The sequence below is a fragment of the Tamandua tetradactyla genome, chromosome 7 (assembly GCF_023851605.1).
Source record: "Tamandua tetradactyla isolate mTamTet1 chromosome 7, mTamTet1.pri, whole genome shotgun sequence".
NCBI lineage: Eukaryota > Metazoa > Chordata > Mammalia > Pilosa > Myrmecophagidae > Tamandua > Tamandua tetradactyla.
Genome location: NC_135333.1, coordinates 115,374,961 through 115,512,775, shown reverse-complemented (window position 1 = coordinate 115,512,775; position 137,815 = coordinate 115,374,961). Strand labels below are relative to the sequence as shown.

The 137,815-nt window shown below is 52.2% G+C and overlaps 8 protein-coding genes and 1 long non-coding RNA gene across 13 annotated transcripts; 1 reads left to right on the top strand and 8 right to left on the bottom strand.

The window, feature by feature from the left end:
- Window positions 1–34,515: 34,515 nt before the first annotated feature.
- On the bottom strand, window positions 34,516–37,017 carry HOXC4 (homeobox C4). The gene is made up of 2 exons (XM_077168004.1): window positions 35,367–37,017; window positions 34,516–34,871 (listed from the first exon to the last, which is right to left on the bottom strand). The coding sequence occupies exons 1-2, from the start codon at window positions 35,803–35,805 to the stop codon at window positions 34,516–34,518; spliced, it is 795 nt and encodes a 264-aa protein (XP_077024119.1). The 5' UTR covers window positions 35,806–37,017.
- Window positions 37,018–54,422: 17,405 nt separating this feature from the next.
- On the bottom strand, window positions 54,423–56,774 carry HOXC5 (homeobox C5). The gene is made up of 2 exons (XM_077168002.1): window positions 55,564–56,774; window positions 54,423–54,839 (listed from the first exon to the last, which is right to left on the bottom strand). Exons 1-2 carry the CDS (start codon window positions 56,015–56,017, stop codon window positions 54,625–54,627), a joined length of 669 nt encoding a protein of 222 aa, XP_077024117.1. The 5' UTR covers window positions 56,018–56,774; the 3' UTR covers window positions 54,423–54,624.
- A 2,299-nt stretch (window positions 56,775–59,073) lies between these two features.
- HOXC6 (homeobox C6) lies at window positions 59,074–72,076 on the bottom strand. 2 transcript variants are annotated; one of them, XM_077168001.1, is made up of 3 exons: window positions 71,767–72,076; window positions 60,273–60,618; window positions 59,074–59,543 (listed from the first exon to the last, which is right to left on the bottom strand). In XM_077168001.1, exons 2-3 carry the CDS (start codon window positions 60,424–60,426, stop codon window positions 59,236–59,238), a joined length of 462 nt encoding a protein of 153 aa, XP_077024116.1. In that variant the 5' UTR covers window positions 60,427–60,618; window positions 71,767–72,076; the 3' UTR covers window positions 59,074–59,235. The 2 variants fall into 2 exon arrangements, with proteins under 2 accessions (XP_077024116.1, XP_077024115.1); XM_077168000.1 differs by lacking the exon at window positions 71,767–72,076 and having other exon boundaries at window positions 60,273–61,883.
- Window positions 72,077–77,219: 5,143 nt separating this feature from the next.
- Window positions 77,220–79,845, bottom strand: HOXC8 (homeobox C8). The gene is made up of 2 exons (XM_077167999.1): window positions 79,362–79,845; window positions 77,220–78,044 (listed from the first exon to the last, which is right to left on the bottom strand). Exons 1-2 carry the CDS (start codon window positions 79,795–79,797, stop codon window positions 77,752–77,754), a joined length of 729 nt encoding a protein of 242 aa, XP_077024114.1. The 5' UTR covers window positions 79,798–79,845; the 3' UTR covers window positions 77,220–77,751.
- A 6,026-nt stretch (window positions 79,846–85,871) lies between these two features.
- Window positions 85,872–89,658, bottom strand: HOXC9 (homeobox C9). Its single transcript, XM_077167998.1, has 2 exons — window positions 88,498–89,658; window positions 85,872–86,807 (listed from the first exon to the last, which is right to left on the bottom strand). The coding sequence occupies exons 1-2, from the start codon at window positions 89,033–89,035 to the stop codon at window positions 86,563–86,565; spliced, it is 783 nt and encodes a 260-aa protein (XP_077024113.1). The 5' UTR covers window positions 89,036–89,658; the 3' UTR covers window positions 85,872–86,562.
- Window positions 89,659–99,881: 10,223 nt separating this feature from the next.
- On the bottom strand, window positions 99,882–104,053 carry HOXC10 (homeobox C10). The gene is made up of 2 exons (XM_077167997.1): window positions 103,303–104,053; window positions 99,882–100,159 (listed from the first exon to the last, which is right to left on the bottom strand). Exons 1-2 carry the CDS (start codon window positions 104,051–104,053, stop codon window positions 99,882–99,884), a joined length of 1,029 nt encoding a protein of 342 aa, XP_077024112.1.
- A 9,246-nt stretch (window positions 104,054–113,299) lies between these two features.
- On the bottom strand, window positions 113,300–123,233 carry HOXC11 (homeobox C11). 3 transcript variants are annotated; one of them, XM_077110901.1, is made up of 2 exons: window positions 115,540–116,425; window positions 113,300–114,255 (listed from the first exon to the last, which is right to left on the bottom strand). In XM_077110901.1, the coding sequence occupies exons 1-2, from the start codon at window positions 116,213–116,215 to the stop codon at window positions 114,023–114,025; spliced, it is 909 nt and encodes a 302-aa protein (XP_076967016.1). In that variant the 5' UTR covers window positions 116,216–116,425; the 3' UTR covers window positions 113,300–114,022. The 3 variants fall into 3 exon arrangements, 1 of the variants encoding a protein (XP_076967016.1); XR_013155671.1 differs by lacking the exon at window positions 115,540–116,425 and adding an exon at window positions 123,056–123,118 and having other exon boundaries at window positions 114,142–114,255; XR_013155672.1 differs by lacking the exons at window positions 113,300–114,255; window positions 115,540–116,425 and adding exons at window positions 122,549–122,977; window positions 123,056–123,233.
- LOC143642468 (uncharacterized) lies at window positions 123,107–136,335 on the top strand. 2 transcript variants are annotated; one of them, XR_013155674.1, is made up of 3 exons: window positions 123,107–123,219; window positions 123,425–123,574; window positions 125,435–127,026. It is a non-coding gene; the product is annotated as an uncharacterized LOC143642468 (long non-coding RNA). The 2 variants fall into 2 exon arrangements; XR_013155673.1 differs by lacking the exon at window positions 123,107–123,219 and adding an exon at window positions 136,185–136,335 and having other exon boundaries at window positions 123,340–123,574; window positions 125,435–125,616.
- HOXC12 (homeobox C12) lies at window positions 132,966–134,588 on the bottom strand. Its single transcript, XM_077167996.1, has 2 exons — window positions 133,979–134,588; window positions 132,966–133,204 (listed from the first exon to the last, which is right to left on the bottom strand). The coding sequence occupies exons 1-2, from the start codon at window positions 134,586–134,588 to the stop codon at window positions 132,966–132,968; spliced, it is 849 nt and encodes a 282-aa protein (XP_077024111.1).
- Window positions 136,336–137,815: the final 1,480 nt, after the last annotated feature.

The following is a 137,815-nucleotide window of genomic DNA, read 5'->3' as shown; positions in this document are numbered from 1 at the left end:
GAGGATCATGACCTACCTCCCACAGCTCTTCATTCATCCATTTGTACAATAAGCATGTATTCTGTGCCAGGTGCTGAACCCTGGCATCGAAGATCACACAAGACAATGTATGGGGAGTTAGTACGGATATACAGAGAACTATTGCCAAGGCCTCCTTCCTTGGATACATTTCTGGGGCTGGGTCCTCCAACTCCCTTATCTGGCATCCCTTTGGAGAGATTGCCTCCCAGTCTATTCCCACCTTCTCAACCTCTAGCACTGTTCCTGAGGTAAAGCTGACATCCTCCTCTAGGTGAAGTGTCAGAGGCTGCAGAAATAGCCTGTTTCCCAAGCATTTCCACTTGTTAGATCCTGAGGGATTCATTTCGCCTGCAAGAAGTATAAGGCTGAAATATGTCTGAGTCTGTAGTCTGGGGCCTCAGGAGTATCCAGCTCTCCTGTCCTCTGGGCGTCCCATTCCTGGGAATTAGGATTGGGAAGGGGTTAGGGAATGGAACCTGCTCATGGAGTGTCCCAGCTCTGTTCAGATCTCTGTTCTCTCCCTTCCTGAGCTCCAGCCCTGTTTGGGCACTAGTGGGGAGGCTAAGATTCTGGGATTGAAAACTTTCAAATTTGCCTCCCTCCAAATGTGACCTGGGCTGTGGAGACAAGACAACCCCTTCTTTAAGCAACCACCACCACCATCTAAGAGTATATAGGATTTTGTTTTGGATAGAGAAAAGAGAAGTATCCAGAGCTCTTGGAGGGAGGATGTCCCCACTCCATGCTTGGCACTGAGGATTAGGTGAGTATCCTGAGGTGTGGAGGTGGGGATAGTATTTGTAGAAAACTATATGCTGCTTCTGCCCTGGTCAGGACAAAGTCCAAGTCAAGGTGATGATGGAAATGTGCAGTAAGGAAGAAACAAGTTTAGACATAAAGAGTTACCTCCAGATTGTCAGGGAATGAGGCTATGGAGGGTTAGATGGGACCACCATGGCACAATCCTCCTAGAGGCAGGACGATAACCAAGATAATCTGATTGTTGCAAACAATTCAGGGATTCCATGATGCTGCAGAGCTGGCACTGACTGCAGAGGAAGCCAGGAGATGTCAGTCAATCCACCTTTAGAGGACAAACCTCACAGACAGGGGCCAGGTGACCGTGAAACCTCAACATGTCCAGCACAGTTCCTCACACAGGACAGACTAGAGAATCTGATTGAAGAAGGTGAGTCCTTTCCTAGAAGATGGTAGTAACCCGACACTCAGGGAAGTGTAGTTGCTTTAGAGCCCCAGCTAAAAATTGGTTCCAGATTGTAGGACAGACCCTGAAGATTTCCTTTGTGTCCAATCTCAATCCTGCTCACAAAAGCTCCACTTGATCTCAATCCAACCCAAAGGACAAATTGAGCAGGGAATAAAGGCCTTGCTTTAAGGCCTATCCTCTTGGCCATGGGAGGTAGAACAAGTGGGCCAAACTCTCAAGCACCTGCCCCAGCTCCAAGGGAGTGCCCTGGAAGGTGGGTGGCTTCCTCAGGACAGTCCAGGGCTCTCTTCCGTGGAGCTGCCACATGCCATGAGGATATAAGCAGAAGAGTAGAAGACAAGGGGATTCAGTGGGCTGGAGCAGTGGGAGTCAGGGAACTCCTCCTGGCTAAGGGTGAAGAGGCTCCCCTGGAAGCCTAGTTCCTCCCCCGACCACTGGAAGAAAAGGCGCACAGCTTCTGAAGCGCAGGAACGGATCCTGTGTTGGTGGCAGCACCAGTGCCCAGCACAAAGCAGACACTCACAAATGGGCTGAATGAACAAATGAGCCTGGGGACCAACGGCTGGCTCAGCCAGCAGCTAGAGTGGGTCTTTGGATAAGGGGTTCCCCTCCCTGGTCTCAGTTTCTTCATCTGTAAAAGGAGAGGGGTTGCACTACATTATCTCTAAGGTTTTCCCATCCCTGACAATCTATGATTTTCTATTTCCCTGCTTTCTCATCTTCCCTTCCAGTTGTCTCTCTCTCTCTCCACGCTGTGTTTCTTCCCCTTTACATCTTTCTCTCCTACTTAAACCACATTATCCTCACTGTGCTTCTCTGTCTCTGTCGCTCCCCTCTCCAGACTTCCGTCTCCTGTTTTCCCCTTTACCTGTGTTTCCCCCTCTCTTTGTGCCTTTGATGATCACTCTGACCCCCACCCCACCCCCACCCCCAGGTGCCTTCTGTGTTCTGGGTGCCCTTTTCCCCTACCCCCACCCCCACTCCCTTCTGCCTTTCCTTTAATTTAGCGCCCCCTCATCGACCTCGGACACCAGAAATGGGGGACTGTACGAAGAGGAGGCATCCTAAAATCCTACAGCAGCCTCTGGGCTGGCCCCGCCGTGGCCCCGCCGCGGCCGCCCCCTCCCGGGCCCGCCCTTCTCCCGGCCGCCGGTGCCGCACTGCGCCCTCGCCCCACGCTAATGCGATCTGGAGAGACCCGGGCGGGCGGCGCGCAGTCTGGGCCGAGCGTCCCGGCCGGCGCTGATGGATGGTCCCCTGACAGTAATCGCAGAATGAGGACGCGCTGGCGACGCTCTCGCCCGAGGCCCCCGCTGCTTGGCGAGCCCCGGAGTCCCTCCCTTCTCAGCGCTGGCCTCCCGGCGCTCTCCCCATCCCACGCCTCGTGGGGTAGGGCCCAGGTGGGGGCCTTCCTGCTCGCTCTCTCCCAAGATACTGAAATCATCCTGGCATCCCACATTGTGTCTGTGATTCTCATCTTCTTGAACCTCAGCTTTCCTTTCTGTAAGATGGGGAATGATCTCTTAAGCCTGGATAGAGGGTGCTGGGACCAAAGGAGAAAATACTGATTACAGTGACCACTCTTCCTTAAGTAGAAATCTTATTTTCACTTCTAAATTACAGTATTCAGAATAATCTGGGCTACATGTATGAAGGAGGCTAAGAGTTAAGTGGCTATTCACACAGAGACTATATGTTGATACACATACACATATCATAAAAATTTTAGGCTGTCTAAGAAATACATGTCTGAACATAAGAGTTGGCAGTATTAGTACAGATCAAACATATCTTTAAAAAGAAGAACACTGGCACAGGTATTTCTCCAGGGATGTGACAGCCTCAAACAGGACTCTGTTTCACCAAGGCCCATCCACCAGTCTCAGCCCCCAGGTCTCATCGAGTCCCGGGGTTCCCTTCAGTCCAGGGCCAGGCTGACTGAGGGGTCTGAAGGAGAAATGTCCCTGGACAAGTTCCCAACCCCTCACCTGCTTCAGGTGACATAGAATTCAAAGGCTTCCCCATTCCTCCACCCCCAGGGGGATGCCTCTTGGACACGGACCCTGGGGAGGGGCGGGGGGCAAGGATCCAGAACCAATTACGATTCTAAGAGCACATCCAGGCGCGTCTTCACTCCCTCTTAACCTTTCCCTCTCGTCAGGAGCCAAATTGAGTTAGCCTTGAGTTTTGATTTAATTCCCGAAATGGAATCATAATCTGCTTAGTGTCCTTTTTCCCAGGTCCTGGATCCCGAAGTGGAGGGCAGCGGAGGGGGGTTAATGAAAGAGCAGCTCTTTGGTGTCCGGAGAACCCTCACACGCACTCATCCCCGAACACCAAAGAGCAGGAGACACGGTAGCCTGGAGTCAGGGTGTCACGGGTGCAGTGGGTGGTGGTGATGGGGATGGCGATGGGGATGACTAACATCTATCGGATGCTTCCCATGTGCCAGGACTGAGCTAGATACTGCCCATGTATTTCTCACTTAATTCTCACAAATACCTTCTGGGTTGGTAGCACTGATGGTCCCAATTTACAGATGATGAAGCTGAGGCTTAGAGAGGTTAAATGGCTTATGCCAAATCCTATGGTTATTAATGAAATAGTAGAGCCCAAAACTGAACCTACACTGTCAGAAGACAGAGCCTGTGCTCTTAACCATTTATTAGCTGTGTGATCCTGGACCAGATACTTAACTTCTACATAATGCAATTTCCTCATTCGCAAAACACAGCTAACAAACGGGGATAATAATATACCCCCTTCATACGGCTATCCTGTTGATGAAATGAGATAAGACATCCACAGTACTAACAGTAAGCATTCCATTGTTGATTGCTGGTTTATCATCATTCAAATAGGTGCCGTAAACATTAGGGGAGGGTGTGTAAGGGAAGCTGTGCAATGCAATGCAATGGGGTGGCTGTTAATTATAAATTGTTACTGTTGATAATAATAGTCATCATGCATTGAGAGCCTCCTGGACCCAGGCAATCCTACAAGTTTAGGAAACTTGTATCCTAAAATATTGCTATACCTGTCTTACAGAAAAAGAAACAGAATTTCAAAGAAATTAAGCAAGTTGCCTAAAGCCGTCCAGTTAATAAGTCGTAAAACACAGCTGTATTTAAACACTGGACCCTTGGGCTCCAAAGCCAGCTGCTCCCAGGGCCCCCGGGGTCACCAGAAACTGGCCTTTCCTGGGGGAGGTCAGAGCTGAGGCCAACAAATCCAAGTTACACCCTCTCCCAGCTGTGACCTGATTTTCTCCAGGTGAGCAATGTTTTCTTAAAGAAACAGGAGGAAAGTAAATAAAGAAGCAAGTTCTAAGACAGTTTCTCTCTCCCCAAAAGCCAGTATAGAGCCTCCTCACTCCCAATCCTCACCCCCACTTTCTTCATTCCCCTGTTTCCTCTTTGCTCAAGTTTATGGCCATTAAATAGAAGCAAAGAAAGTTTGAACCAGGCATGAAATATTTATCAGTTAATTACAATATGCAGATTCTGTTCCTGGGGGTGATTTATCTTTTTGGAAATATAGGAAAAGATCCTGGAAACTTGTATCCTAATTGCTTGGCCTATTATTGTAGCAACCAGGTAGATAGTCCATTTACTATGTAACTGCAAATTTCCCTACTATAGGGGGAGGTGCCTCTGCCTCTGTCACTGCTGGGCTAAGGATTATATGTTTTTCTGATGAGAGAGTGTCCTTTAAGAGGTCAATTGTCCATTTCCCTGTCTCCTCTTGGGGAAGCCCCTTTCTAAATCCTAATATCTGTAGGAAATGAAAAGGGTGAGAAGCTCTGAAATTCTGAGATCTCAAGAGAAGCTGCTCCTCAGTGACACCCCTCCCACACTGAAGCAATGTGGCTGGTGAGGGGGTACCCCATGTGGAGAAGAAGCTCTCAGCTCTCAGTCTCCTTTCTGTCCCTGCTCTTCACACACACAGGAGGGGGAACAAGCTGGCAGCCTTCCACTTGCTTCTTATATCACCTTCTCAGGCTCACATTCTCAATCTCTGGCCACACATTAGCATCATGGGGAGACTGTTCTAAAATCTGCATAGCTGGGCCCTACTCCAGATAAATGAAAGCAGAATCTTTAGGTGGTGGGACCCAGCCATCAGTATTTTATTTTTTCGTTGCTATATTTTTTAAAGCTCCCCAGGTGGTTCCAGGGTGCAGACAAAGTTGAGAACCTTGGTGCTAGGTTTCACAGGAGAGCATGGTTGTCTGGTAGAGGGGTCCTGCTTATCTGTAAGACCATGTAATGTTTATTCCTCCCTCCCAGGTGCTGGAGGAGGCAGTCCATTCATTTGTATGGAATCTGAAGAGCATCCCATTCTTTCCTCACAAGAAGCTTCTAATATTAATAACTACCATTTATCAAGCCCTTGCTTGCTGAATGTTTGGATCTATGCAAATATAATTTAATCTGGTCTACACAACAACTCTATAAGGTCAGTGGGGATGTGCATTTTATGAATGGCTCAGAGAAGTTAAGCAATTTGCCTGAGTTTGCATAACTAGCAAGGACTAGCAAACACATTTGGATTTGAACCCAAAATGTTTTTAACCACTGTGCTATACTGCCTTTCAGTTTCTCAGGGCTGGAAGGGATGTATTTCAAAGCCACTATCTGAAGGACCTAGGGAACATCTTGGGAGAAAGAAGAAGAGAAGCAAGGAGAAAGATAGGGACTATGAGTGGAAGGGGCATGGAGGAAAGAATGGCGGTGGGTGGGAAAGGCTGAAGAGGGTGTGCAGGGATGAGATGAGGTATGCAGGGGAGGGGGTGGCATGGGAACGGTGCTGGATCTGTGGGGAAAGCTGGGCAATGGGGTTCAGAAGTGGTTGCTGCTGGTCAGGACATTAGGAATGGTGAGTAGAGTGCCCACTGTGGACTGGGTAGCTGAGGAGGGCCAGGGGCCTTGGATGGAGGAGGGGTCTCTGCAAGGCATGCAACAGTGAGGAATGCCCCGCCATGAATAGTAAGGGCAAGAAGAAGAGAAAGGGCAGAGGGGGCTGGGTTATGTTTAGCTGCTGGGGTGATTAATGGGGGTGAACGGAGGGTGAAACTCAAACCCTTCGAACAGAGATGGTAGGGAACGGTTGTCCAAGAACAACAGTGTACTGTTTCATCGAGAAAGCCAATGTCCAGAGGAGGGGCCGGGGCGATTTCTCTATCCCTTTTTTCCCAAGGACTCTCTAGTTATCATCAAACAGTAAATTAAAATAAACTCGCCAGCTCCGGGGGACTCTCCTGGATGGGTTTCTTACCTGCCTCCTGCTTGAAGGAGACCGAGGGACCCTGGAAACCTCTCCAGGAATGCTCAAGTGAGGCCTGGGTGGAGGTCAAGGTAACTCCATGGACCACCTCACTGGTGGGATGGGAACTGGTGATGTGCACTGAGATGCATGGAGGGTTAAGTCCCCAAACCCCTTATGGAAACTGGTGACATTCTTAGAGTAAGCCCTTAGAGCAGCCCCTGTCTCAGGGAGAGAGGAAAGAGTCCTTTTCCATGAAAGAGAAAGAATTGAGGGAATGAGGAGGGAGGGTTTCCTGCAGCCCTAGTGTCAGGATATTGAGCTGGGTTTGAGGAATGGAGGTAAAACCATGGCCAGTAGCAGAGCTCTCTGGTTTGATCCCCTCTCATTTCCTGCTTCTTTCTCTTTCTCTAGGTGCAGCTGTTGAGAACTGCCTCCCCTTACTTTTCCCCTTTCCTGTCCCCCCACATTTCCAGAGGGCAGGAGAAGAGGGCAGAGGAGATTAAGAGAACTGTTTCAAATTTGGGGGAAACAAGCTGCTAGCAGGATTTAGACCGAAATTATCTCATGGGACAGGAGAATTTTCTCCCTCTCTCCAGGCCCTTACAGATGTGAAACAACTGTCAGCTCTCTTCCCCACCCCCATCCACTCCAGGGTATGGGTGTCTTGAAGCCTGTGCCTCCTATAAGGAGGCAGGGTGGGGAGCAAAGAGGTCAGGAGAAGAAGCCAGGTGTATATTCAAGGACCCTGCAGCTCCTTAGGGCAGTGGGGGGGGGGGGGGGGGCGGTGCAGATAGCTCCCCTGATAACTGATCCCAGATAGCTCTGGTATTGAGCCTGGGAGCCCTGGTGCTGGGGCTTGGTTCCTTTCTCCACAAAGTGCTTGGCCAAACTGCTTCTCCTGTTGGGGTCTCTCTACCATGCCTCCACGCTATCTTTCCAGGAACAAAGTAAACAAAGCGCTTCGAAATCTGAAGTTAGTGGAAGGTGGCTGGATAGAGCACAAATACTCTGTGAGGTGTGTGACTTGACTAGTAAGGAAGCAACCATCCCACCCAGAAAACGAGTTCGAGGGCTGCCTTCAGGAGGGGTTGGGCCCCAGTTTGTTACAGAGGGCAAGGACTAACCAAGGCTACCCTCTGCCTCCCAGAAGAGACAGAAGTAAATGGGCCTATAGAGAGCGATTATCACAATCAACGGTCTTAATGATGAATTCATAATTCATAATGATTCCAGACTTGCAGATAAGCACAAGCCCACTAAAATGATTTCCCAGGGAGGAATGTAGTAGGAGTGGGTGGGAAGGCCATGTCAATGCAATCATTACTTCAAGAGGCTAAATTCCTTCTTCTGCTTCCCAACGGGAAGCTAGAATAGATTCATTACCTTCTTTAGCGCACTCCTTCTAACAGTTGGCCCCCAAAATTTCTAAACACAGTGCCACACTGCCTCTCTGTCCTTTCTGAGGCCAGCGGGCCATCCCTCTTCCTCTCAAAGTGACTTCAGAATTCAGTCTTGGATTTCTAGGGTCTCTCTGTTCCCTGCTCCCTGTTCTACCCCAGGAAAGGGTGGCCATCTTCCTGGCTCTTCTCTCTCTTCCTTCCCTCCTCTCAGGGGGATTGTCTAGGAGCCTTCCTGTTGTGCTGAGAGGCCTCTCTAGCTCTCCTTGGGTAGAGAAACAGAGGGCACGCTCTCTTGGCTGCCACTGATTCTGGGATCTGGGTTTGAGGGGTGCTGTGACCTGAGATGTCTACATGGCGTCAGGAATGGAGGTGGGGTCTGAGTAGGGCTAGGAAAGCAGGCCCAGCTCTCTTTTGCTCCCCTCCCCCTATCCATGATCCCAAATTCTCACTCCAGGAGATTTGAAAATAACTTAAAGAGACCTCAAAAAGCCAGTCAGATCCTCATAGCTCCAGGGGATCTCCTTATCTCCACTTCTGTTGCCCCTTTCTCTTTCTCTTCTTCTCACCTTCTGATGATTGAGGTTCATCTCCCTTATTTGACTTCCAGAGAGTTTTAAAAGTCATTATGTCTACCCAACACCCCATTGTGTCTATCCCAACATCCATTGGGAATCTGAAAAAGAGAGATTCTTGTTCTTCTAAATACTCAAAGTCTCAGATCAAAGGGACTTTATCTTCTGGCCGTTAGGAGATGCCTGACCATCATCTCTGCTGTAGCACTACATTCTCCAGAATGCTAGAAGGAAGAGGGACCAGATCGCAGGCTAAGGGAAGCTGGGAATAAAAAGGATTTCCAGTCCTGACTCTACAACCTTCCCATCAGCCTCTTCATTAGCATCAAATTTGTCTGTCAGGCTACGTTTGCAGGATGGAGTTGGAAGATTAACATTTAAAGCTGCCCTTACCCAAATCTGTGGGTACGCACTTGAAAAGCGGCTAAGCAGCCAAGCACACCCAGTAGGTGTGTGCTGGGAAAAACACACAGCCCGCCTTTCAGCCCAAGCTTTCTCCTTCCCTGGCCCTACTTTTAGAGGATAATTAACCGTGGAAGCAGAAGCTTTTTTTTTTTTTTCTTTAATGCCACTCCTTTGGCCTTCAAATATTAAAGATCTTTAAGCCACTTCCCCAGCTCCCTATGACCCTCTCCACAACAGACACCCCAATCCTAGTAACAAAAAAACACCAAATTTACAGGGGGGGGGTAAACGTTCCTGTCCTGCCATTTTGTCCCACCTGCAACCCCTATCCCCTCCCCCCAAATTTTTCCTCTCTCCTGAGCCTCCGCTCGTTGCTTATTAAAAAAAAAAAAAAAAAAAAAAAAAAAAGACGAAGAAGAAGAAGGAATTTTCAATAGTCCCACTTGTCAAGCGAAGACCATCTTTTAACCTTCAACAGCAGCGAAAGCCGTGTGAACTCTCGGTGAACCAAGATTGAAGTCATAAATCACGCGTACAAAGGCGGCTGCGGAGGCTGGCGCGGGCTGCTGCACCTTTAACGCTTTCTGGGGCTGACAGGCGGCGGCCCAGCTAAAGTTCACAGCGCCCGGGGAGGGCCCGCCCCCCGCGCCCCTCCCCCCGCCGCCCGGGCCCCGCCGGCCGGCACCGCCGCCGAGCTGCGCCCGGGAGGCCCCTGAGCTGCTCTGCTCTTGCAAAGGAAAGACCGGGTTGGGGTGGGGGTCCTGTCGCCCCTCTCCGTCCTGGCGGCCTATTCCCTGCTCCCCCCCACCCACTCCGGGTTTGTTGTATTTATACAGGCAAATAGACCTGTACGGACATAATGATTTAGCTTGTTTTGTCTTTGGCATTTTCCACAGGACCCCAAGAGAAAGACCTCTGTCTCTCCTTCCTCCCTCCATCTCTGTCTATACAGGCCCAATTATCCAGATCCTTTGGGCTCCAACAGGATCTGAGTCATTGGAACCAGGAACACCTGGCTGAGACACGCCGTATACTTAGGAAAAAAAAATTACAAGGGTTTTATTTTTATCTTTCTTCCTTTCATTTTTTTTTTAAACTTAAGAGCTGGAATTAGCCGCCTCCACTGGGGCGGAGTAACCGCGCGAGGGAAAGAAACCCTCCCTACAAGGACCCGGATCTCCAGGCTCTCCGCAGCCGGCCTGGGACTGGCCTCCTCTCCTGGCCTCTCGGCCTCCTCCTCTGATCGTCTGTCCTCCCCCCACCGCCTTCTCCTCGGTTTAATTAAAGTTCAGCGACTCCACTTGCTTCTCCTCTCATTCCTCTCGGAAAGCGGAAACCAGAAGGCCAAGCGGCCACCGGCCGAGCGGCCTTCTCACGACTTCGGCCTGCCGTCCGCAGGGCCTCCCTCTCCCGCGTCCCTCCGCCGGCGCCGGCCTTCCGGGCCCGGGCCTCTTGGCCCTCGCCTCCCGCCCCCAGCTATCCCGCAGGTGTGCAGCCCCTTGCCCTGGGGCATCCGAGTGGCTGAGGTTGGAGTAGAAAGGTCCTCGTGTTCCCCCGGGCCTCCCGGCCTGCTTCAGAAAGTTTAGAGGGTGGGTGCACCCGGACCCAGGTAACCTGCTCCCCCAAACCCACGGCTGACCAATCTGATATGACAAAAGCCCGTGATGGATTTCAGATACGTTAATTCACAATGCCCTTTCCTCCAGAATGTAACTATAAGTTAATACACACCGGAAACCACGCGCATACACACTCGTTAATGGGCTTAGGTATTAGCGAGTCCTAACGATGCATACAAATGTGCTCTGCGCTCTGTAGGCCCCTCAAGATTTATGGGCCTTGAGCTCCCTGAAGCTGTAAACAAGGAGAAAAAAAAGAGAAAGCCGGGGAAAGAGACTGGGGGCGAGAGACAGAGGCCTGACTCACCCCTCCAGGTTGTGGGAGCGAAGGGAGCTCTGCAAATGGGTTCTTATGTATTCCTATACGTACAAGCTCAGGGTGTGTGAGTTTCTGCATTGGTCTGAGGGTGGGTGTTCAGGCCTGGATGCTGGTGTCTGGGAGTAGTGTGTTGTTTGTGAGCAGGGATGGGAGAACACTTGCCTCCCGTGCATTGCAGAACAGGCATCTGTGGGCGTATTCGTGGAAGCGTGTGCATCATGCAAGGGGTATGTGTGTGCATGTGTCCACGTGTGGCAGGCAGGCCTCCCTTTGAGCCAGGCTGCTGTTTCCTGAACCCGGTGAACAAATCTGTAACCACAATCATAATAACAGTGAATAATAAATAATAATAAAAACAGTGGTTAACAGTCCCTCCCTAGCGAGGTAACAATAAAATGCAAGAGGGAATATTTTGAGAAGAGGAGAGGCGAGGGAGACATGATCACAGCCTCTGAAGGGAACACAAGAAAGAGAGGAAGAAAGTTAGCCTCTTCACATGCCTTGGGGGGGCTGGGGTTAGGAGCCCCCTCCCCAAGCACCGTCCTCCAGTCAGAGGAGGAGCAGGGAGAGCCAGTAGATCACTCTTTTCCGCAGCTTTTTTTTTTTTTCCAGCTTTTGCTTTAGAGCGATCAGGGGAGGTGATCCCACATATGGGGGTGGTGGGCGGCTTTGGGGACGTTCTAGGAGTTCCCTTTCAAAAAAGAGCACAAGCATGCAGGGTCAGGCCGAGGGGCGGAGAAGGAAGAGAGGATGGCCGCAGCCTCGATCCGCAGAGGTGCCCGGGAGGAGAGCGGCAGGCCTGGGCGTGACAGAAAAGCATTTATGGCCGCCCGGGAGTGGGAAGAGCCAGGCTGGGGGCTCCGGTAGGCCGGAAGAAAGTTCCCTTCCCAGGTTCTTTTCAGAAAACAAAAAAGGGAGGGGGGGGGGGTGAGGCGCGTTGAATTTTCCTTGGCGGGTTTGGAGCGGAGCCGATTTCAAAAAAAAGAGAAGACCGTGGTCCCGGATCCAGCAACTGCTTCCTCGGTTCATCCAGGTACAATTTTCTGATAATTTTATTAGTTTATTTATTTTAGGGCCGGGGAGACTGGAGGTCTAGGAACGCAAGGTTCGCAGTAAGGGAAGCCGCCCCACAGTTTCGGGTCTTACGAAATCTCTCCTTTAAAAACAATTGCACCAAAAAAAAAAAAAAGGAAAATGTAAAAACACAAATTAGCCAACTTTTTTAGAGAGGAGGAAAAAAGAAAAGAAAACGACCATAACAGACAAGGATGAGAACTCTTAAAATATTTAAATCACAAACCTTTTTTAGAGGTTCGGATTCTTTTTCAATAGTCGGTGACCAATTTGGTCCAAGAAGAGAGGGAGAAATACATTTTCTACCAAACCACTTCTTTAAAAGCAACACAAAGATTCGAAAGAGAAACTTGCGCGTCCTCATATTTGAAACCCAACATGGGATGTAGGACACTGCCAGAAACAATCGGACACAGTAACAATAAAAGAAAATAAAACAGACCGAGGCGCAGCGCGCGGTGTGCGAGTAGAGGGCCCGGGTCTGGGCTCCAGGCCGGTGAGGCAACTGGCCCCGGGCGATGGGACGCCGGCTGCGGCCGCCCGCGACTCGGCTCCCGGCCTAGGCCTCCCAGGCCCCGCCTGCTGCCCCTTGTCCCCAGTCTCAGCCGCTTCTGCCTGTGACGCTCCGATACGGGGTCTGTGCTTCTCTGGCGTGAGGGTTTGGGGGCTGAGAGAGGGCACACTGACTGTAGCCAGACTCTGCTTCTTCATTTTTCTCCCTTAGGCCTCTGGCACTTGCCCGGGCTCTCAGGCGCAGGAAGACTTGGCCAAAGGGACTTCTGGGCCGCTCTGGGAGCCGACGCTGTCTCCCCACCTCCTCCCGCATAGTTTCCCAAAATCCAGCTACCTCCGATCCCTCTTGGGGGAAAAATACCAGTCCCTGGACATCTCAGCACCCTGTCGGATGAGACCATGTTCACTTCAGGGACAGCTTCTCAAGAAGAAAAGGAAGAAGAAAAAGAAGAAAGGACAGCTTACAGCCCTGTTCCCTTCTAGTTCTACAGATCTCTTCACATCGGGAGAGTTTATTTATAACTCCCTCTATAACTCTCTCTGTTTGGAGGCACCAGTGGCTCTATTGACAGACTGATATCTAGAAAATATTGCTCTATCTCTAGCCATACCTAAATGTGCTGTGGTTGTATTTGCAGATTTATGTTCGAGGAAAATATAATTATTTCCATTGTATTTGTGCATATACAATAGTTTTAGGAACAGATTTATATATGGGAAAATATACGACTCTCTTATAGCCATCCAGCTTTATGGACATTTGATACTTTGACAGATTTATATCTTTGAGTAGCAGTATAGATAAATGTATATCGTTAGAATTATGTATCAGGAGATATACACTTATTGATGGTGATATAGAGTAGTTAGAGCATGCACTTAGGGTCGTATATAGCTATGGAGATATTTCTATTTATTATCACTATATAGTCATATCTATTTATAACTACATGGTTATAAAAATAGACATAAGTAATTATAGTCCTATATGTACATGCCACTGTCTCTCTCTAGAGTTACAAGCACTTGCGAAAATAACTCTATAGAGATATCCGTATGTATATAAGGGTGTAATTATCTCCTGATGTGTGGGTTGGGACTTAAGCTGGTCTGTCTCTCTACAGACATATTTATACGTAGGGGCTGAGAGAGACTTACTCATGGAGATATTTCCAACCGAAAAGCTGTATGTGGCCATCTAGGACACCAACTAGCTGAGTTTGGAGGGATGGAGTTACAGAAGGGTACATATAGGAGGGGAGCATAAGAAACCCCATGGAGGGGAGTCAAACAAGGGTGATTGGGGGCCACCAGTTCTGCAGGATATATAGGGAGGAATGGGGTATTCATCAAGGAAGGTAAGACCCAGTTTCCTAAGTGACTGGCGCAGCCGCAGCCAGGAGTAGGATTTATAGAAGAGACAGTAAACAGTCCCACAATAGGGAGACATTCGACCAAACAACCCGGGCCTTTAGTGCACTAAAGGTCAGTGGCCACAGTGCCCCTCCTGCATTTCTAGAGCGCTTCTCTTGAACCCGAAGTTTGGGGTCTCAAAGATTGGGCTCCAGAGATGAAGAGGTTTGGGGAGGGACTGGGCAGGGAGCCGGGAACCCTTTTGCTGTCGCTGCTGCTGCCCGCTGATAGGGCCAGGGACGCAAGGTAATGCGGTCAAATAAAATTTGCCTTCCCTAGGCCTCCTGTGCACCCCCCCCGGGGGGGCGGGGGAGCTGAATAGAGGTTGAGACCCGGAGCCCGGTGGACTGACGGCGAATTTGGAAGGCGAGGGCCTGTTCTGATGGGGGCTTGGGGAGCCTTCCTCACCCGCCGCTTCTCTGAGGCCTGGGTGTCAGGGGCTGAATTCTGCTCAGCTGGGACACTCCCCAACTTGGGACTCCCTCTCTTTTGGATACAGAGGCCCCCCCCCCTCTGCTCCCCAGCAGTTTTGCCCAGAGCCTCTGCAGAAAAATTTGACTTTTACGAGCGGGGAATGCGGACCTGCCCTGCTGAGTCCTCAGTTCTCCCACTCCCGTCTACATGGCTCTCGTGCAGCCTCCCTGCCTGGTGCCACTGGGCCCAGGCTCAGCAGTCCCCTTTCTGCCACCAACCACCCTTTCCTTCCCAGGAGGAAAAGACAGACCCCTTCCCAGATGATTTTTTTACCAGGGAGCCCCAAACATTTTGCTGAATTTTTAAATTATTATTATTATTTTATATTATTATTTCAGCCTCAGTGGCCAGCGTGGCCTCCAAAATCTCTGGGATGCTGGGGTGGGTGTGAGACACCCCCCCCCCCCGCCCCAGCATGCGCGCGCGCGCGCGCACACACACACACACACACACACACACACACACACGACTGGGAAATCCTCCAGGGCAGGACTCTGCTGCCTGGCACAGAGCCGTCACCAATACATACTTGTGGAAAACCAAATGCCAATCAATCCAAAAGCCTCTGGTGAGTGGGTCTCATCCTCCTGCCTGCTGCTGACTAGCAGGGACTGGGGCATTGGGCGTGAAGGAGCACAACACTGTGGCACTAGGAGTCAGCCAGGCCAGGGGACCGCTGGGCTGTGACAGGGCCGTGGTTAGTGCTCGGACTAGAGAGTAGCCGGAAGAGCCAGGGGATGGTGGTTCAGAGTTTGGGGGTGGGGAGAGGGTCCCCCAAGCCAGCCCGGAAAATGGGCATCCAGGCAGGCCCTGCCTCCCCAGAGCACTTCAGCTCCCTCTCACCAAGTTTTTCCCCTAACTCTCTCAGATCTCTAAATGTATGAAAACCAAACCAGATCCAACTCTGGGCTGGGACGGAGTAGACTGTCGTCTGGGGGGCTCACAGAGGAACTGCCACTAAGTCCATTAAAAAATATACAAATAAAACAAAAATAAATCAGAACACAGTACGATACAAGAAGAGGCCACTCTAAGCCTCAGCCCTGTCCCCAGGATACCACCGAATTGAGCAGGCTTCATGTTTTTACATTTTTTAACTTTAAAAAACTCACAAATGTTCTGACTCTGTAACGATCCCTAATCGGACTATTTCATGTATTTATTTTTATTGTCATCATTTTTTTTTTCCTTTGACCCCTGTAGAATAGTTCCTTCTGGGATTCAGGGTCAGTGTCAACAAATGCAGCGAGCTGGGCATGTTTGGGGTTCCCCATTCTAGGCGGTGATGGTCTGGGGCTGCAGAGAAGAGTCAGTTTTCCCTCCTCCCATCAATGCTTAGAGTGGGGCACACCCTCCCAAACTTGGTTCCTTTTTTCCCTAAGGATCCTTCCGTCTGGGTGAAAAACAGAGGCCCAGAGAGGGAGTGAGCCTTGCCCAAGGATGTTCAGCTGCTGAGTTAAGCCTGGAATCCTTTCTCCTAGTCCCCCAGCCTTTGGGTCCCCTTCTCAGACACCCAGCTCTCCCTACCCCATTCGCCCCACCCCCACTCTCCGTACCTGACGCTCACAGGGATGGTTGATGCCTTTCTATGGAAATGTAGGGAGGGAGAACAGAGGGTCTGACATTTACATATATTTGCCTAAGAAGGACTCAAGGTAGGGGTTGGGGCTCACAACAGGACTGGGGTAGCAGGTAATGGGGAGTGTAGGGAGTGTAATCTCTGTAAACATCAGAACCCGAGGGCTTCGGGCTGCGGATAACAATTGCCCTCTCAAAAAGGCAGAAATCAAGTGACATTGGCCACACATTACTGATCCCAAAGAGTCCTAGATTCCTTCTCCTGGGCTGGCTCATTAGCTGTTTCTGGGATCCAAGGCCCCTCTGAGAGGCTGACAAAAACAATCTGCCCTCTCCCCAGCAGAATGCACATACAGAGACTATGTACAAAATGCACATGACACGGGGTGCGAGGGTAGTGCAGTGGTAGAATCTTGCCTGCCATGTGGGAGACCCGGATTCAATTCCTGGCCCATGCAATTCCCAAACGAACAAACAAAAGAAGCAAAACAAAACAAAATTCAACAAATGGTGCTGCAATAACGGGATACTCATGGAAAAAGAATGAAATGTGACCCCACCATACAGCATACCAAAAAAAAAAAATGAACATGACAGTTGCTAAGGTTCCAAGGAATCCAGGAAGCCCATGATGCCCGAGCAGAGTATCCCTGATTTGTATATTTTTTCCTTCATTTATGTGACCCACCCCATCTCCAGTTGTCTGCCTTTGCTTTTGCCCTCCCTGAGTTCCCTTGCTTTGCAGTCAGGATATTCTTCCCTGGCAAAGCTCCTTTCTGAGTCTTACCTTGACTAGAGCAGACGCCAAGCACAGAGCTGTGCCACCTTTTTGCTGAGCCCCTTATCGGCTGTCTTGCTGCAGAAACCAGGAGAGTAACTGTTAACTGAAGCCTGGTCTACGATGGATGCCCAATTACTTAACTAACTCCAGAGGGTGGGGGCAACCTGGGGGCATTTTGACTGCTGTGGAGGCCTGGCTGTAAGGGGACTAATTCCTGTCTCTAGTGGAAACTTAGATGCAAGGAGCAAGTTGCAATTGCTATAATAATAGTCATAATAATAACAATAATAATTTATTTAGCATATCATTAGATGTGTATTTACTGTCTTGAATCTGCTTTTTAACAAGTGTCTCCTAAGGAATTCTCACAACACCCAGGGGAAACAATAAGAAGCTAATTACCACCTTTCCCTCCTGCCCCTCCTCCCCTGCACAGCCACCCTCTCCGCGACGGAGCATTTACCGAACTCCTTCCTGTGTTTTACACCTGCTTAACACATTCCCTCCACACCCAGTTCTCCTCTCCCATCCCGACTCTTCCATTCCTTTAAAGGTCTATCCCCCAGAATTTGGGGTGAAAAGTGTGTGGAGGGGGCAAGTTGCCCAGGCCCAGAGAGGCCCACTTTGTTGTCGTGGTTGTAGGTACTATCCTTTCCCTGACATCAGGGCTGTTATTTAGGACAATGTGAGAGGAATCAAATTCTTATGTCTCTGACTGCTCCTTTTGGAGGCAAAAAACTGTCTATGCAGAGTTTAGAAGCAGACTAGGTTAGAGAGAGTATGCTTGTCACCATGATGCCAAAACATCCGGGTGAAGTGCAGGAGTGTGGCCAGTCCTGCAGATTTAGCATCCACACCAGTGGCGTGCAGGTGACTCAGGTCAGACCCTGGAGATGCCAGGCCCGGTTTAGCTCACTGGCCTCTTTCAGGCAGTGGAAAGGAAGGAAAGAAGGAAGGGAGGGAGGGAGGGGAAAAAGGGAAGAAGGAAAGAAGGAAGGAAGGGAAGGAGAAAGGGAGGGAGAAAGGAAGGAAGAAGAAGGAGAGGAGAAAGGAAGAAAGGCAGAAAGAAAGAGAAAAGAAGGAAGGAATAAACATATTGTATATGTGCATATGCAGACACACATACATGTACATACATAGTCACATGTATTTTCCTGAATACTGTGATGATAGTTACACATTTTAAAATAATTTCTTTATACTTTTAAATGCAAATGCATATCTTCTCAGTATTATAATTAAAACACAAACCAGATACATGTTTCTGAATGACAGACTCTGGTGTACTCTAAAAGCCCCCCTGGAGTCCCAGTGATTCCCCCCCCCCCCCCCCAGCACACTCTTAGTTATGCATTTCCTTGGTCTCATCCCAGGGTGGAGAACTGTGGCTGATGCCATGATGGTCTTGGGCAGAAACAGCCATTTGGCCTTACTCAGTGAAATCCTGCTCAGACTCCCCAGATGCTGGGATCAGTGCTCCAGCTCTCCTTCAATAATTTCTGGGAAGAAGTAAGCCTGGACTGGAGGATACCAGAGCCAAGTAGTCAATATCAAGGAGAACAAGAAAAGTTAGAATTGAATCTACTTCTTAGCTCCCTAAACCATGGATGGCATAACTGACATCGTTGGTGGTTCCCATGGCCTACTTTGTGTCTTTTCCTCTTTCTATATAATTCCCATGTCTTTCTGCTGCCCATACATTCTTTCTGGAATGTACCTTGTGGACGTAGAAGGCTAACCTTCTGGAAAGAAGAGGCCTATGCTCTGGCCTTTTAATAGTCCTGGCCCTGGCCCATTCTTCTCTGCTGGGTAACAGCCAGATCATCCAGTCAGGAAACCCTCACTAATGTGTTGACATGCCCCTTCTCTCAGGCCACAGTGTGCTTTTTGGTAGGGGTCTTCAGGAGCCATTGCCCAGATGGAAGGAATAACTATGATGATGGGATTTCAGACCCATGGCAGGTGGCATGATAAAAATTTGGGTGAGGGTGGCTTATGATTTGGGCCACTCATCCTGTGTCTGTGCGTAAGGCCGAATATGCCCCAAATCTAAGCTTTCCAGGCTGCCTAAAGGGATCCAGAACTCTTTCAACTTCATTTTTTTTCACCAGATGTTGAGAGGTAAAATGAAGTTGGAATGAGGCTGGATTCATCCAGGTAAGGAAAAGATTATGCAGGAATGATAATTCCTGCATAACCCATGAAGGGTCTGTGCTTCATGCTTATTCTGACTACGGGGACCATTTATTCCATGACTTAGTTCCAAATCATGGAGGGTGTCCCAAAGCCATCTCAATACCCATCACTGTAACAGTTTCCATTTATAAAGGGTTACTACATGTTGGGTGCTTTATGCTGAATTTGATGAAGAAATATAATCTCAGAAAGCTTAACCCACCTGCCCAAACTCACATAGCCAGTAAGTGACAGAGTCACACTTTGAACCTGGCTGTGTGTTCCCCTATGAGAGGGTTTTGACACTTTCAAATCCTGCCTCCTGGGATAAATGCCAGTACTATGAAAATGAAACTGACCCTTTATTTTCTGAAATAGTTTATATCCTCTGGACTCATCGAAGTGTGTCCACAAGGCACGTCTACGCTGGCTTCTGCAGTGGCTGGTCCAAGTGCACGTGCACTTTCAGAATTTTTTTCTCTGAATTAAGTTTTATGGCAGCCTCTGTGATTTTTCAGCATGATGCCTGCCCTTACCACTTTTGAGTCCACCCCTTTTCTAAGACTAGTGATGTACTCAGCTGCAGGCATCTGGTTTCTTAGTAAGTCCTTAAGTTCCCACTTCTCCAGGCAGATTTCAGCTTCCCCAAAGGGTCAGTCAGTTTGGAACTGAGAAGTAGCTCAAGATTCATCTTCAGAGACCGTCATCTCCCTGAGCATTTCCCCTAAGCACTACTTTTCTGGTTCTACCCTTGTTTGATAAAATATCCCAGTGGTGCTTTTGTATTTTAAAAAGGTATAATCTGCAGAGGACTATGCTTAACACCATGTGCTCTAATGGTGGAACTTAAGGCATTTCAGGAGCAAGATAATTGGGGAGGGGAGAAGAGAGCCTTCCCAGGGGCTTTAAACTGCATTACTACATAAGGCTGCTCCTGCATCTCATTATCTATTAATTTCAGATGAAAGCTACAAAATGGTATCTTTATTCTGGTGTTTGAAACTAAGCAGATAGGAAGCTGACTTCTCTGTTTTCACCTGGCTGCTGGGATCATACAGATACCCTCCTCATCTACCTACCCTATCTTGTCTCTCTCTTCCTCCCCTCAGGGGCAGGGTCCTCAAGGGAAAGAGCCCCCCATAGTGTGTCTACAGGGGACCTGTGGAAAAGGTTGAATTGTCAAATGAGGAGACACCACAGCTAACACCCCCATGCTCCCTACCCCCCACAACTCTGGAATGAAGATGGAGAGTTCTCTGTGCCTGGTTTGGTTCAATGAGACACACAGTCCATCATTCTATTTGCTACAAAGAATACTCCTTGTCCATGCTTCCCAGCATCCTCTGGTCTTTGCCTAGTGTGGCAGAGCTAGAAGGATCTTAGTGATAACCTTCTCAAACCACTTCATTGTGAAGGAAGGGAAACTGAGGCTCAAAGAGAGGCCAGCATCCACAGATTCTGATTCCCAAACAAGTACTCTTCCAAACACCACACTGCTTCTGGCTCTTTTTGTCAACATTTCAGCTGGGTGATTTTGAAATCTCTCCCTCTGAATCCCAGGGTCCAAGTTTGCTTTCCATAGTAGAGAGCGCAAGCACCAGCCATCATGACAATGTGGGTCCCCTCTGCCTGGTTTTGGGTGATGCAGTGGCCATGTTTTTGGCACATGGCTCATCATACCCTCCCCATGCTCCATATTATTCCTTGGAGTCCATGTGTGTTGTGAAAAGGGCTTCTTGCTTCTCCCTTCTTTTTGTTTCTGTATCACACTGCACGTCAGCTCACCTCACTCCATTCCAAGAAAAGTTAGAATTGAACTAAAAAGTTAGAGCTGGTGGGGATTGTAGGTTTGAGACAGAGGACAGTTGGGTAAGGGTAGTTCTTCTGCTTCTGATGATCTTATCCCCAGCCTCAGATTATGAGAGAAAGCAGTTGTCTTGAATAGAAAGTTTTCCGTAAGAGGTTGTCCAGCTTTCTTTAAGCTTCAAAAGGAAAGAAAACTCCCAGTTTTCCTGAGGACCAGAGGCAAGGGAAAGGTGTTGAGCTTCACCTGAGGAGTGCTGGTTGTGCATAAGGAAGAACTTGCCAATATGAGAGCTGTCAGATACCTGTGTTCTCTGAATATACCAGAAAAGTTCTCATCGCCCTGAGATGGCCAAGTGAATTTCACAGGATTCCTTCTGGTCCAAAGGTTCTGAGCAGACGTTTCTTTTTCCCAGTAGTTGACAGAATATCTAGTCCCAGATTCCTCAGCTAGTGCTCACTCAGTTTCCCATTGGCCCCTGGTTCCAGTAAACATTTTGCAATCTCATGTTGACCCTAGAAAACAACTTCCCTAAGAAGCAAAACCAAACTGAACTGACTCAGGAACAAAATCCATCAAAGCACTTATCAGTCTGCTCGAGGTGGAATAGCTCTGGACTTGGGGTGCAGAGTCTTGACGTCCAAATGTGTCTCAACCACTCACTTGCTGTGTAATCTTGGACAAGTCATTTAAAACTCTCCAAGTTGATTAGCCCATGAGCTCTAAGGTCCCTTCAAGGCCTAAGATTCCATATAAAGGGAACTTTTAACTTTCCTATCAATTATGTTAGCTTCAAATGTCCACAGGTCCATATATATATATTTACACAAACAACATATACAGCCTTACATTACTACTTTATTCTTTCAAATGTAATCACTTATACAACCCTTTCCTAACCCTAAATGTCATTGTAGATCCAGCTCTCAGTGCAAACACATTGGCATCCCCTGACACTCAGATGCCGTTTGTTGCTGCTCCTGCATTTCACAAAAATTGGTTGAAATGAGACCATTTTAATCAGCTGGCTGCTTGGTGGATACAGGGCCAAATAGTCCCACTGGTTTTTCTCTACTTAATTGACTAACCAGATGTTTTTAAACCACCAGACTCTGCCAATCCTTTTTGACTCAGAGTCACTCTGTGGCCATGCAAGGCCCAATCAACTGCCTGATCCAGCCAGTTCCATCGTATTTAGTCTTTGAATTAACTGGCAAGCTCATTCAAAAGAGTCAACCCCCCGACTATTGACACAGCTTCACTCAGGTCCAGAGAAAGCACCCTCAGGCTGTCTTTCTAAGAAGCTAAAATACCCATTAGGATCAGGAACAAATCAGCTACCAAGCTAGAGTGGTAGCACGGTAGTAAGTAAAGCAATGTTCACTTGTCAGCCTGTGGTAACTTGGTCTATACATGGCCAATGTCTTGCCCCCTCCTCACCAAGCTGACGTGTTAGGACAAAGAAATATATGTTGATACATAAAGACACATATGCACACGCACACAAACATCACTCTTACACCTGTCTTTTGGGATGAGAGAGAATAGGGTATGTGTGGAGAACTTGTACTTCCAGGGACAGTGGAAAGGCCTGGGATGACTTCTTTCGGGTGCATATTTGCACGAATGTGACTCAGACTTTAGCTTTGGTTGATATTTGGTCCATATGATGGGAAGGGGGGAAAGGATTCTGCCAAATGTAGGGCTTGACTGTGTTAATTGGTCACAAGTAGAAATGACCCACCATACACTTGAATGTCTCTGGGTCTTTATATTTGGTTCCAAAACTTGCATGTTTATATCCCTATATATTCACATATGTCTGTATGTTTGGATTTGTATCTCTGTGTTTTCCAACAAACCTGAGTTTGCTGACGAGTACTTGTGCATTTGCATCTGTCTCTGATTGTTTGCATGTGTTTATACATGGTCTGTGTATGAGTAGGTGGATTTATCTGTGCCTCTCTGCTTATCTCCTTCTGGGTTCCTGTATGAAGATGTCATTGCATGTATCACTATGTCTTTGGAGTGGAACTCCAAAGAGCCTTCAGACATCTCTCAAAAACCCCACAAGCTTAGTGCTGGAGAAAGGCTGGGGAGGCCATCTGCTCATACCCCCTTTGGCTCAACTCTTTTCTACTAAGATGAGGCCTGCAGTATCTTCCAAAGGCCCCTTCGGCTGCCTCCACCACTTCTAGACCTCCAGGGTCCTTTCTCAGCCCATTTATAATGGATCTAATGAAAGAGTTAGAGGTGGCCTAGGATTTTAGGGATGGAAATAACAAAAGGGAAACATCATCATTTTCTTCTCATTCTCTTCATTTCCTCTTATTGACATTCATCAAAGTAGCTTTAAACACTCAGGAATTAGCCACTGTACATTTCTTAGGCCTTTTTTTACTCTCCAAAAGGCTAAAAAATCTTGTTAAAAATTAATTAAATATTTTTATTATAAACAACAAACAAACATACAAATATTCTTGACATGATTCAATCGATGGTTCACAATACATCACATAGTTGTGTATTCATCACCATGGTCATTTTTTTGAACATTTGTATCTCTTCAGCAAAAGAAAGAAAAAAGAAAAAAACTCATACATGCTATATCCCTTACCTCTCCCTTTCATTGAGCACTAGTATTTCAATCTACTCAATTTATTTTAACCTTTGTTCACCCTATTTTATTATGTTTATTTCTTACCCATAAGTGTGAAAATGGTATTATAGTTATGTTGTAAAAGAAGGTCTTTCTCTTTTAGAAATATACCTTGAAATATTTACAAGAGAAATGACACAATGTCTGAAGTTTGCTTCAAAATATTTGCAGTAGCGATGGGTGGGGGAATAGATGAAACTGGATTAGCTGTGGGTTGATTACTGTCTAATAGAGGTAATGGGTGCAAGGGTGTCTGAGTAAATTATTCTCTCTATTGTTTTCTTTGGGCTTTTCCATCATAAAAAAGAAGCACATCCACTCAAGTACCTCCTACTATCCTACTATCCCCTCCCCGACACACACCTGCTGTCCTTTGAGGAAGCTAAAGCTGCAATTATTCTCCCCATTCTGTGGATGAGGACGTGGAGGCTTTCACTGCTTAGGGCAACTGGGGGCAGAAAGCTCTGCCTAGAATTCAGGCAGCCTGTCTCCTCACGGAGATTCTCATTGAATTCTGCATAAACATGAGCCTCAGACAGTCATAAAATATAGAATGTGTGAATAAATACCTATCAGATTAATGAAAGAACTGAGACTTTGGTTGCCTGTACATTTGTACGGGGCTTACTTAGTCAGGTATATGGATACCCAGGGCTTCCACGTTTGCAACTTCAGATGCACAAACACACCTCAGCTCACACAGCTGTGCTTTCCTGGTCTGTACATTTTTCAGTACTTATATTGGAAAGGTAAGTTAGAAACGATATACAGGAAGGAGGAAAAAAAAAGAAAGAAAGGGATATAGACTGCCAACCCATAGGTGTTTCTGTTTTGTATGTTCATGTGGAGAGCTGGATTATCTACATACCCTCAGTAAGACTGTATCAACAAAGAACCTAAAGGAAGGGGTCTCCCTAACAATGGCTACATCAAGCCCAGGAACACAGACACAGAAAGTTTGGTGAGAAAGGACAAACACTCACAGGCAGGTACCTTGTACCTCTCAGTAAAGCTTAACTTTGCATGCAAGAGTACAAGATATATTTTTCTTCTCATATATAGATATATTCATAAAAATACAAATATCTTTTCATATATAATTCCATAAATAATTTGTCCATTGCATATTTCTACCTTCCATACACATATTATACAGTCACGTTTCTGTAGAGAGGGTTCTGACAGGGTGAGCACTGTTCTCACAGCTACAGGACAGGAGTTCTAGTCTGCTATCTACCACTTATCTTCAGTAAGTCACATCACCCCTCTTTGGCTCAGTTTCCCCTTTTGAAAAACAAGATTGATGTTGTCTGAGCTGCCCACCTCACACATTGTTAAACCTAAGAGCTGTTATATCTATAAATCGATATTTTACTCCATACACTAAAAAAAGAATGAATAGTGTGCCTATGACACACATAGCATGTCTGTCTGTCTATCTATCCATCCATCCATCCATCCATCCAGTATCTAACCTATCTATGAGAAAGAGAAATTAAGTAACTTGCCTAAGATAACACAATCCCTATACCACATGGAATAGTGAAATGATGGGTTTTGAAGTCAGAAAAACAACTAAAAAGCTAAAAATGTGTCCTGTATAATCATTACAGAGTGAGTTCTGCCATTTATCTCAGATGGTTAAATACGCAGTTTGCAAAGTATGGTTCAAGGATCCCTGGGAGTCCTTGGATTCTCCTGGAACTTTTCAGGTCTTCTAAATCCTTCCTTCTCCAATTACATATCTGCATGAGGCTATGAACTTCATATACTTCAACTAAAGCAACATATTGCAACAGATTGAATACAGAAGCAGATATGAAAATCTAACTGTATTCTATTAACGCTAGGCATCAAAGAGGTTCGTAAAACGGTAAATCAGTGCTATACTTCTGACTAGATTATTTTTTTGTTTTGGAAAATATAGTTATTTGAAATAAAAAGACAGTTATGTTAACATGTAATAGGTTTTTTATTGTTGTTTTGAATGTTTAAGAAAAGGTTTTAGCTTGAATCCCTAACAAGTTAAATACAGATAGGTATAACCCACATGAACAACAGTTCTGTGGGATTCTAGTAAATTTTAAGAATGTAAAGGAGTCCTGAGACCAAAAAGTTTGAGGACTGCTGGGTCAGAAGCAGGAACTGATGAGGGCAAGGACCTGCCAAGGCCAGACCAAGCCCAGTAGCATGAGTCTTGCTGGTCCTCGGGCTGGCACTGTTCCCATACCCTCACCAACGTCTCCCTGCCACACTCAGGCTCATCCTAGCTACCAGGGCCCAGCCATGTCCATCATGGGCATACCCACTCTGGGGTCAGGCAAATCTGACTGGAATCCCAACTCTGCCTGTAGGGTACCATCCTTTTCCTCTTGAGCCTCACTCACTGAGCTTCCTCTTGTGTAAAATGGGACATAATCGCTTCCTTATAGGGCTGTCGTAGGGTTTGAATGAGATGATGAATTAAGTACAGTGTCTAGTATACAGCAAGTGTTTAGAAAAATGCCTGTTTTGTTACTAATAATAGATGGCACCTACTAAAAACGTACTGTATGTCAAGCAATAACCTAAGTGTTTTTAAATATTAATCCATTTAATCCTCCTAATGCCAATGTAAGGCAGTTAACAACCCCAGGAGATGGTGCTCTGCAGTTGTTGTGACTGTTGTCATGGTGGTGAGTGTTTCCTAGGTCACAAGTATGGTACTAAATAGTGTAGATTAAGGGGGTTAGAGAAATGTTTGCAGCCTCCATTGAACCATGATGCAGAAGTGAGTGTATTAAATGAAGAATCCCACCTTCCAAGGAGTCCTCTAACGCCTACCTCCTTCCTCTAGAGCTACTCCAAGCCTAAGGAGCCTAGTCATGGGATTAAGGGTGAGTCCTCAGGCCATAAATTCTCCTTCAAATGGGCAGGCCTTTTAGGTCAGCTTATGGGTAGAAGGGACAGAAAGAGCCTCTGCCATGAGTGAGAGCAATGAAAAGTAAAAAAAAAAAACAAACAACACTTCATGGGTACTCTGGTTGAGATATTATTCTCTGTCACTCATCACCTCTACACACACACACACACACACACACATGTCTTCAGCAAAGTCACCTACCCATGCATATGTGAACAGAAAAAATGAATGTGTCTGGTCCTTGCATACATGTGTCATGTGTGCTTTGAGAGTACGCCTTTAGGTAAATATGTGTGCAAAGAGACAGAATTGCGTGAAATTATGGATGGAGAGAGAGACTCTCATCTGCAATCTTCCTTCTTCCATTAACCAAGATGCAGTAACAAAATACGGCCTCCCACCTCTTATACCTTCTTTCATAAGGTTCCTCCAGAGAACATTCTGGCTGGTCCAGGTCTGGCCAACCAGTGTGCGCATGTTGGGGGTGAGGGGTAATTCAGTTGCCTGTCATTGCCATGGAGACCGACTGGCAGACTAACGCCAGCATGAATCTGGGGCTGTGGCCATCCTTTGCTTTGAGAGAGGAGGAGGCAAGATCCCAGGCAGGGGCTATATCCCGAGAGGAAAATGGAAGGAAGGGAGGGGGGAGATTTTCTCTTTCCCACTAGTTTTCAACTGTGGATACTAGGGCAAAGACCTCGAGATTCCTCCAGTCTGGGTTATTTCAGTGCCCTGGAGATGTAAAATGGGTTCATGCTAAAGGCAGGTCTACCAGGCAGAGTTCAAGACCTTGAGCCTGAATGATCTGGATTTAGACCCAAATGCATTGACGAAGAGAGAAAAAGACAGGCTATTGTCTACCCTGCTTGGGTTTATCACTCTCTCCTCCAAGCCTCAGAGATCATATAGTCCCTGGTATGAGTGGAGGGAAGGAGAACTTGAGAGTCATTTTCTGTTTCTTTTTTATTTTTTGGAAGACAGAGAAAAGAGGTTTTCTGATATACACAGTGTGGACCCTGCCTTGCTCTTCTTAGCTAAGATTAAAGAATACTGGGAGGGATTGAGGGGACTTTCTAATTGTTTGGAAAATTATTTTGCCATCAAGGGAAAGTGCAGGAGAGGGTGATCAAAGAAATGGCCAGGTAGAGAGGTTAGGAAAGGCCAACCTTCCTCTATGGTCAGAATGTGAAGATATATTTCAAGTCCAGAGCCCAAAAAAAGCTCATCAGAGAAATAAGGCAGTAATCTAAATAATTCAGGTCCAAACTCTTCAACTGCAGATTTTTTACAAAGCAAAGAAAACAGATAACTGTCCCAATGAGAGACATGACTCGCTCCCTGGGGGGCGGGCCTAGACTGGAATTGTGCAATTCCAGGACCCTCTCCAGCTGGGAGAATGAAATAAAAGTGACTGGGCATTGAGAAGGTTTAAGCTCACATATCTCTGGGCTGTGGGGTAGCTGAACAGGCCAGAGGCCAGAGACCCTCCATTTGGGGGCTTCTTTGACTGCCTGAGGTGGAATGGGGTAGGGAGGGAAGGAGGGTGTGTAGGGGGAGGGGCAGGAAGGAACAGATGCTTCCAGATCTAAAGAGACAATTTGGGGAGGGGGGGGAGGCAGGATCAAATGGAGGAAGCGGAGGGGGAGGAGAGGGGGAAAGGAAAGAGAACAAAGGTACAGAGGAGATTAGAGCCTCTTCCCTGGAGGAGACATAAAGGGGAATCTGGGTGAGATGGCTAAGCCAACATCTGCCCATGGGCTATAAAACCGTGTTCTATTTGCTGCTGGCCCAGGGGCCACTGTGGAGTGGTTAGATAGGCCCCTGAGGTGGCATGGATTGAAGGTGCAGCAAGGAACCTTTGAACCTCTGCTGTCCCTCCCAGGTTGCTACTCTCCCCACCCCACCCCTTTTGGTTCCTCTTCCTCGGCTTTCACAGTTGGAGTAGAGGGGCATTAGGGCTGGGGCTTGTCCCAGAGAATTATTACAGGATAGGATGGAAGGGAAGCAAGGATGCGAGGAAATATGGAGCACTGAAAGCAGCAGAAATACTGGGCAGAGACCCTGAAACAGTCAAGCGAAGACAGACAGAACCAGAGCTGGGGTTGGCCACATTTCAAAATGGTTCTGAACCATCAGACAGATAGCCCAGGAAGAGAAATCTCCACCTGGGAGGGCATAGTTTCCCAACCCACCTGAGAGCGGAATCAGGCTGGAGGTGAATGAGATAGGAGGTGAGGGAGCAGGGAAGAACTATCAAAGGCTGAAGCAAGCCTACCTTGGGAAAATGCCATTCTGCCTTCATTTTCTCCTCTCCCCAAACTTGCTGGCTGACCTTTTGTTCTGCCAACCTTATTTTTCCAAGTAAGTACCAGCTGAGCAGAAAAACTCTTTATGTACAAAGTTACACACACTGTGCTATTTGCCCAAAGAGCCAAAGTCACAAAAAAGAGCCAGGCATGGCCACCAGGGTAGAGGAAGGAGGGAGGGAGAGCTTCCCCCAACAAGAATCAAATGGTTTGAGGGGACTTCTGCCAAGAGACTCATCTCCTCACTCCCTTACCAGTCAACGGCCTGACCTGCTCCATGTCCACTGGATTTTACAGCAGTTGCCCCTTTTATAAGAGCCCTAAGCCTAACCTGACATCCAGAGACAAAGGCCAGAGGATAGGAGGCAATTCTCCATATGCTTGGCCTGGAATTCCCCTGATGGAGGGGACAGTTAGTTTGATGGCTCAGGACCCGTCAGGGCTGCCAACTAAATCGCCCCTCTCCATCCCCACAAAGATCTTGAGAGGGTCCAATTTCCTGCTCTGGTAACTCGGAGAATACTATTCCTTCCTTTCTAAAGAAATGAAATCTCCTAATTTGGTGGTGGTGGCGGTGGGGGTTGGTGGTGGAACAGTTCTACAGTTCGCTGAATTTTTCATTCACACACAAAAAGGAAGGTGCAATGGCAGGGAAAAGGTTGGGACGTAACGCGCGAAACCCCGCAAGCTGAGCTGAGTTCACCGCGCAGTGAACCCGCACAGCCGCCCCCGCACCCCGCGGTGCCCGCCCCGCGCCCTTTTGTCCGCGGTCGGAGCCTGGGGTCGTGACCCACGGACCGGACCGGCGTGGTATCCTGAGGAGGAGCCCGACCACCGGCGGCCTCCCGAGCCCAGCCTTTGCCCGGGCTGTCCCCACATCGCGATCCCCAAGACCTGGAGCCTCTCTGAGAACGGCAGCGGAGACTCCCTCCCCCAGATGAAGGCAGTCACCATTGTGCCCCGTTCTTTTGCACCGAGCTTTCCGGGATGCCAGAGGCCAGGGGCAGGAACTAAAGTTGAGCTGTTTGGCAGTGTCTTCCTTGTACACACTGTCACCCTGTTCGCCCTCAAACATACTCTGAGGTCCACCATGCCCGTTTTTGCTTCCCTTCCTCCCGTTTTATCAGATGGGCCTGGCAGGGATCGGGAAGCAAGAAGATGGAGCTGTGGCGGCCCCTTTCCCTGCTTGCACAGACATGGGCTCTGCAGGATTGACCCTGTGTTGGAAGAAACTACAGAGCTGAGGACAGAGAGGAGAAAAACCCCCAGGAATGGATGGACCGCCAGATCTGAGAAGGGAGTCCTGGCTCTGGAAGCGGTTGAGCAAACCTCAGGATCAGCTAACTTCTCTCTGTCCCCCAAATCCAAAAACAGTCCAAGCTCCTTGAGCTGCACAGGTTTTGAAGGTGGCTGAGGGACCCCTTCAGGTCCCTGGATCAAACGGCGGGTCCCAACATTTTTAATTCTCAAGAGGCAGCTAAAAGTCGGACAACGGAGCAGCCTATACTATAGGAGAAAAATCAAAATGGGAGCAATGCGGGGTGCAGGAAAAGCAGGCGGGGTGGGGGTGGGGGCGAGGGCCGTCGGCCCTATCAGAAAGATTGGTCAAAGGCAATGACTTTTTTCTCCCACCAAATCCCCCAAATGTTTATTTTGGGCCTCTGCCCATCCAGATAAATCAAGCTAACAGATTAGGAAGTTCATAAAATTGTATTCTTAGGTAATGACATCCAGGGAGGTAATAAATATTCTCTCTGCTCTGGTGGCCGCTGGGGGGTGGGGATCTTCCATCACTTTTTTCCCCCAAGAAGGGGCCTCTCAGAAGGGGACCCTTTTAATTAGAATTAGTTTTCCAAAGGGGGTGGGGTGCCAGGTAGAAGTTGTGGAAAATCTTGAGAAGTGGCTTTGTGCGGGCAAATCCATGTTCCCCCAGGACTGGGGAAAAAGCAGAGAAAAAGATGATGATGGCTAGTACCCGGCTCTTCCCCGTCACAGCACCCTGGATCTCAAGGCACCCCTTCCGAGTCAGTCTCCCCTAATCCCAGAAAAGCAGACAAACCCTGCTTAGCCCAGAAGGCAACCTGGCCCTAAGCTCTGGTGAACCCCCTTATTGTTTTACCTTCCCTACCACTCCCCCCACCCAAAAACACACATGCATGCACGCACACAGCCTGTTTTCCAATCCACCAAGTTCACGCAAGAAGGCTGATGCACAGATTACAGAGAAAACTTTGTAAGAAACTCCATACAAACAGCAGAGAGGGGCTCTCAGAGAAACCCAGTTCCCCAGTCCTTTTCACTAGTCTCACTTTCTCGCGCGTCCTCTCTCTCCTTTTATGAGCCAAGTTTCTTCACTACCCAGGTACAAGGACTCGGCACAAAATCTCCATTTTCTCCAAGCCCCAAGCAGAACCTCTCAGTTCACAACTGGATTTCCCGCCTTCCCTCCCCAAGACCAGGAGGTGAGGTTAAAATTGAATGGCAAGCAGAGGTAGAGTTTAAACTTTTATACCTCCTCACCCCAGAGCAGATCGAGTGCTAACTACTTACTTGTCAAGGGGAATTTTGACCTGTGGGGATCCCCCGGTGCTTGGAGAGGAAGGACCCTGGAAGACTGCTCCGTTTCACCCGGTCTTCTTTTCATTTAGCCATTGGAGAAAGATACAATGCGCTCCCAGGCATTCACGGTGCCTTGCCTCTCCCATTACTCTGGGCAAAGAAATCCCCAGCTCTACAAAAGCAGTGGCATCCTATCTGGAGACCAGGGACTGAGCAAGGGCTGGCCCGGGAGGGTTGGCGAGGGGGGTGGGAGAGAGGTCAGAGGCGCTGCCGAATATAAAGGCGATGGGAGAGAAAATGCTGTGTCCTCCCCGTGAACCTGGGCTGCGTCCTCCCCCCAGCCTTTCCCCACTGCTCAACCCAACTTCAATAAAAGCCCCAGCTCTCGGCTTCCCAGTGAGGCTGTAGCAGCATCGGGTGCAGCCAGGACTGAGGCAGCTGGAGCCAGGGGCCCCAACCCAGGTTGCACCCCCCTCCACCTGCCACCCCCTCCCATGCAGCTCACTCCCATTTTGTGTAGTCAGGTCTCAGGCAAAATGCTTTGGAGAAAGAAGTGAATGGAGCCCACTGGAGGGAAGGCCAGAGGCCAAAATCTTGAAAATTCAAATTGCAGGTTTTAGGTTTGTTTCGTTTGTCAAGAAATACGGATTCCTAATGTTTCCTCTTTTCAGATCAAAAAGGACAGAAAGAGACACACACAGATTGACTACGTGTGTATGTGTGAAAAGTGGAAGGGGAAACAGAAGCCTGTAAAGAAGGGGAAATAAAATAAATGTCCTAACCCTTTTATGCTGTTTTTCCTGAGCTGAAGAGTGTCCTTTCAGCAAGTTCAGGCAGAAAATGAATGGAAAAAAAAATGTATAGATCTCCCCCCTTCTTGCTCTTGTCTTTCTACTTTCAGGGGGAGAGGGGATTAAACTCCCCAAAGCCAAAGGAGCAAACTTAGGAAAAGACTATGGTCTTTTCTTTTTTTCCCCCTCCTTCCCAACTTAGCTTGTTTACCGGCTTGAAAAGACACCTGGTCCACCCCTCAGTCCTTCCCTCCCTTTTCTCCAGCACAGTTAGAGCCCTTTCTGTCCTGCTCCAAAGTCAATTCCCTCAAGATGATAGGGGCTTTGGTCAGATTTGGCCCCTAATTCACTTGATTACATAAAATAACTCCAGATAATTGTTGGCCCTGATTCCTCACACTATAAGCAGCATGTTTTGCTGTCTCCAGGGCATCATTGAGGGAGGAGAAAGTAGACCTACAGGAACAAGCAATTCCCCCCAACACACACACACACACACACACACACACACACACACACACACACACACACACACACACACACACACACACACACACACACACACACACACACACACACACACACACACACACACACACACACACGCTCCTCTCCAAGCACCAGGCAGCAAGTGGTTTCAGGAGGAAAAAAATCCAAAGCACACCAAGCAAATTTCTACAACTTGGTCCTGCTGCTGCTTTTCTGTCCAGGATTTGGTTATCAAGGAAAGGGGTATTCTTGGCTTCCCCATATGTCTCAGATCTATTCCTCCTCTCTTTTCTACTTTTGATAACTCTCAGTCCTGAGATTTAGACAAATTGCCTGAGAAAGAAGTTTACTCACCCCTCTTCCTTCTTCTCCCAAAACAAGTAAAAATTTGAGCAGGTTTTGCTTAAGGCCTGGTCTTCAGGACCAGAATTATTTGGAAGTTCTTGGTTTGAATTCATTATTCGGGTAATCCAGATCAGACTTTTGTTCCTTTTTTTTTTTAATGCTAAGGTAATAATATATTTTATAGCTGGTGAGCCCTGTTCCCTATGACCTCTTCCAGCCCTGCCGGAACCTGGGAGGTCACAGGGAAAGGGAGGCTTCTCAGCTTCACCCTGAGTCTCTTCTCAACACCTGGCAAGTCCACGATAAAAATTAGGGGAAAAAATAAAAGTCCTTCATTATCTCCAAGCATCAGGCTTTGAGGCCTACCCATGCAAGGCCGCCTCCCAGGCCTCTGGCCTCCACTTCACCCTTCTTTCCAAGTCTAAATAAACAGAGAAACCATCCTGACAGGCCCCTTTGCCCCTTCAGAATCACTAGCTCAAAATCTTTTCTTTCTTTAAAGAGAACGTGCCTGTTGACGGGGCACCACCCTTCCTCTTTCATCCCAAAAGAGCCCTAAAAGATGAAAACTCTTCTCCCACCTACTACCTAGACTTGCTTTCTTGTCTAGAAATTAGGCAGGCCTGCTCAGCAGAGAGAAAGAAGAAGGGATGGGAAGGAAATAGTCAAAAGAAGGAACTATATGTAACTACAGAAAAGTGAGATCCCCCAGCTCCACCATAAGTACCTCCAAGAAGAGTCTGGCATCTCCACAGACTAAGAGGGAACTGGGCAGGAGAAACCAGCCCTAATCTTCCATTCCATAGCCCCTCTCTGAAGATTCCCTACCCAGATCCCCTTGCTGGTTCTCCTAAGAACATTGGAAAACTGGAGTTGAGAGTTAAGATTTGTGTGTTTGCTTAGAGTAAACTTAGGCAGCTATACAGAAGGTGGGATGTTACCAGGCCAGAAGGGGCAGGGGGACAAAAAGAAACCATCAGACATTGACGTAAAACTAATTCACATCCACTGGTTTATTATTGATCACGGGGCATTTCACATCGACACTAAAATTCTTTATTGCAAGTTTTACAATAATCAAGTAAATTCAGTCCAAAAACACAATAACCACCATGGGGGAGGGGGGTTCTACCTATAGACTGCCTCTCTGAACTGAAAGTTCATTTTGATTTTCTTTTGGCTCCTCAAACTGAACAGCTCTGAGAGGCTCTCCAGATGCATTTAGCTTTGTCTGCTGTCCTCCCCCCCTCTCCTCCCCCCACCACCCCCCCCCACAATGATACAAAAGAACTTCATAGCTTTGTTCTCCTTAAAATGACTTCCCCCTCACTAACCTCCCCTGGTGCATTTTCAATGCAAAAGGCCTAAGGAAAGGGGGGGGGGGGAGGAGGAGGAGAAGAAGGATGAGAATTGGCTTAAAAATCTCTTTCCTTTTTTCTTTTCCTCATTTCCCCTGAAATAATTCACCCAAACCAGACCATCGCACCGTGTAATATATAATTTTTGCAGCTTTTTTTTTTCTTAAAAAATAAATAACCCCCCAAAGTGGTCTTTGGAAAAAAAAAAAAAAAAACCCAGCAGGTACCATGCTAAGACAACATCACATGCTTAAAAGGGTCCTTAACAGTGGAAGGCAGAGAAGGGCAGGGGGCTTGTTTGTTTATCTGTTTTGTCTGTTTGGAATTGACAAGGGGCAAGGGGGGAGGAAGAGAGAAAAGAACCAAAATATATATATATATTAAATTCTATAAATAAGAGTCAATTTGTGTGCGAGGGGAGGGTGGGGGCACGGGGGTGGGGGCAGGGGTGTGAGTTATGTTTTATAACCTGGTAATGTCCTCTGCCCGTTGCTGCTCCGGCGGCGTGGCGCTCTGGGAGTGGTCTTCAGAACTGCCCGGGGTGGCTGCCGAGAGGGTGCTGGGCGCAGCGCCGGCCGGGGGCGCTGACCTGACTTTGGTGTTGGGGAGTCGGTGGTCCTTCTTCCATTTCATGCGGCGGTTTTGGAACCAGATTTTGATCTGCCTCTCAGAGAGGCACAGCGAGTGGGCGATCTCGATCCTTCTCCTCCGGGTCAGGTAGCGGTTGTAATGAAACTCTTTCTCTAATTCCAGGACTTGCTGCCGGGTGTAGGCTGTCCTCGAGCGCTTGGGTTCCCCTCCGTTATAATTGGGGTTCACTGGGGGGGATGGGGAGGGGAAAAGCAAATAGTGGGGTTCAGAGGCAGCCGGTTCCCCGCCCCCCCAGCCTCACCCCAGCCTCTGCTCTGAGGAGCCCGAGGAGGGGGTGGTGGAAATAAAGTCATCAGGCTAAATGGGTTATAAAGAAGTTGAAGGAAGCTGGAGACTTTGTAGTGTAATAAGAGGGGAATCCTCATTGTAACGACACTGAATTATTTATGCGCCCTTAGAAAGCGAGCATAGTTTTCACACATACATAACAGATCGTAGCACATGGCTCGGACTGCCCAGAGTAGCTAAGCCATAAAATTTATGGGGGATGTAATTACCCATTCTCGCTCGTAAATCCAGTTCAATTGTGCTAACCCAGAGTCGCTCCTGGAGAGAGAGGGGGAAGGAGAGAAAGGAGGACGGGGGCCGGAGGGGGCCGGGGAGGGTGGGGAGCGCTGGGGAAGAGGGGAGGGAGTGAGAGAGCAAAAAGCAAAGTTGCCTACCCGTGCTAACGTGGATTTTTTTCATCCATGGGTAGACTATGGGTTGCTTGCTGGCGGCGCTGGAGGGATGGTCGGGGGCTGGCTGGCTGCAGGCTGGCGGGGCTGGGGACGGGGAGGCGGAGGCGCCTGAGAGAGGCGCCGGCTCGCAGAGCGGCTGCGATTTCTCGGGGTGGTGGTGGCCCGCCTGGGCCGGCCCGTGGCCTCGTGAATTGCCCGGCCCCTGGAGACTGGTGCAGCTATACTGGCGCTCAGGGTAGCTAGGGCGCGGAGGCGGTGGTGGGTACAGCTCCTGGTGGTGATGCTGGAATCCCGATTCCCTGGTCCGGCCGTAATATTCCGGACTGTGTTCAGGGATGTAGCTATTTTGCGAATATTCTTCGCATGGAGGAAATTTCGGATCGATGTAGTTAGAGTCCATCAAATACGAGCTCATGATCATTAATTTCTGGAGTGGAAAATAATTTTTCTCGCTTTGTCGTTTTTCTGCTCCATAAAGCCCTCCTACTAGCTAGCGACCCTGTAAAGTTACTTTCACCATGTGACTCCGCCGGCCAATCACACGGAGCAACCCAGTCCCCGGATAAGGAACCGAATCGCTTTATTCAAAATGTATCCAATTTTTTTTGTGTGGTGGTGGTGGTGCTGCTGCTGGGGGTGTATGTGATGTGGGGTTAGGTGGCAGAGGCTGGGGTGCCCCCAGTGCACACCCCGCCAAACTGACAACCCTCCCCTGCAGAAGGCGATGGGAAGTCCCCATCTTCCCTCCGAAGCCTGGGCATCGGGGGACTGTGGAAAGGCCGTGATTCAACCCCCGCGCAGGGTCTTCCCTCGGGCCTCGGTGGGCCCCGCGGGCCTCGGCTTCTGAGCTTTTCCAGAGGTCTTCATTCATGGCAGTCTGTCCTCAGTCTGTGTAGGTCATCGGGCAGCGCCCCTCTTTCACAGGAAGAGGAAGTTGTATGAGGGCTGGAGTGGAGATTGGATGGGGAGGGGCCCTGCCTGAGCCGAGGAGGCTGGAGAGCCTGTGGTTCACCCCCATCCAAGGACACCAGAGTCCAGTCCCCTCCCCCAGACACACTCACCCAACCCTCTGGCCTCGGTGGCCGGGTGAGGCAGGGTCCCAGCAGGACAGGGCAGGTAGAAGCAGCGGGATGCAAATGAGTCTGACGTCATGCCTGCAGGTCTGGGGGTAAAGACCCCGCTGAAGAGAGACAGGAAGAAGTTGGCAACAGCAGACCTCAGAAGTCTTGCCCTACCCTACTACCCACTGACCCTCTCTGCTCCAGCCCCAGAGCAGAGGATGTCTTCTGCTGGCTCCTGTTTCTACTCTTCAATCTGTCCGGGGCATCCGGCTTTCTGATAGCCACCTTAAAAGCCTGGCTCCTAAGGAGCTGGGACAAGGGGAAGAGCTCTCTGCCAGGAGTGTGCATCCTGTGACAGCCCAGCCAAGACCCTGAAGGCTATTCCTTCTCCATCTCCACAGAGGACAGAGCTGGCTAAGAGGGAGGCCTGTGTGGGTAGAGCATGCTTCCGGCCAGGGAATGTCTCCATGTAACACGTGTGTTTACATGTAAACATGCATCCCCAAGGGCCAGCTCCAGGCTGCCTTCCAAAAGCTGAGCTCACCAGGCTTGGGAGGCAGGGCTGGCCTTGGGGGTCTTCAGCCCATTCCTGCCCTCTCCACTCTCCTTGCCCCCAGCCCCCACCCACAAGAATGCCCTGATGGTGGGGGGAAGGGGAGGGTGGCAGTGCCATGGAGGAAGGTGAGGGCACAGGAAGGGCTGCTTTCAGCATCTCCCTCTTCCCACCACCACCCCACCCCGCGAGGGGTGGCCACCTCAAGCCACCAATTCTAATTAACTGATCCTCCATAACTCAGAGTTGGGGGCGGGGGGGGGGGGAAGCCTGGAGGGGTGAGCCCAGGGAGGGAGCCCAGTCCCCTTGTTGTACTTGATAACAATTATAGTTTAAAATCATAGCTTGCCGGGCTCGGCTATATTTTACTTGATAACAATAAAAGTGACACATAAAGTTAACTGTTTATGTTTTATTTATTAGACTAAATCTGCCAGCGGTGGTAGGAGCGCTTGCCTCGTCGCTCCAGCTTTTATAGGGCTGTAAAACGTCATAAATCAGTCTCGCGGAATCGCCCGCACTCTTTGTGTCGGCGGCGGCGCAGGGCTGGCGGCCGCTGGTTGCCTGCTCCCTCCTTTCCACGAAAAGTCGTAATGCGATTTTTTTTCCCTCTGATTTTATTATTATGATCGCCGCCGTGATTAGTCAATCTACCTTTAATTCGCCGCCCTATGCTGCCTCCTCCCAGCCCAGCCTGGTTGACACTTGAATAAGTACCTTTTAAAACGGCATAACAACTATTTGAGGGTTTAATTAGAACATCTGCAATTAAGAGAATGAGGAGGGGAAAGGGAAAAAAATAAAAATAAAGCCCTTTGTGAGAGGGAGAGACTGAAGGCGGAGATTCTCAACCCCTATACTGGCCACCTTTGGGAAGCGGGAAAGGGATCTCCACTTCCAAATCACGGCCCGCGCTGAGGGCTGGAATGGGAAGGAAGTGGGGCTACAGGCGATGCCCAAGGGGGCTGAGTCTTCGCCGGGGCCCCTCGCCTCCTTCCCTGTTCCTATGCTTCAGACCCGGCCACCACCCTGTGCTCATCAGGGTGGGTGCTCAGCTTGGGAGGAGCTGGTGCATGGAGGTCTTGGATCTCCTCTCCCCCAAGAGGCTGGCACTCCACCCCCACTGTCACATGTAGGCTAAGGCAACAGAACTCCCTGGAGGTCAGATCATCTCTTAGGAGATTTTCAAATTTCCAAAGTTAGTTGTGAATCATGGCCCACTCCTGTCCAGGACCTTCTGTGTGGTACAGATGGAAGAGGAAATTGAGACTGAGTGAGGAGGGGGAGGCTGCTGTTCGGTTGGTAGTGGTTTGGAGTTGTTGTGTGAGGGGTTTGGGTTGGTTTTGTTAAATAATTGGTGGTGGGGGCCGGTTAATATATAAGTTCCTGGAAGAGGATAAAAGAAAACCAGTGCTGAATCCTGTGCTACGTAAAAAGTCTGAACAGCAGCCCCAGCCTGCCCCATAAGGGGGGGCCCAAGTTCTGAGAGAGCTCAAGTAGGGTGGAGGTAGGGTTGATAAGGGGAGAAAAAGCTTTCCGAGCCCCACCCCCAATCTCCCTTCCAAGCTAGCACCTGGATGCCAGCTGCCCCACCCATCCTAACCCAGAAAAATCTTTTCCCCAACCGGAATGGGGAGCTTTCGGCCTGGCTCCCCTCCTCCCAGCCCTCACACCTATCTCTGCCAGCCCTTCCCCCAACTCAATCTTCTTTTCTTCAATCTCCTCACTCTCAAGGGATTGTTAGGGAGTCCATCCCAAGGCATTGCATACCGACACTCTTACCCCCCAAAGTTTCTAAGCCCCAGCAGCAGACGGGTCCAGTGAAATGGAGCAGGAAACCCACTTCGGATGTATGTGTGAGTAGACACAGATGGTTGAGATGCTTCCAACTGAATGCCAAGTCTGTCTTTGGTTATTATGGTTAACACAAATATATATGCACACATACTATTAATATTAATACATTAAATGCTTCCTTACGCATCCATAAATATGTAGCGTTCTCATCCCAGGTTTGCACAGCTAATTCAATATGCACATCCAGAAAGTGAAACGTGGGTGATTACCTCAAATGTGCCTACACTCATCTATATCACTTACAAAAAAATCTCTTTGGCCTCCTATAGCTTAATAGCAACAAAGCCACCTATCACATGGGTAAAATAGCATGCAATGCTCCAACACACACACACACACATGACACACTACTTTCACTTGGATATTATTACAAGCATGGAAATTAAGTCCTTTCGGAGAGCTCCTGCACTTAGCATTGACTTAATTGGGATGGGTTGTGCATGCGTGTGTGTGTGTGTGTGTGTGTGTGTGTACTAAAGCGGATCTCGCCCGTGATGAATCCTTATATTTGGTCCTGTCTTCTTTTGTGCTTCGCCTTCTTGCTTTGCCAGCTCAAAGACTTCCACCTCTGCTCTGCCCCCCATCTCGCTCTGCCCTAATTTTATTTTTATTTTTTACGACCACCTTTTGCCAGCATCCAAACTCTCTGAACACACAACAACAACACCCCTTGCCCCATTTTCCTTTCTGTATTTCGATCTGATTTCTCTTTCGGAAACATGTTTCAGTACAAAGCGCTTCCCTTCTGACACCGCTGAAGAAAAATATGTGTCCATTGTGTGTGAGGCCTTATTGTGCTGGATTACCATACTGACCGTTGGATAACCCATGTTCCTCCCCTCCCCAGTAACAAGCTGCCGGCTGAGAGACCTCAGCGGCTCCAAAGATTCTCTGTTGCAGTAAAATCTCACCTTTCAGATGCCCTGGATTTTCCTAAGGAGAGAAATAAACGGAGAACCAATTCAGGATTTGGAGTGCAAAAGGAAAGAAAAAAATGAGGGTCATTTCTTTCCCTCCTGTCCGAAGTGCAGGGTAGTTTGTATGTGTGTATGCTTTTTTGTTTTTGTTTTAGAAATTTAAAACTGCAACACTTCTCTTTCCTCTTCAAGTAAATTGACTTTTAGATGGTATCAACCAAGCAATTCATTTCAGTTTATTTTTTCTTCCAGCAACTTGAAAATCCCAAACTAAGGCAACACACCATTTTTTTCTTGTGTGTGTGTGTATGTGTGTTTGTCCCTCTCCGATGCCAGCAGGCAAAGTTAATGTATGCAAAAGAATATGCAAATGCTTAATTGATTTTTTCTTAAATCTCTTGTCAGTAAAAGTAATGAATTGATCTAAAATGATTTTAATAACCCGGATGTGTCACCAGAAAATACTTAGCCTTTTTTTCCTCCTGGAATTGCTTATAGTCTCAAAAAAAAGCAATCATGGAATGTTAATTTGCCCCCCTTTAAAATATTAAAGATGAATTTCTCTTGTTTGTTTGGAGACCATAGACAAGGTCCTCTCGTGGATTTCCTCTGCCTTGCCTTGCCTTCCTTTGAATTCAATTTTCCTCAAATCTCGTTTAAAGTGGCTTTTTAAAAAGTGGCCGCATTTTAATATTGGTTAGACAGAGTGACCTGCATTTCACCTCGGGTGTTTGACTTGTTCCAATAGGTCACTGCCATGGGGTTATTGATGGGGAAACTCCATTGAAATTTGTCTCTTCGCAAATGGCCTTTAGATCTTCCAGCGAGTTCAATAACTAGTTATAATGTGGAAGGGGAAAAATGAAGGCCCAGGGCTAACGAATTTGATGTTTCATTTTTATGCCAGAGAAATTGTTAGTTAGAGGTTGGATTTCCCACCCCCTTCCTTGCTCATCCCACCTCAATGACCCCTATCCAAGGCTGCTGGATTATACCCCTCTTTAAAACTTGGGCTAGGTTGTTTTTTTCTCCTTTTGATGCATGCTTTAATTCTTATTATTATGATGTTGTTGTTGTTGTTAAAAATTCTGACTTAATGGATGGTGGAAGCTTGCGCGGCTAGAGGTTTGTAACCTGAAGTTTCCTGTTAGGGTGGAAAGGACTTTTACTTTTAAAGGTGCCTAAAAGTGGTTATGAAAAATCTAGGAATTAGGCTGGCCTTAAGGCAGCTTAGAGTCTCTGGCCTGGCGTTCCCTGTATTAAGGAGAAGATAGGCAACTGGGAACCCTTTGAGGGGACTGATGAGAGCATCTCAAGGTGCCTGAATCTGTCCCTGACCTCTGAACTACCAGAGACCCATGAACTAGGAACCCAGGACCAAGGAAATAAGAGACTGGGGAAAGGCTAAGAATAGAGGGAGAATTCTATGGAGCAGGCAAGGGCAGCCTATGTTCCCTTCAGGGTCAGAGACAGAATTCAAGGGGACTTGGTCAAATGGCTGGTTGCCAAACTCTGCTTCTTCATAAGAAGGTATATTAGGGAAGGCACAATGCCCAAAGAAGGTGCATATTAGTGAATTGGAGAGAACAGAAGAAAATGCTGGGGGGAGGGGATACGGATTTTGACTAGGGTCCTCTTTTTCTAGAGTTCTCAAGAAGTGGGAGAGGAAAGGGCAGAGGAAGGGAGAGAAAGTCTTAATTTTATTCTCCCCAGCCACAAAAAAAGTTGAGGAGCTTTGATTCCTCCAAAGAAGTGAGAAAGGACTGTGCAGACAGGGTCTCTCTCTCTCTGGGCTGACCCAGCCATATTCGATTATTACCCTTAATTAACCTCAGTAATAACAAGAACATCGTCCCCTCACAAACCAGAATTCCCTGCGTGCCTTACTGTTATTTTTTTTTTCTCCCAGGAAGGGTTCCTTCTCTTCCCCTGACCAAAGAGGTCCTGTTCGCTCAACCTCCAGTTTCCCCTTTAATTAGCCCACTCCCCACCCCACCCCCAAACCTCATAGATTTCAGTCATTCCAAATCCTCGGTTGGGGGAATCAAGGCTGAAGGAAACAAGGAGGGCCTGAAACTGGGTTGCCACTTCTGTCCATCCCCTCAAAGTCAGAGTCAGCATGTTGGTGCCACCTAATCTGTGTGGCACCATTGGGATCTGGGGAGCTGCTTTCAACTAAGAACCACCACCCTATTCAAAGTGGGCCTTCGGTGGTTTGAGAATCCGGCCCGGGAGAGGGCACGCTGCCTGCTCCTTCTAGCCAAACCGGAATCAATAGCGGTAACTTCTCCGCAGCCCCTCCGCGCGCTCCCGGCCGCGGCGAGCGAATCCTATCGCCCGGGCCCCCGCTCGCCCACCTCGCCCGCACCTCGTCGCCTCCTTCGAACCCGGGACCCCGCGAGCCTTGGGCCTCGCCCCTTCCCCATTTTAATTACGTGATTGATTTTCGCTTTGGCCGCATCCGGACGCCTCTGCCTCCGACTGTTTAAATCTTTCCGCTCCCTTTTTTTTTGTATTTTCCGAGTCCTCCCGACGGGCTGTAATTTAGAGACTGCCCCTCCGGCGTCCAGCGCGCGGTGTGCGGCCTCCGTCCGGGGCCCCGGCTGCTGCCTCGCCCTACACGCCAACGAAATGGCCCTCCCGCGGTCTCTGCGCGGCCGGGTCTGCAGCCGCCGCATCGCACCCGGCTAGGAAACTGTGGTCCTGCCCATTCGCATCTCTGAATTATTTCCATTATTCTCTGATAGAGGGAGGGGGAAGAAAAGAGGTCCCATATTTGGGTTAGCACTCCAGGCCTGGACTTGGGCTTGGAGCTGGGCTCTCAGCGTATTTGTGTTTCTCTCGGCACCCGAATGAGGTGTGCATAGGAAGGTTTGGACAGAGACCGGAGAAAGCACGACGCCGGGCCCCAGGCTCGGCGGGAAACTGGAACCCCTTCCCCCAAAGACCTGGGCCAGGCGGGTGGGAGAGAAGCGCAGGCAGGAGCAAATTCGGCCCCAAATCTGCTTAGGCGAGAGTGGGATGGCAGGGCTGGCGTCGTGGCCGCGGCCCCCTTTGCCGTTGTGGGCGGTTGGCTCCGCTTTTCGCTCCACAGCCCCGGCCGAGGCCCCTCACCGTGGCGGCCCCAGCGGGGACCCGGAGCGGCTTCGCGGGCAGCGGTGGACACCCACGTCCCGGAACCCGCTATTTATCCCCCACACCGGAGAGAGCGGAGGACAGGTAAAAGAAGAGAAAGAAGGAGGAATTTTAATTTCTGACAGGAGGGGATTTGGTGGAGTGGGGAGGGAACGAGGGGACAGAAAATAAAGAAATGGAGTCCCCTCTCCCACCGTGGCTGACCTCGTTCCTTTTCTCTCATCCCTAAGAAGAAACTCTTTTCCTCCCCAAGCCGCTGGCTTCTCGCTCAATCGCCCATCAATTTACAACTAATAAACATTTCTCAGCTTATTCTCCCACGTCCTGTTAATTCTTCCATCCTTTCCAACAAGGAAGGACGAGAGTTTTTACTATTTACTAATTAATACTATCAGCAGTGTTTCATGATTTTATTTTTCTCCCAGAGGGTGAAGGGGGCTGGCGAAAGACTTTCACACTGGGGAAGAACTTCAGCAAAACTTGAGTTGGTCACAACCTTCTCCGGTCCCCGGGCCCCCACCCTCCCCCGCCCCCACCCCTGCAACTACCGGGTAAATAAGAGTCGGCCTGCCTGGCTATTAGGATTCTGGAGACGTTGGCATCTGTAGCTATCATTAGTCAAAGCCGCGGAAGCCAAAGGAGCCGAGGAGTTGGACAGAAAAAATCTTGGAAATGATATACAGGAGCCGCCGAGGCATCAATCCCCGCCGATAAGAGCGAGGCTGCCGCGAGCGAGGCAGCCTGCTTAATTGGGCCCTGGGCACTACGTGCAGTTGGGGAGGGGGCGCCTGCGGATCGTGCGGTCACCTGGCACCATTTGGGCATCCAACAATAACAAAAATAATTGGGCCCTTGAATGCCCTTTTTTCCAAATTTAAGGACCTGATCCAGAAGTGGGGACCTACATGCCTCTGTCAGCCTGTCCATCCTGGGAGCCAAGAGGAGCTGGGCTGGAGGACTTTGCTCTCCCGTTTCTCTTTAAAAGAAATGGCTGCTTTGGAAGGTGCTGTAGGTTGGGGTGCTTGGGCTGGTAACTTAGGTCACAGGCACAGCCTGAAAGTAGCCCCTAGAATAGGTTATCAGGGAGCAGATAACTAACTCCGTTGGGCATTACCTGGTGATAGTCTTGGAGATAGCAAGAGAATCATTTGCTTTAATAAGCAAAACATCCAAAAGACATTTGTGCCCCACTCACCTGATATCTTTATAGATCACAGAGACAGAAAGATGCAGTAATTTAAGTCTTTTTAGAGGGAGATTTATGCCCCCACACATATGCATTATGGAACCACCTCTATACATACGTTCAAATATTTAAGTTTGCAGCAAAACTGCAAAGACTATAAAGATCTCCAAATATGTAGTTTCAATATGTAGCTATTTAATGAGTTAGGACCCTTGAATAAATCTAGATAAAAATTTCAAAATACAGACTGAGCGACAAACTCATAGTTCTTTCCAAGAGAGAAAAAAAATCTAAATATTCATTTAGAAGTTAAGAGAGAGCTGTACCAATACATCCTTGCATATACATCCAACCACTATAGAAAGAGCCATAATGTGCACACAGGAAATTGACAGAGAAATGTCATATTCACTATGGCTCTATAAATCTAAAGGTTGATAAATCTGCATTTAAATGTGAAATAGACAAGGGTATATAACATACATCCTGTTATACAGACATAGAACACTCTATAAATACATTTTCATCTATATAGCTATAAGGAACACTCAGCTCTCTATAAAGACATGTATATTTACACGGACTCCTAGGAATGGGAGGGGGTATTTCTCTCATGCTTGTGGGATTGGGATGTTCCTGCCCAGATTTCCCTTGGAAATTGACGGGGGCAAAGTAGAGTCTGTGCAAATATTAAGAGGGTCCAGGAACTCATATAATCTAGGGCCTCCTTTCCAGCACATGGGAGCATTTCTGTGGAGTTGGTATGAGCTCTGAATTTGGGCCCATAAGTAATGGCCTGATGGAGCCCAAACTGAGGAGTGGTGGAGAGCGCTTCACTTCTTTTTCCTTCTGCTTTTTATTTAGCCCAAGGCTCAGGGGAAGAGTCCTTGAGGGGTGGGGTATCTTTAGGAGGGAAAGCCTCATTAACATTACAAAATGGAGACATTTAGGTAAAATATGATTTTGTTTGGAGACGTCTGGGTACAGAAAGACCTGAGAAGGCTGTGGACTTTCACACCCACCCCTGCACCTACCTTAATTACATAAAACTCGGTCACTGACCTCAGAGAGAGTTTCTTTCACTTACAGGGCACTAAATGGAGTTTTCTATATTCCTCACTACCATCTCCTCTCATCTATAGCTCCCATGAGCTCTCTCTCACTTGCACTTGAAGTCCCACCTTGTCAAGAAAGGGCTTTGGGTTCAGGAAAGGGGCCCCAGAGAGAGTAGCCCCGGAAGAGAGGAGGCCCCCAGGAGTCTTGGCATCTACCACTAGGCTCAGGAGCTTAATCAGCCTATGATGTTAGTTTCCGTTTTTGATTCAGGAGTTAGGGAACCAGAGTCTATGTAGGTGAAAGAAATGAAAGGCTGCACGATTTTTTTGTGTGTGTGTGTGAACCTTAAGGGGGTAAAAGTGAGCTGTTTCTTTTTGGAGGCAGAGGATATTGGAGCTCTGGTTCTTCTTTTTATTTTTCTCCTTTGGTTTACTGGGGAAAGGAGGCAAGGAGGGGGGTGCGGCCCAGATGGGCTTGGAGAAGTGCAATCCAATCTAGCTGGCCATCTTGGGGGAGAGTGATTTACAAAGCAAAACCTCAGATGCTACTTCCTGAGAAGTCACCAGATCAAAACAGCCTCCTCTGGGCGTTTATGACCCATCTCTACTCTCAACAGGAAGAGCACCTTCAATAAAACCTGGGCCCACACTCCACACTCATCCCTGGGGGGGGGGGGTAGGGGGGAGATACAATCTAAAATTAGGGCCCTGGCCTTAACTCCCTCCCTTCAAACACACGCACGCACCCTGGGCTTTTCCGGCCAGAAGTTGACTTTTTCTAAAAGTAATCACTAGTCAAGATTTTTCTCCACCGAGTGAATAAAGCAGCAGCCTTGAGGGGTTTTGGGATTTAAGTCCAGAACAGTGGGCAAAAGGGGATTTGATTAGATAAGGGCCTGGCCTCATGGTCCCCACACTGCCTTCCCACACCTCACAACCCTATAGGGGCCAACAGGACTCTAAAGGTTACAGAGAGCCAGCCTCCGCCATCCATGGGAGCTGCACCATGGTTTCCCAGGGAAGCAGAAGGGAGAAAACTCCACAGCTGCCCTGGGCTGGTGGGATGGGGTGGGGGTAGGGTGGGGAGGACAAATGGTCTCCAGGTTGGGCCATGAGAGGAATGGTGTGGGAGAGAAGGAGCAGCAAGTGATGCAGCAAAAGCCTTGCGGCTGGTTTATTGTGTCCAGCATGGGCTTCTGACCACTTTCATACCATACTGGGCACTTCTGCGTGTACATGCTTGGCCTTGGTGTTCTGGGTTGGGGGTTGGGAGAAGTAGGGATTTCTCTCTGAGACCTGTGGCACCTGCAGCACTGATGGATCCCAGGTAACTGTGCCAACACATTTCTCCCAGCCCACGTGGGACTACATATCATGGAAGAACTTTCTCCATACATGTGCACAGGTGGGAGAGAAGTAGTCACCTCCCTGCATCTACCTGTCCCCCCAACATGCCCAGAACCTTCTATTTCATATTACATCCTACTCCTAATGCCTGCTCATCAGAGACTGAACACAGTCCTTGATTACACAGCTTACCAACTTTCCCCAGTCCCCAATTGCACACCTCCCTCCCTCAGGGTCTTTCTATTTCCCTTTTACTCCTTAGGGAAGTGAGAGAGAAATGGATCCCAGAGTTCTGTAGGATCAAAGACAAAGAAATCTCTATCACTCAAGGTTCCTTTGCCCAGATTAGATTCTTGCAATTCCTGGGGCTCCTGGGATCCCACTGAAGCAGTGAGGGAGATATTATCAGAACAGAAGCATCACTCTAGGTTACAGGCACCTAATAAACAGAGGGAAGGGTGGACAGGATATGACTTTCTTGGCCCTCTAGCAGGTCTTCCTTAAATTGAATCCCTAACCCAAAAGGCACTAGTTGGGGTCCTACCAGATCGTCTCCTTTTGTCCACCTTAGAGGACTTCAGTTTCACAAAGGAAAAGACTCAAGTGTATACTTATCTCCCCAACAAAAGAAAACACAGAATTGAAGCCTAGAATGATGATGTTTCAGCATTCCTCCTTCAAAAATTCAGTCCAATGCAATTACACATGGTGAAAGAGAGTCCAAGAGAAAAGAAAGTTTACTTGGCTATTAGGAGGGGTTGATTCACTCTGATAAAATTTCTTCCCAGTGTGTCAAACAGCAGATCTCCTCCTGTCTTTCTTTCCCCACCCCAGTGTGAGCAGAGGTCCACATTGCAGATAAGCGTTGGTCTCACCCAATAGTACCACACCATCCACTGAGGAAAAATAAGTGTGTGCATGCTTTAATTCTAACTCCTAAAGAGGTGAAGTGAAGCAATGGTGATTGAAGGTGACTTGGGAAGTGGGAGTCAATGGTTTCTAAAAAGAACTGCCCTCTCTCTGGCTTCCTATCTTGATCCTTCTGACTTGCCGTGTAGCATTGTGCTCAAGCCAGCCCCATCCAGAAGATCACAAGCAGGTGGGTGTTGACAAGCAAGCTTAGACTGGGCTATTCTTCCCACCCTACATCCCTGATGTCCCAAAGGAGAGTTTGGTGGTCTGGATGGCACAGCAGATTGGAACTTCTGCCCCTCAGTCAATTCTCCAGAGGGCAGAAGACCAGGAGAAACAGGGAAGGGAGAGGAACCCAATCTGAAAATTTATCCTGGAACAAACCCCTGAGACAAGGGGGGTGTGTGGTGTGGGGAGATCTGGACCCAGGAGTGTGTTGGCTTCAGACCCAGCCCAGGTGTTTGGGAAACACAAATACTTCTGTCATACATGCAGACTATGTACCAGTAGACGCTCTAGCTCAGAAACAGTTTCTCACCCATTGCTTGTTCTGACCTGACCTACGTAAACACAAACACTGAGCTCCACATCTTCAGTGGCTATGTCCTATGACAGCAATTGACCAGTACACAGGAGTCTCTGCATTTAGTTTATTATTATTATCATCACTATTATGTTGTTAAACAAATGGAAAAGAAAGGGGCTTAAACAGATCCATCAACTGTTTAATATGGGGGGTGTCCTGTTTCTCTACACACTCCCTTTTCTAGAACCTTCCTCTTAAATGGCTCAAAGTTATCCAACAAAGAGGTGCCACACACAACTTTCAAAAAGTCTCCACACCTTTACTCCCTTCCTCAACCATACCTGGGACAGTGCCATTAACCTACTGTCTCCTGGAAGAATTTCAGAAAGATAAGTCAAAAGGAGTCTGTGCTAACCTCCCAACCTGCCCTTTGAGGATCAGACCAGAATGACAACTTGTAAAGGGTAACTGCATAAAGTAGTAATCAGTCAGAATTTGCATTCAGGGCTGGAGTTCATATCTACACCTGCTCTATAGTCTTAATAGAGTTCACACCCATAAAGCCCACAGAATTTAATAAAATCATGCTGGGGAACACGGGAATAATACAGAGGTTACCCCCACAACTTCCAACCCCTGTACAACTGAGATTCATCTAGAGATATAACTTTGCCAAAACCGAAGGACACACACCGAAGACTGCTCAGAACCGGCTCAGGGACAGAGGGAGGGGGCCGGAGGAACGTTCTCAGCATCACTCCTCCTCTCTGCATCTGACATTGGGCAGACCCGGGAGCTAAGGGGAGTGGCGGGGAAGGGGGAGGGAGAAGGGCGGAGGGGAAGAGCTAGACCGTGCGGAGACACAACTACTTTTCGCTGATTGGTTTGTGGGGGCCATGTGACCCTGCTTAGCTCATACCTGATTGGTTATTTGACCCCTTCTTAGGATTAAAGACCTAGGAACAAAATTAAAAGCTTTCCGGGTTACTGGGGCACAGTGGCACCTGATTGACAGCCCCATCACCCACCCCCACCGCCAGCCCCCCCCCCCCCTCCCGCTCTGAGAGACCCGAAGTTATGGCGCGAGGACCGGGGTGGAAAACCAAAAACCTCATGCTCCATTTCTATCTGTTCTGCTTCCAGGTGGAACTGTCAAAACAGTACAAAACTGGCCAAGGCAAATTATTTGAGGGGAAGGAGGATCTGTTACCGGACCGGGCTGGCGGTGGTGGTATTTAAGTGGCCCTTTAAGCCTACCGGACAGAAAAGGGGGCGAGGAAATCATTGAACCCCCCCCAAGATACATTATGTAAATCTATAAAACAGAAGCACCCACAGGCATACACTGCTCTACATGGAAAGGAAGGGAATGGAAATGAGATTATGTGGCCAGGAATCCAGGAAGGACTCTTGCCTGAGTGTGACTTTGGCCCTGGTCAAATTCTTAGTTAATGACAATTGGATTTACTCCCTAGGGTCGGAGGCGGGCAAAGAATCAAATTAGAGCCCGAGGGAAACTCCTGGGGGTGGTGATGGGGGTCGAAAAGGGCGGGTAATGGGGAAAGGTAGGTTTGAGAGTTAACTCTTCTTATGGGTTACCAGGGCGAGGGGAATGAGGGTGGGGAAAAATCAGTTGGCATTCTAGCTTTTCCCGGGAAATAAAGGTATCTGGAGGGGCTGTGGGGAGGCTGAGTCGTGGCGCAGGGCGGAGGCCGCTACAGCGTGGCTTGGGGCTGTGGCTCAGGCTCCCCGTGTCTTTGGGCCTCTGTCCCTTTTCCCCCTTCCAGGAGTCTCTGCATTGGCCCAGGGTCTGCTCAGACCCTTGCGTGGGAGGGATGAAGCTAACAGCATCCCCTCCTCACCCTGCAACCTCACCTTTCCCCGAAAGGACTGCCCAGAGCCCCTCATACTCCAAATCGGCCCCTCCCCCTCCGGGACGGCGCAGACCCAGCTCGGTGCCTCTGCTCTCCTCTCCCTAACTGCTGCCTGCTCCGGGAGTCGCCCTCCAAGGGCCAGCCCATCCGCCTCCCTGCTGTGGAACCCCTTGCGATTCTAGCAGCATCAAAGAGCCTGTGTTCACCTGTTGTCCTTTTCCTGCCATAGCTGGCGGAGACACACGGGAAGGGAACGCAGCACTCGCAGGTGGGGAGGACACGTGCCTCCCGTGCCCCACACCTCTGCTACTCCTTCCAAGAAACCTGAAGGAACCCTCAGCCGGAGGATTGGCTGCAGAACACAATGTCCAGCTTTGGCCTTGCTGGCTTAACCCTTCTATCCTAAGTGGTCACTCTCTCCTGGGAGCCCAGGGTTTCCCAGGCCAGCCTAGCAAAGAAGTTGCTCCCATTCATCCAACACTCATTATATAACTCCACGCACACAGCGAACCTCTAGGCCTCCTGGGGCCTAGTCAGAACCCAGGCAAAAGCAAGGGAAGCCAGGAAAGGCCCTAGCAGCTACAGGGAGGAGGAAGCACAACACCACCTCGGCCCCAGACAAAGATCCCAGGCTACAGAGACAGGGACAACAACCCACCCAGGCCTGGAGGGAAGGGGGGAGGGGCTGCTTCAGGACCCCTGGACTCAACCCAGCCCATCATCTTCAAGATGTTTCTGCCTGTCCAAGCAGCAGACTTCAGGCTCAGAATTCCTAAAGCCCTCCTTCCCTGCCTGCCTGCCCTCCTTGGACTCTGCGCCACAGGCCAAGGCCTGAAATGGCCCCCTCCCTGGATGGGGCGGGGACGGGTGGTAGGGGAGCAGAGGCACTTTGTGCTAGTGCCTAGAGTTTACACACTCCTACAAACACCAAACACCCACCCGTCTCTGATGCCGGTTTCCTCTCAACTGGGGCCTCTCTCTACCCAGTTAACTTGTAGCGGGAGGGAATGAGGTGTGTAGGCGGAGGGCAGGTTTGGGGAGGCAAGGCCCCCAGCCCCCTTTTACCTCCCAGTGGCTTCTTGTCTTCTTCCACCACCGTCTTCCTTCCTTTCCTCCTTTTCCTTCAACCTGCACCCCACTTGGGGTGACTGGGGAGACCTTCTTCCCCTCTCCTTAATGAGAAGGAACTGCTTTCTATCATGGAAAGGGTAGGGGGGAGGTTGGTAAACGGGTCAGAGAGACAGGGAAAAAAAAATTAACTTACAGCTTTCGCCTGGGATTCATTTGCGAAGATGTAACCTCTCTCACCATCATCCTCAGCGCCGTAATCCCCTCTAACTGCCAGGCCCTCTGTCCTAGCATTAAACCTCACCAGCAGCTGCGTGGCTGGACAGTTAAGATTATATATGATGTAAATATATTGTGGGTTTGTCAGCTCTCCCTACACCATAAAACTTGGTTTAATGACATCACGTGGTCCCCCAAGAGCCACTCACGGGCTTGCCTTCAGGCCATTCACATAAATAACCTCCAAAAGTTTCAAACTCCTAAATTCACATAGAAGCTGTGCGTATTTCTCTAATGCTCAGTTACACTAAAAAGCCCTTGCGCTGCTCCTTTGCCCCACCCCCACACCCCCCTTGCAGGGTGGGGAGGGGGGAGAGGGTGGATCCTTATTTATTTATTTATTTACTTACTTATTTCCATAAGGACCTGTCGCCTTCCAGGTCGTGTTGATATTTTTTTCCTCCTATTTTTTTCCTCCTCTCTCCTCTAATTGCTCAGAGTGGGCCGTGTCCCCCTCTTTCCACTCCCCGGGGAAGGTAAGTCATGCTTCTTCCCCTTCTTTCTTGCTGCCAGAGTGGGGGTGGGGGTTCCAGGGTGAAGTGGAGAGAGAAGCTCCATGGTCTGTCTCTGTTTGGGACCCAGAAGCCCTGCCACCAACTCGCCCAGAGCGACGCCAAACCCTGGTATTTGGAGACTGTGCCAGGAGGCTGGCTGGTGGAGGGGTGGGGGGAACCATCCCAGGCCTTGAAATAGAAGCCTCTGTTCAGGGAGAGAGCAAGGGTCTGGGCCCTATCCACCCCCTCTGCAGCGCGGGGGAGTAGGATTGAAGCAGCTGGCTCGGTTGCCCACGCTGACGCGGCTGAAGCAGAGGCTGGGGCCTCAGCACAGGCCTGCAGACTGTAACAGGAGTGGGGGAAGCTTGGCAGGCACTGCTGCAGCTACCCAAGCCTAGCCAAGTTGAGGCAGTCCTTTGGCTTCTCCGGGGAGGAGGCAGTCAGGATACAGGGGGCTGGGTGCATCCTGCCAGGCAGGTCTGAGTACCATTGTCCCCACCCCTGGCAAGGCCCTAGGTTCTCCCCCTGGGGCAGTCTGTCCCCAGGGGAGGAAGCGCAGGGCCTCGACAGGGTGGGCTGCTGGGGAGGGTGAGCGCGAGCGACGTGGCCTCTTTCTTAGTTAACTGTTACCCATTGGAGACGCCAGTGCTTCTCCGCGCTTCACCGCTCACCCAATAGTTTTACTCAGCATGGAGAAAAAATTAAAGTAACTCCCTGAAGAAAATTACACATTTTATTTCAGCGAGGGAGAGAGGGAGGAGTTGGTGCTGGGCGGGGCTGGGCTGGCTACTGTGTTCTTGCTGAGAAGAGCGTTCTAACCTGGCCTGAATGCAGCGTGAGGGGAAAGGTGGTGGCGCTGGGTGCAGTTCAACAAGCACTTGCCGAGACCTCCTACATGCCAGGCATGGTGTGAGGAGAAGCTCTTAGGTCTCTTTAAAAATGACAGACGGGTAGCTTAGGCAGTGGGATGCAGAGAAGTCAGTTCTTATAATAAATCCAAGGAGCATCAACATTAATAATCATAAATATTCCCCTTGGCCCTCCCCAGAGCCTCGCTGCTCCCTTTCCCTCTTGGCTGCTGAGGCAGCCCCCTAGGCCAGCTCCTGAATGCCTCCCCCCACCCCCACCCCCAGTGTGGGGGGCCTAGGCTTAGCTCCAGGAAATCACTATGTTAGGGGAGGTGGGAGAGGAAATGCAGTAAAGTTTTATGGACCCTTCCCACATTTGTTTCTCCGGTAAAGTGCTTCCTCCCCCACCCCATCCCCAGAGCCTGGAGCTGAGCAGAGCTAAGCAGGGCCTGGGACAGCCTCAGGCACCACCTGAATTAGCTGCCTTTAGCCCACCCTCCCCCTCCACACAAAGTCCCAGAGACTGAGATAAATGATGGCAAACAGACGTGACTCTGGCACTGGTCTATCCAGCTCCTTTCCCAGCTAATTGTCCAGCTGCCCAGGGCCCTAAAAGGTAGAGAAAAGGTCGGAACATTTCCTACCAAGCAGGTAGATGCTGCAGACTGCCTTCTTTGCAATCACCTTTCCTAGAACCTTAAAAACTGAGGCACATCTTATTCAACTCCCTCAGCACCCATGTACAAAAGCAGTACCAATTCCCTCTGGGGATCCTTCTGGGGCCAAAATGGGCCTGTAGGCAGGGCTCAGGCCTTCCCCGGTGTCCAGCAAGGCCCCTCAGGACCACCCAGCTCCAGGAGAGATCTCTGGAAGTCCAGAAGAGTCCAAGTCTGAGTACAGCAGAACTACCCGTCCCTGCACATCAGCTCTGGCATGGGTGGGGGTTGCTGCCAATCCATTGGCCCCAGATATGCCCAGCCAAGGGGACAATGAGGCGCAGAGGCCTGAATGCCTTTCACAGCCACAGCATGGACAAAACCGGAGCAGGAGGCTTGGGTGACCTCTCCTTTCCCCAGAGGCACTTCTGGGAGTCAGGGATCAGGAAGGTAGCTCAATTTCACCTCCCTCTCCTCCCTCTTGTTTGCAGCCCTTCTAGAAGCTCCTGATTTTTTATTTTTTTAAGGGGAGACACAAAGGCTGTAGAACCTTCCCCTAAATCTCACAGCCAGTTTAGACACTTTTACCCAATATATGCCCCAAACAGAGAGGAGGCACTGTACCTTCAGACCTGTCTTCTAATCGTCTTTATTTGATATGACAAAATATAGTTTCAGGAAGAACCCGGAGTCAATAAATAGTTGGGCAACAGTGATGGGGCAGGAGGGCACAGAAAGTCGTGGCAGGGACTACGGAGCAGCCAGGAGCCTCTAGGACCACTTGCTTGGGTCCAGTGACAGGGGACAGCTACTGGGCTGGGGCTGCGGGCCTAAGCGGGCATGCAGCGGTAGGGGCTGGGGAAGATTCCGGGGCTTTCCCAGGGAAAAGAAGGTTGGAGAGCACAGCGCAACCGAGGAGGGACCAGGCAGATGTTCAGTCATCTCCCCCCTTTTCATATGCAAATCATTAAAAAAAGAAATATGAGTTTTATCGCGACCACGGAGCACCCCGAATCTGGCGCTGGGCTCCACCAGGCTCAACCACTCTCTGGCCAGCCCGGGTCCGCCTGGCGAACCTAACCCGGAACAAAGGAGAGGGCAAGGCCAGGAGGGTCGGGGCAAGGGGCCTAGGACGCCAGGCCCACCTTGACTCGGCGGGCCGCGGTGGCGCTGGGAGCCGAGCGAGGCGGCCCAGGACAGGTTCCTTCAGGCGCCAGCTTGCAGTCTCGCCCTCTGGGGAGCCCCTGCGGAGCTCGTCCTGGGACCCGGGTACTGAGCAGAGCTGGGGAGAGACGGGGCAGTCCGCGGGAACCAGGGGTCGGTGGGAATGCGAAATGCCAAGGGAAAGCGCTTTTGTCTGTGAGGCCCGGGAGCAGGGTGCTCCAACCCCCGTCCCAAAATAGAGAGAGAGGAAAACGCAAAAGAAAGGCGCGGGGGCTGAAGCCAGCTCGGGGCACTCTCTGTGGGCCTCCCTAAAGAGCCTCTTTGCTTTTCATTTTGGAATCTTTCTTCCACTTCATCCTGCGGTTCTGGAACCAGATCTTGATTTGTCTCTCGTTGAGACACAAGTTGTTGGCGATCTCTATGCGCCTGCGGCGAGTGAGGTAGCGGTTAAAGTGGAATTCTTTCTCCAGTTCCAGAGTCTGATAGCGCGTGTAACTGGTTCGGGATCGCTTGCCATCCGTCTCTGGAACATAAAACCCCCCACCCCGAGCCAGGAAGGGGTGAATAGCGTGCAGCGCCCCAGGGCCCCCACCCTCATCCCGCGTCCCCCACCCGCGGCCTGGGGAGACTAGCGAGCGGGGCGTGACAGGCCCGGCTGGCCGCGGGGAGGTCCGACTCAGTCCAGCCCAGCTCAGCCCAGCCCGGGGAGAGGCACCTCCGCCCTGGCAGGAAACTTTCTGCCGTAGCCTTCACTCAGCAGCCGAAGGGGCTGAGGGGGGTGAGGGGGAGAGGGAGACCCAGGCTCGGACCGAACAATGAGCACCCTCGAGATCCGAGCACCGGGGACCCCCCTCCCGCCCCTCCCGAGTCTCTGGAATCCTCCGGAGCCGCGAGCGCCCGCCGAGCCGGCTCCACAGGGGAGGGAGGGAGGGAGGGAGCCGCGGGGGGATCCCCGCTCTGGAGCCCCGAGCTCCTCACCCCTTCAGATCCCTCTATTTTTTTAACTCCCTCCCTCTCCCCCAAAAATTGAATATTGCCTTTTATACACGTTTTGTTCCTATGATCCAATTATGTCGTCGTAAATTTGGGCGCACACAGCCTCTAAGCCTTTTAGTGGACAGTTTTACGAGCCATTGATGCCTGGATCGTAAAATTTATGGCCGCAGGTTTTTTTTTCTTTATTTGCCCCGCATGGCCTATAAAACCCAGGCGGACCCGAGCGCGCAAAATGAAGTCCTAAAGTTTACCGTGGCTCATGTGCAGTTTGGTCATCCACGGGTAAATCTGTGGCGGGGCCGGTGGCTGGCTCAGTCCGGCGGGCTGCCCTGTCTGCGCCTGCTCCTCTTTGATCTCCCCACTGCTCTTAGCTCGCTCCTCCAGCGCCGGGCGAGCCGCCTTCTGACTGTACATCCCGGGGTTCAGAGGAGCCGCTTCATCTCTGCCCAGAGCGTGTCCCGGAGCGGCCGCGGCGCTGCAGGCGGGGCGGTCGGGGTGAGCCCGGGGGTTGGCAGCCATGTCTACCCCGTGGAGAGAGTTGGAAGGCGCAGGCGGTGGGAAAGTGATGCTTAAGTCCAATCCGCCGTAGCAGTACCTGGATGCCTGCACCTCTGAGGCCGATCCATAGTTCCCACAAGTTTGCATGTTATAGGCAGGGATATTGGGGCTCTGCTTATAGAACGAATTGGCTACGTAGGAGCTCATGGCGGGGAGGGCCCAAAAAAAATTTCTGCACCCTTTTTGATTAAGGGTGATTTGTGACTCTTTGAAGTTGAGGGTTTTTTTGTTCTCCAAAGTGCACAATTTATAGGTGGAGATATCTCTTTCTTTATCCTATGCGCTCTTCCCAAATAAGGGAGCCTTAAATAGAGTCACGTGACTCGAGCGGCCACTCATAAATTTGGCTTGATGACCTCCGGGAGGTTAGTGATGGAAGCCGGCGAAACGCATCTTGATATGTTGGCAAAGCCCAACCGAGGGGGAGAGGGAGCAAGAGAGAGAAAGAGGGAAGAGGAAGAAGAAAAAAAAAGGTTCTTGGAATTGGGGGTAGCCGGGACAACGAGCCCACAGCGACACCTGGTGCCTACTTGGAGGAATTGCAGCCTAGCGGGCCGGGCTCGCCTTCCACCGACCGGATTTTCTGCCCTGTGGAGAAGCTGGCTGTTGCTGCAATAAACCCTTCTGAGTTGGTCTTTGAAATTATATCCAATTTTAAGAATAGAGGTGGTTTTATTTTAGGATTCTCAGGGGGGCTTCTCTAATGGGTGGTTCCATCCATTCCTCCCCCAGGACTTACCAGTATTCAAAAATGGCTGAGGGAAAGCGGTTTTAGGCACGGGTAGCCTCTGCCCAGGCTGGCGATCCAGGGAAGCTTATCTCAGGTTCCTTAAACTAAGGACAGAGATTCCTTCCCTGGAAGGCCTCAACACACCACAAGAGCTGTGGAGTTGCATAACCTCTGGAGAGGTAGACAGGATACCCAGGAGGAGGGGTCCTGGTGGGCAGAACTAGGTGGGGGGGGGGGGGGTATCATGACGCTGACAATGCTGGGGAGTCCCTGGGATGAGTTTGGAGATGAGGAGCCAGGTGGAGTTGAGCACACCTTCACTGAACTAGGCACTTCAGAGTGGCAACAAGACAATTTTCATTGTATGTGTGTGTAAAGAACCAGACACAATGGGCTGGAGGGCTGCTCTGCATCCCTCTGTATGACCTCAGTGGTAAATTTACCAGATATTTTGAATAGAAAATAAGATGTTATGTGAGGGCATGGGGAAGCAAGATTCAGGGCCTCCATGAATAGTATATGAGCACTGCAGAGGAAAAGGCCTGCTTTGTGCTCTTTGGGAAAAAGGCCTCTGGACTAGACTTTCCAAGGACCTGGACCTTGCTAGGGTTGCTCCAGGACTCCAGAAAGTCCACAGGAGAGCAATTTCTGAGCTCTTTTGAGAACCAGAGAGGACCCGGCTAGGTGGTGGCAGGGCAGGCGCCTGGGCAACCTGGGCAGCCAGTGGCCTGGGTCTCCGCAGCCATTCACCACTTTCCTCGAAACCTCTTTAAGCCCTAAGCCTTTTTCTTTCCTGCCTGCCTCTCCCCCAGGAAATCTCCGCCCCTGCCAGGAGAAGCCCACCCCTCCCAGCAGGCGGAGGTGCTGGAGGGGGCGCTGGTTCGGATCTGGAGGGCCTGGAAAACTCTAGCGGATTGTTTCCCTCCGGGAGACCCTCCTCACCACTCTCCGCCTAGGCCCACTCAGTTTTCTCTGTCTGGGCTTGGGGAGAGAAGGCCGGAGCTAGGAAAGGGTTAGGGGGCCGGTTGCGCTCCCCTCCCGCCTCATTTTAGGGGAGAAGGAAGAATGAGGAACTAGACTAGGGCGGGGGCTGTAAGGAAGGAGGAATTTTGTCCTGGCCACGTCAGGAGTCCCAGAGCAGACGAGAGCTCAGTTTCCAGGCTTTCTTTTTTCAAGATGTCCTTGAATGGTTCAATCCCTCCGAAGGGCTCGAATCCCGCGGTCTTCTCTTCGTCTCCGCACTCCGCCTCCGCCACGTTTCGCAACAGCCGCCTGGCGCGGGCCTGGGGCTGCTCACGCAGCGCCCCACCCGGCTCCGAAGAGTGGGCGGGGGCGACCCAGGGGCCTGGATAATGCTACTTTTTTTTCCTATGGGGGCTCCGGGTTCCGAAACCGAGGCCCCCAGGCCACCACTACCACAGACACAGGAAGAAAGGCCTGGGTAGGACTGAAGCCCAACCCGACTAAGCCAGGCTTTTTTTTCCCCCACCGAAATCCTATGCGGCCTCTTTTTTTTGCGGGGTGAGTGTGTTGCTCCGTATAGGGAGACCTGAGAGGCCTCCCAGCACCCCCCCCCCCCCCCAGCACGATCGCAGGAGAATAGGGAGGCCCGGGCTCGGCGCCCGGCGCCCGGGAAGGGCGAGCGCAGGGGGCTGGGGGCTTGCCGCGGCGGGCAGACGCGGGAGCGCGCCGGGCCTCCTCCAACTTTCATCCCGAGGCGGCAGGCGAGCGAATTAACAGAAATCCCGATATAAACTTTTAAAAATAATATCAGTTTTATTAAATATTCGAGAACGGATCCAGAGGTCGGATTTATACAGGAGGGTAACACGAGGGGATTTATTTTTTTATTTTTTTTTCTTCTACTGGCTAAACAAACGTCATTCACTTTTTTTCTCTTTTTGTAATTTTCCCTCTTTTTTTTTTTTCTTTTTAAGACGGGATCGGAACACTGACGGTGCTAAACATAAATATAAATACAGAGATCACAAATACAGCTAAAAATATTCACACAGAACGGTCACAGTTTGTAATATGAAATAATGACCCCCCAGGATTCCTTAAATACAATTCGCCTGGGTTGGACATTTGCTGGGGCAGAGGGGCCGGGCAGGGGGCTGCAGGGAGGCCCGGGGGGGTTGCAGTGGGGCCAAGGCGGGCCCCCTCCTTGGGCCTCCCGCCCTCCGCGGCTGCCAGGCCGGGCCCCGAGGCCCCGAAGCAGAGGCCCGGGGGCCCGGGAGCCGGCTCTGCGCGGGGGTGAGGGCGCCAAAGGGGTGGGAGGCCAAGTCCTCTTTTGGAGGGACATCTGTGGAGTCTGAGGCGAGGTTCAGGGACCGAGCCCCCAAGGCCTGGGCGGGGGAAGGGGCCTGCAGACAAGCCAAGAACGAGCTAGCGAGGGAGCAGCGAGGAGGAGGCGCGTGGCGAAAGGGAGTTTGTGCGGTGGGGGTGGGGGCGGTGGGAGAGAGGTCCGGAGCTGACTTTCAGGTCCACGTTTAACTCCCTAATTTTGTTTTACGGAGTCAAAACACATCAATTGTGCCAGTGATAAATACAGAGTGTATGATAAGGAGGGAGTTGGGGGGAACGAGGGAGGAGGAGAAAGAGAGAGATAGTGGGGTGGCAGGGACAGTCCTGGTCACTCTTTCTGCTTCTCCTCTTCTGTCTCTTCCCGCTTTTCCTCTTTTCCGCCCAGGCTGTCGGCCGCGGCCCCTCCGCCGCCCCCCGAGAGCGTGGACGTAAGATTAGATTCCTTTTTCCACTTCATTCGGCGGTTCTGGAACCAAATTTTGATCTGTCGCTCGGTCAGGCAGAGCGCGTTGGCGATCTCGATGCGCCGGCGCCGCGTTAGGTAGCGGTTGAAGTGAAATTCCTTCTCCAGTTCCAGGGTCTGGTACCGCGAGTAGATCTGGCGGCCGCGCCTCCGGTCTGCTCCGTAACCGACCCCTAGAGATCCGGGCACAAAACACACTAAAAACAATCAGCGAGGCATCCTCTGCAGACGGTTTCGCCTAGCAAAGTCCTGACCCTCCCAACTTGGCCACTTGAGCAGCTCACGGGCCCCCTTAGGCTCGAGCTTTCTCCCTTTTGCCCTGCCCCACCCCCACTGGGGGTGCAGCTGGGACCCCAACTTCATTCAGTCCTCCCATAGGTCGGGAAGTGCGTGTCCCAAAGAAAGGGGGTGGGGGAGGCAAGAGCCAGGCACAAAGCTGCAAGTCTAAAAGCTAATTTTTTTTTTAAAGCCCAATACTGGGGAGGAGGACCTCATTTCTCAAGGACTAGGCTCCCCCACCTCCCCAAGCACCCTAGCTCCTTGGAAACTTCTCCCCACTTCTCTGTCCCCTCCTCTCTTCCTCCCTTCTCCTCAGCCTGACTCGACTTTGGGGGTCTCCCCCAAACCCTACCCCCTCCCCTCATACCCAGCCGGGTTCCTGCCCCCTCAGTTCGCCTTCCAGCCTTCCAATCGTCAGGGGCTGAGGGGGCCAGGCCCCTGCAGGAGAGCGGGAGGCGAGCAGAGGGGGCAGAAGAGGGGGCCCTGTCTCGGCGTCGGCGAGGAGACGAGCGTGATTGTTTTTATGGGGCCATAAAAAACTCTCTCCGCCCGTTCTTCTAGGGAAGCCGGTCATAAAGCCAGTTCAGTTTATTTAATTTATATCTCGGAGCTGTAAAACTCACCACTGTGCGAATTCATTCGCTGCATCCAGGGGTAAATCTGGATACTGGCTTTCTGGTCCTGGGGCGCAGTCCTGCCCTGCTCAGAACTAAAATCCTGAGCGATTGAGGTCTGTGTGTTATGTCCTAAGGTGTTTTGTCTGCAGTTTGAGAGCATGTCTTTCTCCTGGTAAAAGGAATTAGATCCATAGTCATACGGCCCCCGGCTGGAACTGAACACGACATTCTCCTGTGGCGAATAAAAGGGAGTCGAGTAGATCCGGTTCTGGGCAACGGCTGCTCCATAGGTCGAGAAATGCCTCACTGGATCATAGGCAGTGGAATTGAGGGCGACGTTGGGGAGGACGTCCTGGCCCCCGGCGAGGTGGCAGGATAAGGAAGGGTTAGTGAAGTAGGAATTCATCCCTTTGCCTTTACCTGGTCGGGCTATGATTTCTTTAATATTTATTTCTGTCTCCAGTTTGTACTCGGAACTAGATGGTTATAGGGACGGCTCCAATCCAGGACAGACAAAATGACAAAGTCAGCTGACCCCCTTCCAGCCAATCGCAAGCCAGATGTCAAGAAGGGGGAAAAAAATCGCTTCTGCTTCTGTTGATTCCCTAGTTGAGACTAAGTGTGTGCTTTGAAAGTAAGACTTGGATTTATTTAAAATATATGTATATATATATATGTAAGGGAACAGGTTTAGGGGTGAAGGAAGAGGGAATGTCCACCAGCAGGGCCTTGGGGCCCAGGGAAGGAGAGCTGCACTCCCAGGAAATCTCCCAGCCACAGCTAACTTTGCTGTGCTGTGGCCAGAGCCAGGGCAGGAGAAATCCCTGTATTTCCAATTCAATTTCATCTTTTATATCTCTTCCCTTCTAAAACTACATCCTGATTTCTCCACGGGAGGAGCACCTTCCCAGCTCAGAGGGGATTGGGGGGGGGTCCCAGAAATCTACAGGAAATCCTGGTTCGACACTCATGGAATAAGCCTCCATCACTAAACTGGAATATTTTCCCCCAGTAATTAATAAAATCAAAAGTAGAAAGAAATTTGAGGTTGTATATGTCACTAGAATAATTTTTTAAGTAGAAAGAAATTTAATAAAAATAGTGCCCAGAGGAAGGAGAGTGTGGCTGAGAGCTTGGGAGTAGGAGGCACGTGGGGAGAAACTAGGTTTAAAGGGATCAGGGTGAGACTTGAGGGTACAGTGGTAGAGCTGTGGGCCCAGGGCCATGCATCTGCTTTCCTCCAGCCCACTTCTGCCTCCTCTCAGGACTCCCTTTTGGGGGAATCGCAGCATTTTTACCTAAAAGGTAAGATGTATAAAAAGGCTATAGAAAAGGGAGAGTAAGAAGTAAAAGGTGGGAAAGTGAGAGAGAAAGGAAGGAAGAAAGGAAGAGAGAAAACTCTGAGGGGCTTTCTAGAGACATGAACTCCTGTTTATGTTGGTGAGAATTTATGATTTGGAGCCAGCGAGGGCCGGTGGGATAATTCACCTAGGATCCAGCCAGAAAGGGAAGGCTGCTGGGGCGCTGATGGACTGTTAGGGTCCTGCAGGTTCAAGCCCCTGCCCAGGTCAGAAGTCCCCTGCTGCCTCCTCAGGACTCCCTGTCCTGCCAGGAGAGGTGCCCCTGGACCTGAGCTGTGGGGCATGGAGACTCCAGCAAAATGTTTCTGGGGAGCTCTAGCCCAAGTGCCATACATCCTGGGGGCGGGGGGGGGGGGAGCAGGCCTCTTAGCTGTCCCTACCCCCATATTCTTTCCACCTTGGGGCTGAGGAAAAGGAAGAGAAGGTTAGGAAAAGGCAGCTGACTCCAAGGCTTCTGGGGGAGCTGCAGTGGGCACACTAAGACAGGGGAAGGTGTGCAGATGGGGTTTTCTCCTGCCTGATTAATCCAAACTTAATTTGATAATTTGATATTGTGACATAGGTTTGAAGTGCTTTGAGTTGACAAAGAGGGGGCGGTGGGGCGTGCGCAGGGAGCAGTGAAAGCTCATATTTTCTCCTCACCATTTGCGGGGGGGTGGGGGGGACTAGCTATAACAAGAACCCGGATGTCGCCGGATTTTATGATCTTTTCCTTCTGTGTAACAAAGCGGTGTAATCAATGGGTAGCAATAAAGCCATAAACGGGACTACGCTGGGAAAAAAACTCGTTTATTCATCTTCTGTAACGTTAAGGTTTCCCTGGAGTGTCACTGGGGGTGGGGGTGGGGGAATAAAGTTTCGAACCCAAAAGCAGACTGTGTAGGAGCTGGAGGAGACAACATGTTAGTTAAAACATGAACCTCGTTCCAGGGTTGAAGTGTCTTCCTGCAGACAGTTTGTGTTGGCTTTGAAAAACACAGATCCAACCTTTCAGAAAGGAGAGAATTTTTTGCTATTTAGAAGGGTGAGGAAAAGACCCCTGTAATTATAAGGTTCTCTTCCCTTGCACCACAGTTTCTTCTCCCCACAGAGAAAAAGGTGAAAGGATAGAAGAGGGTTCTTATAGTATGAAATTTTTTAGTTGAATTATCTTATTTTGGGGTGACATGGTAGGCGCACACACCGAGACACCAGTGTGAGTTACTTTTTTGCTCTAGAATCCAGCTGTCCTCGAATTTGTGACGTGCCTGGGCAGAGGTTTCCAACAGCTGGCTGGGACTCCAGGCCCCCTGGAGGGCAAGAGGTAGGGGGAAGAAAACAAGGAGGGGAGGATGGCTGAGCTGAGTCAGTGCACCCCTGGACACAAGTAGCCGCTGTAAGAGTTCACAGCTTCCTTTCTGCCCTGAAGGTAGCGGTGTAACAAGTAGAGGAGGCCGGAAGAGAGAGTAAATGCCACCCCACCCCAATTCAGAGAGAGATTGCTAGTGGGATAAATCATGTCAGTGATATTTCCTTCCAGATATTAAATTGTTGCAACGTACAACAAATGGAATGATGGAAGATAGGATGTCTTAATGAGGTTTCGCTTTCAGTGAAGGTTGACTTTCTATGTATTTTTAAATCTCTTTTATGGGTGAGTTGGGAAGAGACAGAGCTCTCAGACCTTGGAAGAAAAAAGAAGCTTCTGGGGAAGCGTGTGCTGCAGTCCCCCAGCAAGGATGCCTGGGTTTCCTCGAGCCCCTCCTCAACAAGCCCAAATGGGGGAGAGGACCCAAATACAGGGAGAATCTCCCTTGGGGCCTAAAGGCAGTGGGTGCGGGGGTAGGTGACCTGAGGAGCCGAATGTAAGTATCAGCCTCGGAAAGTTAAGTGTTTTATTACGTCCCTAAACAGAAGGCAGAGACGGAAAGGTCTTGCAGATTTATAATGAACAGAAACCAGCTGCTGAGAGGAAAAGGCAGAAATGCTGAGAGAGAAGGGAAAGCAGAAATACAAATAAATTCCCCCACTGCTTAAAGATTTTCAGCAAAATTGATTTCCAACACATTCTCCCCATCATCTTCCATTCCTGAGGAAAGAAACCTCCTCCTTTGGGTTAGATCTTTAATTTTGCAGCTGAAATTTGCTGGAAGGATTCGCTCTAAGGGGGGAGAGCGAGTTGGATGAGGCCGATCATCCCTTTTCCCATTTCATGTTAATTTAATTTTTTGGCGAAAAAAATGCTGTCTATGGGGGGAAAGCTGGGACTTGGAGTTTTCTAAACATATTTATATTTTCCTGTTAAATTTGTCTGAAAACAATTATGGAAACTCATCAGCAGAAGCAAGAACAGATGTTTTATTAAAACTGCAGTTGAGCTCTGTAAATATGCACAGTCCTGGGTTGGGGGGGGTTGTACATGTTCTTTGTTTCTATAAAATCAGCCTAACAGAACCCCCACCACAACCACCTCCCATTAGGCCTGCAGGTCTCGGCGCTTCTCTGCCCCCTCGGCCTCCGGAATCAGGCATTCCGAAGGGGGTTGGCCGTGAGAGCAGATTTTCGCTTTCGGAGCTGTAATTAGTGTATTCGAAAACGGAGTTCAAAAACAGAAAGAAGGAATAAAGGGGGAAAGTTGCCGCTCGCTGCTCCCGCTCCGCCCCCGCCCCAATCCAAAACACATGCTTTCCAGGAGCCCTAATTATAGGAAAGGAACTTACTACAGGCGCCTTGGGCCTGAGTGGGGGGCAGTCACTGACCAGGAACCCCCAAAGCTAAGGGCTGCATTGGAAGTTGATCACTTAAGCGTTTTCCCCCGTTGAGTCAAGCGCCCCTCCTCCAGCAGGGCGCTGCGCCAGGCCAGGGAAGGGCTGGGGGCCAGTGTGGCACTAAACTGGGAAAAGACTGAGTGGAACTGGACCCCAGCTCTGAAGGGGTTCGTGGGCAGGCCTCACCTTGCCTGCCTCTAACTTTCCACTATGCCCTGGGGAAAAAAAATTAGTTTCTTGGAGACGAATATCTGAAGTGAGGGGAGTGAGATCTGGAATTTTTATTTGGGGACAATCTTTCCCAGAGGTCCTCCTTAGTTTGTGCTCTGCCAGTATCCTCTCTCTCTCTCCAGATCCTCCAACTCTGCGCAGATGTTTGTGACTCACCCACCCTCGCACACAGATATACACACACTCCATTCCTGGCTGCCGGCGCCACAGACTACAGCACGGCGCCTCCCCGGGCTACTCAGGGACCTGGACACTGGAGCCGCAGGACCCACTGCTCGGCCTGGGTGCTTGGTCGCCTGGAAGCCACCGCAGCTACCAGGCTCTGCACGCGCGCGCACGCGCGCACACACACACACCAGTTCTCCCTTGTGAGAGCAGGAAAGGAGTGGTTGCCACACCAGTCCCTTTTGTGCCACTGGGCGAGGGCTGGAATCCCTCTTGTAGAAAAAGCCGTGTTTCAATAATTACTCAGCTCACCTCACAACCGCATTATTTGGTTACGGCTTTGCTGTTCTAGGGTGACTATCCAGTTGGTTCAACAGGATTATGACTACATTTTTTTAATTTAAAAATTAAAAAAAAAAATCCTACTTCAAATGCCTGGTATTTTGTAAAGCGCTCCTTTGATCTCGCGGATCTCAGAATAAAAAGATTGTAGTCTCCCAGTTCACCAGAGAACATGAATGCAGGGAACTGGGGCTGCTTGGGGATACCAAAATATGACTCACCCAAATGGCCCCCAGTTTCTCATAGATATGGAGGGGTGGAGGGAGTTGTCTGGGCACCTCCCCCCACCCGCCCTGCCCCGCCCCGCACAGATATACACACACTGCATTCCAAAAATTACCACTCCTGCTCCTTTTCCTTTCAAACTTCAGGCCTGGAGACACCGGAGGAAAGTGAAATTTGACACATCCAACCCGGAAACGATCTCATTTGTGGGTGCTGATATTCTGGGGACAGAATCCAGGCTGGCCAGCTGAATGGAGTTGAGGGTCAACAGGGAATGGTGGTGGGGGCCGGCGGGGGCGGGGGGGGGGGGGAGAGGCGGAAGAGGCATGTCAAGTTGCTGAGAACTGCGCCAAACACCTCGGAGGCCTGCACTGGCGACTCCTCTTTTGAGTTAAGAGGAGGTTGAGAGGCTATTCGAGCTGCTTTTGCTTTATTTGCAATTAAACAGAGAAGAAAGGTATATGGAGGGGGATCTGCTAATTCATGCCATATTTTCTCTCCTCCCTCTCTCTTTCCAGGTTTCTGCCTGACCTTCCCATACCACCACTCTGCTATTGCTGCTACCATCAGCAGAAACAAACCCCACATCAATATTTGTTTGACTTCTCAACTCACTTATCTGGCTTATGGTTAAAAAGTAAAATGGGTCCCAAGTATCTCTGTCCCATTGCACTCAGCATTGAGCCCCCTTCCAGCTCCATCTGGAAGAAATAATTTTTGGCTTGTGGGGGCATGGCCCCCAAGCCTCCTCCTTTTATCCCAAGCAGCTGAAGATCAGCTGGGAAAGGGCTGAGCAGAGAACCTTTGGCCTTAGCCTCATCCCCACTTGGTGTGTGGAGGGAGAGCAGACACTGAAGGAGATTTCAGGGGGCAAGACAAGTGGCCCTGCTTGGCCTAGGAGGAAAAATAAAAATCCAAAATAGAATATTTTTAATCTCCAAAATGGGGCCTCAAGAGGTTATCAGATTAGGAAGGAGGTACAATAGAATAGGGCCTGGCCAAAGGCTCCCCAGTCTTCCTGAATTCTCTTATGCCTCTCCATACAGAGCATTGCTTAAACCCTTGCTGGAGGTTTAGGAGAATTGTAAAATTCAAGAACTGAGCATTTATGACGTCACAGTGAGTTGTCATGAGGAAATTGTAAATGTCATAAAAGTTATATATGGCAGAAGTTTTTTTTGGGGGGGTCCCTTGCTTCCCTTTATCCCCACCACCACCCCTTCTTCTTCCCCTGGTCTAACTTCTCCTTCTTGAAAAGAAAATGTTATGTTCTGGAACAATAAGCCAACAACGAAACATCGTTCTCATTTCCCTATAAATAATTTTATCCTCTATTGTTTGTAGATCTGAAAGCACCATTTAATCTGCACTAGTGAAAAGAGGGAAAAAGATGGGGAGGGGGAATTAATTTCAGAAACACAAATACTACTTACTTTGGAGATACTCTTAGATTTGATAGCCAGGAGCAAAATTAAAGGCGAACAGTGGCCCCTCCAAGTCTACACCTGGCGGGATTGGAGATTTATAGGATCTTCTGCAAAGGGGCAATTTAATTTTGTAGGATTTGTTTAAATTCACTGCTATTTTGGGGGGCTGAGAAAAGGGGAGTCTGGGGGGAGAGCGAAGTGCTTTATCTTGCTTTATGAAACCGCCAACATTACCCTAATTTAAAACCCAACAACCTGTGTCTCAGGAAAAACTCCTGCAAAAAGGACTGAGAGAATGGGATGAGGGGGGCTCCACTTTCTCAATGACTGTGGCCCCCTTAACCCAGCCGTTACCCGGGGAAAGGAAGAAAAGCCTGAGGCAAGGGGAGGGCTGTTCCAAGTCTCTCCACCACCCGGACACCCGGAGGTTTATGGTGTCCCCATAATTCCCGACCCTATAAACAACTGCCCTATTTTAGGACCATTTCTGCTTCCTTCCCTCGGAAAGGAAAAATGAGGGAGGGGGATGCCTGAAAGGGGAGGGAGTTCGGGACAGCGCTGCACTTTGTTCTCCCGGGCGAGTTTGCTGGTTTGGCGGGTTTCTGACGCAGGGTGGCAGCAGACAAAACAAGTAAACAACTCACAGACACAATAAACAGGGATGGCTGGGGCGCCATGGCAGAGGCCGTGGGTCGGGGTGAGGGGCACCATCCTAGAGTAATGTTACCCCGGCTCCCCGGGTGGCCGAGGCCGGAAAGCCCGAGGCCGCCATCGGTGCCGGCGGAGGGAAGGTGGAAGAAAGCTGCGCGCTTCGGCGCCGGCAGCGTGTCTGGACACGCGAGTCTTAGGAGCAACCTGATCCAGGCAGCGGCGCAACCCCCCTGCAGCCCCATTCCTATCCGTAATTTCTTTTATGGCGTTTTCCACTGACATTTATATTTCCCCTCTGCTCTGTCTTTTCGTAGCCTCCGAAGGGGAAAAGGTTGGGAAAGGAGGCCGTTTAATTCCCAGCGTAGGCCCGTACTCCGCGCTCCAGGCCTGCAGGCTGCCGGGCCCAGCTCCGTTTCCCCACGGCCCTCAGAGAAGATTAAAAAGTAATCAGCCAGTAACCAGATCTGGGCATTTGGGGGAACCTTAGAGAGCCTCTAATCTCCCCAATAGACAGGCAAATCGGGGGCGGGTGAGCAGCTCCGGCAGGCAGGGGACAGATCGTTCACTACATCCATCCCTACCCCTTCTGGCTTACCTTTTCCACCGGCCTCTCCAAGGTCTCCTGGGCCGCAAGCCGCCTCGGACCACGGCCTGGAGGCCGCCTTCTTAACCTCTCCAATCCCTTCAGCTCCTGCAGGGCTGCCAGCACTAGGGCCCAGCCCTGCCTGCTCAGAACTGCTCACAAGCCCACCGTACCCCCGAGAGAGTTTCCCGGCAGAACTCACTTTCCATACAACTGGGGCCCCCTTTTAAAATGGTCTCAGAGTTAGGGAAGTTTGGGGGAGGTGTAGAGAGAAAGCAGGAGGGGTTTAGTATTTACTCTGCCTGGCTGCTGGGACAGCAAAAGCAATGGAGTCTGAGAGAGCCTTTGTGATATCCGTTAGTTACTGGAACCCGCATACTCCGATTCCAGCGCACACACACATTTCCAGCAAAGCATGCACAGAAGGGCTGCCTTGGTGAACCCAGTGCTTCCATGAGCCCATTCTCATCTAGTGAGGACTAACAACATTTCGCATGCACATAAAGCGGCGGTTGAGCAAGTATAAGAATGGTAATATACAATTAACCCCTAAGGAAATAAGTCTGTATATATTCATGCATAACTCTGAGTCTGTACATTTGAGCTTGTATCTAATAAATGTATAAAATTACAAAGCCTGGTTTCTGAACACAACAGCCAACCCAGCAAGGTCGCCTTCTCCAAACGAGGTCTCATTTTTCGCGGAGAACACAACTGTCAGACCAGAGAAAGGGTTTGCTCTGCCCATTTCTCCTTAGTTAGGAACCCGTCCATGAAATATAGCGGATGGCAGGGCTGACAAAGAGCACAAGGGGCAGGCCCCAGGCAGCTCGACGGTGCCCAAAGAGTGGGCTCAGGGTGAGGCACTGGGGCCCTGGGATCCAGGGAGCTTAGCCAAGCTCTGACCCACAGATTGGGTGTCTCTGCTCAACCTCTGCCATGGGCGTGCAGAGTCCTTGAGCGAAATTCTATTCTCAGCTGTCCTGGCTATTATTAGATAATCGCAGCAGCACTGTCCTGCACTAAGGATCATGTCCACAGGGAATTTGGCCTGGAAGAAGACTGGGGATTGTCATTGGTGGCCCCTCTTGTTGGAGCACCAGAGACGGAGAGAAAGAAGTGAAAGTAATGGGGCAGCAGGGGGGTAGCATTTGGGCCCAGTTTATCCCCTTGACAGACTGGAAAACTGGAAAACCAGGACCAAATTGTCCCTGCTACTCTGCTTTCTCTGCATCCCTGAGACTCATAACGGTGGGTATGAGGGTAAAGGGCCTGGGAACAGTGGGGGCCTGCAGGACCTTAGCCAGGAAGGAACAGAAAATCAAATGATGAAAATATCACATAAGGACGCTTCAAGATAATATTGTCAAGGTGTGGGCCTCGCCACCTTACCACCCAGAATTGTGGCCCTCAGCACATTCGGTTAGATCCCTGTAGGGGTATCTTACCCTCGCCCAGGCCCACCCCTCCAAAGGAGGGAGTCCTCTAATATCCCAGGTGAATTCCCACTGGCTTGAGAAGCCTTCTTCCGAAACTGCTTCCTCACAGGGGTGAACAAAGGAGACTTGCCCCCTACCACCCTGGTTTGTGCCGCCATCCGCGGGGTGGGGGCAGACAAAATACAGGCGAAAGAGAAATAGAGGCCTCACCGGTCCGCTGTTCCCACATTACGCAGGAGAAAGGCTCCCATTTTCGGGCCTCCTGGGCCCCTCCATTGCCCACCGCACTCCCCTTGCCCTTCTCAAGTCCCACAGATTCGGGGTTCCGGCTGGCCGCAGCCTGGCTCCCCGGGACATCAGACACTGGGCGGCGCGGGAGCGGCGGGAGAGCGCGCGGCAGCAGGAGCAGGCGGCGGGCTGGGCCCATTTGGGGAGAGCCAAGCGCTTTTCTCGATCGTAAACAAGGAAAGCGAAATTAGCCCCTCGGCAGACGCCTCTGCCGACACACAAGTCCTATTGGGGGGGTGGGGGAAGGTCGGTGGGAAGGGGGAGAGAAAATGCCATTTCTTCCCCCGGGAGAATACTCAGAGGCCTTTATGTCGGCTGCAAAAGGGGAATTTTGGGGGGGCAGGAAGGGAGGGGAAAGCGTTGTGGGGGGAGGGGAGGGAAGATTCACCATCAAGTCGGGCCCAAAGGGTTTGATTTGAATGAAGTCAACTGTATTTTTAAGAATTTGATAAAAACGGGTTTTCTCCCCCACCGTCCCCCCCCTCCCCAGACGACGGGTCAGGGTTTAAACAGGAAACCGAGGAGCATCCCCTCCCCCACTCGGGCTCGGCAAAGGAGCCCAGTCGCGCCTCTGGGAGAGGATGGGGGCGGGGGTGGGCAGGGGCTTGGCTCTGACTGAAGGTGAGTCCGGCTGGCTCTCAGACTCTCGGACCTCCCCAGGAATAGGCACCGCCGCCGCCGCCGCCGCCGCCGCCACCGCCCCAAGCTTTGGGATGTGACTTCCCGGGAGTGTAAGCGTTTGCGTGTGCGTTGCCCTTTATAAACAAAAGCTCACACAATATAGGGGCCGTCTCGGACCCAGGCCGGGGACCAGGTTGGGTCATACATCAAACTGCGACACATTCAGGGCCACGTACATTCGGAAAAAATCAATCCACTGTGTTATGAAACCATATGTGTCGGGTTAAGACTATATACAACGCGCCATTAGCACCAATTATTAGGAGAATCCCGAGCGTCCGAGACTCTCGGGGCAGTTCCATTCTGTCGCCCCTACCTCACGAGTCAGCCGCGTCTTGAACCCTCACTGCCACCATGCACTCAGGAGGCCGCGTTACAGAGTCTAGGCCTATCCCCGCCCAGCCTGGGGCCTACCCCGTTCCCACCTTCCCCCCATACAGGGCAGGTCCTAGCCCAGCGCAGCCAGGCGAGGTGGATGAAGCAGTCCAGTGGGCATCCCAGGTGGGGTGGCCGCGGTTGGGTGGGGGGGGGCTCTGGGGGAGAGAAGCCAGATAGGCCCCTCTCTCCAAGCACAAGATGGCTTTTGAGTACCGCATCCCCCAACCCCACTCCTCAACCCACAGAGTAGGGCGCCTCCCTCCCTTCCATCCGCCCGGGTGGGGGCGGGCGCGAGGGGTGGGCAGACGCTCTCCCCTTGGCTGACGCGCACCAGCCACCAGCCTCCCCCCTAATTGCCAATTAACAGGCCCCACCGCCCGCCTAGCTGCGCTAACTGGCTGCTCCGCGGCCGGGCGCTGGGACCGTACTGCGCATGTGTGAGCTCTCCCACCAGCGCTCTCCGGGAGGGAGGGGGCTGCAGAGCAGGGAAGGGGTGCTCAAAAGTTTGTTTGGGGGGTGGGGGCCTGACTTTGCACAGGGGGAAATGGACACAGCCTACAGGTTCTCTCTCCTACCCTGCAGTTTGAGCTTCCGGGTCCCTTCCGTTCCAGTCCCATTAACCAAAAGGCCGCAGATCTATAATGGACAGGTACCAAGGACACCATGGGCATCAAGTAGGGGACCGGCGCCCTAGACCTGGCCTTGCGCTCCAGGGGCGCAGTCCTCCTGCTCCCCCGCCTCCCAACTTCGGCGCACAGTGACATCAGGACAATACACTCCCCCCACTACCAATCCTCCAGTTTAACCCCATTTCTTCTCCCTCCCCCCTCCACTTTTCCGCTCCACAATTGCCCACGCGCCCACCCTCTCGCCAGCCCCCTCTCCTCTCTAACCAAGACAAGCCGCTGCTGTCCTTATCTTGAAACCGCCACCCAGCTACGGACCATTAGTTACATATTTGAACCAATAAGGAAACACTTACCGGGCGCTGCTGTCACTCTCCCTCTCCCTCTCTCTCTCTGCCTCTCTCTCTCTCTCTCCCACTCTCTCTCTTTCTCGTCTTCCCTCATTCTGTGCCGCTGCCGAGCCTGTCTCAGCTCCACACACACATATATACTTTATATAAATTTAAAAATAAAAAAAGAATAGTCTTAATCAAAAAGCCAAATAAAATTAAGGAGAGTTGCAAGAATGGGGGCGGGAGGGAAAGCCTGGGAGAAGGGAGGGGCGGAAGCATCTGCAGCTCCCCATCTCAACTCCTGCTCCCGCATTCCTCCTGCCCCTTGGGGGGCTAGAGGGTCGGGAAGGGAAAGAGAGATGCCCTCAACTCCTGCCTCTCTCCCCATCCCCCATCCCCACCCTCCCCAGGTGCCCCCAGCTTCCGGCAACTCCACCTGGGAGGGAAAAAAAAATTAAATGGAGGAGAAAATAATTATTAATCAGATTAATAATAATAAAAAAAAATACTGGTAATGAAGGGAGCGCCCAGCGCAGGTTTCCCTGGCAATGGTTAGGCTCTTACAGGGAGGACTGTTCTGCGGAGCGCTCGGAACGGACAAACCACAATAAAAAGTTCACGTTCATGGATGGAATCCACATGACTTCTTGTGGCCAATCCAACTTGTGAGTCGATCGTAAACTTTTATTACTCAGCTGTAAATTTTCTGCAAACAACCGGGAATGCGATGCATTTGTGTAGCGTGTGCAAATGGGCGCCGCGGTCGCCATGTTTACCCAATTCTCTCCGAGAGGGAGCATCCCCCGACCCCCACCCCACCCCCACCCACCGCCCACTCCCCTCGCGCCGGGCTACACCAGGCGAGGACGGATAGGGCAGAGAGGAGACCCAGGAGTAGGGAAAGAAGGGTTCTGGCGTTGGGAGTAGGCTGCCTCCTCTCGCTGTGCTGAATTTTTAATATTTTCCTTAATAAATGGGGGATTTAGGCCGGATCTGGGGGAGCCAAAGATGGGTTTGTGGCATTGGGACAGTAACGGCTGGTGGGGTGAAGGGACTGAGAAAGGATGCTCTCCACCCCTACCATTTTCCTAGGAAGAGAACAACATCCTCACCACCCACCCTGGTGTCCCTGTAGACCCCCACCCCACCCCAGACTCCGGCAGCTCGCAGCTTCCCTGCCCAGCCTAACCTGGCGGTGGTCTGAAGAGCAAAAGCCCAGAGAACTGGATCCGCCCTGGGCAGTACTGCGGAGGCAGCCGGAGGGGTGAGAATTGGGGGCGACCTCCAGTACCCCCAAAGGGCCCCTCATCCCCAGGTCCCTTTCTCATAGAGCAGGAACATTTCCCCCAAGACCATGCCTGGGGGTCAGGTCTCATTTCTCAGCTTCAGATGGCAGCTCACCCCCAATCTTTGTAGAATTAAAAATAACATTAAGGCCCAAGATCTTGGTTCCCACTTCCTTCTCCTTTGGAGTGCACATGCTGTTTGAAATGTTTTCAGTCCTGCAAGGTAACCCACATTTGCCTGGCCTTTCTCAGAAAAATTTCCTGCTTTAGCATCTGGGTGGCTGGGAGGTACTTCAGAAGCCCCGAGGAAAGAACCTTTCCCGACCCTGGATTCCACCTTTCACGCTGAAGTTGCGAGCATCCTGCCCCTCCAGATCCCTTATTGTGCACTGAGTCCAGTGGAGGGGCAGAATTAATCCCCCATGGAGACTATATGCTGGGTGGGTGGCAGCTCAGCCTTTCAGACCACCAGCTGGAGAGCTGAAGGTAGGCGGCTCACCCCTTGGTCCCGCATTGGGCTGGACACCCGGCTTCATGGCTTGGTGCCCCAGCCCAACCAACAGGGGGTCCCTCACCCCTCCCCAAACTTCCTCCGCAGTAAGTGAAGCAGTCCCCTCAGCTGGATGCAGGGACCGCATTCCTTTTACAAACCCACCCATAAATTTTATAACAGGTAGTTAAAAATTACGAGGAGGAAGCCCTGGCCCAGCTTTTCACAATGGGCAGCCGGGAGAATGGGACAGCGCTGCGGGCAGCTCACCGGAAATTTTACTTCTAGCTGGTGGCACAACCTGTCCGAGTTGGCTCTCACTGGGGCGGGAGTAACTTTACCCAGCTGTCAGGCATTCGCTGAGGCCCCTCAACTGGGGAGGAAAAAGCTGGGGAGGCCAATCCACTCACGCATCTAAAGGTCCCCCCAAGGAGCCGTCAGGGCGCTCACCCCTTTTCTTGCCCCTCAGACACCCGGCAGGCCCGCGCCTACCAGGGCCTCTGCAATGAGGGAGTGGGAGGGAAAGAAAATGCCGAGGATTAAAAAAAAAAAAAATGCAGAGAAACGAATTTGCCCCCAACTTAATAGCTGCATTATCCCGTCTCTACGGTTGAGATTAGAATAATAAATTCAAGGCGAAATGAGCGAGATGCTTCAACTCAGCATTTTGAAAGATACTATTTTTCACAAATCACAAATAGCTTTCGGAAGCCACTTTGATTGGCTAATAAAAAAGTAAAGAATGGGAGAAAGTCCTATCTGCTGCAGCCGAATGGTCCCCATTCCGGTAATGGGTCGGCGGGAGCGTTTGGGAGGATGCGTTTCTAAAGAGAGCGCATCCCGCTCGCAATTACGTTCCCCCCATAAAACGGCTTTTTACCTTCTTTTCTCTCCAAACGAGAAAACAGAAGGGATGGGCAGGAGGGGCGGGAGACTAGGTGCTGCAAGAGGGGGCGGCTGGGCTCCCTTGGCCTGTCCCTCCCGATGTCCCGCATTTCGAGCGAAGCCGGGCGCCAGACGCACCCCGCCCTCCGACGCGCCGGGCTTGGGGCCACGGGCATTGCTGAGCAGGGCCAGGGAGGAATGGGACATTGGATGTGAGGGCAAAAAGCGGCGAAGCCCGTCGGAGCCATTTAATGTGGGGGTTCACCCCACTCGGTTATTGGGCCACAGATTTTTATCGAGAGTATTCATAATTCCACATTAAAAATGAAACGGCCGGGTCGACCCTCTCAACCAAGAAGAATAGTCTGTAAGCAGGCCTAGGGCCCAGCGAAATGCTCCCTCTTTGAGTCTCCCAGAGGGTAGCTGGGGTCTCCCTTAGCAATTGGGGTTACCTGGCTGGAGCCGCAACTCGCAGTAGGGACTCCGGGTTCGGGAAGAATTCCCCCGAGCTCCTGCTCAAAGCTGTCTCCGACTGCCCGCAGCCTATACAGCTTCCAATCCGCAACCTCCCGCGGGCTGCGGGACTCCCCTCCACGCCTAACCCAATCATGTGTTCAAGACCATTTTGCGTGAAAACCAGGACCTGGTTCTGGGTGAAACTACACAAAACAAGACTTCAAAACAAGAGTCGGTGGCCTGCGTCTGGGAAAATCATTGACCAGGAGGGAGAGAGAGAGAGAGGGAAAAAGACAGAAATCTGGCCTTAAAAATATCGCAGTGTTTGGGGGGGGGTCTGGTTTTTAAGACCAGAGGTTCCCATCCCCTCCCCTTTCCCCTTCTCTTGACTGAGTCAGTTGACTTCTATCTCTGGAATTTAGGATTATTTGACCAGGCCTTACCGGCATAAACAGATTTCTCTGTCTAGGACCCTCCAGAGAGAAGTGAGAGACTTCTTTGCCCCTGGGTCCCTGAGCCTTCAACTCTTTATTTTGGGGTCTGAGGAGTCCAAGGAAGACTCTCCCCACCCTGCTATGGTTGGGGGTGAGGGGCTCCACTCAGTAGGCCCATCCCTCCCCCGACTCCCCCCCCCCCCATCAATGGCTGGAGCAATGGGGGCAGGGCAGGCTGCCCAATTGCCAAGGTGAATTGGAATGGGCTTGAAACCGCTGGAACAGGGGCTAGAGTGGACAGCGCGGGCTGGGTGACAGTGATGGCTCTGGGCCAGCACTTTCAGGATGTGGACCCAGGCTGGCTGGGCCATCCGTTTATTCACCTTCCCCTTGTTCTCCCCCAGGCTTAGCCTCCTCAACCCCGACCCTCAGGCTCCCCTCATCTTTTGGCATCTTCCCACCAAGCTGACTTGGGCCTCACATTACCCCCACCCTGTTCACTGGTCTAGTGCTGGGTACTGGGTGCCAAGGCTGGCGATGAGGGGCCTGTGGAGAGCAGAAAGGACCCCGCTGTTTCTCCCCAGCTCCAGCCCCCTGGAAGGAAAAGGCCTAGGATGCGGGAGGGTCATGGGGTAGATTCTTTGTCTGAGTCCAGCCCAGGACTGAGGAGCAGGAGGGTGGAGGTGTGGGGAGGTGCTTTCTTCCCACTGGGGTCCCAGGACCAAGAAACCCACTCTGTTTGGAGCCAAAGCTCCCAGAAGAGTATACTGATAAACCTCTACCTCTCCCCCAACATTGGATTATCTTTTTTGTCTCTTCTGCCTGCTCCCCCGACCCCACCACCCTTCACTTGTCCTCTTTTCCCAGCCTGCCCTCTCAACTCTCAGGCCTCTGGCCACGTGAGTTCCCCCACCCCAAAGTTAGACCAGTACAGGACATCTTTCCCAGAGTACTGGAAAAGAGGGATAAGGAAGGCAGGGGGTAGAGAAGGGGCGGGGAGAGTAGTGAAGAGGAGGTAAGTCATTCCAGTTTCAAATATTTTTTTCATTTTTTTTTTTATTATGACTCACATATACAATACAAAGTACTTGGACCAGGAACAGGGCTGTTGGGACACAAAATCTACATTCATAGCTGGACATAAAGACAAATGACCAAAAATTATTCTTATAGATATATTTTAACATTTTTTTTTTCTTTCGAGCACATTGCATAAACAGAGAATTCAAGACAGAGTTAACTATACATTCAGTGCAATTTAGTTCTACTCTACTGGGGTTAGAAGCACAATAAAAGCGCACAGGACCGGCGGGCTAGGCAGTCTCAGTTGTTGGGTTTTTCTTAGTGAAATAAGCAGCAACAAACGACAACAAAACGGCATTACGAATACTCTCAAAGCAGGATTTCTTTCTATAGGTAGTGATAAAATACGTTGGAGGTTTCTTTCTTTCTTTTTTTTTTTCATTTTAAGTTTTTTCTTTTTTTTTTCCTCCTGTATTAGGATTTTTTTTCTCTCTCTTTTTTTTTCCTCCAAGATTATTGCAGGTTTCCTTTAGGTAGTATGTAAAAGGTTTATTATTATTATTATTATTATTATTATTATTATTATTATTATTTTCATGATTATGGTGACTTCTGAGCGCTAACACTAGTGTACCTCAGAGGAAGCCGGACTCAACAGAAGAGAAATCAAACATCGAAGGGGAGGAAGGCTGGGGCCCGAGTTACCATGGAATGACTAGGTAGATAGGATTTTAGAGGTGACTGTAGGCTCCTCAACCCCGTGGGGAGGGAGGGAGGGGAGAGACCCACAGCTCTCCAGGTTTCCCTCAGGTTCCTAGAGAAAGTCCAGGGGGTCATTCTAAGCAGGGGAACTCTGGGGGGGGGGTGGGTTAGGGTATATTCCTTTCTATCTTTTTAAATTTTTTCTTTTAATTTTTTTCCTTTTCTTTCCTTCTTTTCTTCCTTCCTTTCTTTTCTTTTTAAAGAAATCTAATAAACTAATCCTAGCATAAAAACAAAGCCATGAGTGTTCTTCTGCCTTTTGAGGGGACTTCCCTCTAAAATAAATACCAAAGAAGCACAGGGTGGGAGGGTGGTAAGAAGGGGTTGAGAGAAGGGGCTTGGAGGCCAGGTCTCAGACCTTCAAATCCAGGAAGGACTCTGAAGGGTGGGGGTGAAGACAAGTATGTGTGTTGGGGGCGAGGACTGAGACAGAGTCCGAACTTTTTGCTGTGTCTCGGTCTCCCCCTTCCAGCCCCCAGACGAATAAAGAGTGGGGGAAGTCCAAAGGTAATAAAACCAGAGCTGCAAGTATCTGACAGGTAGTTAGAGTTGTGAGTGTCATTCTATTCTCTATAAAAGCAAATGACAGTCGTAAACTTCTCAATTTATCTGCTACCATAAAACGAAACTTCAAGGGAGTTGCTAAAGGGGGGGGGGAGTCTCTCTTTTTTGCTTAGTCCTTGTTTTCTTCCTTTTCCTCCTCTTCTTTCTCTTCTTCCTCGTTTCCCTCTTCCTCCGCCTTCTCCTCATCTCGGGCTCCAGGCAGTTTATCCTTGTTGTTCTCCTTTTTCCACTTCATCCTTCGGTTCTGGAACCAGATCTTCACTTGTCTCTCAGTCAGTCCCAGGGCGTGAGAGACTTCAATCCGGCGCTTTCGTGTCAAATAAGGATTAAAGAGAAACTCCTTTTCTAGTTCCAAGGTCTGATACCGGCTGTAAGTTTGCCGTCCGCTGCGCCGCCCCGGAGCTAGACAGAACAGAACCCCAATCTGGTTACGTTTGGGTGGGGGCTCGGTTTTCTCCTGCCACCCTTCCTTCCTCAAAGTCCTCGCTCTGATCTCCCTGGTTTTCCTCCCTCCTGTGGAAAAGGCGAGAGTGGAAAGCAGGCAAGGGCAGGAAAGTTTAGGGGATTGTTTTGGTTTAGCTTCACCTTGGACAGGGTGGGGGTGGGAACTGGGGTCTGTCTGGAAACTAGGGGCTTGCAGTGGCCAGGAGAGCCCCGCAGAGCCCCCCCAGGCCTGCAATCCCTGGCCCTTGCAGCTTTGTTTACAAGTGCAGAGTGGCATTTGGAGAGCAGGGCTGGGGACAGAGTCTGTCTCTAAAAGAAAGGCAAAAGGGCTGGGGGTGAAGGAGAGGGGTACTGCTCACTGCCTCCTCTTCGCCTCCCTCTGCCTAATGCTTTTCCAATAAGAAAAATAATTGATTCCTGAAATGTATCACAGCTCGGCCTGATTGCCTGATTGCTAAGGGGATCTCAGCAAATAAATCACGGGCCATCCCCGACGGAACTTGTCGCTTTCTGGCTTCCCCTTTTACTTCGAAATTGGGCTATGAGGGACCTGCCCTTGGAGTGGCTCCTGACCTGAGTCCCCCTCTGAGGGAATCAGGGAGATCCCACAAGCCCTTGGTTGGGGGAGTTTGGACAGGATCCTTTGGACCTCAGAGCCCCCCTACTCTATATGGCCTGTCTTCAAGCACTCTTTCTCTCTCCCCTCTCTGGCTCTCTCTCTTCTCCCCAACTGGGAAAATAGGGCAAAGTTGGGGTAATGGCCCTCAAGCTTATTCTCTGAGAGGGGGGTAGTGGGTACCCAGACAGCAGAGCGCCTGTTCTTGGGGTCTCACCCTTCTCTGACCCAGCAAGGGGAGGTAAAAAGGGGTCTCCCTTCACCCCAAGATAGCCTGACCACTGTGCTGGACTCAGGTTTTCTGCCTTGTGGGGTACTGGGGCTCCTTCCCAGACACCCCCCCAACTTTGACTTTACAGATGGGGGGATGGAGAGACAGAGCGACAGAGAGACAGAGATGGAGAAAACGTTTTTTAACCCTTTGCACCATATCCCACCTTTCCTCCACCTTCACCCCAGTCCCCAAAATGTCCCAGGCAAGCCCTTCGCCCCACCCCCGGGAGAGCCTTCCCAACCTCGAGAAACCCACCCAGGCACGGGGGTGGGGAGAGACCCCAAAGCTAGGAGGGAAAGCGAGGGCAAACAAAAAGGAGGCGAGGGGAGGGGGGGAAGACCCCGGAGCGCGGGAGACCAAGGGGGAAAGAGAAAAGGCTTCTCACCGTGGGGTCTCATCCATGGAAACATGAGGCTGGGAGACGAGTTTTGATTTAAGTGGCCTTGTCCTTCGCTACTGTTAGTGTTGGCAGAGGATTTACAGTCGGGATATTGCACCACGCTCGCCTCTTGCTGAGCCCCATAAAGGGACTGTCTGGGGAGCGCCTCGTAGCCATAGAATTTGGAGGCGTCTCCGTGGCAGCTAAGCGAGCACGGGTTCTGCTGGTAGCCCGAGTTGGAGATGCTCGAGGTGCCGTGGTGGAAGAAGTCTTGGACGTGGTGCGAGGCATGCTGGAAGCCGGGCGCCGAGCCGCCGGGCCCGTACACCAGCGCATGGCTCCTGCCCACGCTCTGAGGGAACCGGCAGTCGTAATAGGCCGGTTCCAGGGACTCGCCGCCTTTGTATTTGGAGAACAGGGGGTTGACGAAGTAGGAGCTCATGCTGGGCACATGAAAACCCGCGGCCCCCTCCCCTCTGGCTCACGACTCCCCGCCCGGTACCCCCGAAACTCCCCTCCCCCCGGGACCGAACCCCAGGCCGGCTGGCTCCCCTGGACGGGGCTGGGCTGGTGGGCTGGGGGCTGGGCAGGTGGGGGGGCGCCTCGGTGCTGAGCTCGGTCGGCTCAGCAGAGCTCCCGGGTCTGGGGCGCGGGCGGCGGCGGCGGGCGGCGAGCGGGCGGCGGCGGCGGCGGCGGCGGCTCTCTTCACTGTCGGTAGGTAGAGCTCGCGCTCTCTCACTTAGCTCTTTCCTTTAACAGCCCAGGCGAATTCCTCAGACTCCCGGCGGTGGCGGCGCTTACACGCGATTCGCGTTCATCAATCCACGACATGAAGACAGGCGAGAGAGAGAGAGAGAGAGAGAGAGAGAGAGAGAGAGAGAGAGAGAGAGAGAGAGAGAAAGAGAGAGGAGAGAAGGGAGAGGGGGAGATGATGGTGGGGGTTGAGGGGTTCAGGGCTGGGGGGGGTGACCAGGAAGAAGGGGAGGGGAGGAGAGGGGGAGGGATGGGGGTGTGGTGTGTGTGTGTGTGTGTGTTGGGGGGGGTGGCGAGTCAGCCCCAGCTAATGGCTGGGGCTGCTTTTCCAAGGTGTGCATTCAGATTTGAAGGTGCTTCTCTTCCCCCTTCTTTTTTCCTTCCTCTTTGGGAGAGAGAGATACCTGAGCCAGCAGGTCAACTCAGGTAACCTCAACAGGTATAATGCCCCTGAGGGGGTTGGATGCTAGCAAGGGAGAGCAAGTCCCCTATCCCAAAAGATGTGTTCCCAAGGAGATCCTTAAGTTAGGGGACTTTGGGGAGGATCAAGCACATCACTTCTGCTATATACATGCACCAGAACCTTCTATGTCCCCTGGCCCCTTCATAAGGTGGGAAGCTGCCCCCATTTTCTTAGATCCTTAAGACTCTCTGCCTGATTTCTATGGGTAGAGAACTGGGTCAGTGGCAAGGGGGTACTCCATATTCCCAGTCAGGGCTGCACTGCCCCTTCAGAAAGGAGCCCTGCCTGAGGCAGGAAGCTTAGGCAATGGCCACGAGTTTGGCTGAGGAATCTGAGCGCAAAGCTGTTTGTGGGGACTGGATAGGAAGGGTCAGCTTGTGGGTCCCTGGCTTATGGCTGGGCTGGCCCAGGATGTTTTTTCCTTAGGAGAATTGTATCTGATTTGGAGGGGACTGAAGCAGGCCTCTTACTTGTCCCCACCTACTCTTACCCCATAGGAAATGCCAGCTCAGCCTGGAGGGGCTCTCTGGCTTCCTTGCAACCCCCTTTTCTCCAGGCAGGCTGCCCAGACCAGGGTGTGATGAAAACTGTCAACAGGCACTCTTTAAATATTTGCCCACACACTCTCTGGGGGTTCTCCTCATCTCCAAAGACTTGACAGATCCAGGTTAATTTTAATGGATAAACAAATCTTAGTTCATCAATGTCCTTTCCTATGTGCGTACAGTTATGTGGGCTTAACACAGTCGGAGAAAAAAAAAGGAGAAAGGGGAGCGCCACATATGTGTGTGCTGTATGCACATGAATGATGAAGAGAAATAAGAATGACTTTTCCAGTCCTCCTCCTCCTCAGCATGTGAGGTTTTAACACACAGGGCAACACCAGAGCACACCCCAGCTGCACACACAATGGACACTACCTTCTTGCCCTGAGACACACCAAGTGTATGCTCACTATAAGTCAGCATGCATGCCTAGAAGCACCCCTGTCTCCTCACAGACACCACGCACACACGTGTACATCCAGGCTTCATGCACACGCAAGCACTCATACAGTACATATGATGCCTGACAGAGAGTCCTCTTTAAGTCTTCACACCATGAAAAAAAAATTGCTACCTGTTTTCCTTCCACATTCTGGTGTTTCAAGGATGAATGAGGAAGGAGGTGGTTGGAAAACCAGATTTTTCCCTTTTCCATCCAGAGGCCGGCTATAGGGATGGAGGAAGGGGTGGCGGTACAGGGCAGGATGGTTTAGACAGGATGAGGCCTCCAGAGTCCCTCTATTATCTACATAATTCGTGGGGAAATGACTATTTCTCGGATAAATTCCCAAAGGAGATTCTCTGGTACTCCAGCAAGAGACTCTTCCAGGATTCCTTGCATTTGGGGGCACCCACCCCCATGTGAGTTAGGGACTACCCAAAACTCTGTGACACCCAGAACTCCATCCCTGGAGCAGCAGGACGGAAGGGTCAAAAGAGAGTTGTATCAGGGCTGCTGGACTCCCCAGGGTCCAGGAAGATGGAGGCATAACAGGGGGTCTCCTCCACTACAAGAGCAGCCTCCAGCTTAGGTTCCAGCCCTGTCTTCTCAGAGCCGGCCGTGTGGGTGCTGAGCTGAGCCAGGTGGACTCTGAGATCCCAGCATCTGGGTCACGGGGACTGTCGTAAATACTTTTCCTTCTCTGCCTGGAAAGAGAAGGCTGTGCGGGCCGGATCCGCTTCGGGGCCTGCGCCTTATCTTTTAGGGGGTGGGGGGACATCTCGACATTTTATGGTCCAGCGAAAACCCTGCCACAGAGCTATTCTTCCGGGCTTTTGTGTCTTGGAATGCGACTGTCCCGAATGTGCCGCCAACGCTGCCTGCCCAGACAGCCCACCATTCCTGCAACTCTTCGCTGGACTTGGTTTCCCCTTTGGGGGGTGTCTCGCCTTTTCTATATTCACTTGATTTATTTTTATTTTACACGTATTTTACACGTTCGCTCCCAGAGCCCAGAAATAAAGGAACTGCAAGCAGCCATCCTCTCCGGGGCTGTCTCTGCCACTCGCCCCCAGACCTGCACCACCCTCCTAGGTACCACGGATTTATGTTCGTTTGTCCGGGTCATTCTGCCTTTTTGTGTTAATTACGTGCTGCCTGCTTCGCACTTATCTCCTCCGCAAAGCGATTATTCTCGACGCCGCCCTCCTGCGCCTCCCAAGCTCGCTGCCAGAGCGAAGGCCCATCTCCTGCCGCCACTCGCGATTAATTTACACCTCACAGGTGAGAGGATTGATTTGCTCAGAGCTAGTGGGGCCGGACCGGGCCGGGGCGCGGGGCCTTCTCGCCTCCATTCGCCGCCGGTGCTCAAATGTCAGCGCTGCCGGGCCGGTCGGGGCCACCTCCGTCTCTAACATTGAGCAACAGCGCCACCTCGCGTTCACTTACTTTAATGCAGTCCGGCCGCCGAAAGCCAACAGAAAAGAGCCGGTCCCAGGCTTAGCCCAGGGGTGGGAAGTGGGAGGAAGGAGTCTCTAAAAATGGGTGCGCGCGAGAGGGATTCCCCGGAAGGGGGGTCCTCTGGGACCGCTCTTATTTTGTTTTCTAAGTTCTCGAAACAAACCCTGTCAAAGGTTCCACACTGTTTTCTCTTTTTGTTAACCTCCCTTCCCGCATCGAGAGAGACTGTGCGAAGGAACTCCGCGCTCTACCCCCATTCCGGCGCATTTCTGGGCTCCGAGCATCGCCACGCACGCAGTTGCACGCTCCGGGGCTCCCACGACCGCCTGCCCGCGGCACGCACCCTAAGGTCTTCGCTCCTCTTACCCTGACGCTGGACCCGCACCGCTATTCCGCCGCCGCCTGCCGGACTTTGGGGTGGGACTCTGACTTCCCCCGGCGGTTTGCCCCCTGGTTTGTAGCCCAGCCCTCTCTTGTGCGCACTCTCTCCACCTCTCCCTCCCAGCCAGTGAGGTCCTGTGTTCTCCGTGGGCCATAGACAAAACATTCCTATAATCCGATTTCAAAGGAAAGAGTGTCCACCTTATTTAAACCATAAAACGATTAAGCCCAGACGTCTAGCCAGCTCCGCGCTGCTGTTTTGTTCGGCTCCATTCAGAATCCAGCGCAGGGAGACAAACAGCGCCATAAAAGTGGCATTTCGGAGCTGCGGAAATGTACCTATCCGCTGCCTTCCCAAGTGGAACAACCTTTAGGGTTTTGTGATTCTGACAAAGGAGCAGAGGAGAGGTGGGAGGGGAAGGTTAGGGGAGGAGGGCATTTGCCAGCCCCTCTCTCCCCTCAGCTTTCATTCCTTTCCCCAGATGCGTGTTGTGCTGTTGTTGTTTTAATTCATAAATGATAATGAATAAAAATCGAATCCAATCCTGACCTGCAGGTTGGGGGATGGGTTGGGACTGACCAGTGGCCCGGGGCCGGGCGGGCCTGCTCTGGATTCCAAGCTCTCAGCAGGGCCCTCCGAGCCCTCCGGCCCTCCTTCCTGTCCGCAGGAAGGCCGGCTCCGGCGGGCTGCAGGAAACAGGCCGCGCTGACGGACGCTGAGGGGAGGCGACGGGGCCTCGGAACAGGGGCGGGATGGAAGTCCGGAAACGCTGCCGAGCTCGGGCTCGGAGAAAAGCCCGGGTCCTGCCGGCGTCACCGAGGGAGAGGGGTGCCTTGGCCTCCACGAGGTGCTGAACTGGGGCCAGAGTCACAGAACAAGAAAAAAGCCAGGGGAAGAAGTGAGGAACCGAGAAATGAGCGAAAACCACAGGCAAAGCATCTTTCAAATGGACTGAGAAAACAATCGCTTCTGGAATTGGGTTGAGTTCTAAGCGGGAAAGGCAAATGCAGCGACTGCGAAGTCGGTTGTTTACGGCTTCTGACTGCCCTTCTCAAAATAATATCGAAACAAAAATTTCACCCCATTCCCATCTGCCTCCAGCCCCCAAACTGCAGTATGTAATGGAAGGAGGGAGTAGAAGATTCAAATGACCCGGAAAGGGGCTGGTCCCTGCAAGTGCCTCACCCATCCTGTAAGGTGATTCAATGGGGGTTGGGGGAGCCGCAAATGGACCGGGGACCCCAATTATTTTATTTTACAGTACTGTTACCCCAACTGTTCAGAGCGCCACCCTGCACCTTCATCAGAACGGACAGCCTAAGATATTAAGGGGCTATATTTCAAGCAGTCTGAGTTTAATAGTTTCCAGATTGGGGGATTTCCGAGAAAGGGGGCGCCTGGCTGAGGCATACCCGGCAGCTTGTGTCTGCTTCTGATTAGCAGATGAAAACTGTCGATTCTGGGGAAGACGCTCTGGGGTGCAATGCAGCTGACCAGCCCCACCGGGCTGTTACACACACATCTCCACACTCTTGCACCACCGGGGGTTCCGCAACCACCAGGGAACACCCCACCCTTAGCTAATCCCTGACCATGCTTCTTTGGGCTCTGGCCACACCATCCCCCCCCCCCCCCAAGAAATACTGCAGCTGGGCTCACCACAATCCCGGTTACCCCTAGACCAACATTCAAGATAAACACAGAGAGGGAGAGAGATTGAGAGGAAAAGAGAAATAGGAGAGAGGGGAGCTGAAAAGCACTAAGACGTTGAAACTCAATCTAATTCTAACTGTACTGGTATTACCATTTTTCACCTCATTTTCTCCCTTCCTTCCTTCCCCACTTCTTTCCTTTCCTCCCCTCTTCCTTCCTTCCATCCTTCCTTTCTTCCCTTCTCTCCCTCTCTCTGTCTCTCTGCATTTCCCTTTCTTTTTCTCTCAACAGGGTCTCCCAGTGCCTGCCCTGCTCCCTGAGGCCTGCTTGGCCATTCTCCTCACCTCACCCCCCACCCCCCTGCAGCCTTCTTTCCCAGCCATCTCTCTAAGCACCGATGCAGCCAGGCAAGAATCCAGCCCAAGCCCTCACCCAGCACCCAACTTTCATCTTCACCTATCTTTTCCCTCCGATCTCATGTACTCATAAATTATTACAATTAATTACAGCCAAAAAAACCATTCTTGCCTTATCTTCCCCCTCCCCAGCCCACCCCCCCTCCAGGCTCCATCTATCCACCAGGAAGCTCACAGGCAGCCAGCCCGGGCAGGCACAAGCTGGGCCCGGGCCTCAGCAGCCTCCACCCCGCCCCTCAAGCCCCCCGCCCCTGCCTGGAGAGAAGGGGCAGGCACTTGCCCTTCTGAGATGGAGGAAGCCCCTTCTAAGGACTCCGGCCTCCCTCAGAGGATCTGAGCACTTGCCTTCTCTACGACAGCAGCCTGGGAGCCACAGGGAGGAGAAATAACGAGAACTGGATGCAGTTGGGTTTCTGTTTTTTTAAGTGACTTCGATATATTAACACAGAGCTGTTCTACCATAACAAACAGAAGCACATTACAGGATGGACGCTGGGGACAGACGCTGGGGTTGAGAGGAAACACTGCTATGTACATGCCCGAGGCGCCGGCCTGCTCTGCCGGACCCAGCCTACAGCTCGGTCCCGGGCCCTCACCCTTCAGCTCCTGGGCTGGAAATCACTATTGTGTATGTACGTGTGTGTGTCTTTTTTGTACAAAATCTGCACACAGAGCGCCCCAGGCCCAGGGAAGGAGGGCCTGAACCAAATACAATACAGGAAAAAAAAAAAAATAGAAATATAGCGATTCAAGTACTGGCTTCTCTGAAGAAAGGAGGGGAAAAATCACATTTGTGTGTGTCATTTATTTCAGTTGCGCCGAGGGAAGAGAACTTGGTTTCTCTTCCCACCTTCTCCTCGCTGGGTAGAACTAACTCTAAAACACCAATTTCTCAACACTGAACCCTCCCAAATCGCAAGAGTTTTCCTTTTCCCCTTCTTTTTTTTTTTTTTTCTCTCTTTTTAAGTTGATGGGCTTTTCTCTATCTTGCTCTTTCCTTTTCTTTTTCGTGCTCTCTCCCGCTTGGGTTAGGGTATTTTTGTGGGATTTTTGTTTTTCCCTTGGCTGTGCCGAGGCAGCAGGCCGGGGCAGGGTTTAGGATTGCTCTTTGTCGGTTTTCTCTTTATTCATCTTTTTCATCTTCATCCTCCGGTTCTGAAACCAGATTTTGACCTGCCGCTCGGTCAGGTTGAGAACCCGGGCCACCTCGTACCGACGGTCCCTGGTTAAATACATATTGAAGAGAAACTCCTTCTCCAGTTCCAGCGTCTGGTACTTTGTGTAGGGGCAGCGCTTCTTCCTCGTGGAGCGGGCGTGGATCCAGTTGGCCACGGGGTTGCCTGGAGGGCCAAACACAGGCAGGGGTCAGTGGAGCCCCTTTCCAGCCCAGGTCCCCTGCAACCCCACCCCCCAGGCTTAGCCAGGCTCCCCAAACCCAATAATTGAACCTGAATTTGGACACGTTTTGTTTTGCTTTAGGAATTTCCACCCCCCTTCCTCCTTTTGCATTCTCCCCCCCCCCCCATCTCCTCTCTTTTCAGTTTCCAGCACCTTAAATTATAGGAAATCAGAAGCTATCAAAGCTCCTAAAGTCTGGTCCTCAGCTTCAAGAGTAGTAATTTGAGAATATCCTCATAAAAAGTCCAAATTCCCAACCGTTTCATAGGACCATAAACGCTTCTCTCTCTTGTTTTTTATTTTTATAGCGAGGTCTCTCTCCTCCCCACCTCCCTCCTCCTCTGCCCCCTCCCATCTTCCCAGCCTAAGACCAAGTCCTGAAATTTCAGCAGTTCTGCTTCCTGACCCTGAAGAGTTCTTAAGCCCCTCACCACCCTCTCCAGCGCCCGTCTCCCGCTCTCGGAGTTCAACCCTGCTGAAGCGAATTCTCATGGTGATGCTAGGACAAGAAAAGCCTTTCTCCTCTCCCCCCAGAAAGCTGCTGGCCTTGGGGTCAGGCTCTCCTACATCTTAGGTCCCCTATTTGGCTTCCAGTGCCCCCTCTACCAGCCCTAGGACAGGCTCTGCAGGAGCCAAGCCTCCAATTTCAGGTTTATGGGAGTAGCTGAGGACATGGAGGGAAGCCTTCAGAGGAGAATAATTAGGCCCTGGCCCCTTATGGAGCTTAAGGAAAGGATTTCCTGCAGCCCCGTCCTGGGACTCCCCTAGACACTTCCTCACCCCCAAGGGACTGCACTCCCTCCCCTGCTGTTTCCTTCTTTTTCCTTTCTCTGGTTCTGCAGCTTCCACCTGCCCCCACCTACTCTAGCACTTCTTTGCAATGCTCCGAAGACTCCTGTTCTCCTGACTGAAGTGCGCCTGTGTGTGTTTGCAGAATTCTCTAATCTGGGGAGATGCCTCTCCCACTCCTCATCCATGGACCTCATTCTCAACCCTTTCCCCTTCAGACCCTCAAAAGAGGGTAGTCCAAGTTTCAGGAGACTCAGATCCTACTACTCTCCCCAACTCTGGAAGTCCTGATCCCTCCAAGTTCCCAAACTGCGAAATTCCCCCCGATCTCTCACCCCAGTGCTGCTGGGGGGAGAAGTCTATGGACTTTCTGTTTTATGAATCCCTAATGGGGTGAGGACCCAGGCTGGTTGGGAGGTAGGAGTGATATTTCTCCCTGGGGTATTTCCTTTCTGTGCCCACTCTCCTCCTCATCTCTCCCCCAGCCCACCTCAAACCATAAAATGAACCTTGCCCCCTGGCCCTGGCTGCATTTCTTCGAAAGTGGCGACTGAGCCAAAAAAAGCTTGCGGTGGGGGTGGGGGGTCCCTCATCAAAGCCAGCTCCAGGGAGAGGAGCCCCCCTCAGCCCTCTCCCAGCCTGGTTCTCTGGGCCCCCGTCTCAGACCTTCCTGTCCCTGAAAGCTCCCCAAGGTAATTCGCTTTTATTGAGTCCTCGCCCCCTCGCCCTCGCCCCTCTCCCGCGCTCCCTGCGGCCGCTCAGAGGGGCTGTAATCTGGCTCCCCCCGCCCGTCCTCCCCTCCCCTCCCGCGCCGGTTGTAAAGGAAAATTGCTCCCAACTTACTGGGGTCCAGGTCGGCCTTCTCCTCTTTGTGCTTGCTGCCGGCGAGGGCGTCCGCCTCGGGCGAGGGCAGTGTCTGCGGGGCGCGGTCGCGCAGCTCCCCGGGAGAGCCGTACATGTAGTCCGGGTAGCTGCGGCCGTCTCCTGGGCCGCAGTCAGCGCGGCGCCCGGGGTAGGCGTCCGGCTTGAGCGCGTAGTGCCGGCCCCCGGCCGGGAAGCTGGGGAAGGAGACGGCGCCGGACAGCGGCTCGAGCCAAGTCCGCATGTAGCGCGTGTCGGCGCCGAGGTGGGGCTGGGGGCCGTAGGGGTGGTAGACCACGGACGACTGCGAGGGCACGGGCGCCCACGACGTGCTGAACACTGCCGGCTTGGGCGCGAAGCTACAGGACGGAAAATCGCTACAGTCCGGCACCAAACCGCTGGGTCTGGCGGCGGCGGGGTGAGCCCCCGTGGCCGGAAACCTGGACGCTAGGAGGTCTTCATTGTCGTGAGAGATGAGCGAGTCCACGTAATAGTTACTGATGGGCCCCGTCGCCGACATCGTAACAGGGTTTTACATACATAAGATTATTGTATGAACTGTATATGTACTTTTTATCTGCTCACAGAACAATCAAGGCAGGTAATTATTTTTCCAGCCTTTTCCCCGCAGCTCATTGGTTCCCCGGCCCCCACGTGATCGTATTTACCCAAAAATACGGCGCGGATCAATGCGCAGGGGCTTTTTTTTCCTTGCTTTTTTTTTTCCCCCTTCTCCCACCCCCTTCTCTCTGCTGATCCCCGCGACCTGCGTTTTCCTGGGGGTCCGGAACGCTGGACTCAAGGCGCCGGCTACCCCCTTAGGACGGCTCGTGTCTCACCAGAGAACCCCCTTTGCCCATGTCCACCCATAATCAGAAGGCCTCCCCACCCCCCTCCCCAGGAGGATTTTTTTTTTTTTTTAATGGGGTGAAAATGCCTGTCCTCGAAGGCTGCGTCTCCGGACCCCCAGGGCTAAGCCGGGCGCAGGAGCCGCTCAGGGGCGGGGAGGCCGGCCGAGGTAGGTGGAGGAACTATTTCTTGACGTAATCCGTCTCTGTCTGCCCCGACGCTCCCGCAGTCTCTGCGCGAGCCGAGATCAGCGATTGTCAGTTCGGAACGTGGCTTTTAAAAATGCGTTTTTAAATAGTGTGTATGTATGTATTTCTTTCAGGAGCAGCAGCAGCGAGGGAGGGAGGGTGGGAGGGGACTGGAGAAGCTGGGATGGAGGGAGGGAAGGAGGGAAAGGGGAGCGTCCTTCTGCCACTGGCCAACTCAGCCCCCCAAATCTGGGGCAGGGAAAGCTTGGGGAAGGTGATCCGTGGGTGGGAGGGGTGGGACCTCGGGACCTCATATACCTTTATCATCAGCTTCAGAAGTCCTCTTTGCCTTGGCACAGATATCCAAGCTCTTTTATTTTTAATTTATTGTGTATATCTATTTTTCTTTCTTTGCCAGCCTGAAGAAGTGGAGGAGAGACCTACACAACTTAAGTGGGGCGTCCCCATCCCATCGTCCCGCTCACCCTCCTTTGCCCTCAACTCCATCGTTCGGACACCTCTCCCCCCACCCCACCCCCCAAAAAAGAAGTCATTCCCAGGCTCAGTCTGCAGAGAGCCAGGGTGAGAGCGGGCAAGGCAAGAGAGCGACCTCGGTCGTGGGCAAGTAGCTTGTTTTTACATCCTTCAATAAAATTTTTATGAGGATCATTTGATTGTTCATAAATGTGTCTTTCATTAAATAAAATTGTAGGCTGTTTTGGAACGGGAAAAAGGCAACCGAGGGACGGGAAAGAGGAATTTTTTTGGGGTCGGATGCAGAAATTCCGGAGGGGGCAGTATGATTTAGGGGAAGATTAGGCAACTTGGATTCCTCTCCCCAATAAGTTTGGTTGCTACCCTTCCTCTTGAATTTGGGGTTCGTTGCCCAGCTCTCTGCTTTCCATTAGGCTGCCCCAAGGTGACTTAGTAAAGGGGGGCTTTAGCCAGGCTGGAAATTCTCAGTATGGGTGCAGGAGATGGAGCAGGAGGTCAGGTAGGGGGAGAGGGGCAAGTAAGGAGATGTCCCCAGAGACCTGGTGCACGGGAGGTGGGGTGGGCAGAGTGAGTTTGAAGGAGGGGTGCAATTTCAGGGTCAGAGGGGAAGAAATGCAGACGGTGCAAGGGGAGATGGGCAAGAGCTGAGGCTGAGATGAAGGCTTTGAGGCAGCAGAGAAGGAGGCTCCCCAGACCCCAGACGGCCTGCTCTTCTTTCCTCTTCTGTCCCCAGGTGGGGACAAAACGCCAAGGGTGGGGGCGGGGGGGGATGATTTTCTCTCTTATTTCTGCGGACCTTCCTCCTTTGGAGTAGAGAAGGGCTGGAGTATGGTATCCAAAAGAGTGCATGGTGTGTGTAGGGGGGAGGACAGAGCTGTAGCCCACGGTATGGCTAGGCCCCCTCCCCAGTCTCTGCTCCTCCCCCTCACCAGTTCTTTCCTTTTCGGTCAAGCGGGGCTGGGATTTCGACGCACGGGGGGATGAGAGGCATGCCTGGCTGGGGAGAGGCGACCTCAGGCCTCAGCCTCATCGCCCTAGCTCCGACTGTCTTCCCCTCCCCCGGACTCCACCGAGCTGGGAAACCCAAATTACAGCAAGAAACAGAATATCTCTTTGGCCTTGATGGAGTCAGGCTAGCTGTCAATCAAAAAATCTCCCTCACTAGTTCAAGGAAAAGACAGGAGGTTCCCGTCCCCCTGCCGAGGCTTTCTCCAAATACCCGGCGCTGCCAGCACCTCCCCCAGCTCCGGGTGGCTGGGGACCCGGGCCGGCTCTTGGGCGGCTACTGGCAGCGATGTGCAGGGATATTTAGCCTTCAGCGGGGCCCGGGGCCAGACTGCGACCAAGAGAACGTCAAGGGACAGAGCCCGAGAGAGACCGAGCCTGAGACAGCCGGAGTCAGACCAACCAAAACACGGCCCGCAGAGAGGAGGGAATGAAGGAGGGACGGAAAGAAGGAAACGGGGGATTAGAAAAGAAAGAAAACGAGGGGAGTATTGAAGAGAAGGAAGGCAAGATGAAAAGAGACAGGAGAGCCGGGAAAGGAAGGCGTGCGTGCAGAGAGCGAGGCCGAGGAGAGGCGGCGATCCTCAGGCAAGACACAGGCAGGACCGGGCAGGGCGCGGGCTGGCGGAGCAGCCGTGGCATTGTGCACTCGGCTTGCCGGGCCTTTGCCGCGGGACCCGCTCCGCGCGCGGCGGCCACTTCTGTCCGGACACAAAGGAGGAAGAGGCCTCCTCTCCTGCCCCTCCCGGGCGACCTGCTCTGGTGGGCACACTAGGCCTCCGGAATACAGAACCCCGTCTTGACCGCCCAGGAGGCTCGGGCTGAACCACATTCTATTCTAGAAGCGAAGAAGATGGAGAAGGTTTGGTGCCCGGCTCCTCTTTTGCGTCTTCGCTAAGCGGTAGGACCGGTCTGTACCGAGCATCAGCTTTCCTAGAGGACACTCGCTCCTCAGGACTCTCTCCTATGGGCCTCCTATTTGGGGGAGCCCCTCAAATAGACATCGTGGCTGAAAACAGACACCGCTTTCTATCTCCTTTGGCCACCACCTTCTTTTCAATTCCCGAGCTGTCTCCGCACCCTGCCTGCCCACCCAGCAGAAGTAGCGGCAGCCGCAGCAGCAACAACAGCAGCAGCAGCGGGGCAGCTGGGATCATCCGGGCCACGCTCCCTGCTGCCCTCAAATCCCCCGTGAAACCGAGGGGAGATTGTCACCTTCGTTTTGGAGCGTGAACTCGGACCCTCCCCGCACAGGCACAGACACAGCTGTGGATCAGGAAGCAGGCCTCACCCACACCCCCTCCCTGCCAAATCCCCATCTCTCCTATTCCTTGTGGAGAAGGGAGGCACTGGGAGGGGGACTGGGAGGAGGCTGGGAGTCCTGGTACCCACCAGGCCAGGCTCCGTGGGTTTCACCACTGCACGTGGGTTTTAGCCCTCATTTTTCACATTTGGAGTTTGAGTGGTGGCTCTGAGAGCTGAAGCAGACCTTCCGGCTCCCCCAAATCCAGACTTGTGGGTGTGGGTGGGACACCCAGAAGGAGGGGATCATCTTCTCCAGTTCAGTTACTCTTTCTGAATTTCCTGCCAGATTCCATGAATCCCTTTCACCCCCACCACTCCCTTCAATTTTCCTCAGCACCGCTGGGGTAAATCCAAGGGACTAGAGGCTGCTGGGGTCCCTGTTGGGGAGGGGGGTGGGGACTGCAGCATTAGCTAGGAGCTCTGCATTCCCTCTGGTTCTTAGAGCTCTCCTCCCACCCCAAAAGATGTCTTATTTGGGCACAGGAGAGCCATCTAAGGGGGAGGGGCACCCTTACTCACCACTTCATATCTGGGCAGCCACGACCTCAACCAAGACAGGGCCAGCAGGGCAGCGGGAAGGACAAACAGAAAGACAGGCTAGAGTCGTCCCCTCCCCCTGTCCCGCGCCTCCCTTTTAGTGATTTAAATTCCCTCCGGTTCAATCCACACCGTCAAGTTCGGATTAAATTTAAAACAGGCTTCTCCTGGTGCCCCCAGCGGGCCATCCCCAGCCGCCCGCAGGCAGGGAGCCCTCTCCCCAGCTCCACGGCACCCGCCCCGCATGGGGGAGGCCGTGCTCCATTTGCTTTCATTTTCCTTCTCTCCCTGAAATGGGCTCATTTCACCTCCTCTCTGCTGCCATCTCCCCCTCCTCACACCCTCCCCGGTCCCCCTCTACTTTCCCCCTTTCTCTTTCCTGATCCCTCTTTGTTGGGAAAAAAACACCCACACACAACTCCTCTGAGCCTAAGGCCTGCTGCTGGAAGAAGAAACTGAGTTTTCCTGACATGCCGAGAAGAGACCCGCGCTCTACCCCCACCCCAGGTGGGTATCTGGGATCCCTACACACCAGGAGTCAGGGCCCCAAGCCCAGCAGCAGTAACCCCCCCAGGGCCTGTGAACCTGGCCCTCTCAAAGCCACGGCCTGCCGGGCCTGCATTCCCACCGGCACCCCCCCCCCGCCCTGTCGACCATCTCCAAACAGGGTTATTTCTGGCTCCCCAAACCTGGTCTAGTTTCCCAGTCTAGGGACTGGTTGGAAAAGGAGCGGCCCCAGAGCTAGGGGTGCTCTCTGCAGGGACCCTCCATGGCCCTGGGAGGGTTGTTACCTGATCTTTTGTGTGATGTGTGTGTCGCAAAGAAATTTGCAGTGACTTTGGAGCCCAGACTGAGGAAGTGGAGGTGGCGAAAGGAGAGACAATACAGCCAGAAGTACAATTAAGGGGCCAGAGCCGCACGTCTCTCCCCCCGCCCTCCCTGCCGGACCGGGAGCTGTCTGGCCTCAAACCTCAGGGCGGCCCGCGAACCTGGTGCTGGAAATTCAGCCCGTGGCAGAGGGAGCCAGAGGACCCCGCATCCAGAACGCAGGAGGAGGAAAGCTCCCTTTCAACTTGGGGGCGCGGCAACCAGCCCCTCTGAGTTGCAGAGAATCCAATGAATGAAAAGTGCACAACCCGGCGAATTTTCCTGATTTTTTCCCCAGCGTTTGGAAGGAGAGCCCAGGGTTTGGAACGTCTCAGACAGACAGACAAACCGCATCTCCCGAAGCAGACAGGCTCACAACATGAGTGTGAGCCTGAAATCAAATACAGTTGCAACATTTTCCGAGGCCTCACTGCCAGTCCCGGCGGGCGCCGATCTCCCTACCTTCTCTCCCCTCCATGGCCTCGGACCGACACCCAGAAGACTCGGTTCCTCGCGCTGGGTCCAGCCCCGCCTCGGGAAAGCTCCTTCGTTACCTGCTCCTCGGCTCCCCAGGGCCATAGATGCAGGGCAGCCGCCTCCCGCCGGGGGAGGGAAGCCCCGGTCACCGCCGCCGCCGCCGCCCGCCCTCCTTTCCTCCCTCCCTCCTGCTCGCCCTCCCTCCCTCACGCCCTCCCTCGCGCGCTGCGGCTCGCGGGGCCCTCCCGCGGGCAACCTGCTCTGGACCAAATCCAGGTATCTCCGAAAGAGAGAAAAAAGAAAGGACCGCTTACGTGGAAAAGAGAAAAGGAAAGAAAGACCCTTGGCTGCATTTGTTTTTCAAGACTCTAATCACTGGTCGGCCTCAGTCCGGTGGTCCTGGACACGGCTCTCCCGCCGCAGAGGTGTGCGGGGCCTGCTGCCTCGAGCACGCCGGCCGCCGCGCCCAGCGCACCGCGCGCTCCGCACTCCGGGCCGCCCCCCGCCCGCCCCCCGCCTCTGGCAGCCCAAACACCAAACAGACCTCAAGGTCCTTCCAACTGACTCAGCACCCGGTGGCCCGCCTCGCCGCCGGCCTCCGCCCGGGAGCTCTCTCCGCTCCGTCTGCGGCCAAAGTCCGCACACGATCCACCTTGTCGGTGCTCTCCGCCCGGCCCGGCCCGCCCTCCTACCCCAGCCGTCCGCCGGCCACCAGATCTCGTCCCCTGCACGGGACCCACACAAAGACCCCGCCCTGGCATTTCCACCCACAGCCCCCAGTCCTCGGTCGCCGCCGCCCTTCACCTGTTTCAGAGAGGGGCTGCATCTCTGAGCAGAGGCCAGGCCTTGGGCCGGGGCGGAAGGTGCGGGGGAGCGGAGGTCCCCCGGAGGCCACTGCAGACCGGCCGGGGCCGAGCCGGAGCCTCCGAAGCCGGCGAGATATCTCAGAAACCAAGGCTTTCCTTGGCGAGCTCTTGCCTTTTCCTCCTTCTCCCGGAGGTCTCAAACACACGCCGAGAGTTCAGCTCTATAAATCCTGCTCCTCTTTCCCATATCATAATTAAAAAAAACCAGTAGGGGAGGTTTTAACTTTTATTGCGATTTCTGGAGTTGGGCTGCGGAGCATATATTAAGTTTACGCTTATGCGCTCTCGGCGGGGAGGGTCCTTTAAGAAATAAAAATCCATCTTAATATCCGCAGACGAGAGAGATCATTTTTTCCCTCCTCTTCACGCTGTTCCTTCGGAAGACTCCCTTCCAGCGAAGCGAATAAATCGTCTTAGCCATGATCCACGGCCCCAGGGCCCCGGGGGTGGACTCTGGCCACCAGACTGGTCCTCACCTTGGCCCTAGGAGACCTTCCCCCACTCCCTGGGATTTGGGGAGAGGGGCCCACGGCCCCCGACCCTGTGGCCATCCTCCACCCCCATAAACCCACCGGCTCTGGAGCAGAAATGGGGGCAGAAGGACCCACAGCTTAGAAGTCGTTCATTGGTGAATTTCGGCCCATCAGGGACTCTGTCTCCAGACCAGGCACTCCGAAGCGCCCCGCCCCTGTCTGAGACTCCCTTCACCCCAACTGGCCCCGAGCCGCCAGCAGCCTGAACACCTAGAGGCTGCTGGTGGATCCCAACCCGGGGAGCCCCTTGCCTGTCTCTCACCAGCTGGTCTGACTCTCTGGAAGCCTCCCCATTCCCCCCAAAGCCACGGAGGGGGGTGAACACTTCCCTCCAAGGGGTGTGGAGATCCCCCCCCCCCAGAAAAGGATGGGGACAGGCAGATTCAGTTGGAGAGAAGACTTTATTCCCCTTTTCTCCTCCAACCTCCATGGAGTCAAAAGAGATCCCTTTGTATGAGAGAGAGAGAGAGAGAGAGAGGGAGAGAGAGAGAGAGAGAGAGAGAGAGAGAGAGGGAGGGAGAGAGAAGGGGTGCATTGGATTTGAGAGAGGCAGGAGGAGGCAGAGATATAAGAACAGAGACTCCCCCACACACAAGGTCACATATATTCCCCTAGCATACTACTGGAAGAATACAGAACTCGATAAATACATATTTGCACATATATTGTTGTAGGGATATGATTTGTTTCCCTGTTTGAAAGTTTATAATGTTCTACTAATGACAGTAATTCCAAAGAACTAGGAAACTGCCCTCATTCTTTGGGCTCTCTCTTTCCCAGTCTCTCTGAGAACATGGGTGTATCTCTCCACAGTCCCTGATCTCCCATTTTTCTCTGCAGTCAGTGACACCTCTTTCGAGGGCCTGCTCTCTAGCAACCAGGGCTGGAATTGAGGAACCAGAGGGATAAAGGAGGGGAGGGAATATTTGCAAAGTTTTTGCGTTTCTGAGACTTCCTTCACCCCCTTATCTTTCCTCCTCCGTGCCCCCCCTCCATCAGTCAATTGCCTTCCCAACATAGCGATGGTGGGCGATGGCAGCCTCCCTGCACCCAGACATTTCCACACAGCGCAAAGGCAGGCAGCCGCCTGACCACCATAGTCACACAGATACACAGACCACAGCCTATGGGCCACAGCCAGCCAGCCAGAGACCAGAGGCAGGTTCTCGTCCTGATGTTTCCCAGTAGGATGTGTGTTGTGGGTAGGTGGGTGGGTGGGGGGAGTGTGGGCAGTTCTACTTGGACTTGGTGTTCCTCTAACCTACCACCATCCCAAATATGTCCTTTCCTCCTGGAGATGAAGGGGAGGTGGCTGGGTTGTTGCTCAGAGCTCCCCAACTTTTGGGACCCCCAGGCACCCTACTTTTCTAAAGGGAAGCCCCAATCTACCAGAAGCAAATTCTTTCCTTAAACATGGCAGGTAAGAGAAGCTAACCCTTCCAGAGATTCCCTTCTCTTTCTGCGCTCCTCTCCATTTCCTAATGGTCCCGCCCCACCCTGCTGCCCACCTCAGCTGCCAGGCCACTTCTTACTCAAACACCTGGATTTCCTAGGAATTGGCTGGCCCTTCTTTGTATGTCTCTATCAGCTGGGCCCAGGAGACAATAGCTTCAGGGAGAGCTCCTTTCCCTCAGCCACAGGGATTGGGACAGGCTGAGGAGGGGACGGTATAAAGCGGGCTTCTCTAGATTGGTCCCACAGTCCAACTCAGCTTGCCCTCCTCTGTCTGTACCCACTTTGCCCTATCTGGGAGGCGGCTGAGGGGCAGTCCCACTGGGGAGGCAGGGAGTCTTCTGGGAAGGAAGGGTTGGGGCTCTCGACGAAAACCGACTGATGTAACTCAGGCAGTTTCTTGTTGCCGAGTTCAAAACTCAATCCCAACAACATGAAACTACCTAAGCCACAGATCAGCTGAGCAAGCAGGGCGGGAAATTCGGCTTGGCATTTATCCGGAGAAGGGAAGGGGGTTGGGGAAGGAAGAAATTCAGCCCCGTCCCCCTTTCCGCCCCCACAACCTCCCTAAGGACTAGAGAGGAGACTTTAGGTGGTTGGGTGGGTAGGGGGGTCTGACTGCCTCATCAGCTTCTCTTGTCTAAGCAAATCGCTAAGGGAAAATGTGGTGAAATGGGACCACTGGCCACCAACCCCCTGCCCCGCCCCCACCACCACTTGGCAGTGGAGATATTCCCTTGCCTCTGGCCGTGGCCCTGGGGGCAGCTGGAGTGTCCTTTAAGTCTGGAGCTGGGTTCTCCTGTCTTGTTCAGCTGTCTCTCCTGCCCTCTTCTCCTCATCCTTTCCCTCTCCCAGCTGGGCTCCTTCTTCTCTACGTGGCGGAAGCACTGTGCCTGTGCCCTGAAGCCACTTCCAATCAGGCCACTTGTCTGGCAAAGCCCTGTGGCCAGGGAGCATGGGGGCTGAGAGCCCAGACAAGCTTCGTGCCCAAACCAGTAAAATCAGCAAGAAAACCTAAGCTTAAACCCCCAACACTTTGTAGCCCACCTTTTCTGCCTGCTCCGTCAGATGACTCGACTCAGCAGCACCTAGCCTCCTATTTCCACCTCCAGGCGACCCTAATCACCGGCAAGGAGAAAGACACCAAAAACCACCAATTTACCCCTTCAACAGCCAAACCCCACGGCCACAGGCCGGGGACGGGAAGAAAGGGAGCTCACAGCCGCTACAGTCCGCTGCGAGCAGCCTCAAGGCAAGACCCGGGCTCTCAGCAAGCCCGGATGTCCGCAACATTCTCCTGCCTGATCTGCCCGCCGCGCGCCGGGCACCTGGGGACGCCGCTAGTCCCCACTCCGCCGCCAAGAGAAGAACAAGAAACCGCTTCTCTTACCTTGTCGCCTCCTCCTCCTGCCGCTGCCCGCGCTTCTGCTGCTGCTGTCGAGGAGCGGGGGAGGGGGAGGCTGAGCTCCTCGTCCCCCTCCGGCGGTTAAGTTTATTCCTCTCCTTGGATGGGGGGGGGGGGCTCTTGGGGTGCCCCCAGCAGTGGTGGGGTGCGCCGGCCCAGCACCCCAGGCAATCAGATCCGTCTGCTCCTCAAGATTGCAGTTTGCTCTCTGCCTCTTTCCCTCCTCCAGTCACCTTTAAATGCATCTTTTACTGCAGCACCACATTATATTTGCAGATCATAAAATCCACCTCTCGCGCGCACCAAGACCGTCCTGACATTACTGTTTTATGACCTTGACTTATTGTGGTCACCTGGATAATATTTAAATCAACGTTATGGTCTCTCACTTACATTAAACCAGCCAAGAGACGTTCTAGAAAGGCTCTAGGAGATGAGTCAAACACAAAACACACATCCACACTCACAGTCAGCTTCTTTGGGAGGGGGGGTGTTGCTAGAAAACACTAAAAAAAAAAAAAAAAAAAGAAACCCATCCATTTGAGGATTATGATTCTGGAAATTTATTAAGATTTTTTGTTTCTCCATTAGGGAAGCTACATGCAAAGGATACAACATACAGAATATCTTTAAATAACACAACTCCCAGGCAGGGACAGGGTGATTTTTTTTTTGGGGGGGGTGGCATTCTGTCTTTGCTTCACTATGTTCTTTTTTGTATTTTTAATATTTTTTTGTTCTTTTGGATGGAATTTCTGAGATGTCAGTGGAGGGGGGATGTGGGGGTTCTGGGAGGGGTGAGAGAAAAGCAGAAAACAGTACAAATAAGAGACTTCAAGCAGATTTTCAGAGCAACTGGGAGCTAAAGACATGGAGAGGGGTTCCGTGGAGGCGCTGGGCGCTACGACAAACACACAAACACTAGCTGAACTTTCTGAAACGTCTATTATTCTAAGGAGGAAATGCAGCAAGGAAGGAGTGACTGACTGTGCTCTGCGGGATTCCAGACCCTCTCTGGCTGATTTTTCCCCCCTCTTTTCCCCCTACAATCGGGTGGATTCGACCTTAACTTTGCATGAAGAAAGGATGCTGTGTGTGAGTGCAGGGTGAGTGAGGGGTTGACACACACACCAGCCACACTCCCACCCCGTCTATGCGGGCACACACCACACCCCACACCCCGGCACCCCGTTTCTCCTGATTGAGACGGCAGCGTCTTCGCAGCACGAACCATAGGTCCTTTGGAAGGAGAGTCTGAGGTCTTTGCCCTTTTTGCAGGCGCGTTGCATTTATACTCAGGGAGGAAAAAAAATATATACCACCAGGCACAAAGGGAGGAGGGGCGGGGAAAGGAAGGAGGAGAGGGAAGGGGGAGGGGAGGGCGCGCTCAGGTGAAATTAAAATTGGAGGTCAGTTCCCGGATCCGATTCTCTCGGTTCATTTTCTTGAGTTTCATTCTGCGATTTTGAAACCAGATTTTGACTTGTCTGTCTGTAAGGTTAATGGTCTTGCTAATCTCCAGGCGGCGCTCTCGCGTCAAATACATATTGAACAGAAATTCTTTCTCCAATTCCAGCGTCTGGTGTTTAGTATAGGGGCACCTCTTCTTCCTTCCGCTCTTTGCTGTCAGCCAATTTCCTGTGGTGTTTTCTGTCTTTATCTCCTCTGTTAAAAATAACATTATTTACATAAGTATCCCTTGAAGACGCAAACCCTCGCAGCGCGCTGCAGCGTTTGCCAGCCTGCTGTGGGGGCGGCCGTGGGAGCTCAGGGGAGCTGCTCTCTCCACACCGGCGTCGCCGGTGGGATCCTCTGGGGTTCAAGGTTCTTAGAATTTCTTTGGGGTCTAGACTTAAAGGGGAGAAAGAAAGAAGGTTCTTGCTTCCAAACATTTATTACATTTTAATTACCCATGTCCATTTTGACCTAGCAGATTTGAGTTTTTTTCTCTCCCCCAGATCACTGACCGTGGTGGATGCCTGAAAGCTCACCAGGCCCTCCCTCCACTCTGCTCCATTCCAACTCTGGAAAAATCCAACCAGAAGGAAAAGAGTTTTCCAGGCCCCAGACAGGAGTGCAGAGTCCATTCCACTGCCCTGAACAATTCCCAGAGAGCTTTGACCTCTTTAAACTCTGTGGAGGGACTTTGTTCCAGTCTCTGTGGCCAGAGGCCACTGCAAAATGTCCCTTCGCTAGGCCCCCAGCCCTTGCTCCCACCTGAGGTGCCACAGGCCGACTTTGTTCCACTTGATCTCTCCCTTGCCAGCTCCTCCTCTGCTGGCCATTTCCTTCAGCTGTGTGCAGCTGGGGAAGGGGAGCTTGTGTGGGGCAGCAGAGGTCAGGGGCAACAGCTCTGGGGCACACCGAGGGGCCCTCAAACAACTTCCTTAGCCCTAGGAGCTAAGGTCAAGGGGGAGAGATATCCTGAGGCAATGCAGCTTCCTGGAAATCTCCTGCCCAATCTATGTATATGCAGATGTGTATATTACATGTACATGTGCATACCTCTACAGATGTACACACACCTGCACACATAGATGAGTACACATGCATCTATATAAGGAAATACTGTAGGTATAGTGTGTATTTCCCATTATCTTACTGACAGCTTCTCTCCTTCAGGCAAACAGTCCTGCTGAAATGGACCAGCCCTGCTCCTCAAGCAGCAAAGGGGACTTTGGGCATCTTTTCTAGAGAAAAACCTTGAATCTGGAGACTCAAGAGTGGTACCCTAAAAGGGCTCTGCTGATGGCTCTGTGCTCTGATCGCCTCCTTATTCCAAATGAAGTTGTCTGCTTCTTAGATCTTATTTTCAGGGCCCTAAGAGGACCAGGAAGCACCAGAAAAATGCAAATTTGGGAGGTTCCTGTCTAAAAAATCTGAGTTTCTTTAATTCTTCTCTTACCTCTGCACCTGCAGTCTCCTGTCAAATTGTTTAAAGGCTCTGCATATCTAATTCTGTCCTGTTTATTTTCCTTTTAGGGTTTTTGGGTTATGTGGGGAACACAGCAATTACAAATGGGGAAGGTTTGGCCAAGCCCTCTTGCTTCTGACCTGGTGGAGACACCAAAATGGGGGACAAGCAGGGCACAGGCAAAGTGCAGGCTGAGGCTGGCCTAGATGGGAGAGAGGGACTTAGGCTGTTGGGCAGAGGGCAGGAAAGAAAGGGGCACCTACCAGAATAGGGGCAGTCTGAATTAAGAAGTGGGCATCTTAACCTTGACTTTGCATTTGGTAAAGCTAAAACATAGAATTTCCTGCCCAAAATCTGCACCCTACCCACATGCAGGGTTTGGAGAGCGGGTGTAAAATTAAAGCTTCACAACGAATACATGTTACAATGAAGGCTTCGTGGATGTGGGTACCTCCACTCTCCTCCTCACCTTCACGCACACACCCCTTGCTCATTCCCTTACCAGGGTCTTTACTGCCAAGGCCACCTCTGCAGAGCAGACTCCAAAGGCTGAGGCTCTAGCCCCTTGCCCACCAAAAGAGTGTGCCTGTGTGAACGGGCATGCGTGAGTGTACGCGAAGCGTGTGAGAGGGGTGTGTGTGAGTGTGACACAGGTCGCCGCCAGGCATGCGTGTGTGCCGCATCCATATACAAAGCACCACAAGATCCAGGCCGCCCTCAGCCTGCTTTGCTCGCAATATCTCATCTGCCTCTACTCCCCAATGAGCCACTCTCATTTGCAGCCCCCAATAGCCAGTATTGGGGAAGCAAGTTTATTCCTCCCCACTGGGCCTTTTCCAATCCTCTTTGCACCAACTTTTCAGGAAAAGTCGTTGCCTTCTGCCTTACCCTCCGGCTCCCCTTTCCGCCACATTTTTTCTCCAGGTGTCAGAGAAAGATCCTAGAGGCCCCCAGTCTCTGCAGTAGAAATGAATCTTGAATCCTGAGCTTGAACTCTGACTACGTTTTCTCTCTCCAATCAAAATCACAGTGAAATCTAGCCAATATCACATTCTTTTTTCCAGAGAAAACCGCTTGCCACGCACATGGAAATTTCCCAACCACTCATTTGTAAGCTGCTTTTGGAAACCAAAGGAAAAAAAATTAACCAGAAAAGAGGAAAAGAAAAAAAATTAAAGGACGAGACAGAATAAAAGAAAACAACAAAAAACCAAACTTGGAACATTCCAAATGCCCTGCTCCAACGCCACCAGGGAGTTTGGGGGCAGGAGGGACGTGGCAGAGGGCCCTTCACCTCCACCTCTTCCGGCCCCAGCCCTGCTGCCCGAGGCCGGGCGGAACCAAAAACCGCAGGAGCCCAAACCGCACGCACATATCAGACCCACAAACAACAAATCGTGTTTCGCAGGAAACAATTTTCAACTGGGAAAACGCAGTAAAGCGAAATCCCTCTTCCCCCAAGCCTTCTCTAGCCCCTCGGCCCAAGAACGCCATTTTAAGCTTTTTGCAAGCCTCTGACCTGAGCCGGGAAATCAGCACCCCAGGACACCAGCCTAGAGCAAGCAAACCAAGGGCAGCACGCGTCTGGGAGCGGACACCCGCCCTGGATAGCCCTCGGCGCCCGCAGGCCGCCCGCCGTGCGCACCACCCCCGCCCCAGCGCTCACGATCGCGGCCCGCCAGGCTCTTCCACGTCGCCGCTTACCTTCCCTAGCCACATAATACACCACCAGCCCGGCGCTCACCAGACACGAGTCTCAAGCTGGGGTCGCATTCCCTAGACAGTCCGGGAACTCTTCGGCCCAATCCCTCCCCCCTCTCCGCCCCTCGCCCCAGCCCGGAAGACCAAGTGCCCAAGGGTCCCAAGCCCGGCCCCGCGGCCCAGGCGGCCTTACCTTTCGCTTCGGTATCCGAGGTGTCCGGGCTGGAGTCGGCAGTCTTGGCCCGCTCCTTCTCGCTCTCCGAGGGGCTGCCTTTGGGCCCCCCCAGGGTGTGCTCGGTCTTGATCTCATTGGGACTAGGGGTCTGGCTGTCGGACTTGGGGGTCTCAGGGAAACTCACTTTGCCCCCGAGCTGGGGCGACTCCAGATGTTCGCCGCGCGGGTTGAGATTGGCCCGCTGCTCGAAAGGGGCTTCGAAGTCGCTGGCCCCGGCACAGTGGGGCGGCTTGTCCAGCGCGGAGTAGCTCGGGCTGGCGCGGTAGTAGCTGGGCACGGGCACCTCGTGCTCCCCGAGGCAGGACTCCGGCAGGGGGTGGGAGTAGAGAGCTGCCTCGGGGCCACTTTTCGCCCGCTTCTCTGCGCTGTACATGCAACAGACATTCTCCTCCTTGACACTAGGTGGGTAGGAGCAGGAGGACAGCGGCCTGCCAACAGGTTGTTCCAGGCGGTAGGCGGCTTTGGGATCGCCCCAGGAGTCCAGCTGCGAGAGGTAGGACGGGTAGGTGTTGAGGGCGAGGTTAGGGCTGCCGCCCTCGTCCCTCTTGGAGAGCGAGGGCGCGAGCCCGCAGCCCCTCATCACCCCGCAGTTGAAGTCATTCCCAGATTGCATATACATGCCTGCGCTCCGGCTATAGCGCTCTCCTCCGCCGGGCACAGCCAAGGGCTCCGCGTACGAGTTCGGAGTTACATTGCGAGGGCATGTCATTTTCAGAGAGAGGGGTTTTTAAGGAGCAACACTACAGCGGAGGAGCTGACATCTTTTTTTTTCCCCATCCGGGAGGGGGGGGCGGTTGGAGGGACTGGAGGGAAAAGAAGGGGGGGGGAAATAGCAGCTCCATAATTATCCGCGCATTCGGTCCTCACCATGTGACGGCTAGACCAATGGGATTTGAAAATGGCCTTGATGATTCAGACGGCCGTGACGTCAGCGGGGTCAAGTTGTCGGCAGGCGGAGCGCGCAGCGTGGAGTAACAGCGCCACCTAGCAGCCACCTCGGGGTAGGGGTGCTGGAGTCCTTCCCGGCGAACAAAGGAAGAGCCCCCGGGGCGGCAAGGGCGGGAGGGGGGTGGAGGAAGCCGGGGAGTGTGTGTGGGGGGGCGGTTTCTGGGGAAAATGGGGTTTGTTTATCAGGGAACGAGTCTGTAACTCCTGGGGAGAGGGGGGCGCAGAGGGGGGAAAATGCGGGAGAGAGGGAGAGAGCTAGACAACTCAACTCGGGGCTCAAAACAGTCAAATTCAAATTAAAAGGTCAAGACACGATTCAGGTACTTCTTTCCCTCTCCTCTCCTTTCCTTTCCTCTCCTTGCACCCTCCTCCCCGCTTCTTCCCCGGGGGGTGGGAGTGGGGTGAGGGATTGAGGGGTGCTTCTGCGGGTAAAGAAAGGGAGAAAAGTTAAGGAATCCCAGACAGGACTAAAGTTTCTGTCCCCTGCCTTCTCGTCCCCCGGGCTTGGCCTTTGGGTCTGTGTGCTGCACAGGCCGCCTGTCTCTGCGGTCGGTGGAGTTGCAAGTTTCCTATAGTGGTTGGCGGGAAAACTCCAGTGTCAGGGGTGGACCCCTTAGGGGGTCACGGTCACTTCAGGGTTGGTCAGGAAAGGAGGTTCCCAGTGGATTTAGGGGCCGGTACAAGGAAGCCAGCAACCAGAGGCGTCAGTTCCTGGCCCACGGGAGCCGTGGCCTGGGCCTGGCTGGGTGGGCGGCTCTTGGATCACCATCTGAGGGGTAGGAAGGCTTTGGCCTTGGGGCGGGTTCAGCTGCTTTGCCCCAGGCCCTGGCAGCCCTCTCTCTCCGCTTGAACTTGCCCTGGCTAAAATGGGGAATATTCTTGGAGAGAAAGTGGGAATCTGCGGGACCTCGGCTGGTTAGGGAGAGCCACGTATCACACTGGGAATCAAGACAAGACACGGACAAAATCCGAATCAAAGAAGTGTCCTTCACAGAGCAAATGGGCCGGGAGTATTTTTGAAAGGAAAAGAGTGGTCACTCTATTTCTGCTGTTTTGGTTATTGTTTAGTAATGGAAAGCGAAAAATAAGGGGAAATGTGTGCTCCAGATAGTTTTTCCCGTTTCTCTTTCGCCTTTCTCCCAAAGTGAGCTAAACTCTCCACCCCTTCCTCAGGAAACGGAATCTGGAGAATAAGTTGTCGTTCCGGTAGCTCCGCATTTTTTCCTGGACCGAGCCTACGATTTGGACTTTCGGAAGGGCTGGAGCCTGGCAGGGAAAAGACCGAAGCTCTGGGCGCCCTGGCTGGAGGAGTGAGGAAGCTGGACCGCAACTTAAGCCCTAGCCGGAGGCTGCTAGAAGGGGGCGGCGGGAGGAATTCCGCCGAATTCCCCCATTCGGAGGACGAGAGAAGGCTGGAGGGCTCCCTGAACCCCAGGAAAACTGCAAGGAAATGCTGAACGTGTGACTTGCTTATAGGATCGGCCTGGGGAGACTTGAAATGGTTTTGTGTTTTCATTTGCAGGGGTCGCCGTGGGCTCCGTACAGGGTGTTGGCCCGGGCAAGGTTAGGCCGTTTAGGCCCCAGACGCGACTTGGGACAGCCCCAGCAGCAGCCGAGCCAGGGAGCCATTTGTCCCACCGCCGTCCCTGCGGGAAGCGGCTGAGACTTTATGGCCACTCTGTTTGTATTATCTGCATAAGTCTTTCCCGACCAGTTTGATCGAAACCCTTCGCTTTTACGAGGACCCAACGAAAAATCCCCATCATATTTATCAGCCGGGGATAAAAATTTAGTATGGGAACTGATATTTCCTCATTTATGGAGCGATGAAATTAAAGACCAAAGCAATTGAGAATTATATGGCTTTGGGGGGTTCCCCCCCCCCACCTTTTCATGTCTCCTTTATTTTCCTGCTTGGTGTGCCTGTCCCTGGAGTTTGGCCAACCAGTCCCCTGCCCTTGCTCCTCATTTCGGGGCCTGGTGGGTCCTTTCCCCCTTGTCTAGGTGCCACTCGGCCACCTCAACTGCTCCTGGCTTTTCTCTCCTTGTTAGTAGCTGGGCTGCCGGAGCCCCTACCGAGGTCAGGCTAGGACTGCGCTGGAGCAGTGGGAGTTCGGGAAAAGCCGCTTGGGAGACGGAGTCCGAGTCCAGCCTGGGAGAGGGTGGGGGAGGCGGCAGAAGCGGATGAAGGAGACAAACTCCAGATTACGCCTGGAAAACAATCAGCCAGGAGGCTTAACCTCAGGAACCAGCCGGAGAGGACGGGAGTAATTCGGCCTTGGGGCCTATCTCCCCTCCTAGCCAGACCCCCGCTCCAAGCCCACCCCTCACTTCAGCGATGAGAAGGGATGGAGTGTCTTCAGAATCCTTACCATTACTGATGGAAATAATCCCGGGGGGAGAAGGAACCTCCCGCCTGTACTTCCACCTCCTCACAAGAACGAATAGTGTTTAAAGTTGAAATAATTAGAAGTATGATAAACACGGCCCATTAATGAAAAAAGAAATCAAATTCATCAGCCTAAGTGGGACCCCCGGTGGGACAAATGTTTGCCTCTAATTACGCAGGATAAGCGTAAACCCGGCGCTGTTAAACAAGAGCCAGAGCGGCCACAGACTTAAATAACTTGTTGGGTTTTCGCAGCTTTGGATTCTGCCCCAGTGAAGGTAAAAAGAAAGAAGTGAGGGTGAGGACCGGCGGGCTAGGGAAGCATCTGTGCTGGTCTTGGAAAAGCCAGCCGGGTCTGGGTCCCAGCCCTGCCCCCTTGGGCTCAGTCTTTCTCGAGGCCACGAGCAAAAGGCCGTTTCCGTCCTATTGTCTGGACCTGGCGTTCAAAGGCACGCGGGTAGCCCTGGCCACCCCGCCTGCCACAGCTGCCAGGCACCCAGAGGCCCTGACCCACATGGCGATTCCCTCCCTCCTGCAGCCCCTGGGGGCCTGGATGGCGTCCAGAGGAAATCTCTGGGTTGCTAGGATCGCCCCCTTACAGATCCTGTTAAGCTATTTCCCCAACTTTCCACGGGTGCGGAGAGAACTGCGCCTTCGCCTGGGTCCCCCTTCTTGCGTCAACTTGGGAATGTGAAAATCCAGGGGCTACTGGGTCACAGAGGGGCTCCGACTACACCTATAGTCTTGACAAATCTCACCTACCCCAAGAGCCCTTGCCCATTGTGCCGTTCCTCCCGCGATCTAGACCCTGGAGGCACAGAAAGGAGGAGGTTGGGCCTCCTGCTGCCTGCGGGGCTGTGAGCCAGGGAGGAGAGCGGGCTCAGCTCTCAAGGTGCGGGAGCTCCTTGCATGTTCCAGGAGGATCCAGTGGGTTTGCAGAGGGCACGCAGAGGGTCGGGGTGCTAGGGGTCCCCATGTGAAAGCAGAAGAAGGAAGATGTGCTGAACGAACAGAAAGGAAGCTCGGTGGTTTTTTGGGCTCAAGGAGCCCCCAGAAGCACCCTGATTTCTCCATCGAAAATTAACGCAGCTTCCCCATGAGGTTAAGGAAGTCATCTGGGTTAATTCCAAAGACGAAGTGACACTCTTCCTTTTGGGGTAAAAGAATAAAATAAAATAATAAAGTGGGTATCGAAATCTCTTCAAGTGAAATGGAAAACAAAATCAAACCAGTGGTGGAAATTGCAGCATTCTCCCCCTCTCGTTTTGGAGGCCCAGAGAAATCACAATCGTCCCAAAACTTGGAAAGATTTGCTTCTTTTCTTCATGAGCACCAGCCTCTGCCGTAGCTGAGTTGGGAGCAGGGAAAAATATCAGGTGAAAAGCGGTTTGCTTGGTGGCTCGTGGCGGGGGTGGGGTGCGGTGGGGGAGAGACGTTTAAACAGGTAGAAGAGGGAGCCGGAGGCGATGGACACTTGGAGTGCCTACTTGGTCTCCCGGAGATCTCGAAGCCATCCCGGCAGCAGGGCCAGTGGGGTCTGTTATCACATCTGGACGTTGTACACACTTGCTCCCAGATGCTCTCAAGTTGTACATCTATACATGTGTTTAATTTACACTTAATTGTGTGTTCACAGCCAGAAATATTCACTTTTATCCAAAGCGCTCCTGGCGATCCCAACATCCCGAGGTCCGGCGTGCGCACGCCAGACTGACTGCTTCCCAGCTCAGCCTAAGCCGGCCAGTTATTTAACTTTTGCCTCCGGAATCGAAACCAGACAGCAAACACTTCGGAGAGAAGCTTTGGGAGGAGGAGATGGATAAGAGGATATTTCGGGGGAGGGAGGCCTCTGCTCCCCAGTTTTTAATGGTTTGCTTCCGTGTTGCCCCAGAAGGTCGGGTTTCCAGCCGAAGTGGGGGCTGCAGTTGGATCGGCTTGCTCCTCAAGAAAAGCCTGCTCCTCCTTCACCGGCTAATTTCTTTTGAAGGATCCAGAGACCTAGCCAGGAGGCTCAGTGCAGCACTGCTCTGTTTTCCATCTCCTTCCTTCCTTCCCTTCTTCCTCATCCTTTTTCTTTATTTGCTTCTTTCTCTTTCCATTTTTCTTCCCTTCTTCCTTTTTTTTTTTTTTGAAATTCTTTCTTTCTTCTTTTTTCCTGTTCTATTTTCTTTCTTTCTTAATTTGTTGTTTTCCTTATTGCCCCGTTCCCTCTTTTACTTCTTCTTTTCTTTATTACACATTTTGTTTGTTTGTTTGTTTGATTATTTCTTTTCTGCCCATTTCCCGCCCCCCCCCCTTCTTCTTGACTTTCTCTCCTGGTCTTTCTTATTTTTTGTCTGTTGTGTTGGACTCAGCGAAGGGGGAAATACCAGGCTCAGTCGCATCGCTTCTCAGTTCAGTCGCTAAGGCTTGGGGTTGACTTTCCTCCGCCTTCAGTCTTAGCTTGGCTCCTCACCACGCCGCCCCCAGCAGTCAGGCCTCAGCAGTCATTATTAGAAGGAAGCAGAAGTGGGCTTTGGGGCACGTCGCCACTGACATGGATGGCTTCCTGAAGTTCCTGGTTCCAGGGGTGAGGTATCTTCACTTCTTTTATCCCAAAGGATTCTTGTCCGACAGGCCTGCCTTCGGAGAAGTCACCGCATCTGCGTCCGGACTTCCAAAGCCAAACACTAAAATGGCCCCGATTTGAACCCGAATGGTGCCCCCCAGGCTGGAGTTAGGGGGAATGAGGGAGTGGAGTTCTGTTGGTCCCAGGTTTTGGGTAGGCCCAAGGGGTCACCGTGAGCTTGGCAGCCCGAGGTTATATTACCACACGGGCAGCTTTGTTCTCCTGGCTCCTGGACTGCAGCCTGCTGGCCCTCTGTCTCCTTCAGTCCTGCGACCAGAGTTTCTTAGCGTTTTGGATTCTGCCTTTCTTCAAACCCATTGTTGAGTTTGTAGGCAGTGGGGATGCAGGGCTGTGTGTGCACAGACCTCCCAAACTGGCGGTCTGGGTCAAGGTTATGGGTCTCCACTTTGTGCAGTGGATTGGGGTGTGTGTGCAGGGCTGTGTGTGTGTGCGTGTGTGTGCGTGTGAGTGTATGTGTGTGGGAGAGAGAAAGCATGGAGCCTGGACAAGGACAAGCAGTGTGATGGTGAAAGTCTGGTCATGTTAATATAGGTTCCTGCTCATTCTTAGGCAACCCCAGAAGATTATATATATTTATTTGTCCAAATTTGGGGGGCCTAAGGATGCATCTCAAGAGCAATGTCCACAGGAATCTCCTGAGCTGGCAGCCCCAAAAAACTGATTCCAAAGTGGACCTCAGGAAGGATGGATCCCAATCTTCAAACCTTATTTGCCTTAGGCAGAAAGAGGTAGCCCCAGACCCCCTCCCGGGACCCTGAGCCTCTCTTTTCCCTCCTTCCCCAAGATCCTGAGATTTCGTTCCATGGCAGGACCAAACTTTAAGTTCTTTTTTTAAAAAGGAGGAGGGGAATCTTGTAAAACTTTTATGCCAAACAAAGTTATAAAAACTTCCCAGGCGTTGCCTTTTCCAAAGGTTTATATGAATAATAAAGAGCGCAGTCGCGTGTACACGGTTCTGGCAGGCTCTGAGCAGGGAGGATGCAATGGAATTATTCAGCCCTGGGGCAGCAGGAAACCCCGGGGCTGCCCTCTTTGGGGCATATTGGCCCAGAAAGGGATTGTCCTATGGATTCCGGAGAGGGGCGGAGAGAGGAAAGGGGAGGTGCCCTTGACTCCCTTGAAGTTCAAAGTTCTTCTTTGCCTTGGTGAGAAAAACCTCTCTGCCCTCAGTCCACTCGAGAAATTAGCCCAAGGTAGTTCCTTCCCCTCTGGCTTGAGAACTGGACCTAGGTATCCCCGAATCGGCTTACCTTGCAGAAGCTTGGACTGCACCTTCCTGGCTTCCCACAAAGCAGGGTCCCCCCAACCCATTCTATAGGACTCCCAAGACCTATGGGCTTCCTCCCGGAGAGGTTCAGTGGGGGCTGTGGGCCTCCTTCCAAGAGGCCTTTGCACTGCCTCCCCCAGTTGTCTAGGGATTCGAGAGACAAAGAAACCCCCAATGTAAGGCTTTCCCCAAGTGATATATCCTTCCAGGTGCCCTAGGTTCCCCCTGCACCCCCAAAGCCCATAGAAGGAGGGGAGGGGCCCAGGGCGCTCTCTCTCAGCCCACACCACTTAATACCCTTGTAAACTCCCACGTGCGCTATAAACTTGGATTTTTACAACCGACATTCCTCCTTAGCTCCGGGAAACTTTGAACTCGGCCTCGGGTTTATTTACTGGGTTGGGAGGGGGAGCGGTTGGAGAGGTTGGGGAGCTGAGAAAGGGCTGGAGGAGAAGGAAAATGAGGGGCAAGTTGGGGGCGGGGGCTGGGGTGTGCTGGTGGAGCCAAGACCATCCACTGCAGATTTGTTTACTATTTAGGGCGGAAGCGTTTTCTAACACACTGGGTCGTTAAGGGCGAAATGAAACTGGGTTTAGAGGCACGGGGGGTGGTGGGGGGGCACTTTATGGCGGCGTCTAGACGAGGTTCTTTTGTTCCCAGGCAGCTCCAGGGCTGGAGGGGATTACTCAGAGAGGCTGAGCCCAAGGCTACGGGGGTTGGACATCCTAGGGGCCAGAAGGTGGGTTTGTTTGGGGGACAGAGACCCCTTTTTTCTCCTTTTCAGAGGGTCGCTAAGGACTGACAGGTTGCTGGGCCTGGGTCACAGAAGCCTCTGCTTTTGCTTCCAGATGACCCCCTGCCATCCCCATTCTGGGGATGCACACTGCAAGGAAAGTGGTAACTGTGGGTTTTGAACATTTTTCTCCAAAATCAGGAGTCAGTTGGAGATTCATATTTTGCGTTATAAACAGGTCCATTCTACAGAATTTTCTCCATCCTATTTTGCAGGAAACATAGCTAGTAGGCCAATGTTGCCCATTATGGCTAGTGGATATATATACCCAGAAAATTGTCATACACACATGCACACACACACACACACACACACACACACAAAACCCTCATTACGTTCCTAGGGCACTCACCACTGTCGATAGGCACACATCCTGAATGAGCCCTAGTTGTGCATGTGCTCAGATTTACTCCATTTTACAGGCAAAAGTGTACAAATAATATTCTTTCTCATGTGCACCCATAGGCACACTGAGTAAAACTATTTGTGAGAGCACATGGGGAAATCGTGGGGTCATATATTCACCCCAGTTTGTGTATCTTGCCTTGATGCGCACATTTGCAAATTAAGGATTTAGACACCTAAACTGCGGGATCCTTGCCATAAAAAACGACGGAACCCAGATGCGACATTCATGGTGCATTTATCTTTCATCCAACAGAATTATTTTGACCAAAACATTTTCTGTGATTACACAAGAACAGTTCTAAAGAGAGGGGAACGATGAGGGCACTGTTTCCCAACCTCTGCCCCAAAATAACGAATTTGGTAATGGTGACTGCCCAAGTCCCCTAACTGACAGCACTGAAAAGACCATGGTTATCTTTATACAGAAGAAACATGCAACAAATATAGATGGGTGTGGCGTCTTTCACCATGGGTCACCTCCTTCCCCAGGACAGCTCCCCATGCCAAAGCCTATTAAAAAATCTCTAGGATTTTTTTACTCTAGGAGACCCAAAGTATAAACATCATGGTGTCCCCAGCCTGAGGGTCTTGTGGTATCTGGAGGAGCCTAGCCATTTGTGCCTGAGGGGAAGGGACTGGCCCCACCTTCCCACCCTCCAGGGGCCTCCAAAAGGAAAAGGAGGGGGCTAGTTTCTCCTCCTCTCCCCTCCTTCCTTCAAAAACTGTATATAAAAATTCCAATACAGTCATCTCATAGAGAAAAAAACGAAAGCCCTATCCTCAGCCCCTCACATTTAACTGCGACAGACGGAGACATCTGGCTGGAGGGCGGTGGAGCCAAGAAAATTCCTATAAATTTAAATTCGATGATGGTTACAATTAACTCCACAACAAACGTGTAGTTAAACGGAAAGCGTTGCTGGGCGTTTGGACACAACCCGAGCCACACGTGAGAAAGGAGAGCTTAAGAGTAGCCGTGGAATGTCCTCAGCCTGAGAACAGGAGGAAGCTCCCGCCGCACTCGTGCCCCTGCCAGCCGAGAGGTGGTGCCGGCCGCCGTGCTCCGGCCTACCTCACCTCAGCGGGCCTGTCCTCAGCCACCTCTGCTCCTGCCTGCCTGCCTTCTCCTCCTCCACCTTGGAAGCACCCAGGGTTTTAAGAGGAGACGGGCTAATAAAAGGGTCAAATAAAATAATATTGAACAGAATGAAATATCTTTATTTGCCACCAAAAAAAAAAAAATCACAGCAATCCCTCTGGGACAGGAGCAGGACAGGGATTGCACACGTACATACACACTCACTCACACACATGGAGAGAGGTGGGCGATTGGAATCTCATTCCAGGCGCGTCCTTCCCCCCCAACCCCCCATCCCCTTAGGGTAGAAAGAAACGCTTGTGAAATGTATTTACAAATATTCAGGCCCCAGCATGGGGGAGGTGCCCAAACCCCACTCCCTATAGCCCCCTCCACCCCAAATTTTTTTGTTTTCCTTAAAAAAAAAAAAAAAAAAAGGAGGTAACAACTGCATAGACTATAGCTATAAACCCATGGAGAGGGGCAAGGCTTGGAAAAAGGTTAGGAAACCTCAGTGCACCAGTTAGGAGATTTCAAAGGGGGGCTCTACACGTGTAAGGGGAGAACACCTAGGCTTGGGCGGGTCCTGGGCACAGACGGAGGTAGGACACGGACTTTGCACACCTAACATCAGGTCGAAGGTACAGAAATTTCACAGCAAGGCAGGATCACATTTAGCTACCCCCTAGCAGTGGGGCGAGATGGGGTAGGGGCGGGGAGCCGGAGAGGTCTTCCCTTGCAGACACGGTGTCTTAGCGAATCTTTTCACTTGGGCAAGGGAAGGCTTGTAGTTCAAGGATCGTGGGTCTCAGGCGCCCACTACTCTCGCCCCTCCCCCCCCAATCCGAGCAGCAAGACATTGTCGCGAGGTGTGTGTTTTCTTTTTAAATAAAGAGTCTTGGCCACGGCGCCAACGGTGTCCACTCGCCGTGGGTCGGACACTTCCCTCTGCCCCCTTGCAAGCCTGGTCCCTGTCCCACAGCGAGAGTTAGACCGAAGGTGAAGGAGTTTCCGGAAAGAAGTGCCGGCAAGGAGAGTGGGGGCCAGCCCGGGCCACAGTCTAGTTTTCCACCCGCGGAAAGAAGGCGGGTTAGAACATAAAAATTAAAAATAAAATAAAATAATTTCCCCTTCTACCCCTTCCCCTAAAAGGGCCCGGTCTGCGGTTACAGCAGAGGATTTCCCGAGAAATACTGCAGCCGGTCTCTGCTCAGTTTTTTCTCTTTCATCCTTCTGTTCTGAAACCAAATTTTCACTTGTCGGTCCGTCAGGTTCAGCATCCGGGACAGCTGCAGCCGCTTCTCTTTGTTGATATACACGTTGAAGAAAAACTCTCGCTCCAGTTCCCGGATCTGGAATTTCGAATAAGGACAGCGCTTCTTGCGGGTGCGGGGGGCGTCTGGAGGGAGGGGAGGGGGCAAGTGCGAGGAGAGGGGGGAGAGAGACACGTGAGACCCGGGCGACCCCAGCCCGCTGGGCGCCCAGCGGCCCTTCTCCCAGCCCTCCCGCCAGGCCGGCCGGCTCTCCTCGCGGGGCCCGCAGCGCCGGGGGGAAGCCGAGACCACCCTGCCAGGTCGAGCTCATCCCAGTCCCCGGCCGCCGCGGAGCCCGCGCCCCCCCCATCGCCCCCACGCGAGAGCCTGAGACCGTGGCAGACGGGGTCCAGCGGGGCGGGGGGGAGGGAAGGAAAGCCAGCCGGGGCCACGTGCGCGCCCGCGGGCCGCCTGTCTGCTCAGTCGCGACCCTGCTGCCCTCCTGGTGGCTCTGGAAAGCCACCATCGTCTCCCCCAGAAATCTCGGGGAATCGCGGAGAATGGGCGCGAAGGGAGTGAGAAAGGGAGAGCGCACTGGGGAGGCAGGGAAGAAGCGAGCCGACAGACACACCAAAGACACCCGAGAGCCGCTTCCGGGGCCCTTGGCGCCCCGGGACGCCGGCCCGGCCGCTCCTTGCACGCCTCCCCAGCCCGGCCGGCGCGGAGGCCGGGGACCCGGGAGCGAGGCTGAGCACCCCCGCCCCCCCCCCCCCGCCTGGAGCGGAGGGCCCCCTGCGCCTCCTCACCCCATTCCCCCGCCGCCGCCGACCCCCCGGGCTGCTGGGCTTGCTGCTCAAGGACCCGCGGACACAGAGTTTTGAACAATTTCAAAAATTGTTTTTAAAAGAAGCCGAGCGGCCCTGGCTCGCCTCTGCGGCCTCAGGTTCTGCTCCATTGCCTCTCCCCCCACCTCCCCCTCTCTGGGTTTCTCCCTGTGTCTTTCCCTCGCCCTCCCCTTTCTCCCCCTCCACCCCTCCCCTCCCTCCCACCCCACGGCAGCCCGGCTCCCCATCCTTCCTTAAATGCTCCTCTAAGTTCACGATCAAAGTTAATATCGTCCGCGATGGTGGCGCTTTTAAAAATTTCACAGACCGAGGGACATAACGGGGGAGGGGGGTTCACCCGGCTTTTCCAAAGAGCCCTTTTCCCTCCCTCCCCACCCCTTCTCCATCGTAAAAAGTCGAGTCGTTGGGAGAGAGGGCTTTGTAGGTTATAATAAAATCCTTTGAATGCTTATAAAACTCCACATAAAATCGGACTGACCCAAAACACGAGGCCGTCCCCACTCCCCTCGCCTCCCCCCTACTCTCGCCCTCCCTCTCTCGTTCCCTCCCTCGCTGCCCGCCGGCTCCCCGGCCGCTGCTACCTACTGGGGGCGGCTCCCTTGACCGGCTCCTTGGCGGCCGAGTGGGCTGAACCGGACGAGCTGGGATTCGTGTTCTCCTCCTCGGCTTCGGCACCCGCCTCGGCCCGGGACGCCAGTCCCGAGGCCGGGGGCGCCTCGGGTTCCCCCTTGGCCTCGCCCTTGCCGGAGCAGGGGGGCTCGGCGGGCGCGTCGCCGCCGCCGCAGTAGGCGTTGTCGAAGAAGCGGTCGAAAGCTTGAGGCAGGACGCTGTTCTTGTTGACTGAGGAGTAGAAGCCGGCGGGGGCGGCGTGCGGGGCGCTGGGGTGGTGGTGGCCGCCGTAGGAGCCTTCGTTTTTCATGAGGATCTCAGTGACGGTGGAAGGAGGCAGGCATTCTCGGTGCATAAGCTCGTCGGCCGCCGCATAGCAGGAAGAGTAGCTGTTCCGGTGGTGCCACTTGCCGGATGGCTCCAGGCCGTAGGACACCTCCCGGACCGGGGGCACCTGGGCCGAGTAGGGATAGGAGATCTGACGAGAGGGGCCCTGGGGCAGGAAGGAGGAGACCGTGGAGAACTCGGGCACGTAGTAAGTGCAACTGGGCAGATAGAGGTTGGAGGCGCAGCTCCCTCGCTCGCCGAAATCAGCGCCCCTTTCCTTGCGCGACGGCGAGCAGAAGTTGCCCAGGTTGACCGAGTTGAACATCGTTCTCCTCTCCTGCCGGCTCCGGATGGAGGTTTTGGACCCGGTCTAGCGAGGGGGGAAAATTTGGGAAGGCGAGATGACGCGTTATCCGTCTTAGTCTCTCTCCTCGAGCACGTGATCCAAAGTAGATATTGTCATATATCAGTTCGGAGCACTTCGCAGACGTAGGAGGGGTTCTCTCTTAGGTAAGATCGGGGACGTACAGGCGATTGGTTTGCAAACACCGCAGAAACATTATGAAAATCAATTGCAGATTTGTATTCGTTTTTCTTTCCTCACTCCCCTCCTCTCCATTCCATCAGGGCGAGCAAAGGAGGAGAGAGAGGGTTGGGGTGGGGTGGGCGGTGGGATGGGCGGGGGCGGCGGCTGGGAGGGGGTAATTGTATTTTTTTTCTAGCTGCTGCTCTTTTTTTTTTTTCTAGGATTGGGGAAGGAGGAGAGTGCTCTCCTATGGGGGGGGTCTTGCCTCCTCCCAGTGATCAGCCCATTACTAGGGTGGGGGCAAGGACTTCTTTACCCTCTGCCTGATTTCTGGAGAGAAGTGAATCCTTAGCTCCCCACCCCAAGTGTCAGGGACTCTTACCCCTGGACTCACAGAGGGTCAGTGCCTGTTTACAAGAGTCGTTCTCCTCCTGGCAAGGACTGGGTGTCAAGACTCGCTTTCCCCTTTGGGGAGATTCCCTGAGAAGAGTATCTGAAGTTTTCCAAAGGTGAGGTAGCTCAGCTGCACGCCAGTGTCCCAACTTTGCCTGGCTTGTTATGCTGCCGCTGGCCAGGGACACGGAATTAGTCATAAACGAGTGGTGAGCCGTGCGCCAGCCGCCCAGCCGGTGCCTGGCGAAGTCTGGGAAAAACCTTCTTTAATGTTGTGTTAAATATTTAGTATGAGAGAGTGGCCCTGGGTGAATATTTCATGCCTGCCTTTATTGTCAATCAATGTGCAGAAAGCTACATCCACTGTGGATATAAAAACCCCAAGCCCAAAGGAAAAGGTTGGAACAAGAGTTACGTATCTTCTCTGTCAGGGCCCTTTGGGTTGAGGGCTCAGCCTCAGTCAGTGGGCTGAAAAGGAGCTTGGGGTCGGGCCCCAGAAAGGATATGGTGGAGGGACTGGGTTTGGGGCTCCTATCCTTCACTGATTTGGGGGCTATGATGTGGGTGGTGGGAGCAGGACTAAGTCTTCGGGACAGGCCAGCAGGGCAATGGAAGAAAACTGTGGTCCCTGAGTAGGCAGGATAGGGCCAGGGGCCGCTCCCCAGTGAAAGCCCCCAGCTAGGCTCCCTAAAGCTGCAGCCACTCTGTGGTGCCTCCTTCCTGTCTCTCAGCCCCGTCCTGCCCCCCTCGACATCTGCCTACCTTCCGAATGGCTGTGACCAGTGGGCAGACTCAGTGGTTCTGCCCTCATTTGCTTACCATCCTCTGGGCACTGCAGGACACAGCTGGGCAGCTGAAAATCACTTTATTGAAAGGCTCTGGACTAAGTCCAAGGAGCCAGAACAACCAGCATGAGCAGAAAACAAACTTTGGGTCCAAGGAGGAGATGCCTGGACACAATTTGTTTGGGAAAGTCAGGAGGAACTGAAGCTTCCAAAGACTGTGCTCTCAGAGAAAGTAAAAAATGGTCCGTACCCTCTTTATATCTCTAATTCTTGGTTAAAATTGGTTTCCACTTTAAATTTGTATTTGGGCTTGGGTTTTCTTGTTGAAGCAGAAGGGGGTACTGAGGCCCCAAAACCATATGAGGAGGGCACCAAAAATGGTAACTTATCTCCAAATATAACCCCCCAAATTATTTTCCCCTCAACTTTCCTGCCTCCTCAAACTTGCTTATCCTTTAGAACAATAACTAGAGTGGAGTCTCATTTGGCCGTTGGTCCCATCCGTGGGATGGGCATCTCAGAGTGGCTATGGAACTCCTGGAGACTAGGTCTCTGGCACCCCTCTGTCCACTCAATACCTGGTGCTGCTTCCTGCCAAATCTTAACGAAAAGCATAGGCGAAAAAGATTGGAGGTTGCCGAAGTGTGGGACTTCTCAGTTGGAAGGGGCATCAAGAAGAATATGTTGCTTGTTCTCCTTCATCTAATCTTTTTTATAGGGTGAGCTGGGGCCAGTATTTTAAATTATAATGGTGGGGAACTATGGACTGTACCTTTTATGGTTTACGCTGACCTCATTAAACTCAAGTGTATTGGAGGCAAAATGTTCCCCAAACAGTGATAGGAAGCAGCAAGAGGGAGGTAGAGGCACCTCTATCCCTTGCAGAGCTATAGGTGAGGGTCCGGAGTCGGAGCTCCTGCTTTTCTCATGTTGCACCCAAGGCCCTGCTTCCTTCCCCTTCACAGCTTTCACCAGGGCCGTGGTGGGTCCAAGTCCCCTGGGTGGATTTTACCCAGCTAGGGGCTAATGGTTGGGGGTGGGGGGCTTCCTGTAAGAAGACAGCTGCGGGCCTGAGCACTTGAATTTGACCACCAAAGTTTATTCCAAGGCCACCATAAAAGTGACCCGGGCAGCTGCAAGGAGCTGCTGGCGGCTCTGTTTCCTTGAAACAAAAAAGAAAGGCAAGAAAGAATGTCAAAGGAGTTGAACTCCAGGAAACTCTGGGGTCTCCCAACTGAGGCTTCTGGGAAACAGTATTTTTTTCCGTAAAAATAAGGCACAAAGTTTAAGGTTTTTTTTCTCTAGTTTTGGTCTGACTTAATTTTTTCAACAACTTTAAAAAGTTCCAGCAACTGGCAGTTTCTGCTGAGGTCAAGGAGAGAAAGCCCTGGCCACTGAGGTCAGTGAGGTGTTGATTGGCAAAAATGCCCGTGGTGTGGGGTAGCGGCCGCCCTGCCAGGTCTTGGGTCTAGGCCACCCTGAAGCACGGCTAAGCTGCCTGCCCGAGGCTGCACTCTCTCACAGAAGCTTTTGGCCAGTACACTCACACCTCCTCCTATTTGGGACCCATCTATGGCCCCCCAAATTCCTTCCCAACAGCCCTGGCAGGCCCCACTCCTAAGAGTGGAGGTGATTGGGTTTTTTGTTTTGTTTTCACCTTGTGGGGTCTCGGACCCCACCAAATGCCTGGAGTGCCAGCCTTCACCTGAAATCCGCAGCGGCAGGACCATCCTGTCCGTCCCACTGGCTCTTAGTGGCCTCAGTCAGCTCGGCCTGCCAGCCTTGCCGCTAGCAGGCAGCTGTGGTCTGGGTGGCTGCCGCTTTAGTCTGGCCAGAGCCAGGACAGACTCTAGCGCCCTTGCTTCCCACACACATACAACAGGGGCAACTTCAGAAGGGGGCAGTATCTCCTGAATTCCAGCTTGGGAGGTTCCCAGCGCAGCCTCTCGCACACAGCGCTGGAGCTGCCTTGCAGATTAGCTACCTCCTTCCCCTGCTCTGGGTTCTAGAAAGCAGATCGTGGTAGGGAAAAGGGGCCCATCCCATACACCATGAGCTGAGAAGAAAATTCTGGGATGTGAAAGGGGGCTGTTAGAGCTTCCTTAGGCTCGCGCTGTGAGTTCAGCCCCTGCGTGGAGTCAATAAAAAGATAAGCAGAGAGAGTCCCACGCCCCAACATTCTCAGCCATCCTGAGGCTGGGTGGTCAAAGAAGAACCTTCATTAGAGATCGGCTTGCACCTTTTTGCATATATTTCCCTCCTTTGGAGAATAATCCTTGCGTTTTTGTAATGCCTTTAGTGTGCATTGGATTTTCAGGCCAGAGGTTTATCCGGCGCTTGGGACACTCCGGACTCTCAACGAGGAAATTGGAAGGGGGCGGGAGTTGCCGGTTCGCAGCCCCCACCTCTCCTTAGCCCTGGTCACGATCCGAAGCCTGAGGCCCCAAGTCGGAGCACCTAAGGGGGTGGTCCGTGCTTTCAGGTTCCTCTCGGTCATGGACCGGCTGGGGGGTGGGGGGTGCGGGACGGGGGGAGAACGACAGCTACTCCGCCCCCGCGACCCCACCCAGCTTCCTCTGTGGAGGGATTGTCCCAGGAGGCTAGCAAGCATCCCCATTTTCTCCCCATAAAAAAACCATTTTACGAGCCAGTTTCATTGGCCCCCTCGCCAAATGCTCTAAAATGAAGGAACTGTCTTTAAAACAGTCTGAAAATAGAGCCACTATCACTGGGCCTCAGTTCCTAAACCCAGTTGTAGCAGCACAGAAAATGCCTTTCCCTGGCGGGCTTGCCTCCGTGGGCCACCCGGATCTCCTGCCTCACAGAGGCCGGGTCGGGACCCGTTGGCCAGAGCCGCCATTCCCTAGCTTTAGCGCCTACTTAGGCTCGGACCCAGTCTAAGCTGATCAAAGTGAGCCCGCGGCATTTTTATGAGATCAACTTCAGTGGCTCTTTACTTGTAATCAGACGCCTGGGTGGAAAATGCAAAAGAGAGCAGCCTATCAATCCAAAAAGGAAAAGGGGGAGAGAGCAGGCGAGAGGCATAGGGTAAAAAAATTCAGGTGACACATAGTAAGAAGGTCTCCGGTCACCAACATAAAAAAGACCTTTTGACTCCAGCAAAATGGTTTTTGAGTCTGTCCCAGCCTCCAGTGTCTGCCGTCTGCCTGTACATTTAGCCCTGATTTCCTTCCGGAAGCCTGAAAGCCAGGGCCGACCGCCGGGCGCCCTGACTCCCCTGTGTTCTGAAGCCTGATCCGAAAGCTCCCCGGTGTGGACAGCTGCGTGGCATGAGTGGGGCAGCCTGCATGAACCCCAGAGGGGGAGCGGCCGTCTCTGCTCACGATTTAAAAGTCTCCCCCATTTTGCTGCTTTCCTCTCTGCGGTCTCCGTGGATCTCTCGTCACTACAGCCAGAAGTTGAGTTACAGGAAGATTTGCCAGAGATTTATCGCCCAGCCCCAAATGTGGAGAGCCTCGTCATAAACAGCCGTCTATTGTCTAGACTTTTATCTCCGGGTATGGATCGGGTATTAGCAAGGCTCAGGAGACACGGGCCTGGCTCTGTGGGTATGCATGCAGTGGGTGACTGCCCCCTTGACACTCCCCCCACCCCAGGGTTTCTGCACGTAGGGTTGGTTAGGAGAGTGCACAGATTTGCGTGTGCTCTTGGGCAGGTACACCTGAGTGTCCCTGGGTGAAGGTCTGAGGTGGGGAAGGTCTCTCATCCTGGTGCATGTCCCTGTGTGCTGGGGAGAATTTGTCACGGTGTGCTTTGTTTCTGGGGCATTTTAAGTGTTCCTGTCTGGGCTTTTTCGGGTTTTATTAACCTGCATCCGCTTGGCCTGTTTATGCCCCTTCGAAGCAGATGAGCTGGTGTTTTTCAATATCGGAGCCCACCGTGTTTTGCTTTTCTATGGAAGTGGGTTTGAGTAATACCTTCCCAGCCTTGCCCCCTACATTCCCCCACCCATCCTAGATCACACTTAGCCTCGGCTTTCACCAGGGTGTCAGACTCTGCCCCATTCCCTGCAAATCCCTAAATCTCCCAAGAGGCTACCTTTTTGTTGTTGCTGTTGTTGTTTTCAGTCACAGACACAAGCATATTTTTGTGGAGTGAGGTCTGGCGATCGCTGTCTTTCCTACACTGGGGGAAGCTCCCCAGCTCGGAACCCCCCTCTCTTCCTGGGACTCTCCTACCCAAGGCTGAGTGGGCATCAGAAAATGTCTCCCCAGTCCATTTTGACCTTTAGAACACTCTCCATGGAACTCTAGATACTGCCAAAGAGGGCCTGCTGGTCCCTTCTGAAGACAGCAAATGTCCCCACGCCAGCCACCCCTTTAGCCCCTTGAGCCCAAGCAATAGGATCTAAGTGGCACTTTGCCCAGATTAGATGTCTGCAGGAGAGAAGCTTATCACCTTAGATTCTGGCTATTCAGAAGCTATTTTGAAAGGCAGGATCCTTTAACATCAACAGAAAACATCAGATCCTTCTCCTTTGTTTTTCATTATCTGAACACAGGGTGGTGGAGGGCGCCAGGCATTGAGGCCTGGGAGCTCCACTGTCGGCCCCTGCTGTCCCTGTCTACTCCCTCCCAGGCCCCAGACCACACCTCGGGTCCCTAAGAGCCCTTGAGGGCCCTCAGCCAGGTAGGCAACGTGGGAGGGGGCAGCAGCCAGAGGCCAGTTTTCCAGCTGGGGAGGGTGGAGGTGACGACAATTAGAGGCTTGTGGAACTTCAGATTTAACCGGAGGCCCCCATGATTGCTTTCAGAGCACCCCTCCCTTCCCCTATCGTTAAAATTCCGATTTAAAAAGCAATGATTCGGCCTAAAAAGGGCTCCACAGGCACAGAGGAGGCAAAAACAAGCTATGAGTTCCAGGAGAAAGAAGGTGAGTCTTCTGCAAATACCCCCCCCCACCACCACCACCAGTTTCTCTCTGCCTCTGTCTCTGTCTCTCCCACGGGTCCTCTTTCCGTCTGCACCACCCCAGGCCCCCGCGCTAACCTGGAGGGAAAGGATCCCAGTTCAGGCTCCTTCCTCCCGGCGCCTTCCGCGGAGCCTGCCCGCTGCCGACCGCCGCCTCCGCTCTGGAGCTCCAGTTCTGCCTCGCCAGCCCGCTGCGGCGCAGTCGTACTCTCCGTCTCTCTCTGCCTCCCTCTGTCCCTACCTCCACCCTCTTGTCAGACTAACCAATATTTAATATACTTATTTCTCCATACCCAAGGCCTCCCCGAGCCCTCCCTTTGCTCCGGGATTGCAGTTGAAGTGCGGGGCCCTTGGGCGGTGGCGCTTGGCTCCCAATCCCACAGGCTGCAGCCTCTCCTTTGCTAGTTGCCGGTTTGAAAAACGCTTCTCCCCTTTTCTTTCCGCCTCTGGATCTGAGAAATAAATACAACCACGTCTCCTATCTTTCCAACCCTTCCCGCCCCTGCTGCTTCACTTCTCCTCCTCCTTACCGAGTGCACCGCCTTGTTTTCTGAAGGAAACCGCAATATTCAGACATTTAAGCTGTAAATGAACTTTTCTTTATGACGTTTAATTTTCTCTCCCATTCTTACGTTCTGTTTCGGCATCGCTGTGGAATGGAACGGATTTAGAAGTCTGCAGTAGGGGAGGGAAGGTAATGGAGAGACCACAGAGTTACAGACAGTGGGAGAGATACGGAAGACGGGAGACACAGAGAAAAAGAGGCGTTGAGGTGGGGGTGGGGGTGGGGAGGGAGGGAGGGGGGCCCCAGCTGGCGGGGAGCAGAGCCAGAGAGAAAAAGAGAGAAAAGTTTCCTGGAGTCTTCATTAGCTGGCTTCTGTGTCCGCCGCTTCTCCCAGCTGGCCGAGTTCACCCCCAATAAAGGAAGGAGGGGGGTCTTTATTTTTTTAAGACCCCAAAGAGTCCGGTGTTTACAAGCCCAGAAATGCCACGGCCACGTCCTGGCAGAGAGAAAGGCTGAAATGGTGGAGCGACGCCTTCCTTATAAGGTACGATGCTAACTTGACCTTCACTTTGTCTTGGCGCCCCCCGCCCACCCAGACTGTAGCGGGCAGCCAGGCAGAGCGAGATCAACCAGGACCCTCGTCCCTGCCGCTCTCCCTCCTTCTCTCTTTCCCTCTCAATCTTTCTCTCTCTTCTTTCCTCTTTTTTTTTCATTTCCTCTTTGTTCTTCTGCCTTTCTTCTATTTCTTCTTCTTCTTTTTTTTTTTTTTTTTGACCTTTTTATGTTTCTGTTCCAGTCCCTTTTCTTTCACTCATTCTTTTTACCCTTGCCTCTTGGTTTCATGGCTTACCTTGATTCTCTTTCTCCTGGCTCTCTTAATTAAAATAGAGCACTGTCTCTATTTTAATTTCTTTCTCTTTCTCCTACGGTGTTCATTCCCACAGCCTTCTGTTGTCTTGAGTCCCCAAAACAGGAAAAAATATTTTCAAGCCCCCTCCCTACCAACTGTCCTTCTCAGCCCCAACCTGGCTACTGCATTGCCCCTCCCCCATCCAAAGGACCCTGGGGAGGCGGCTCCGTGAAAGAAGGCCTGTTTGGGGTTCACCCTGGACCCAGTGCCTACACAAGGACAAAAATGAACTTGGTTCATTGATAAGACCCTGTTTTTCCATTTCTGGTCTCACCTGCCAAGACTCCAAGTCCTGAGTGGCCTTGGACTGTGGGGGTGAAGCCCTCAATCGTGGGAGCATGGGGAGACTATGGCCCACTGCTCCTGAGACTAAGGGTGGGGGTGGGTTCAAGTTCTAAATTGTTGTTTGCCCCTCTCTGGGCTTACAGTCCCTAAAATCTTAGATATTTTCCTTAAGACATCTGGGGAGGGAATCTAGAAAATTGGGAATTTCTGAAGATGCATGCACACAAAAAAATAGAGAAAAGAGTAACTATTGGGGCCTCTCTACTTTGAACTCCAAGGCTTTTTGCTGCCTCCCAGGCTTCAACACAGCCTCCGACATTAACACTAATCATATCTTGTGTGTGGCTATAAAATGATATTATCGACACCCCTATAATTATCTATTATCCGCTCACTTATGATGATTACAATACTAGAGGAGGCACGTCTCTGCCGATAAAGTAAAGCCAAGCAAATATCCTAAGAAATAAAATGGGAGCACTTGGGCCTTCAAAATCCCTTGTCCCTTCTTCGAGTATGTCCCAGTATCTGTTAACTCTTACCCGGGCCTCCTTAGTTTAGGATAGCCATTTTGTGTAGTGGGTTGGGTGATATTGGGAGACGTGTCACCCCCTTTTCCTCTGTATCCTGCATGCCCCAGCCTTCCTCCTCTACACAGACACCAGAGAGGGTCAGACAATTCAAGGGAAATGCTTTCTCTCCCCCTACAATTATCCAGATAATTGCATGAATTCTTCCTTGAATACTGCTATGTAGTCAGGATCGAGATTTCAGCCGGAAGTGCAGGGGACAGGATTCCAAATGGGGGAAGCTGAGAGAGTCTTGCGTTCTTACATTCCCAGACTTTATAGTTCTGTCTAGTGTTACATTGTTTCTTCAGGCAAAGATCTTTGTTCCCCCTCCCGTTCTTTCTCTCTCCCTCTCCAACCCCCCCCCCCCTTTTTTTGGTCCCTTTAAAGGAGACTCAGATCATCTTCTGCTCTTAATAGATGACTATAAAAGTAAAATTAATTCCCCCCTGCCCTTTAATATCAATATCTCTCAGTTAAGTATGCACATTGGTGAGAATAAACAGAATTAAGTGCTGCAGCCCAAACCAGCAATTACACTCAAGGTTTTTTTTAATTTTTAATTTCATTGGGTCTGGCTTATCTGGGGTGTTCAATGCGCTGCTAGATAACCAGGGTTTTTTTTTTTTTTTTTTACAAGCTCGTTGGGGACTGAGCCAGTGCCGACCTGGTAGAAAAAGCAACCAGAAGCCAGAGAGAGAGCCAAAGGAGGGAAGAAGGCACCAGATACGAAAGGGAACCACGCAGAGAAATGCAGGGAGGAGATGCGGCAGGTCCTGGACTGAACTGGGCAAAGGGCAATGCAGGCACTCACGGACTGAGGTTTATATATTTTCATATATATATTTTAAAATCTCTATTGAGGGCTTCTGAAGAAAAGGAAAAAGTTAGAGAAGGGGAGGGAAGAGGGAATTATTTAGGTCCTTGGTTACAGCGTGAACGTCCTAGAAGGGGAGAACGCTGGATAAACCCGAGCGGGAACCAGGTCAACACTGGTCTCAGGTCGGCGTCTGCCCGGCAGACTGCCCAGTTGGGTTCTGGAAGACCCCCTCCCAGCCTCTGGGGCTTCCTGGCTCTCCTTATCATCTCCATCTTTATGACGAGGCTTGTTAACAAGACCAGCGAGCTGGCCACGCACATCTATCTCCGCCGCGCGCGCTCAGCCGAGCAGCGGCAGTAGGGGAACTGGCGGCGAGGCGCTAATTAATTGATTCCTTTGGACAGTAAAATATGGCCGCGTCTACACGGAACCCATTGACTCATAAACAATATCTCTGCTGGGTGTGCGCGCACAGTCTCTCAAGGAATTTTTCCATAGACGTGTATCAGGTAGACCCGATTTTTAGCTGCTAAGGAAAGACCCGAGTGGGACTAATTTTTAGGGGGTCAAAACAGAATTAACTCAGCGCCATAAATTGCTTTCGATTATTACTGCTTCTCAAACAAACAATGGGGGTGGGTTTTGTAAGGAAAACCTTGGGTTATGAGTTCACCTTTCCCTGCTGCTCCTGTGGAACCCGAGTTAAAGATAAGAACAAGGACTGAAGAGGCCAGAAGCTGGCTGTGGAGGTGTGTGTGTGTGAGGGGATGCACCTCTACTTGCAAAGGGCACAGAAGCCAAGGTCCAGAGGTCCAGCCTTTGCTTCCTGTTGCTCCTTTGACATAGAGTTAAAACATACATTCTAAAAATTCAAAATAACTTTAGCTTTATTTTGAATTTTATTCAGAGAGCTCCTGAGCACCCAGCTCACACCAGGAAATCAATCTGCCTGTTGCACCCCCTTTTCCTAACTGATAGCACAGAATAACTCTATAATATATTGATATTAGGTCTAGAAGTTTGTATCCTGAGAAGCATGGGGGAACCTAATTATCTAAGGCTGATTCTATAAAGGTCGGATGATACAGTCAGCCTGACACTGCTACAAGGAGGATTCATGGCTCTAAATATAGACCCCGACTTCAGACAGGAGATGCTACAGTCAAATAGAGCTAGGAACCCCACCTACATGAAGAATTCATGTAGACATAGGAAGGAGATTTAAAATGAAGGACTAATAGAAATACAGAAGGATAGGGAAAGGGCTCAGCAAATGGAGATTGGCACTGCCAATGCCTGAGCTTCTTCCCACTCCTGTTTTAATGGTCTCCAAAAAAAAGTGTATTATAAATACAATAATATGTTAATCCAAAGCATGTACTTTTAATGTATTTGGTAGATGCACACTATCTATGTCGACTTAATTTACAGAATATATTTTTCATATACTTGTTGGACATGTGCTTTGTGTGTATGTATAATAACATGATGTATTTTCCATGCAATCTTTTATGTGGATATATTAATATCTGGATGCATTTTCCATGCATTGATTTTATATGCCCCTTGGAGTGTATAAGCACGTGTAACTAACTAGTATATTCCCTGCATAGGATATATGCAAGTGTACTGTTTATATATGTAAAGGAATTTTTACATGTGGTGGAAATACATGCTATATGTAATCTTTTCACAGTGGATTTTCCCCCCACACAGTAGATACAAATGGCTCTGTGTGTATATATATATATATATATTTTTTTTTTTGTAGAGAAGAATGTGCATGTCATATAGATATCTGTGCATTTTATTTATTTCAAGTATTGGTTTTTGGCGGCACTACAGCCGGATGTGTTTTATGAAACATTTTTTCCACGATCTACGTGTGGACTATGCACCTTTCACAAGGAGCTTTCCCAGCACCGGCTGCCGGCAGGTTTTTTTTCTGCACAGACCTGTCCTTTGAAGGAAGTTCTCCACGCTCCTTCAGGGAAACTGAAAAAACGAAGGTTTGTCTCCGAGGTCCCAGAAGCCAAGCCAGTCTTAAGAGAAATCACCCACCGCCCACGGGCTGGGTCAGACTGGCTAAAGGTTTGATTGTGTTTGGTCCCTTCAAAATCCAGTTCCTAAGCTCCCGTGCCAGCTCGATCGGGCGGCCCAGGCCTGAGGACCTTCTTGTGGCAAAGCAGCCGGCGGTGAAAAGCCGGGCCCGCTGGCGGGCCGCCGCATGCCGGGTAGAGAGGGGGCACTTAGGAGAAAGGCCTGCTTTCCGCAGCCCGGGCAGTGTCTCAGACCCCGGCTGCTCTGCGGGGCTGCCACAAACTCACGGGCAGGCCCCCGGGCCTGGAGTGAGCAGGGATGGCAGCTGGGTGGGTCCTGGTCGAGACTCGGCGTGGCAGCCTCCACTGCTCCGGCCAGCAGGGGTCATCTCCGTGCCCCGGGCGGCGACGGAGCTGCCGGCGCAATTGGACCGAGAGCTTCGCGGTTCAGCTGCTGCTGTGAGGCTCGCGGGGTTTCATCTCCTCGGGACTCTAGAGCGGACTGGAGCACGGCTCCGCGGGCAATCGGAAGGAGGTCCCAGGGCCCTTTCCACCGGACCGAGCACTGAGGGCTCCAGGCGTGGGTTGGGGAGCCGCTCAGACGCCCGCGTCATCCATCAGCGGCCTACGCGCCTTTGTCTCGGGGACCTCCCCTTGGGCAGCAACAGCGAGCGCGGGGCCGCAGCGCTGGGGGAGCGGGAGAACAGCGCGTCCCGTATGCATCTCTGCGAAACACCGGCCACTGTCTTGACGAAGACAGACACAGAAGGGCGGCCACTTGGGCCTAAGGTTTGTCATAAGCGCGGCTGTGTAATCCCGGGCCTGCAGCCCGTCCGCGCGCTGAATTACAGCAGAACCTTCGGCGTCTCTATGTGCCTTCCGCGCAGAGAGCGCTAGGGGCTCCAGGTTGCGTTTTCCCCGCGGCCTGAGCCCTAAAAGCTGCTCCTGCTTTCCCGGACTTGGCGGGGAGAGGAGGTGGAGGTTAGGACTGGCCGGAACCCAAGGTCCCCGGGGTTTGCTTTGTTCTCGGATGAGGCACCGCGGTCCCTGCTCGGATCCGGGTCTGAGCCATCGATCCGTCCGGGTTTCCGGCTGCATTAGCATCCACAGAACCCGGGCTGCCGGGCCCATCTCCTGTCGGCTCAATAGTGGCCTTAAATAACCTAGCAGCGTCTATGCAAGTCAGAGCCAAGTAGAACAATTGTGTGGACAACCAGGGCCAAGTATACAACCCATTTTGATGATGTTCTTTAGAAATTGTTTCTACCTAAATCATCCAGAGAATTCTCCCCCTTTCCTTGCTCCTCAAGATCTAGTTGGAGATACAGACTGCTTTGTCTTAAAGTCAGCTGAATAAATTGCAGTGGGGAGGGGGGCTTAAATCAGACAAAGAGTTGCAATATGGATGCAGTTTCCCACCCACCTCCAGGCCTCAGCTTCCCTGTGAGTATTGGCTTCAACCATGAACTCCTCTTTGGCCAGGAGAGCCAGGACTTGCTTTTCAGCCCAGTAGGAGAAGACTGTAGTGTCTTTCCATCTCTGAAGGCTTCTGCAGTTAGTGAGTCTGAGGTCCTGGTAGACATCACCCAACAAGGTACCTTCCCTCAGATCGGATTGTTCCCAGAAATAAATCCAGGACTTCCCTAAATCCCCTCCTTCCTTTTGAGCCAGAAATGCCTCCACTGTTGATCCTTCCTGTGTAGACACATGTTAAGAAGCAGGTAGCCTCCTGCCTAGGTTTACTGGGGCTCTAACAGCCCATGCTCCTTTGCTTAGACATGGAGCAGACACCCAGTTCTTCCTCCAGCCCATGGCTGCCTGAAGCCCTCAGCACTGTTGCCCCGGAGGCACTCTATGGAGCATTTATAGGAGCACCCCCAAAGCTTGCAATCTCCTTCTTGACTGCACTTTTCAGCTGTGCAGAGCAGCTGGGGATTAAGGGTGAAGAGAAAATGGCATCTGAACTAAGTATGTTAGTTTTTTTAGTTGCAGGGGTATGGAAATAAGGAAAGGGAGGGAGAGAGAAAAAGATTTCAGGGCAGAAGGCATGGCTCCAAGGCTGAACTCAGTGGGGCCCCTGGTATTCCAGCGGAGGCTGTGGAGGGTGGAAGAGGAATTTGGAGGAGACTCAGTGACTAGAGCCAGAGGGTAAGAAAAGGAAACTTGGGGGACAGAGGCGCCATGGTGGAGACAGAGGGAAACATCATACCCGGAAGGAAGGAGCGGGGGTGGGGGTGGTGTGAAGGTGCGGAGCACTTTTTGGCATGATTGGACCCCTCCGCTGACCTGGACCCGAGCCTGTCTCTGGTGTGACCTGGAGGGAGTGGCTGGCTGTGAGAGGTGGAGCCTATATCACCAGCCCCAAGGGGTCTTTAGTCCCCTGACCACTCGTCTTGCTATGCACAAAATGTCCTCGCTGAGTGAGGCTGTAGGATCTATGAGTTGAGGCTGCAGTCCTCCCCCCACCCCCATCCAAGCCCCTGGGGCACTCTCACTGCTTCCAAATCTCAGCTCAGACATACTTCCACCCCACTCAGGCTTCCCCTCTTTGAGTCTCTGCTACACAGACCCCTTTTCCTGGTCCTGAAGCTAATACTGGTCACCTCTTGGCTGCCCACATTATTTTTACAGCCCCACAACTCCTCAGTTCTGCCCCTGCTCCCCTCAGTCTGCTGCCCTGCAATTTTATCTCGGCTAGTAATTGCTTGGGGATGGAGATGGTGGCTCATCAACAGATCTTGGTTGCTCTTATATTTTTGTTGCCCCTGCAACTGTTCTTCCATTATTATACATTAATCATTTTCATTTTTCACCTGAACTGGAGAAAATAAAGTGGAGACCAGCCAGGAGACTGGGGTCTCTATTCTTTCTGGGTAGAGGAAATCAAGTGTTTAACCCATTAAAAAAAATAAGTTACCAAAAAATCACATCATAATAATTCATGTTTTAATTATTATTATTATTAATATTAATATGATGAAGCAATACTGTACAAGGACTATATAAAGGGAAAACGTGCTACAGACAGACATTCGAATAGGAGGGCACACTACAGAGAACTGGGGAAGGAATAAGAGAAGGACGACTAACCATGGGGACTACAGTAGGTACTAGTGACAGACACAGAGAACAGGACACAGCTTGACAGAGAAGCTTACAGAGGACAAGTTTAAAGCGACGGGAAGAGAATATTGCATATCTTTGTTCCCCCCACCCCTTTTGGAGTATTCTGGTCTCTCTTCTCTATGCGGTTTTGGGAGTCAGGCTGGGTGGTGGAGCTTGAATTGAGGTCACAGAAGGGTATGTGGAAAGGGGTACAATGAGTGACCAGGCAAAGGGGTGTGCCTCATACCCTGGTCCAGCCCATCGGGGACTCTACGGCTAGCTGGAATGGCAATGATTCCTGGGAACCTGTAAGTGGGCAAGGCAAGTGTGCAGAAACAGAAAAATGTGTCAGATGTCAGGTGCCCAATGGGGATGGGGAGTTTGATTGTGCCACCACTGTGCAGGGCTGTATCGGGGGCATGAGACCGCCTAGCTGCAAGTGCAGTAAGAAGAGTGAGGTGTGCCCAGGGGTATTTGGGAATGTGTTTGCCAGTGCTTCTGCATGATCCTGTACAGGGACCTGAAGCCGTGTGCTGATGGGGGTGGGTGGGGGGGTCCCTGGGTTGCTGGAGGATGGTGAGTTAAGGGAGACCCTCCCCAGGTGGGAGGAACTCTAAGCCAGCAGGTCAGTTTCACACTGTCCAGGCTGGGCTTAATTCCCATCAGTCCCTTGTTTCTCACCCTTCTTGCTTCCAGCAAGGGTTGGACAGCAGATGAGAAGGTGGGAGAATCTCACCTAGAAAGGTAAAAATGGACAGCAGGGAGGCCAGAGGCTTCTTCACTGCTCTGTTCTCTGAAGCCAGGCCAGGATCTATTGGGCCAGGGTTGGGGCCAGGAGGGGCTTATGGATAAAGACCTCCCGGCTTGCCTGAAGCCAGGCTTTGGCCTCCAACCAGTCCTGGGGATGGGCCCCTCCCTCCTCTCTGGTCCTTGTACTCGGTGACTTGCAGGGCCCGAGGCGGAGGCAGGCAAGCCTGAGACAAAGGGCCACGTTGGGGGCCGTATGAGGTGGGGGTGGGGGAAAGAGAGAAAGGAGGTGGGGGGGCCACAGAGCCCCCCTCCTTCATTGTCACCAGCCTGGGAAACGGGCTGAGCGGAACCTCCGAGGCCGGTAGCCCCTTTAAGAAGGGTTCTCCTCCCGCCTCATAAATTACAGTCCAGCCTCCGGCCATGACCGTGAACGCCAGCGGGAAAGGGAGAATCAGCGGTCGCCTCCGCGGCTGCCAGAAACTCTCCGGGGCCAATCAGTCCTGCGCTCCGCAGCCCCTTTCACAGCCTCCCGAGCTTCTCGGAGAGCCAGGTGGGAGTACCTGGAGAGGCTCCTGAGCCTGGGGCTGCGTCCGCCGGGCTCTCAAGTCCCCATTTGTCGTTTCCGGTCAGCAGCCGCCTAGGTGGCGGGAAGAGCGGATGACAGCACACCTGTGAGCGGACTTTCGTCCGGACCGGACAGGGGTTTGGAAGAGAGCTGGGGACCAGGAGACCATTCAGGCAACTCCCCTAGAGGGAGGTAAGGCTGATGTCGCCTTCCGCAGCTCCTCTGTCCAACGCCTGCTCCTGGCCTCTTGGAGTCCCGGCTTGGAGACCCCAGACCCAAGAGGAACTGGGCCTTGCTGATCACACTCCTGTCACCCAAACCGCACTGCTTCCTCGATTTCCCACTTCCGCCTGCCCTCCCGGAGTTACTCTGGACCCCCTCGGCTCTCCTCACTTAGCCTCCACTCGCCCTCCCTCACCCCCAGCCTCTCCTAATCCCACCCACTGCGTTGGGGACCCTTTGGTTCCGCTGTTCCCACCCCCGCCTGCTCCTGCAGGCAGAAAGACTGGAGGCCTCCGCAGGGAAGTGGCGGAAAGGGGGTGGGGGCGCCCGTGCCGCACCAGACCCTCAGCACCGAGAGGCGCCGCGTCCCCATCCCGCCTCAAATAAACAAGCCTCTCCGCAGCGCCGCAGCCTCCCTTATCCCTAACACCCGCCCAGAGCTTTGGGCTTCCTCTCCCCGGCTGGGTTTCTTCCCTTCTCTCTGGGACCTGGCAGGATCTTCGGGGTGTGTGTGGGAGGGAACCACGAACAAAACAGACAAGAGGGCGTCCAGGGAGCGCCTGCCAGAGACGCCTGGCGTTCTAAGCGGGGACGTTGTCGCAGGCGGCGCCCCCTCTTGCTGTCTGCCAGGGCCAGGCTCAGTCTGGGGCTGGCGCCCGTTCGCCGTCCCCTAAAAGAAAGAGAGGGCTTGCTCCCGCAACAGAAGTCTTTTCTTTTTCATTCTACGGTTCTGAAACCAGATCTTGACCTGCTGGTCACTAAGATTCAAGCGGTCCGAGAGTTCTCTCCGGCGCTGGCGTGTGATGAACTCGTTCACCAGAAACTCGCCCTCCAGCTCCGCCAGCTGCAACTTCGAATAGGGTTTGCGCTTCTTCCGGGACCGGCTGTGGATCGGGTACCAGGGCGCGCCTGGGTGGAGACGAACCGCACGTTGGCTGGTGGACCAAGGGCTGACCAGCCCAGAGCCCTCGACCCTTCCCCAGCTCCTTTCACCCTGGCCTCACGCCAGGCTCCAGGCCCTTCTCCCTTCTCCTCCCTGCCAGGTAGCCCATATCCTCTTTTATCCAGACCGCCATCCCCGTGAACTCTCCAACCTTCACCACCATCTTTTCTTTCTCTTTCATTCCTCCCGTGGCCTCCTCAACCCTATCCTCTCGCCGTAGTGTCTCTGATCCTTCTAGGTTCCTAGCCCCTCACCTCTTTCCAAGCCTCTTCTCTCTTTTCTTTCACCCAATTTCCTGTCCCTTTCCTTCCACTGGCCTGAGCAATTAGAACAGATATAGGCTAATGGCGAAGAAGAAACATGTGCACTGGTGTTTCTTAAAAGAAATATGTAGGTAATGGGGGCTTGTGGAAGGCGCAGGGAGAGCTGCCTGCGAGAACCGGCACCAGAATCTCCTGTCCCCTCCCTCCCAGGCCTGGGGAAATCCCTACCAGGATCCCCTTTCCACAGCTCCCTGCCCCCTCCGGCCGCCGGCTGGTGTAAAAAAGGACTCTCTCCAGTTCTTTTATGGGGATATTTACATGTTTATAGGGCTCTCCCCCATCCGCACTACTTTTTAAAAGAAGCGTCGCCTCACCGCACATTCTGTCACCCCGGGCGGCCCCTGATCGGTCCTGCCCTGCCTGTCCTGGAAAGATGTACCTCTTGTGTGAGCTACACCAGTGGGACCGGGTCCTTACCGCTGGCCGAGAGCCCGCCGCCGGGGTTCAGTGGCGACACCAAGCTGCCGGGGTCGCCGGCGCCGGCGCCCTTGTTACCCTCGTTGAGCAGGGACGAGCTAGAGTCAGATTCCAGCGACTGGCACGAGGGCGGATCGTGCGGGGGTCCCGCGCCTCCGTCACCACCGCCGCCGCCCGCCGCGTAGTCGTACTTGAAGCCCAGCGCAGGCGGCCCCGACGGCTCGAGCGGCAGCAGCGCCGTCCCAGGCCCGGCCCCGGGGCCCGGATCGCGCCCGCGCTCCTCACGCTTCAGGCCCCCACCCGAGCCCTCAGCGCACGGCTCGCGGTAGTAACTCTTGCTGTCCTCCACGCGCGCCAGCTCGCACGTGCGGCCAAAGGGCGGGTTGAGCGACACCGGGCTGCCGAGATAGGGCTGCGGGTAGCCATTGCACGGCTCCGCCGACGGCCAGGGCAGCGAGCACACGTTGTCGCGGCGCGGGTAGGATAGCGAAGGCAGCCCGGGCAGCTGCGCCCCGGACGTGCGGAAGTTGGGGAAGTAGAAGGTGTCTCCAGTGTGGATGTTCACCAGCGGCCCCACAAACCCAGGATTCAGGAGATTATGCTCGCCCATTTCCGCGGGGCCCGACCGGCAGCTTCTACTTTATTGCTATCTGACATTAAACATAGTTAAACCTGCACCATCCACCCATTGGCCGCCCGGCTCACGTGGGCGCCGCCGCCAGGGGGAGGGGTGGGGACAGAGGATCACCCCCCTACCCCCCACTCCGCGCCAACTCCAACTTCCCCCTTCCCCATGGGAGGGGGGTCGAAGGGAGGGGGCAAGTTTATTCGCTGGATTCTGGTTTTTTAAAAATCACATAAAATCCAAGGAAGAGAGCGAAGCAATCGCCCGACACGGGGCTAGAGGAAAAGAGAAAAAAGCCACACCAAAAATACCCGTTCATAACACCCCTGCACCCCACACACCCCCAGATGTATTATCTTCTCGCCAACAGCTGGCCAAGCACAGCCCGCCCCTCTTTAATTAGCTCCTTTATTAACTAAAACCGTTGAAATTTACAATATCTCCCCAATAAATTACTATTAGATATTGTGTCATATAAAGTTTACTGGCTGTTTAAGGAGACGGATGAGCCCTTTGGCTCGGGGTTTATTTACAGTAGAGGCGAAGTGGGAGTAAGGACAGGTTTCCCTGCCGCTGCCTCTCTCCACCCTGCCTCCGCTTCCCTTGTCTTCCTCAGCTCTTTCTCCTCGGGAATCTGGGGAGATATCTGGGATCCTCTGCTCCAGAAAGGACTCAGGGAGAATTGATAATGCCAGGTCTTAACTCGGATCGGTCAGCCACCCCAGCCTCCCACCTCCACTTACCGTTAAAGAAGGGATATGGAGAGGAGACAGAAGCCGAGAAAGGAGGCACCAGGCTCGGACCTGCCTGCCTGCTCTTGAAAATCCGGGGATAGGGGGTTCAAATTGCCCTTCTGCTGTGACTTCCCACGGTCTGAGGATCTGCTGGGGTTCACCAGCATTTTGGGGGCAGGAGGCTCTGGGCTCCAGGCAGGGCTCGGCTGATCTGAGAGGTGCCTGGTTCCCACTGAAAGAGACACCTACGCCCCAGTACCTGCTCAGGCTACCTCTGGAACCACCCGATAGGGACACAGAGGCCAGCAGTAGTTTACCTCCTGAGATGACCTGAGAGTGAGGGAAAGAACCCCTTGAGAATTGTCGTTAAGGATTTAAAATTATATTTATGGTGCTAACATCAGCAGCTCCTTCTGGAGAAAGCTGAGAACTCAGCACTGCCCATTGGCGAGAATAATCGACATCTGTGAAACTGCAGTCCGGTCTCAATTATGTCCACAGAACACAGCGGGCAGAGTAAAGTGAAAATCAGATAAAACCAAACAAAATCCTCCAAAACGAGGTGTATGCCATTTGGGTCTAGTAGACAGAATACTCGTATTTCTCTGTAATTATTTAGGGCTTTAAATGATACAAATAGTACAACAAACGACTAAATATAAGAAAACACGGGAAGATATGGAGAAAACTGAAGAGATGAGGGGTATCCGAGAGAATAGAAAAAAAGAAACCCATGTCGGTGAAAGTTAAATATTTGAGAATAAGCTCAAGCTACGAAAGCAGAGCGAAGCAGAGGACATTCTCATCTCCCTCTTTCTCTTTTCTTTCCCCTCCCCTCACTCTGCAGGACGCTGCACCGAGAAACGCAGATTCTTTGAATTCCACCGTTCCCCGGCGATTTCATATCCCAAACCGTAGCTGCTCACTCCGACAGAAATGTGTCTCCGCGGGCGCCGTGCGGCCCGCAAAGAGCCCAGCCCATAGCTCACAGCTCCGTGCCCGCCCCTCGCCCCGCTTGGCTGGTTCCCCTTCCCCGCCCTGACTCTCCAGGCTGCCGGACCTGGCCCCTCCCGCCCCAAGGAGCCCGCCCTGTGTCCGGCCCACACGCCGGAGCCGTGGCGGAGTGGTGGGATGCCAGCCCCGCGCAGTCACCTCTGGTCAGAGCCGCGAGAGCCCAGGAGCCGAGGAGCGGGCCAGAGACTGGCCTTTTTGTGCTTAATGGATTAAGGGGCTGTGCGGTTGCGGAGCATCTTCAGCTGTAAATTCCATTTCACGGGATCTCCAGCATCTTATTTATCCTTTCTTTCCAAGATGCGCTAGTGAACTCCACCGAAAATTTAATTGCTGTTGTTGTTTTTTAAATATCACTTGGGAGTTATTTTGGTAATAAAGAATAAGAAGGTGTGATGTTTAATATTGTTGCTGCTTCAAAACAGAATACTGTGCCTGCAGCTGGGTCTCCACCCTGGCTCTCCAGGCCTCAGCTTTCCGTGGCTATTGTTGAGTGAGGATGCTGAGCAGATCTGCACTAGCCCTTGTGGGAGGGGGACTTCTTTCCACTCTCTTTTCCCCTCCCAGATGACTCCAATTTCCTAGAAGGGTGACCCCAGGAGGAGGGTCTCAGCCTCTTCCGATCCTCTCCAGCTCGCAGACCTCAGGCTGGAGCTCTGCACGCTGCCCTCCTGGGCCAGGCCGCTGAGCTCGCAGAGCAGCCGCCACAGGGCGGCCGAGGCAACGCTGGGATAATGAGGATGGGGCGATGGCTTCCTTTTTTTCAGAGATGCATTTCTCTGAGTCCAATTGGCAGTGGCCAACCTGTCTATTTCCTCCAAGTTTCAGACTCTGGATACAGGCACGCACAGACAAACCCCTCTCCCCTCCCTGCAGTAAGTCCTGCTATTGCTCAGGGAGAGCTGAGGAGAACCGTTAGCAAAATTCTCACCCGCAGTATCCTGCTCTCCGTGGTCCACTGTAAACGTGGGAATTTCCAGGATCCCTCGTGGCGAGCACCTGGGCAATCTAAAGGCTTAGCCTCCCTGTGCATCGGCACGGCTCTGGCTCCCTTTGAGGAACCCCGCTGCAAGCGCAGCTCAGGCGGGGCCCCCCCTCCTTAGTGGGACCTGGGTCGCCGGGACCGGCGGGAGGCTCGGGTGAGACGCTTCAAATCTAAATCCAGCCTCGGCGTGAACTACTCGCGGGGAGGCGGCTGGGGCCGGGCGAGAAGCCTGGGAGGATCTCTCAGCCCTAGGTGCTGGGTAGCAGCGTCTAGCCAGTATTTCGCTGCCCACAAGCAAAACTCTAATTGGCCGGGCCGAGGCTACGGAACCGCAGAGCGGTCGTTGCGACCACTCTCCCACACATTCATCAAGGGGTCTCCTGCCTACCGGTCCCTGGACCATGGGCGGCCGCCGCAGATGGCCCGCCTCAACCGTGCCCCGCTCATTAACTCCGGAGTTAATTAAAGCTGAAGGCAGGGAT

Excerpts from the sequence above, each read along its gene's own strand:
- HOXC11 (XM_077110901.1), bottom strand. The coding sequence starts at position 116,215 with ATGTTCAACTCGGTCAACCTGGGCAACTTCTGCTCGCCGTCGCGCAAG. Across the intron at positions 114,256-115,539 it reads GGTCAAGGGAGCCGCCCCCA|ACGCCCCCCGCACCCGCAAG; the intron begins GTAGGTAGCAGC and ends CCCTCCCTCCAG.
- HOXC4 (XM_077168004.1), bottom strand. The coding sequence starts at position 35,805 with ATGATCATGAGCTCGTATTTGATGGACTCTAACTACATCGATCCGAAA. Across the intron at positions 34,872-35,366 it reads AAAAATCCACGTTAGCACGG|TGAACCCCAATTATAACGGA; the intron begins GTAGGCAACTTT and ends CATCCCCCCCAG.
- HOXC9 (XM_077167998.1), bottom strand. The coding sequence starts at position 89,035 with ATGTCGGCGACGGGGCCCATCAGTAACTATTACGTGGACTCGCTCATC. Across the intron at positions 86,808-88,497 it reads GAAGGCCGACCTGGACCCCA|GCAACCCCGTGGCCAACTGG; the intron begins GTAAGTTGGGAG and ends TTGGCCCTCCAG.
- HOXC10 (XM_077167997.1), bottom strand. The coding sequence starts at position 104,053 with ATGACATGCCCTCGCAATGTAACTCCGAACTCGTACGCGGAGCCCTTG. Across the intron at positions 100,160-103,302 it reads CTCGGATACCGAAGCGAAAG|AGGAGATAAAGACAGAAAAC; the intron begins GTAAGGCCGCCT and ends TATTTTTAACAG.
- HOXC8 (XM_077167999.1), bottom strand. The coding sequence starts at position 79,797 with ATGAGCTCCTACTTCGTCAACCCCCTGTTCTCCAAATACAAAGGCGGC. Across the intron at positions 78,045-79,361 it reads TCCATGGATGAGACCCCACG|CTCCGGGGCGGCGCAGCGGA; the intron begins GTGAGAAGCCTT and ends TGTTCTGTCTAG.
- HOXC5 (XM_077168002.1), bottom strand. The coding sequence starts at position 56,017 with ATGAGCTCCTACGTAGCCAATTCGTTCTATAAGCAGAGCCCCAATATC. Across the intron at positions 54,840-55,563 it reads CAAACTGCACATGAGCCACG|AGACGGATGGCAAGCGATCC; the intron begins GTAAACTTTAGG and ends TTTATGTTCCAG.
- HOXC12 (XM_077167996.1), bottom strand. The coding sequence starts at position 134,588 with ATGGGCGAGCATAATCTCCTGAATCCTGGGTTTGTGGGGCCGCTGGTG. Across the intron at positions 133,205-133,978 it reads CGGCGGGCTCTCGGCCAGCG|GCGCGCCCTGGTACCCGATC; the intron begins GTAAGGACCCGG and ends GTCTCCACCCAG.
- HOXC6 (XM_077168000.1), bottom strand. The coding sequence starts at position 60,672 with ATGAATTCCTACTTCACTAACCCTTCCTTATCCTGCCACCTCGCCGGG. Across the intron at positions 59,544-60,272 it reads GCGAATGAATTCGCACAGTG|GGGTCGGTTACGGAGCAGAC; the intron begins GTGAGTTTTACA and ends CCGGATCTCTAG.